The sequence below is a fragment of the Sprattus sprattus genome (assembly GCF_963457725.1).
Source record: "Sprattus sprattus genome assembly, chromosome: 9".
In the NCBI taxonomy this organism is placed as follows: domain Eukaryota; kingdom Metazoa; phylum Chordata; class Actinopteri; order Clupeiformes; family Clupeidae; genus Sprattus; species Sprattus sprattus.
In genome coordinates, this window is record NC_137928.1 from 29,452,100 (window position 1) to 29,596,278 (window position 144,179).

At 41.0% G+C, this 144,179-nt stretch overlaps 4 protein-coding genes and 1 pseudogene across 5 annotated transcripts; 3 read left to right on the plus strand and 2 right to left on the minus strand.

The window, feature by feature from the left end:
* Window positions 1-1,990: 1,990 nt before the first annotated feature.
* Window positions 1,991-5,192, minus strand: hmgb1b (high mobility group box 1b). Its single transcript, XM_080844758.1, has 5 exons — window positions 5,095-5,192; window positions 3,454-3,614; window positions 3,145-3,290; window positions 2,884-3,058; window positions 1,991-2,792 (listed from the first exon to the last, which is right to left on the minus strand). Exons 2-5 carry the CDS (start codon window positions 3,598-3,600, stop codon window positions 2,673-2,675), a joined length of 588 nt encoding a protein of 195 aa, XP_080700884.1. The 5' UTR covers window positions 3,601-3,614; window positions 5,095-5,192; the 3' UTR covers window positions 1,991-2,672.
* A 1,207-nt stretch (window positions 5,193-6,399) lies between these two features.
* Window positions 6,400-8,326, plus strand: tex26 (testis expressed 26; the record flags this gene model as incomplete). The annotated part of the gene is made up of 7 exons (XM_080845080.1): window positions 6,400-6,412; window positions 6,630-6,714; window positions 6,808-6,970; window positions 7,045-7,198; window positions 7,539-7,712; window positions 7,821-7,982; window positions 8,202-8,326. 7 exons carry the CDS (start codon window positions 6,400-6,402, stop codon window positions 8,324-8,326), a joined length of 876 nt encoding a protein of 291 aa, XP_080701206.1.
* Window positions 8,327-10,487: 2,161 nt separating this feature from the next.
* wdr95 (WD40 repeat domain 95) lies at window positions 10,488-37,842 on the plus strand (the record flags this gene model as incomplete). The annotated part of the gene is made up of 26 exons (XM_080845081.1): window positions 10,488-10,555; window positions 11,077-11,302; window positions 21,305-21,535; window positions 21,829-21,914; window positions 22,081-22,173; window positions 22,255-22,300; window positions 22,405-22,451; window positions 22,809-22,926; window positions 23,748-23,959; window positions 24,185-24,290; window positions 26,059-26,210; window positions 29,792-29,894; window positions 29,980-30,086; window positions 30,173-30,252; window positions 30,363-30,417; window positions 34,112-34,448; window positions 35,660-35,719; window positions 35,849-36,008; window positions 36,215-36,313; window positions 36,396-36,454; window positions 36,540-36,678; window positions 36,778-36,817; window positions 36,949-37,037; window positions 37,159-37,325; window positions 37,435-37,550; window positions 37,656-37,842. 26 exons carry the CDS (start codon window positions 10,488-10,490, stop codon window positions 37,840-37,842), a joined length of 3,183 nt encoding a protein of 1,060 aa, XP_080701207.1.
* A 5,911-nt stretch (window positions 37,843-43,753) lies between these two features.
* b3glcta (beta 3-glucosyltransferase a) lies at window positions 43,754-117,951 on the plus strand (the record flags this gene model as incomplete). The annotated part of the gene is made up of 15 exons (XM_080844660.1): window positions 43,754-43,814; window positions 48,226-48,263; window positions 51,282-51,321; window positions 94,769-94,878; window positions 100,321-100,397; window positions 100,612-100,723; window positions 108,169-108,305; window positions 108,916-108,979; window positions 109,956-110,087; window positions 110,964-111,033; window positions 114,251-114,364; window positions 116,778-116,877; window positions 116,978-117,097; window positions 117,468-117,612; window positions 117,784-117,951. 15 exons carry the CDS (start codon window positions 43,754-43,756, stop codon window positions 117,949-117,951), a joined length of 1,488 nt encoding a protein of 495 aa, XP_080700786.1.
* A 6,461-nt stretch (window positions 117,952-124,412) lies between these two features.
* On the minus strand, window positions 124,413-127,143 carry LOC308370431 (annotated as a pseudogene). The gene is made up of 6 exons: window positions 127,011-127,143; window positions 125,484-125,634; window positions 125,195-125,321; window positions 124,909-125,083; window positions 124,647-124,845; window positions 124,413-124,491 (listed from the first exon to the last, which is right to left on the minus strand). The product of its transcript is annotated as an uncharacterized misc_RNA (transcript).
* Window positions 127,144-144,179: the final 17,036 nt, after the last annotated feature.

Sequence of the window (144,179 nt, forward strand, 5' to 3'; positions counted from 1 at the left end):
CGACCGTGTCTTGAGGTGCTGGTGCTGGCGCTGGCCTCGGACCCTCTGGAGTAGTCTTACTTGTTATAATCCAATTTCTAATATCCATTATTTATCCATATCCATAACTTCCGTCACTTTTCAAAATTGAATATCAATCTGTCGACGCTGTCTCGAATCAATGGCGCGTACGTCTACCATTCAATCGACCGTAGGCATCAACTCAAAGTCAAAGACGTGTAGCCTAACAACCATCCCGCAACCCTCAACCTATCACATCACCTGTACACAGACACGCCATATCTGTCTATTTTAAAAATATTTATTTTAGTTAATTCGTTTGGTTTATGTGTTAAATACGTTATACAACTGAATAGCTTGTATTCCACCATATTTTCCGGCATTTTTTCTTTTTCCTTTTTTTTTTTGAGAACTCACACCCAAGGGGGCGGAGCATGTTAGGTGAGGGGGCGGAGCATGTTAGGTGAGGGGGCGTCGCCCCCAAACGCCCCCTCATGACGCCGGCCCTGAGTCTGTCCCTCAGCACTGGAGCTCCACAAGGCTGTGTATTTAGTCCCCTGCTCTACTCCGTATATGACTGCACCAACACCCATCCTTCAAATACTGTGATCAAATTTGCAGATGACACCACTGTGGTAGGACAAATCACCCATGAAAATGAAAGTGCCTACAGAGAGGAAGTTGACAGACTGACAGAATGGTGTCAAGAAAACAACCTGACCCTGAATGTCAGAAAGACAAAAGAAATCATAGTCGACTTCAGACGGCAAAAGGTGAACCCTCAACCCCTCATCATCAACGGTGAGGAAGTAGAAAGGACCTCCTGCTTTAAGTTCCTGGGGGTTATGCTCTCAGAGGACCTGAAATGGGTGATGAACACAACTGCCAGTCAAGAAAACACAGCAGCGGCTCTACTTCTTGCAAATACTGAAGAAAAACAACCTGTCTCCCGAGCTGCTTAAGTCTTTTTACCACAGTTGCATTGAAAGTGTGATCACATACTGTATCATTGCATGGTACGTCAACTGCACAGACAAGGATAGGAAATCCCTCAGTCGGGTCATAAGGTCTGCTGAGAGAATAGTTGTTCTTCCACTGCCTCCCCTGGACGACATCTTTAGGACACGCTGACTCCGCCGAGCATGTGGCATTTTGAAGGATGAGAACCCGCAAACCATCTCTTCACCCTGCCTCTGGCATGTGCTACAGGGCTACTACAGCCCGCACCTCTAGACTGCAGAACAGTTTCATCCCCAGGGCCATTACAGAACTAAATAAACACACAACCCTCCTACCCTCCACCCAGCACAATTGCACTTTTTTTAGTGGTTGCACAGACAAATTTCGTTGTGTATCTAATGCGCAATGACAAATAAAGTCGTTTTTCACTAATGCCGTTTGTCACACATGTAATTTCCACCACATCCAGTCTTTTCCATCATAACATAATTTGAAGTAAAACATAAAAATAACAGCCATATTAATTATATTGTATAATGTTACAAATTCTAAACCATTATGTGTGACCCCCCCCCCCCCCCCCCAGTTTTAAGTGTTTTAACATTGTAAAAGCATTACCTTTAAAGTCCTGAAATATAAATGAATGTATACAGTTGGGCAGAGTGAGTAAAAATTCGAATCATCAGATGTTTCTGCAATTTGTTGGTATGATGGAAATTATTTCCTCTACAAAAACATTCCAGGCCAAAATAGACCATAGCCGAAAAGCTAGGCTACTTATCTGGATCAGCCTGCGTTATCCCAACTGCACGTCATTGTCTCAAGGCATACAGAACAGCTAACAAATCAATGGGTTTGTTTAAATCTGTAAAAAAAATATTCCAACATTCAGTTTAGACTAAGGCCAATTGGTCTTTATGCAATTTCACCTCGAGTGGTATACCCTTGGTGCCACCTTGTGGTCTCAATAGCACATTTGCAGGGTCCCAATGTGTTTTTTTTTTTCTCTTTTCATTTAGAAGGCACAAAATTGACATGACCCACAACTTAATTTATTACACAAATATAGCAAATAACACTAGCAGTTTCTCTTCAAGGGAGAGGAGGGAATAATCACTTATTTTCCCATGGAGTTCATGTTGGTGTAAATGAGTTACTTCTATCCTGTCCCTGCATGAGTTTTTCCATTCAAACATTGTAAATCTCAAACTGAAAATGGAAACAAAATACAAGCAGTCCTAAAACATCATTTTTTTTTTTTTTTTTAAAAAGGAAAATTTATTTCAGACACATTCTTGAATGTCAACAAAAGAGCTGCATTCTTGAGATTAGAGTGGTATTCAAAGTACAGTTATAAGGACCTTATGATGGCGAATCATAATTAAAAGGAAAAAACTAAAATATGATAAATGCACTACCAACCTACATACACCAGATATTGTGCTGTGCACATTTGGAAAAACAGTTAGCTACTTCCATTGTTTCAATCCTCTCCCTAAAACTGCTCCAGGCAAATCTACCACTATGAAATCAAAATAGGACTGAAGACACATAGTGTTAACTTTACAAAAGGAGAATAACACTGTACATCTTAAAAACCTTTCATATACACAGCCTAACATGTCTTGTTCCTGTTGTACTTTGAGAGGTGAGAGTGTGTACAATTGGGTTTAATGGCATCAACAGGAATCCAGGCTATATCAGACGCTGATCTATTCGTCATCATCATCATCATCGTCGTCGTCATCCCCCTCCTCATCATCGTCATCTTCATCTTCATCATCCTTTTTGGACAAGCCTGCTATTCCTTTTGTACGATATGCAGCAATATCCTATTGGAAGCAAACAAACATTTATATTACATCAGCTAGGACACTAAGAAATTTGAACCAACTTCTTCTTAAAAGGGCACCCTGAGTTTACCTTGTCATACTTCTCCTTCAGTTTAGCAGCCTTCTTTTCATAGGGCTGTTTGACCTCAGCAGCGGAGCCGTTCCACTGTTCCCCAAGCTTCTTTGCAATGTCTCCAATAGTTAGACCTGGAAACTCCCCCTTGACCTTAGGGCGGAAGTCCGCGCAGAAGATGAAAAATGCAGATCTGCAAGGCCACAAACAAGAAACAGTTATAAATTGAAATAAAGTGTACAGTAATTCACTGTAAATTAAATTATTTTGAGTTCTTACGGTGGTCTTTTGGGGGCATTGGGGTCCTTAAACCGTCTCTTCTTCTCACCCTTAGGTGGGATGTAATTTTTCATTTCTCTCTCATAGCGGACCTTATCCTGCTTGGCCATGTCCTCAAACTTCCCCTTCTCTTTGGCAGACATGGTCTATGAACAACAATTAAATTAACATGTAAATAACAGCCATCCCATATCAAAATCTATCATTTTTGTATTGAATGACTACACCGTGGATGGATATGGTTTTCTACTGGTTTGACCTAATTATGCAAAAAAAATGCTTAATTAATTGCGTTTCCCCATGTCTCACCTTCCATCGCTCAGAGCATTTCTTGGAGAATTCAGAGAAATTCACAGACGCTTCAGGGTGTTTCTTCTTGTGCTCCTCCCTGCACGTCTGCACAAAGTAGGCATATGAGGACATTTTCCCTCGTGGCTTCCTTGGATCTTTCCCCATCTTGTCAACCTTGTCTTTTGAGGGGGGGGGGATAAAGAAAAGGTGTGTTAATTTTATTATTATTTTTTGTTAATGTTAACAAGTCTTTGAACACTGGCCAAAGACTGGAAATTCAACATCAAGTTGGCTCATTTTACAGACACATATCACTTAACACATCAGCCCTTCATTAATATAAATAAACAAAATGTATTAAGATGTGTAGTTCTATATAATGTAATTAAGAAAATTGCAGGTAGTATGGTAACTCTGCTGCGCCAAGGCACTCCAACATTAAAAGGTTCGTTCGGAGTCGAGATGGAAAACACAAACGTTATAACAATAACATTTCTTCTTCCATTTTGAGAAAGCCATCCTCATGAGAGAAAGTCGCCCTTATTTGTCTCCACCCACATTCTTGGATAAGTATGAGGCTTCAAATACAATCTAATATTCGTTTTCCAACTATTTAAGCAAATAGTGCGCAACTGCTGGATGGACTTCAATATTATGTCTATTAGCAATAGGCTAGCTTGCTATGAGACCTATTCGCAGTGGTGTATCCTTTCACTAGGTTCTGTAGCTGAAACCTCCGAATGGCCGTCTCCGTCGAGCAAAGCTAGCTAAACTAGCTTTAGCATAGCTCTTCTGTCCAATATGGCTTCCTTTCTTTATGTGTGCTGCAGCCTTACAGCAAGCAGTGAAGTCGGGTTGGACAGGAGAACACATCCAGTCGTAATTCAACTACTGAAGGTTAAAGTTGTGAAAAACGCCTGAAAACAACGTAAATTCGGCAATATTCCAAACAAATGTGCGAGACTGACGATGAAAAAAAATATTTACCTAAAAAGTAATCATATATTTGCGCCCGTTTTGCACCCGCCCCCCTCCTCCTCTACCTTCATACAGACTGGCAGTGCTGTGCTTTTTCCACGCAGCAGCCAGCCATATTACTGGTAGCTAGCGAACTGGTTGCTAGCGTACTTAGAGAAGGGAACGGGGGTACCATATAAACAATATACAAATTACATTTTGGAATCATGCGACATGCACATCTAACGGGTCGTTACGCTGAAAAAATGCTCTAACCCTAGAGTGAATTCAAGATAGTTAACGCTAGCCCACTAGCTTCTTAACAGACCAGTCCCTCTAACCAGCTAACGTTAATATTACTAACGTAAATCACAACCCCCGAAACACTAACGAGCATGATAATGTAACACAAAATCACAGTATACGTAGTTCACAAACAAAAGGGGTCAAGCATTTTAAATTACAACACTGATTAATTCTAAATAGATATAGCCATTTGTCCCTCTTATCTCGCGAACACTCGTAATGATAATCCAACAAAGACATGCATTTTCTAACGGGGATGTTGTTTATTTTACTGACATAAATAACACACATAGAGCGACTACAATTCCAGCCTTTGTGCTCTCGTTACATAAATTGCTGTTGTCTATTTGCAGACATCAGTAATTTAAACATTTAATCTCGTTGAAATACACATACCCGTGGCAGGCGTTCTTTCTCCGGCTAGATAATGGGGACCAACAAAACGTTATTACGCGGTCTAGAGGTGCATGTAGCTCGACCTGCCTCAGCGAAATACTGCAAAATGGCGAATCCGATTGGCTACCGCCAACTCATGGCTTCATTTGATTCGATATCAGTCCGCTATAGCCCAAAATATGGACGATAGTTGGTTGGAGTGTTTTGAAGCGACGTCATGCCTATTTGTCAGTGGCGCGCCTATATGATTTTATAAGCGTTTCTTCATTTGCCTTAGTAACGGGCATCGAAATAATGTTCACTCAACTGGACAACAATGATTTGCCGTAACAAATCAACGTCAACAACAAATAGTTTTTTTGCCTAATTGCACCACATTAAGGCTTGGGCTTTTCAAGACAAAAAGTGGCGAGGCTATCAATCATAGGGTGTTCTTCAAAATCAATTGAATAGTTCAGTAAATTAAATTGGCATTGACATTATTGTGTGAGACCTGCAAGCATCTACAACCTACAATAAAACAGCACCCTCGATGTTTCCAGAAACACGAATTATGCGTATGTGGCCATTGATTAGGCTACAGAAAAATACAAAGGAGCATTTCAATCAATTTCTTCTGTAGTGGCTGTAACTAGCTGTCATATAATGCCCTGTCGTTATTACCCTAACCCCAAAGACTGAATAATGTCTCTGCAGTTGTCACCCAATGTCCTTTCAATGCTTTCTTATTCTCCACGGAGGGGCGCTAACACTTTAGAAATAGGCTGCCCATTGTGTGCGACAGACATTAGTCGTCGTGCATTTAGTTGTCGTAGACTATGTTTATTAATTTAAGAACCTTGGAAAACAATGTTTGAAATGCTAATCCCTATCTTTTTAATAGCATATTGTATTTATGCTTCCACAACTGAGCATTTGCGGATATTATGTATAGGCCTGGCTTAAAAGGCACTGAAAATAAACTACCTGTCTACCTATCTACCCCACAATCAATCAACGCAAAGCATGTGTTGTGTCTCCTATAACAACCGTTGGTTGAAGGGCCAAGGGATTGGATGGGTTTGACTTCACATACCACAGGCTAATTTAGCCTTGTTTGTTCTTAGACGTCGCGGACTGTCACTGAATGTGTCATAATAGAATTATGATCCTCGCGTCATAATTATCGCCTATAACCTAGGCCTATGTCTTTTTTTTCTAATTCGACGCGAACGTTGTGGAAGGACATGGTCGAGGATGCAGGGCAGAAGGAAGGAGAACTACATGTAGGCTAGTCCCAGGAGTTTTCCTTGACCTTACGTTACCATGGCCCTTTCTGGTAGGTTGACATGACACAAGCAACAATAGTTTGTAGACACGGACAATTCGTTTTAAGACGACATAACGTTAGGCTATATTGCAGTAGGCCTTCCTAAACAGTGCAGCAACTTTAAATTACTGTGGAATTTTTTGATTCTTGGGTATTAGTTTGCGCTTATTTGTAAAACTTTCCAATCTTGATATTTAACTTTGAAACAACTGCTATAATTTTAAAGATGATACAAAGCTATGGGATCCATATGAGACATCTCATAGACGTGACTTCGTTTACCGACCCAACTCATCAAAGCCAATTTTCGGGTAGGCACCTGTGTTTTTCAAACAAAGAGTGTTAGATTCTTAAACCATAAATATGCCTCTTAGCAGTTTTGTTTTTTTCTCAAACATCCTAAGCACCTCAACTCCAAAGGCTTACCAAAACCCATGTACACTTGATGATCCTGTGAGTGCGACTGTGTACAATGAGGAGTTCAGCTGGAAACCAGCTTCTAAACCTTCCTGCATACGAACTGGGTCAGCCTCTGGCAATAGAAGAAACAACCCCCACCCGAGTGAGGTGCGTACCAGCCATCTGAAGGCACTTTGCATGTCTCTGCAGTGACTGTTGCATGTTCATACTGTTTCCTATAGTCTTTCATAGTATGGCGGCTGCCAAGACGGTTAAGACAGATGTCTGATGATGAAAGGCCTGGGACGAATTTCCCCACGGAGCAACAGATTGCTGAGGTTCTTTCTGCCCAGTATCGCTCTACATATAGCACTGACTACCTGGGCATCCCTCAAGGTAGAAGATGGGAGGGGGGGTATATATTTTGATGAAGTTATGATAGATAACCTTCTTTTAATAAAAAAAAATGAAATCGCAATTGGCCTTCTGCACACAGGACATACTTCACATAATAAAAAAGAAGAAATGGGAAACAAACTGAATTATTTTCAGATTATTCCAGCCAATCATCACATTACTTCATGAGTACGGAGGATAGAGGTGTAATTTTATTGGCTGTGGAGCTAAAGTATCAACAACCTTTTGCCACAATTATAGGGACGTTTATCACCAACCTAATAGACAATTTGTAGCGAACAGTCGATATAATGTAGATAATATAGTGTTTTGATTTCAGGTGTCCAGAAACCCACCAAGCTAAAACCTCTGAGCTTGGAGAAAGCTGGTTCTTACACCACTAACTCAGAGATGCGCTACAACTACCGCAAGCCCCAAAAGAAGGAGAACCTCCAAGGCAATACAACTCGTTATGGATGCAATGTGCTGCATGGAGTTGCCCCAAAAGGAATAGGTAAGGCAGAGATAAACACTCATTCTCAGGGTTATGGAAGTGTTTCAGCCTTAGCTTGTTTGGGTTTGTGTCAGCTGAATTCAGTAGCATAGCTCCCTCCTCTTTCAGTTCCTACCGTGGTTCACAGTCACATTCAGAATCAAGAGAACAGGAAGGAGCTGACTACTTATGACATTCACTTTGGGGGGAAGACCACTGACATTTCAGGAGTACTAAGATCGCTTCAGCCACAGGAATTGAATCAGCTCTATAAACATCTGCCTCAAAAAGGTGAGGTTTGAGTGTCCTGATCTTTTCAAAGCAAGGAATTTTAAAAGTGATTTCCTTATCTGCCATTCACAGATAATAAATCATTTGAAGAATACCATTTCAAAGATGTTATAATGTAAATAAAATAAAATAATGATGACTATATTTTGTGCATGTATTTCAGATATTAATGGAATGTCTTGCTGACACAGTTTCTCATTCTGTTGCTGTTTTACACAGAAAAGGATGCTGTTGATGCATTTCTGCTCATGACATCCACCCCTTCGCCGGTGAAAAAGGGCAGGAGTCCACCACACACTCCCTGTAAGCCAGGCTGGATGTCATCCTGGGCAGGGCCCCTGTGAATGTGGCATCATTCCTCATCTTAAAGGGATAGGGACCTATGTGGGCCATCCAAATTAATGTTTAGGTGTTTGCTTATGAGCACACATACCCTTGCTAGCATTTGTTGTCTTCATCCGTGACAAAATAAAGTGATGAGACCAAATGGCATTCCCAAGTTCTCTCTCTCTCTCTCTCTCTCTCTCTCTCTATCTCTCTCTCTCTCTCTCTCTCGTGTGTGCACGTGTTCAAATTAATTCAATTTGTTAGTTAATAATAAAAGAATGTTATTTACTTGAAGAATTCTATGAGATGTAAAGTCAGCTGGAAATTCTGCATGTCTTATTTTTGTAAGTTCTTATTCTTAGTTTGTGAAAGACACAGAGTCTTGTTTCTGTATAGAATAAAACTTATGTTGAAACATAAATGATTGTAATAGTTTTAAAGCATTTCAGCCTGGCTTTGTTTTGGTTTGCAGAAGACCAGGGAATCTGTCTTTTCCTGGAAAAGGGTGATTTGATATGCATATTGTACATCCTTTCATTCAGAGTAGGAACGAAATTAGTGTAGGGGAGAGCGGGTAAAATTGCCACTACCTCCAAAACTAGGGGCATTTTCTCCAAACTGAAACAGCTTTATTGTGTGAATAAATGTCTGAATTGGAGATACTAATGGAAGGGTAGATCATTGGGTCAGGGGGCATTTACTGTGGGTCATAGGGTTCATGGCAAAGTGGTGAAGCATTTGAAAATCCCTCCTATATAAGCAGAAAAAGAAAGTGTCAAAGGAGAGTTTGGGAAAGAAAAAGAAGGCAAAGAAGCATTCCATTAAACATTACATTGCAATGTTACATTGCATCATCTGCGTGTGGAACTATTTTCAAACAGCCAACCAAAGAAGACTTGGGTTAGTTGGGTTAGTTAGGCCAGAATTAGGAATTTCCATTATACTGGTTTTAGTCGGCCATAATTCGTTTACTTGCCTTATTTTTTTTTGAAATGTTACTATTATGTTTACTTAAGGTGTTTTGATTATGAAATAAAATTAAATGTACATTTACAATTAATTAGATGTTCTTATTTGTTTAATAATCCATTGTGTCCCCTTTATGGGTTCATGCATAATATTTCTGCGCTGAAATGTTACGTAGATGAAACAGGTACCAGGGACTACAAATTATGATGTATCATTTGCAGCCATTGTGAGAAAAACTCAAAAGTGTGACAACATGCCCCGCTCTCTCAAGTATTGCAGCCTCCAGAACAAAATGTAGGATCTGTGTATGTGTTAACATTGACTGTTTGGATGTTTAAGGATAATAAGAAAGAGAAATTGGGGCTCAAGTGTGACATTTAAATTAGGCCTGGCGTACAGTTATGGTGAGACATATTTTACAAGTTACATTTAGAGATTTCCAGAGGTTTTTGCGTGAGCAGTTCTAAAGTTCTGGAATTTTCCATCTTGAACTTAAAAACAAGGTGATCCAAGATGAGGCTGTAGACCTAACATCCAACTACCAATACTACCAATCATTTATGCTCCACATCAAAAGCTTGTAGTGGTAGAAATACGAGCCATTACCACAACCCAGACCAGCCACTATATCCATCCAATATGGCCACCGCTAAGCAGTGCACGCCATAAAGGTCAAGGGGCATCAATATGCGTCCATTTTTAAAAATAAATAATTAATTGAAATTGACGCATTCTTTTACCAACCCTAATTTGAATAAAATGTGTCTGGTGTCTGGATTGCCTGCCCAGATTTTGTTGAGTTATGCAATATGTACAGTGGTTAATGTTTAAACATCAGAGTGTAAGACTGAAATGTAAAGCTGCTTTCCAGAAAGAAGTATTTTCTCTACATTCATTGTAACAATTTTCATGATGTTTTATTAGTCCCCACCCCTTCACTGGAAGAGTAAAAACTTGTTGATTTGTTTGACATTAAAGTTAATGAGTACATAACATCTCTTAACTCTTAACTATCAGTGCATGAAGAGCGATTACTCTTTTGGTAACCATGTTTTCAGTTGCCAGGAAGCCACCTAACTGCAGCAGGTGTAATACTAGAGCGCCAGGTAATGTGACACCTGAACTAATATTGGCCTGCCTACCTGAGAGCCCACTTCTGAAGTGGAACACAACAGTCTTCACTGGGATCCACACAAAAGGCCACAAGACATGCCACTGGTCAAGAAATGCCGGCCCTCCTCAGCTGCAGGCAAAATGGAGACTCAAAAAAGAACCAGGTATTCTACTTCTACTACTAGTCTAACACACAGGTAGCTCATGGATAGATACTATGCCTAGTAACATCCAGGGTGCGTTGGTTAAGTGAAGAAATCCTGTAGAATAAATGCTCCTAATGAATGTACACATTATTAGTTTATCTGCAAAAGACCAAAGAGCCAGCAGCATAGCCTTGGCAGTGTCTGCAGGTCTATTTACTTTATTTGATGTTTTTCTAAGGAGCTCTCTGTAGCCTGCTGTTTGTTGCAAGGGAAAGCTAGACAGCAGGATTCCAATGTTATCCCTGCTCCTTCATGTCCTTGAACAAACTAATTAAATAGAGTAGGGTCAGGCTGGCACTGTAAGAGATCATTCCTTTCATAAAGCTCAAAGGCCCAGCAGTGCATTTTGAAAGTGTAGAAACAGCCTTTTTTCAGATTAATTTTCAATTGTATTGATCCCTCGTCCGTATTTGTGATGAAAGCAGTCTTTCTCATACACTCTGTGGGTAAATAATTGAATGTCATTAATGTCTGTCCAGTACTTTCTCTGATTTCAAGGCTGATGGGCTTGCTGAAGCCTGTATGGCAAAGGGGATAGGAGCCAGAGCAGAGCCGGAGGGCCACCAGAGGCCTCCTGAGTGGCTGGAGAGGGAGCTGCTGAGGCAGGATCAGCGCAGACACTCCCTGCCTCTGGGTGGCAGCACCAAACTGAGCGTATGGCACCGCTCTACAGCTGACTCCAGTCATGGCCTCTGCAAACTGAAGGTATAATATGTCACTGGCCCTGCTGATGCAGTCCTGTTTAATATATAGTAAATCATAATTTTTTTTATATTTATATAGAGCATAGTCTTCGGCCCTTTTTCAAACTAACTCCTACCCAATACCACATACCACTACCACTATAAGCAGCAAAACCAGTAAAACACTAAAGATCAAAAAGAAGTCGACCTATCTAATACACCATGCGTGAGTTGACATATTACAGAGTATGAAAGAGTGAAATGAATAAAACATGAGATGCATACACATGATGAAAGGAGGAAAGAGGAAAATGACTATATTTTCCAGGGTCTCCAAAATGTATATTTTATGTTTTTTTTTTATTATATTCATTATTTTAATAAAAACGACTCTGATGCCAACTTCGCTTTTCCATCGAGGGTATCGCAACTGACAATGTGGGAGTTGTAAACAAATTTCAGACCCTAGTCTAATGCAATCGTATATGGCAACATTTCATTGTCTTCCCTTCAAAGGGATATTAAAACAATGACAGTGTTATTGTTTACTTGAGGGTGGCGGTGGATCTGTATGCTTGCATCGTCCCTTTCTGCTGTATCAAAGTATCAGTGTGGATTAAGAGCTTGTGTTGCTAGGAGACAAGAGGTTGCATTAACCTCTGCAAAGAGATGTAAGCTGAGGTGAGCCTTTGACATGAGGTCTGTCTGACACCCAGGGATTCCAGTAAAGAGGAAGTTATAAAGTTAAAAGTTGTACTGTGGATGTGCTTTTCTTGTAACTCTTCTTCCTTTGCTTTTTTGTTCTTAACACTAAGCGCTCAGAGCTGCTAAACTGGTTGGTAAGTGAAAGCTTGCATGAGCTGAGTCAAATTAAGTCTGTGTTTGCCTCCTCTCGCCCAACCTAGTTGGTTTAACTGTAGTCTGTCACTCAGGAAGTCTATTTGTACTCCCATAAGGTGATATCATATACTGTATATATACAGTGCCTTGCATAAGTATTCACCCCCTTGGATGTTTTACCCTTTTATTGCTTTTATAAATCAGTCATGGTCAATATAAGTTGGCTTTTTGGACAAAAAAAATCACAAAAAGCCCTCTTTAATGTCAAAGTGAAAACAGATTTCTAGACAGTTATGTAAATTAAATACAAATATGTAATGAAAATAAGTGATTGCATAAGTATTCACCCCCTTTAAATAGACTGACCTAATTCAACAGAGGTCCAGCCAATTGGTGCTAGAAGTCTCACAATTAGAGAAATGGGGATCAGTGTGCAGTGAATGTGTCTCAAGTGATTGTAGTATAACGACACCTGTGTCTGGAAGGTCCATTCACTGGTCAGTATTCAGTAATCAGTATTCCTGGCTTTTGTTAAACCATTAAGACCCAAGATCACTCTAAGCAACTCAGAGACAAGGTTGTTGAAAAGTATAAGTCAGGGGAAGGATACAAAAAAAATGTCTAAGGCACTAAACATCCCCTGGAATCTATCTATAAATCCAGGAATCTCTGTGTGTGTGTGTGTCAGTCTGTCTAGGGCAGGGGTTTTCAACCGGTGGTCCGCGGCGGTATTGCAGGGGGTCCGCGATTTCAAAAAAAAAAAAATTGCTTTGATATTTCAACACATTTCCAGATTACTCTTGAAAATGTCTGAAATAAGAAAAATATGTCTAAAACAATATAAAGGTGATTCACGCTGACAGAATGTAGCCTTGCACCTATCCAGTCTATGGTAGCCTGTGCTAAGTTTTGGATACGTTGCCAGACCGAATTTCCAGAGCTTGCTGCAAAAGCAATGAGGTGTATTTTGCAAACTTTCAAACTACCTGTGTGAGAGCATTTCTTTTTAAAGAATAAGTACAGGGCAAGAGAATGATATGAGACTGTCGCTGTCTACCATTTCGCCACAAATAGACAGGCTGTGTTGACTTCACCATGCCCAGATATTACACTGACAGGTCTCCCCTCTCCCCACACATGCACGAACGAATGCACACACGCGAGCGCGCAGGCACAACAGTGGGCCGTGGATTACTTTCTAGTCAGAATGGTGGTCCCTGGGACAAAACCAGTTGAAAACCCCTGGTCTAGGGCGTATCTCCCTGACGGTAGTTATGTTAGTTATGAGATTTCGCATGTAGCTTACGCATGTCATGAACCTGTGCATCCTTGATTTTGAAGATTTTTGAATTCATAGTTCGCGAGATATTTGTATTTTACCGTTTCCCGTAGGCACTAATGGGTTATCGTTTCCCGTAGCACCGAAATGACGTCACAAATTACGTCACAAACAATATTAGCGGTATTAAAACTATCCTGCCTTCACTCAAAGTTCAGAATAGCGTGGATACGATCAGGAGGTCCGCATTCAAATTCTTCTTGGTGAACAGATACAGACCTTTGCTCAGGTAATCTTAAGACAGTGATTGATTTGATCTATTCGTTTATATAAGCTTCTTCATATTAAGTTTCAAAGTAATGTCTAGAGTTGTACAGTCATCTAACAGACAGGGAATAGTAATCCACGCGTAATCCAAACGCAAACGATAAAATTGAAATATCTTGCGAACTATGAATTCAGAGAGAGAGTTGTATAGAGTGAAATTCATGCGTTTTGCATATGCCATGAATAAGTGCTGTAATCACAGTTACATTTCAACCATGCTTATGAAATGAGTTTGCCAAGTTGTAAGTCAAATAAGAGCAGAAATGTACTGTAAAAATACGCTATACTAATAAACAATATGAATATTTTGATTAGCCTCGGAGGCTTTCAGATTGTCCATTGCTTTCCCATCTGTTGCTATGGAGTTCACGAAATACGCGCAAATCTCGCTGTAAATTATGTTGGGCCCACGTCGTCATGTTATCCTCCCAGTCCTGCACTGAATTCGGGTGGGGGATAGTAACGCCATCTCCAGTCAGAGTATTTAAACTGTGTTCCCATTGTAAGGACATAATTAGATTACGATCTGTCTGAGAATGGGCTGTCAAAGCTAGCATCATCGAAGTCATACAGTAGCCTACAGTACAGTACATACATTCAACAAAATGAACCTACATTTGAGTCCAACTGCATGACCATTCTTACGCTACACTTACCCTTACAATAAAGAAGTGATCCTATTTCAACCATAACTTAATTTTAAATAATTTCTTTCTTTATGACATTTAGTTTATAGTTTAGACAGCAACTTTGACCTCTATATTCAACTGCATCCACTACATAATCTCAAACTTTATTTGTTGGTATATCTCCAAAAAGGCTAACATTAAAACATTTCTTAATGAAAAGGAAACATGCATCACAACAATACTTCAGTGTAACCTGTACCTATGTGGAGTGCAAATACAGTCCCGCTCAGCAGTATTGGCCCCCCTAGTGAATATGAGCAAACAGGATATGAAAAAATATGTCTTTGCTGTTTATCCTCTTGGTCTTCCACTCAAAATATTCATAAAAATCTTACTTTTTCATTGAGGTAAAATAATTGAGAGAAAAAGTTTTTACATTAAATAAATGTTATTCTTCAAAACATGTGTGCACGGGAATTGGCACCCCTTAATTAAATGTTTTGTGCAGCCTCCCTTTGCCAAGATAACAGCTCTGAGTCTTCTCCTATAATGCCTGATAAGGTTGGTGAACACATGGCACGGGATCCGACACCATTCTTACATACAGTATCTCTCCAGATCCTTCAGAGTCTGAGGTCAACGCTTGTAGACTCGGCTTCAGCTCATCCCACAGATTTTCTTTGGGGTTTAGGTCGGGGGACTGTGATGGCCATGGCAAAACCTTTATTCTGCGGCCGGTGAACCATTTTTGTGTTGATTTTGAAGTATGCTTCGGATCATTGTCCTGCTGGAAGGTCCAACCATGGCCCATTTTAAGCTTACTAGAGGGGGCTGTTAGGTTTCCATTTAATATCTGCTGGTATTTGATCGAGTCCATGATACCATGTATCCTAACAAGATGTCCAGGGCCTTTGGAAGAAAAACAGCCCCACAACATCAAAGATCGGCCACCATACTTCACAGTAGGTATGGGGTGCTTTTCTGTATGGCTATCTTTCTGTCTACGCCAAACCCACCTTTGTTGTTTTTGCCAAAAAGCTTTATTTTGGTCCCATCTGACCATTTAACTCAGTCCCATTGAAAGTCTGACTTCCATTTTGCAAACTGTAGGCACTCTAGTTTGTTGTTGATTGACAGCAGAGGCTTTTTTCTGGCAACCCTTCAAAACAACCTGTGGTGATGTAGGTGGCGTCTGATGGTAGTTCTGAGACTTTCTAACCCCAAGACTCAACTAATGTCTGCAATTCTCCAGCTGTGATCCTTAGAGATTATTTTGCCAGTTGAACCATCCTCCTCACGGTGCGTGGGGTCAATGTACACACACGTCGTCTTTCAGGCTGATTCTTAACATCACCTGACGCTTTAAACTTCTTTATTATTTCCATGATAGTGGAAATGGGTATTTTCAACTGGTACAAGATTTTCTTGTGTCCATTTCTTGATTTGTGCAGCTCAACAACTTTTTATTGCACATTGTCACTGTGTTCTTGGGTCTTTCCCATTGTGATGAATGACTAATGGAATTTGCCCTGTGTCATCTCATATTTGTACATCAGTGGAACAGGAAGTCATGGTTAACCTCTTAAGAGTTCATAATTAAACAGGTGAACTTAAAAATGTAAAACATGACTGGAAATATACTTCAGTTAGATTTCAATTATAAGATTGTTCTAGGGGTGCCAATAATAGTGGTACACATGTTTTTGTAAAAAATATTTATTTAATCTCAACCGTTGTTTTCTCTTACAATAATTTAACTTCAATGTAAAGGTAAGATTTTTGTGAATATTTTGAGTGAAACACCAATAGGATAAACAGCACAGACATATTTTTTCATACCCTGTTTGCTCATATTCACTAGGGGTGCCAATACTGCTGAGCGGGACTGTATGTCTTGCTATTACACTACCCAACATCTACACCTACGTCTGCTAACACTACAGAATGCATGATTCCTACGGGACTGCACTAGTTCTGTTAAATCCATCATCAAGAAATGGATGGATTGTGGCACATGTGTAAATCTGCCTAGATCAGGCCGTCCTCACAAACTGAGTGACCGTGCAAGAAGGAGACTAGTAAGAGAGGCCACCAATAGACCTATGACTACTCTGAAGGAGTTTCAAGCTTCAGCAGTTGAGATTGGAAAACTGTGCATATGTCACAGGTTCAGATATACTGGGCCTTTTTCTTTAACAGTCAGTACACTGTATTAAATCACGATCTTTTGGCTGTGAAGCACCCCTCCCCAACATACAGACACGGATGCAGCAGTAGAGAAAATACACGTCTTTATTTTTAATATAATGGCTAATAAATATGTACAAAAAGGTGCAACGAGTAAAATAGTCCAATCCGTCTTAATGCGTCCACTGTCCTCCTATGGATGGCTTGCAGGCGTGTCGGCCCCTCACTGTCTCAGCTGGGCTTCACTAGAAAGCACACACACATACAACACACGCACGCACACAGTCAGGTAGGCAGCCACTTGTAGATGGCCTAGCCCTACCGTGAATGTGGTGCCTCAAAAACAAAGGCAATCAACATGCACACAGTCATCAGCTTCTACGCTAGCGGCGCTCTGCCCTCAGTAGCAGTTTTACCTAATCTAGAACTAACAGGGCAAGGAAGGGCCACTTAGCTCTTTGAGGGAGGATAGTTCCACTCTTCTCTCCTCCCTGGCAATTGCGCAGAAGGGGGTGTACGTCCTCTGCTTCCAACTTTCCTCTGCAGCTCACGGCACTCCGCCGAGAATCTGTAACAAATAACAGCAAAGCCAGCACGGGGGAACTCCCAACACTCTGTCCTCTCTTCCCTTTTATTAGGCTCATGCTCGCTATCTCTACCAATCACCAATCCTGCGTGAATCATGTAATCAGTCAATTCAGCTGGATGATTTGCCCAAAGTGCTTGCCCCGCTCCACTTAATTTGTGATTGCCTACTATGTTTACATGTGTGGTGGCTGGCGTGGCACCCATTGCTTCCCCCCACCTATGCTTCACTCACAAACAGTTCCTACCACTACTTGCTATTTACTCCAATGTGCCCCCGTGACACATACAACCACTGTTGCCTGGGTTCTTCAGCAATCAAAGCTTTATGGAAGAGAGCCACTGTTGAAAAAAAGGATCGACTACAGTTCGCCAAAAGGCATGTGGGAGTCTCCATGGTCAAGTGGAAGAAGGTTCTGTGGTTTGATGAGAACAAAGTGGAGCATTTTTTCAACAGTGGCTCTCTTCCATGAAGCTTTGATTGGTGAAGAACCAAGGCAACAGTGGTTGTATTTTTGAGAGAATTTTGTCCCGGGCCCAGCCAAACCTGTCAGCGGCCCTGGACACAGGTGTCGTTATACTACAATCACTTGAGACCAGTGTTGTATAGTATCGAAGTAGAATACATGTGTGAAATACTTCGTTACTGTACTTAAGTAGTTTTTTTGGATATCTGTACTTTACTTTACTACTTATATTTCTGATGACTTTTACTTTTACTTCGCTACATTTGGCAAAGAAAACTGATACTTTTACTCCGATACATTTCCCCTGAAACCTTCGTTACTCGTTACAAAATCGAATCATCTTTAGAAAAAATAATTATCATGGCCTCGTTTCCCGAACGCGCACTTAGCCTAAAAAGCACTTGAAATCGTTCGTAAGAGGAATCCTACGTTGCAGACGGGTTTCCCGACGCGGCACTTAGCTTAAGTGTATCTTTCGTTGAGAAGAATTCTACGTGTGGTCAGGACCAGTTTTGTATAGCCTAATCTTTATTTTCAAATACTCAATATTCTTTATTTCTATTTTGATGGGAATAGGCAGGTGAAACAATGACATTCTCATGATGTGCTATACACAGAAACATCCTTTGGATTTCTTCTATAATAGGGCGAACGACGCCCCTGGTGGATTGCATCGCTAAGTGTGAAGTTACTACTGGTCCTGACCACACGTAGAATTCTTCTCAACGAAAGATACACTTAAGCTAAGTGCCGCGTCGGGAAACCCGTCTGCAACGTAGGATTCCTCTTACGAACGATTTCAAGTGCTTTTTAGGCTAAGTGCGCGTTCGGGAAACGAGGCCCTGTACTTTTACTCAAGTATGGCTTTTGAGTACTTTATACAACACATCACTGCACACTGATCCCCATTTGACTAATTGTGAGACTTCTAGCACCAATTGGCTGGACCTCTGTTGAACTAGGTCAGTCTATTTAAAGGGGGTGAATACTTATGCAATCACTTATTTTCGTTACATATTTTTATTTAATTTACATAACTGTGTAGAAATCTGTTTTCACTTTGACATTAAAGGGAGCTATTTTGTGATTTTTTTTTGTCCAAAAAGCCAATTTATATTGACCATGACCGGTTTATAAAAGCCATAAAACGGTAAAACATCCAAGGGGGTGAATACTTATGCAAGGTACTGTATATACTGTATATATATATACAGCCGCGGTAAAAGTTAAGAGACCACTTCAAAATTATCAGTTTCTCTGGTTTAACTATTTATTGGTATGTGTTAAAGTAAAATGTACATTTTTGTTTTATTCTATAACCTACTGGCAACATTCCTACCAAATTTCAAATAAAAATATTGTCATTTAGATCATTTATTTGCAGAAAAATGACAATTGGTCAAAATAGCAAAAAAGATGCAGTGTCTTCAGATCTCGAATAATGCAAAGAAAACAAGCTCATATTCATTTTTAAACTACACAATACTAATGCTTTAACTTAGGAAGAGTTCAGAAATCAATATTTGGTGGAATAACCTTGATTTAAAATCACAACTTTCATGTGTCTTGGCATGCTCTCCACCAGTCTTTCACATTGCCGTTGGGTGACTTTATGCTACTCCTGGCGCAAGAACATTGTCAGAGCAAAAGGAAGCAAGTTTTTCTTCCGGGACAACGTTCATCAGAGAAGACGAACTTAGAAGAACCTCCAGTCCGCTTTTTTCAATCCTTATGGTCTTTTACAAACCTCAGCCAGGCAAAGTACAACGTTATCCCGGAAGAAAAACTTGCTTCCTTTTGCCCAGCAGGGCAATGCTCCATGCCACACAGCCAGGCCAGTAAAGGTGTGGATGGAGTACCACCAGATCAGGACCCTGTCATGGCCAGCCCAATTTCGAGACCTGAATCCCATAAAAAACCTCTGAAATGTGATCAAGAGGAAGATGGATGGTCACAAGACATGAAAAGCCGAGCTGCTTGAATTCTTGCGCCAGGAGTAGCATAAAGTCACCCAACGGCAATGTGAAAGACTGGTGGAGAGCATGCCAAGACACATGAAAGTTGTGATTTTAAATCAAGGTTATTCCACCAAATATTGATTTCTGAACTCTTCCTAAGTTAAAGCATTAGTATTGTGTAGTTTAAAAATGAATATGAGCTTGTTTTCTTTGCATTATTCGAGATCTGAAGACACTGCATCTTTTTTGCTATTTTGACCAATTGTCATTTTTCTGCAAATAAATGATCTAAATGACAATATTTTTATTTGAAATTTGGTAGGAATGTTGCCAGTAGGTTATAGAATAAAACAAAAATGTACATTTTACTTTAACACATACCAATAAATAGTAAAACCAGAGAAACTGATAATTTTGAAGTGGTCTCTTAATTTTTTCTGCGGCTGTATATATGCCATTGTCTCTTGCATGAGGTTGTCAAGTGATATTCTCAATATGCTATGTTACAGTGTTGCTTAAAACTGTTTTTTTTTTTTTAGATTGAGCAGAGAGTGTCTTTAGAAAATCTTAAAAGACTCCATATGGCTTTTGAGGTAGGTTTTCTTAAATATTTTTGTATAAATTGTGTTGCACTTTGAATTTTGAATGTCATAAAACCCTATACTCCCCCAGGAGTTGGAAAAAACTGGCACACAATCAATGGATCTAGTCAATTTTAAGCGGACTTTGAAGATGTGTTTCAGCCTGGATGATATGGTAAGAAACTATCTTATCTATTTAAGTGGTAATCTTTGGTTCATGTGGTCAATCCTCCTCAACCTTCCTCCTTCACCACCAGCTACCTCCTTCTCTGCTGATGACTGCATCATTTTGACTGAATGATTTGCAGCCATTAGTGGTCAATTCACTGATCCTCCTAAACACAGTTGGACACTGGAGCACTGTTTCTTTCATTCCTTCCGTCATTCAAACAGGCTGTAAAGTTCTACTTATTCCATCTGATGTAAGGAATTATAAAACAGACTCCCTTCCCCTCTCATAGAAGAACCAAAACTCCTTACTGTTGCGCTAAGCAAGTTTCTGATTTTCTGTTTGGTTTTAAGAGTGGTCATTTTGTTGAAACAGCTTGTCATCAACATCGTCAAACATCATCATAAACACATGTGCCGCCAAGGATGTGTGCTCAGTACATTCCTATATGCTCCTAAACTATTGATCAGCCCCTCACTTATCACCAAATACGTCATTTCAATTTTCAAATATGTTTTGGAAGTCACTTTGGATACGATTTTCTGATATATGAATTTTTGGTCTTGACCCTTGGCTTATAATGATCTTCTTTTGGCTCCTCTAATTCTCTGTCAAAGAAGGATGCACAAATTCGGGAGCTCTTCATAAAGATTGACTACTCTTGCCGTGGCAGGATTCAATGGGTATGAATAAAGAACAGTTCTAAAGCATCTGTAATGTCTTGTAAACAATTCATTTTACTGAAATATTGGTGACAACGTGTGGGTCATAACAAAGTACATTACATGATACATGTAATGTTATGATACATGATACATGTAATTTTATGAGCAGACAGTAATCATCACAGAGTCATACATGTAGTTTTACAAGACAAGCCTTGACTTTGAACAGTAAATTAATTGATCAATTCCCTCTATCAGCTAATCCTTTCATAATAGCATAGATTTCTTTATTGCATTATTTCTGCACTAAGAGGTCAAGACTCTGCTCTTTCCCAAGGATGAGGTGTGTACCTACATGCAGTTGGAGTCCATAGAGAAGGAGAAGTGTTCACAGCGCTGCAAGCAGGTGGCATTCACTGTGCCCGCCACCATCAAGCCCTTAGGCCACGGTGAGCCAATCCTGAGGCTCTACAGCACCCCTGACAGGACGGTGGTCAGCCTGCGGGAGGATGGGACCGTGTGCTACTGGAGCTCAGAGCTTCGGCTCAAGAAGAGCAAGAGTGTGTTTGTGAGTAGGAGTCAGCTACTGGATAAGTTATACACACAAACAAAGCATCCATCTGTGTAGTGCGCTGTGTTGTTGTCAATAGCTAGAAACAGGAAGCTCAGGCTTTACAGGGGAATCTAATATTTGATGTAAGATATATGATTGATGACACTCACTAATAGTATATTATCTAGTTTCTTGAAAAGGATGTAAGGATAATTATCATATTATTCTGCACTACATCTAAAGTGTTGTAGTAGAGTAATGTAGAGAATTAGAGAAGTTTTGTAGTTAATTTGGTGTTCTTGTTTCAGCATGAGAGACCTATGAACAGGAAACCAAAGTGGGCCACTGACTTCATCCTGATGCCACAGTATAACAAACTGATCATTGGAACGGGGTAGAGAAAATTAGCTCTTTTTGGCATTACTCTTGCAAATAATGCTGTTACTTGGATTTGCAGTTACAAAGCCCAATTGTTTCTTTTTTATATATCATATTTCCACAACCACTGCTCTGGAATTATGTTTTTGTTTAAATCTATCATCTATGTTTATTTAATCCAGAGAAAGAGAGATTCAGTTCTACGAGATGTCCTCGCTTGAGCCATATTGCCAAATCAATTCTCTGGAGACAGTGCCTCTGCAATTGGACTACTGGTGAGTGCTCAGCCTGTTCAAGCCTGGTAGCCTTATGGTCTTTCCTCCTGATTTCATGGCGTATCTTCCTTCCTTTCACAGCTACACTTCCCTGGATGAGTGTGCAATTCTGTATGGAGATGCACAGGTACTAGAAACATATGCTTGGTGACGGGCACAATGGAATGGGGCAACAGCTGGAAAGAGATTGCAAAACTTCATAAAACGGCATTTGTCACTTTGTTTTTTCAGGGATGCGTAAACATTATACTTATCACATCAGTTGGAGAGATGCTTAGGTAAACAAGGTTCTATCTTAAGTGATTTCTCTGGGTATCTGATACTGAAAATGCGTATTAAAATGTGTCAAATTAGACAAGCATTCTCCATGCAGCATACTTGATATTTTCAATAAGATTAATTTAAAGTTCAAATCAATTATAATTCAAGGCAGTGGCTATTTGTACTGGTATCTTTGATCCGTGATTATGAGTGGTTAGTCTGAACCATAAACCAAATCTTTCTTATATAGTTGTTGATGAGAAGTTACATTTGCCATAAGGCTGCTGCATGAGTAATATTGCATGTGTAATTCATTTGGGGGATTTTTCATGAAATCTGGTGTTTTGTTTTCAACTCTCACTATATGCCCATAGGACGTGGAAGAAGTTACCTAAAACTGAAAATGTGCCCAATATTGGAATTGACAGTGCAGCCCTTTGTCCAAAAGTATCTTACATTCGATGGAAAGTCCACCAAGACTGGGTGACCCAGGTAATCATGTCTGCTTCAGCATCAAAATACATTTTTAGCTGAATATAATTTCATGATTTCAAATTTTAACCGTCTTGTCTTCTAGTAAGGCGTTCATTAATGAGCATCATCTCTGCCATATTTTCAGGTGAAATATTTCAAAAACATGGAAGCTGTTGTTTCTACTTCAAACCATGAAGCATCTGCCTTGGTCATTGGTAAATGCTCTCTTTCAGCTCATTACTGTCTCAGACTGCAGCTGAACATCAAGCATTGTAAAGAAAACACAAAAACTGAACAACACAGAATGATATGTGTGTTTTCCAACCCTGATTAAAAAAAATAACTGTATGCAATCCTGTGTTGTCCCTTAGTGTGGAGACCTCTGGCAAAGAGTAGTAAGGAAAAACAGCATATTTAATCAGCTTACTGATAACTTATTTTGACAGTTACAGCTGCAATGAAGCTAGTTGGAGTGTCATGAAGCTCTGCTGCTGAGCAAACAACACTAACGTTGTGATCTAGCACCAAAAACCATTGGATTAAACAACATGCAGATCCTGCCCTCATCACTAGAGACTCATAACATTCCCCCCAATAATTTTAATGGAAAAATGAGCAGTTGAAAAAAAGAGCAATTAAAAATAGCGGTTCTATCAAATTGCTTTTGCAATCACATGCTGCTCTCCACAAGGAAACAGAAACTTTAGAGTTGTTAGATGAATTCTAACATTTTTGTACTGTGTACTATGATTCATCATAACATCCTAATAATAATAACCTTACCCTGAAGCAATCCCACTCCCAGCGTTTTACTCATGTGTTCCTCAGGCTGTGTGCAGCCCTCCACTATCGTTGAGCACTATCTTAAGGAGGTGAAGGAGCCCGGCTGTGAGGGGAAGGCCAGGAGGGCTCAACCACGGCCTATATCGGACCAAACCATTTTCACCATTCAGAAAGGGGTGACAACCTTTGACCTCTGTAAAAAACACAACCTCCTACTAACAGGTGGGATGGATCGACTCTTGCGCATTTGGAACCCATATGCTCCAGGGTAAGAATCTGCTTTCAATAGTTCTCTTACATAAATCCTATATAACTGTCTCTATGGCCTGTATAACAATATTTACAATCTCTTTATCCAAAGCACATGGTATATGTTCCTAGTGCCTTACAATTTCCTATCATTGGTTTTGAACGCATTGTTGTTGCCATTTGTTCTTTTTCTTAAACCCTCATCTTCCATGTGATAAATTCAGTGTCATTTTTTCACTGTTAGCAAACCTACGGCTGTTCTCAAAGGACACTCAGCACCCATCTGCTATCTCTACATTGACTCAGGAGATGACCTTTTCTTCTCAGTGTCCACGGATAATACTGTTAAGGTTTGGCCAAAACATTTCAAATCCCAGGTAGTAACTGGTAGTGGAGCTTGCCATAATCTTGTCAGAGTAGCACTGGATTCATAGTGAGATTCAGATGCCATCTTGATTGAGGATGGTCATGATGCAACTGAGGGCCTGATTTACTAACATGCGACCGCTGCTTAATCTGCGTTCGCAAATTAACGCACAGTGTTTTTGCGCATTTTCCGTGGTATTTATCAAACCACATCTGCGCTGGGCACTGTGTGCTTACTCCACCCTTTAAAGGACCTGATTTACTAACATTGATTTGCGAACGCAGCTTAAACTGCGCCTTTGCCAGGCGCACATTAATGCACGGTGTTTCCCCGCATTTTCCGTGATATTTATCAAGCCAGATCTGCGCTGGGCAATCATTATTTAGCGCACCGTTAAAAGACGGGAGAAATTGCCTGCCCACCATGAGATAGATATATTGGTTCACGTTCGCTCAATCATTGAACCTGATTCAATGGGTTATATTGTTGATTTGCCCGCCATCACCTACAGCGAGATGTTTAAAAGAACACGATTATAAATAATATGCTATTGGTGGCATTAATGCATAAACTGTCTATTATAACACTATACATGTACATGGCGAGATTAATGCATAAACTGTCTATTATAACAATATACATGTACATGGCGAGATTAATACGTTCTGGGACATGGGTTCACTACAATATATCCCCACTGAAACAAATACATTTACCAAGTAGCCAGGCCTCTCCAAAATCACCGTTGCTCAATCATGAATAGATGGCACTATTCCGGAAGATAAAACTGTCATGGACAGACCACTACCACGTAAGTAATGGTCATGTTGGCATCACATATGACCTGGACATTCATTGAATATGTGTGCTTTCTGTTTCGGTAAACGTGTTCGTGGATTGAAGGTGGGACTGTTTGCATGTGGGTGCAAGCAATGGTTCCAATTACGGTCGGAAAGTTTGCGATTTCAAAAAAAGTCCTGTTTGATGACTCTAATTTCAGCTGTGGCAGTGGGGAAATGTATTGACCAGCGCACCGTAGCAATGCGTCGAGTACCTGGGTGAATATTTGGCTGAGTGAAGGCTGAGATATACCAACTGCTGATGATATAAGAGTTTGAAATGATCCGATGCCAATATTTGTAATGTTGTCCTGAGTTTAACAACTGATGGAATGGAATGTGATCTCCGGTTGGAGTGTTAGATGTCGTCTCTGATCTGGTTCAGTAATTGAAGTATTGCGTGGCTTTTAACCTGTACCGTCTAATGATTTGTGGTTCATTTAACTGAAAATGTGTTATACGAGTTGAAAAAAATATTTCTTTGCGCTGTCTCTGTCTTCTTTCTTCGCCTTGCTGTTATCACTGCTGCCATATCAACTTTTTCAGACTCAGGCTTGCTGGTTAAGACGTGCTTTTATAAGGCGGAGAATTTAGCCCGCAAATCAGGGACATGCGCTCGCCAGGCGGTTTAGTAAATACCACGCAATACATCATTAGGCGCACTTACCTTCTCTCCTCCCATTAAATTGCGCTCCATGCCCACGTTCCACCCAGGTTTCCACCCAGGTTTCCGTGCCCTCCCCTGTTCACACCCACAGGCGTTAATATGCGCTGCGGCCCCTTAGTAAATACCGTTTTATGTTTACGACCGCTATTTTACGGTAGAAATAGGCGCAATCCTGTTAGTAAATCAGGCCCTGAGAGTGTCAGATGAAGGTTGGATAGTTAAGATTCTGCTTCTATTTGTTTCAGATCTGGCATGTGACAGATCAGACATGCTTGTTCACTGCACACCCTAAAGCCAGCCTGATCAGTGGGGACATATCTTCCTTCCTCTACTCCCCACAAGTGAATGCGCTATACATTGCTACAGACTCAGTGGCCATGTTGTCCCTTAGGACAAGGTGAGAGCCCTGTATCCCTCCCAGAAAGACATGCCACATCTATTCCCTGATGATGTTTCATTTGGAGAGAGTTGTTTACAGAGCTGATCTTTCAGATCTTTTCTGCATGAATTTCTTTTACTTAAATGATTGAAATGATACGTACACTGTAAAATGTTACCAGGGTTTTACAATATTTAACTGATATATTTCACAATAAATCATCGTATTATTAATTTACAGGCTTGAACTGTAATAATCACAATGTCATGTTGTAATGTAGACTAATGTGTACTGTGAAATCAATGTAGAAACAGTAAGTTACTGTGAAAAAAACGATACCGGGATTTCACAGCATTTTATAGGGTTATTTCACAGTAAAATACTTCAAATCATCCTTTGAGATAACCCTGTACATTACTGTAAATTTGAACTGCGCTGCATTGTGGGCTCAAGAAGAGACAGTTGAATCCACGGTGACTACAGATACAGGAAGCGAAGGTGGATACAGCACATTATAGAAGAGCTAGAAGATAAAGGTAAGGTTGACAGAGAGCTTGTCACAACTCTATAATAATAACTCTATAATAATAACTTTATACAGTGGAATCCGCTTATAGTGGTCACGGCTATAGTAATCAACCGCTTATAGTGTTCAAAAGGCTTGGGACCGAATCATTTCTATACAAATGCTGTTTAAATCATTCGTTTATAGTAATCAAGAAATCCGCTTATAATGTTCATTTTTGGCCATTTTATGAATGTAAACATTAAAACACAATTAAATTATTAAAAATTATTATTATTATTACGTGTAGTTATTGTATTTTTTACCATGATTCCTTTCTGGACGTCTGCTTCTGCCTAGCTAGCTAACGTAAAGAGGTGACGACCGGGCAGCTAGAACTAGCTTGCGAATCATGGCTGGAAAAAGGAAATCATTTTCGATGTAAGAAAAACGTAATCTCTTCGAGGCATATGATAAGTTGAGCCAACGCGATGCTGCGGCGAAGCTTGGCATTCATCAGGCTACCTTGTGGATTCTAATTAAGCAACGAGAGACAGTCATGAAGGCTAACAACGGAGACCGAAATCGACGGCGCCCGGGCAAAGCACCTGCGGTTGAGGCTGCCCTGGTGAAGTGGATTGATTATGCCCGGTCTCGCAACGCTCCGCTGAGTTACGTACCAGAGTTATGTCTGCGCACAGCGCAGTACAGGTATATGTAATTAAACTTGCATGATACTGAAATAAAATTCAGTAAATGTGGAAGCTATCCGTTTCATTTCATTGTTCTCATTGAAAAACCATACAAATTATATTCTGCATAAAAAATAAGTGAAATAACGGTAAATTTGGTTTTAGTAATCATCCGCTTATAGTGTTCAAATTGGCTCTGGACAAACGTGACCACTATAAGCGGATTACACTGTAATAACGTTCGTTGTCTGGGTTAGTAAATTAACAATCTTTTGGATCAAGGTCAGGTCACTTAATGAACCACTTTTTAAGACGTTTCAAAAGCTGTTTTCTCCGTGAAGCTTTGCCTCACAGAGAAGAAACTTATCTTTGTAAAATTCTAATTGTGTGTTTCCATTTAACGTTAATGGTCTCCACATGTCAATTTTAGTCATAGTGTGTTAGTTATTTGACGGAGAATACTCGAATTAGCGTGAAAGTTAAAGTAAGCTAACGTTAGCCTCCAGCTGCAGCAACCAGCTAAGTCATTTTAAAGGCATTTTTCCCCGCGAGGATTTTCCTCACAGACAAGTAATGTATAGTTGTTTTCGATGTGTATCGTAACGTGACCTATTATCTCGCGGCCACCAAAAAATCCTCAGCGGAAACATTTGTTACCGTATTTTCCAATTTGTTTTGTACAGTCGCGAAATGGCAACAAAGTTGGCGACGACCTATTATCCCGCATTGATTTAAAATGCCGTTGGAAATAAAGCTCAACAAGAAAAAGAATTTACACCGAACCAAATTCTCGTTGCGAAATCAAAATTCTACTATTTGTATCAGGCTGGTTTGCACACGCAGTATAACAACACTATCTTATACACTTCAATACGCTGTATATGTGCCATCTTTGCTACAAAGCTAATTTAAATGCGGGATAAAAGGTCGGGCTACGATAGTTGTTTTGGAAAGCTCAAATGATGTGTTCTCATTTAATGTTCTCCACATGTCCAGGTATAGAGTGTGTTATTCGACTGAGAATACACAAATTAGCGTGAAAGTTAAAGTAAGCTAACGTTAGCCTCCAGATGCAGCAACTAGGCTAGTCATTTCAAAGGAGCTTATTTTAGCCTCCTGATTTGCGTTGCTTATATCAATCTTGCTTGGCTTTCAATACTAATTTATTTGGTGCATGTGTGCATGTGCCTTGGATAAACCATTAAATTAAATCTGTAAAACTGAAAGTTGTCTTTGCTTATTGTTTACAGGTGCTTCTTGTGCATCAACCCAGAGCAAGGCTCGAAGAAAAGGCGTGGTTGTATAAATGCAATTGTGATCACACTCCAGAGAAAGCTTGTGGTTGTAATTGCATTTTAATTTTTGTTTATATCGTATATGTTCCCAGGTTTTGTTTTGTTTATTTTTTATATGGTCTGAAGACATACCAGAGTTACAATACCCTGTAGATTTAGGAAAGACTATGTTCTGGAGTGATGTTTGTAATTTGACGTGTTTTAAACTTGTATTCATTGTTATGTATTTGGATATTGAGTAATGCATTTGACGTGTTTTTAACCTTTATTAATTGTTATGTATTTGGGTATTGAGTATTTAATTTGACGTGTTTTAACCTTTATTCATTGTTATGTATTTGGGTATTGAGTAATGAATTTGACATGTTTTAAACCTTTATTTATCGGTATGTATTTGGGTATTGAGTAATGAATTTGACAGGTTTTAAACCTTCATTAATTGTTATGTATTTGGGTATTGAGTAATGAATTTGACAGGTTTTAAACCTTCATTGTTGTTATGTATTTTGTTATTGAGTAATGAATTTAAAAAGTTAAAATGAGTATTGTCTTTGTTCTTGCTGTGACTTTTAATTTAGCAAATCCAAAGCACGTTTGTGTTGTAAAATCACAGTTAACAAGTCAAATGTGCAGTGTTACTTAAATTGTAAATGTACAGTACATTTCTGGCTAGTTGCATTACTTTTACAGTAAAAACAGACAATTATTGTAATTTATATACAGCAAGACGATGTAATTCCACAGCTACATACTGCTGTATCACAGTAATCCAATGGTATGACAACTGTGAAGTTACAATATATGTTGCATTTTACTGTGAAATGTTTCCAGTTCATTACTGTAAAACATGTGCAGTACATTACTGTGAAATATTTACAATAAATTACTGTAAAATTACTGTGAAAGTAATGCAACTAGAAGCCAGTAATTTACTGTAAAAGTACGGTGAAATATTTTACAGTGTAGTATTATTTCTGAATCGCTCCAAACACTTCTCAAGATCCTGGTTTGATATCCAACTTCTTCACTACCTCCTATCTTTTATCTTCCTCTCTCTCTCACACACCCACCCTGTCACATCTCCCTCTGACTCACACACACTCTCAGGCCCAAGGCCCAACCCCGTGTGGTGGTGTCCCACAGGGAGCCGGTGCTGTGCTGCGGCTACAGTGAGGAGTTCAGGCAGGTGGTCAGCTGCACTGAAGGATCTGTAAGTCGCCTGCTCCCTGCCTCATGTACATGAAGCATCATACTGAACTCCAACGTTTCACCTCATGAAATCTCCTCTATTCCAGGTCATTAAGGTGTGGGATTTAGATACAGGGAACTTAGTGTTTGAATTTGGAGGAGCTCACGGCCCCTCTGCCATCACTTGTATGACCTTTGACCCTCAAGGAAGACGGTGTGTGTCAGCAGTTTTTATTTTGTTCACATTCTATGAAAATGAACTGTCCCCTTTTAAGTTACTCTCATTGTTAAATCCAACAGATTGGTGACAGGAGGCAGAGACGGTTGTCTTAAAATCTGGAACTTCAATAATGGTCATTGCCTCCAGATCCTCAAAAGAGGTAAATATGTGTTTGTGTCCAGGACATGTAGATATATTTCTCAATTAATGTTTTATTTTCTGTTTTTCCTTTAGTATATTATATTGTTGGTTAATTTGACTTTACTACAGATGGTGCCTGTGAAGAAATATGTGACTGCGCTTACCTTAAAGTGCACAGGAACATGTAAGTTCATTAGACTGCCAGTGTACACATCATACAATTCCTTTAAAATGCATTATGTCAATTCACATTTTCTCTTGACAGGTTTGTGATGTGTGTTGGCTGGAGCCGAAGGCTTGACATTTACTCTGTGAGTACCATAGGGGAAGAGAGTGTCTCTCACTCAGCTGGCCTGGGTCACATGTTCCATGGCAGTTATTTCCCCACGCTATTATTCCAACAATTCATCAGGAGATGTGATTGTGAGCTGTTGACTTGGGGAGAGAGAGTACAGTAATGATGATGGATGTTCATTTTTTCCAATCCTTGTTACCATGGTTACCAAATGTCTAATTTTCCTTTGATAATTTCTAGATCTTCAGGTGATGACATAATCGTATGCACTGAAGGGCACACACTCAGGACTAAAACTGAGATGCATTACTGCTCAGGATCAGTTACTCATCGACTGTCTGTCTGCCCTTACACCTCCTAATGGACATTTAAAATTGTAAACCTGGCTCTCCCTTACATTTTATTATATACATACATATGATCCCTAGTCTAAGAGGTCGAACAGCTGGCGGAAACTAAAGACGCATGTGCACTGTTGCACAAAAAAGAAAAGCTTTAGACAAATAATAAAGGTGTGGTGGAACACACTAAGTGGGCAGAGCCTAGTCAAAGTTAATTAGAGAAAGGTTTGGTTAAAGTCAAGCAATTGCATTGCCGAGCAAACCCTTTAAACTCTTCAGGTGTAAATCTGGGCTTATTAGTACTTTCACTCCATTCCCCAGTAGGCTATGTTCAGTGAGGTGATGGAAAGAAGGGTCTTAAGCATTTACTGCAACAGCGTATTAGGTTTGTAGCAGGTAACTATGGTATTAGATGGCAGTTGGTTCATGGCGTTTTACTTTATTCCTGTAACAAACTGTATTTGGTGCAGTTGGTGCAGCCAGAACCGTGGCAAATCAAACATGTGTGTCAAAGCCGGATTATCTGAACATGGGATCATTAGAAAAGGACATATAAATGTATTAATTTGCATTACGAAAGGATACTGGTGACTGCAAAGTGACCGCAAAGAACCTAATGCATAAATCGTAAGAGCAGCAGTGACTATTATTTGAATGAGGAGTGCATAGGATATGGGAGGTTGAATGTGAGCTATTCTTATGGTGATGAAGACATTGTTGGGTATGTAACCATGGATGACATTTGTTTGCTACTGAATGGGCATTGGAATCAAGTCATACAAATAACGCTACCTCTTCCCAGACGCTCAAGTCTTATTGTAATTTCTCGGGCCATAAAAGCAAAACTGTGTATCGGCCGCACCTGTGTAAAGTAACAGAGCAGTAATGTTGCGTCATGTAAAACTAAATGCTTGCAGTTGTGGTGTGAGTGCCTTAACTACTGCAACAACTGCCCTAGCAGCCCTAACTGCCCTCACATTGACAACCATTGTGAAACCATGCAACACCACCTCTCTCTTTTTTCTCTAATTTAATTACCATGTCTTTCATTTCTTTGTATCTCAACTGTATATATTTCTGTTATTCTTCAGTCTATCTATCTATCTATCTATCTGTCTATCTATCTATATATCTATCTTTCTATCTATAGTTCACTCTTTATGTTCTTATCACCTTCCCAGTCTCACACTCCATACTGTCTCACTATGTCTTTATCTCTCTCCTGTTCTTTCTCTATCTTTCAATCTTTACACAGTCTTTACACACATTTCTTAGATTTGCTATCATTCTTTGTATAGTTCAATTGCTTAGTATAGAATCTTCTCTATTTTCCTTTGTAAGTGGTACATTTGAATGTGTTCTTATTGAAAATGTGTGTTGGTGACAGTTAAAGACAAAATGATGAATAGGAAAGTTAAAAGACTTCTTAATGCATGTGTGCATAGGAGAGAGAGCGATGTTACTTTACTTAGCGTATACTAAAAGCACTTTACCTAACTATATTGACTAAATTTAATTAATATATTGTAGATAGACTGGTTGACTGACTAAATGATTGCCTCAGACTACAACAACAAGTATGCTACATAAGGTTAAAAAGCACTTTGATAAGTACATACATTTAAAATTATATTAATGAAGATTAAAATGGAATTCAAATATGCCCACGCATTAATGTAGGAAATAAAATGTAATATAAGGTGGCAATTCCAATCTATTCAAAAGACTGAGACAGTAGAGTGTCTTTAATGAAGACAAACGTCTCGGTTACTTACGTAACCTCGGTTCCTTTAGTGGAACTGTCATGAGCGAAAAGTTCCGGCCTAGCCAGAAGTTCCGGGTGACGCAACAGAGACGTTCCTATCAGCTGTTTTGTTTTTCACGTGAATGATATAGAATCTTCATGTCACACCGAACATTACTAGGGTTAGCGAGACGTTCCAGATGACGCTACAGACGTTCCGATCAACTGTTTATCAAATCGTCTTTGGGTCGTTGCTATGACGGTTGCTATGACCTCGCGGTTGACATACGCAGGCACACACAAGCGGACAGCTACAGAGACCGCGACAGCGACTGCATTCAACTTCAATTACATTTCTTTATTATATTATAATCTTCATTATCCTAATTGCCTATTTCGGCATACAATACGTATTGCCCAGACTTTTACTAAGTCATAGAACTAAACACACAAGTGACGTGTTGTTAACCGAACTTTTACGAAGCTATACGACCAACACACAGCCAGTGTGCTATTTAAACTTTTACACCGTGTCAAATAAGCTTTCAATAGTGACAAGCTAGCCTACATAAACGTATTGCCGTCTTGGCTTGCCTGTTTATTTCACATCGGGTTAAACGTCTGTTGCTCATGTCACGAAGTGATTGCGCTAACTGTCCGTAACACTGTGCGCTACATACAAAACCATGTAGCACATCAATGCAATAGCCTAGACTAGCCCTGAACACCTCCTCGTATGCATCATGTTATTGAAATGAGTTCCTGAAGATGAAAATTGTGTTTTGTTTGTTATACAAGAAGCAGAACACTGAAGCATGTTGACGTTTCTTTATTTCACAAATTGTTGCGAAAAAAAGAGCATTCTTACTCACAATTTCTGTTCATCTTGGGTTGAGTTTCACATTGATTTACAGGTTGGTTGCTTGCTTTTAAAGGCAATGTTCATATAGCACAGTAGCTGAGCCCATGAATGCACCTTAACAGTAAAGTCCCAAACCAAGTGCAGTAATTATAATAGTGTGCAGATGTTCATTTAAACACATGATAAGCAATAAGCATGATAAGCAATATCTGAACGAATTTTAACTTAAGTTCAATAGACAATGTTGCAGAACTATGCCAGTGTACAGGATTTATTTTTCATTTCAATGTCAGGCATTTAGTATCTGGTGATTAAAGGAAGATAGGTGCCAGTCTTCAGGTGGAGGGTCTTCATGCTGTGGTCAGTCAAAATGAATTGAGACTTAATGTGTTTAATTCTGTAGACCTGTGAAAATATACAAGACAAACTGCAAAGCATATACTTGCTTTAAAAACCTGCTAACTTACACTATTCAAAGCAAGACCTAATTAGTTGAAAGGTACATGTTATGGGTGGGGTGTTAGTGAGAGAAGACAAGACAACGTTAATGAAAAAGCAAAGTAGCGAAGTGACGGGCGGCTGCTCGGCTACATCCATATCCTCAGTCTCCGACGAGAGCTCTTCGGATTCGGGCAGGCTCCCGGTGTCCAGACCGAAGTCTAGTTCGAGGGCCGGCATCTCCAAGAAGCTAGAGGTTAGCTCCACCGCCTCGCGTTCCGTGGTGACCAACGGGGCGGGGGGAGGGATGGGAGAGGGGGAAGGGCTAGCGGGTGAGGCTAAAGCCGGAGGGCGGATGCCAGACACCACGCTGCTGGAAGCGGAGGGAGCACGCAGCCCGACTGGGGGAGCCCCCCCAGCCGGCGCTGGCGTACGCGTCCCTGAGCCCCTGCGTTCCCAGAACGCCAGGCGCTTCCTGACTCTGGCCAACTCCATCTTGGCACAGAGTTCAAACGAGGGGCCGTCCTCGCCGAGGGCAGCAGCCGCATGGTCTTTGCCTAAGCAGACCAGGCACAGGCAGTGATGGTCCCCTTTCTCTCTGGCGTGCCCGCAGTCTGGGTACGCCTGTCTGGTAGACATATCTGTTAATACAAAGAATAAGTGCGAGTGAAAGTAATTGTAACAAAGCACGTTAACAGGTGTTTAGCAAGCTAGTCTGCGACTGGCTAGTAACAGTTACAATACAGTGACTCGACTACAGAATAAAACAAGCCAATAAACTCGAGGCACTCAGAGCTAGTGAAGGGATAAACCCGACTCACCGGCTACAAGAGTATTAAGCACACAAGATAAATTAGCAAGTAGCAATTTTTTCTTGAGCGTAACGAGAAGTGTGATGTAAGGTACGAATACCTAACATCGAAAGTTGAAAAGAGAATGAGATGCGTCAAAGCGCTCATATTTATGCGCTCCTGAGGAGGCGGGCTCAGGAGATGATTGACGCAGCTCAGCCTTCCAGGCGTGAATGAATGGTGTATTCGAAGTTGGATGCGTGACTACGTCACTTCCAATCTGGTAATGTCGTAGGTTCTACGACAAGGAGCATAGGGAGAGAGAAATAAATTAAGAAAAATAGATAGATGAATACAAAGAGAGAGAGAGTGAAAGACAAGAAATGAAAGAGATGGAATAGAGAGAGAAAGTGATAATGTGAAAGAGAGAAAGAGAAAAACAAAAAATCAAAAGGGATGGAATAGAGTAAGTGGGTGAAAAGGAGAAAAAGACAAATGATATAAACAGATTTAGTCATTAGATATTAAGATGGACAGAAATAAATAAAGAAACTGAAAGACAGATATGAATTATGACTTTTGTTATGAAACTTTAGAAACATTGATTAAAATATGAACCAAATAATTACACTTTTTACTTTTCCATTACACACAAAGATGTACTTTAACAGGAGCGCAATTTATTTGTGTCCAACAAACTGTCACTATGGCAGACACAGCACTGAGCAACACCATTTCCTAACCTGGTTTGTGATTGGTGCATACAAATGTGCATCTCAGGTTAGGGGTAGCTCAGTTTCTGTCCATTAAGAAACATTACGCAATCTCTTTGCTTTAAAATGATTTCACAGCAAATCTGAGAATGCTGCTGGTTTAAGTGGGCCCTGTAAAAGGTCTGGAGCGCTAAGCCAAACACTTGTTGTTGTTGTTGTTGTTGATGATGACACACCTCTAGGATACACCAGAGGACACACACCACATCCAGAAGCCTCAACCATCCTGGCAGGATGATCTGGTGAGATTAACTCAAGCACTCACTCAGTCACAGACATAAACCCACGTGTGTGTGCAAACATACACATATCTATTTACATTTACATTAGTTGTCCATGTAAGTAGACTGACTTCAGTGTCCCCTCAACAGAGCCGAGGTCATAAAGATGACATCCTCTGCATTGCCCAGTGTCCACCATCTCTGCTGGCCACTGGTAGCTGTGATGGGGAGATCATTGTCTGGAGTCTTGCCTCAGGACACATCCAGAGCCGTTTCCCCTCTCCTCTAACTAGTGCTGACACAGACACAGGTGACAGTTCAAAGTGTTTATATTTTTGAGACTGTCACAAGAAAAAAGTAAATATGATGAATATGTGCTAAACTGTTCCAGATAAGTGTTAGCGATGTAGGGAATAACACCAACTGCTATGAAAACTGCTATACATAAAACCTTACATTTAGACATAGATAAAGGATCATGGGATAAATTGATTAGCCCAGTGCCGTCCCTCTCAGGTGTGGATAGAAGTGTGAGATGCCTGGCCTTCTTGAGGACTCGGACCCTGCTCGTCGACTATCCCTCTGCAGCCTGCCTTATTTCCTCTGGACCCCAAGGTGCTTCCTTTACTCATGGACACATTCCACAGTTTTTCACTGGTCATGAGAAAACACCATACCTACATTTATTTCTTGACAGGTTATGTGTTTTTCTGGAATGTCCTCGACGAAGGGAGAGTTTTTGCCAAGTTTGAGGCAGTACGTGAAAATTTCACAAACACATTACATATTCCCCTTGCAATTATGGAGCAGAGTTGATGTTAATCAATGATTTGCATGTTAGTCTAAATTCAAACTGCAGATTACAAAAGTGGCAGTGACCAAAGATGACAGTAAGCTGTATGCTGGAGATGAAGTGGGCTATGTTTATGTCTATGACATAAAGACATATGCTATTCGGCCAGAAGGCAGGAAACCAAACAGTAAGTGAAGTTTGCTGCTTATGAATTTGACAGCAGACATAAACTAAGTACTTGTGGAAAGATTGGATGCATTAACCTGAGTGTTTTTCCATGTTTTAGTGGAAAACTACTGGCGAGCACACACCAGTAGCATAACAGGGTACTGTGTTTGTTGGAGCCTTCTACAAAGAACAGTGCACCGTTTATTATATATCACCTTCTAAGCATACAATATGTTTGTGTTATTCCTTTCATTTATATCTCAATTTTGACTTGATTATTTCTTCATAGCTTGCAGATTGTGGATAATGGTTTAATATTACTCACTTCCTCTACCGACTGCACTGTGCGTCTATGGACAGTCTATGGAGAGTTCATAGGTTGGTGTATAATAATCTATGAGGCTTTCTCTCACCTGAGAAACTACTGTTAGCTTAAAAAAAAGTATCTCTTTTGAATCAGCTGAGTAGACAGTGATTAACCTCAGCCCTTTGCTCTCAGGAACATTTGGGCAGCCAGAGGTCTGGAGTGTACATATTCCATCGTCATGGAAACACCCTGCCGTGCCGTATGACATTCTGATAGACCCCTTAAGCATGCCCAGTCACTGTACTCTGGATACAGAGACCAGCTCTACAGATATCACCCTCATGCAGGATCAAAATGAGGTAACAGTCAAAGAATTAAACATTGAGGTTGGCAATATCATGGCCTCAGGGTGATGATACCTCTTATGGATTATTCTTTTGTCTGCTGTATCCTGCTGTTGTTTTGCAGACATATTCACAGTTTGAATCTCAAAGTAAGCTGAGATTCCTCCCACCGTTCATCAGTGACGTAGACATTGAGAAGGAGATGAAGAGCCCCCTTTGTCCAATCCAACTTGGGAAACGGTGGGTCCACTCAGAACAGTCCTGTTTTTCTGTAAAACAATGTGGGCTTCTCTCTTCAGTCAGAGAAGTTCTCTAGACAACACTCTGTGTTTGCTGTGTTTGCAGGCTTCGTCATGAAATCTTCAAAAACGCTAACCAGTGTCCCAACCACGGAGGACCCAAGGCATATCATACTCTCAAGTACTTTGATATTGCAGAGGCCTCAACTACCTGCTGCCGCCCTGATCTTTCACTCGCTGGAACCGATCCATTTATATCCCACCCTGTGTTGGAGGAGCCACTGCAGTTCTGATTAGTTATTTTGTCAAAGCACAGTGATCACCTGATTTGGACTGCTTTTAAAAGATTCTCAAGCATCATTGCTCTGCCTCAGTCTGTCTGCTTGTTTGTTTTAATTAAATAGCCATGTGCTATTTGTGTTCCTGTCCTAGTTCCCACCTCTTTTCCTGCCTTACTAGTTTGTCATGACCCACTCACCTGTCTTTCCATATCATTATACCATTAATGATTCCCTGAATGATAGAATTGAAATAGGCAGGTGCCAGTGCAGGGGCTGTCTTATAAGTGAGAGTAGGAGATGTAAATGTAATTCTAGCAGATCCAGGGAGTCAGTGAGGGGTCCTCTGCATTGCAATAGTATGGTCTAAGCCAGGGCCTGAAGAGTTGTGTAGCACATTGTGTGAGATGCAGTGGCGGTTCTACAGGTTAATACGCCCCGGGCGAGACCCCCTCCGAGCGCCCCAACCCCCGATTTTAATTTTATCAATGGGAATAAATATGCCCTTACTGCCTACATGCTAAATAGCGGTCATTAAACGCTATATTAACTTCTTTCAGGGAGGAACAATTAGCTGCTTGGTTACTGCCTAGAATTCTATGCATGCCACACTTCAACTTATTCCTGGTAAACTATACTTTGTCACGAAAGCAAATGGCAAATGTTCCGTCTTTTAAACTGCCTAAAGAAGATATGAACATTCCGTTGGCTAATTACACGGTCCAACGTCAATGATGAACCTAAAACGGAACGTGTAACAGTTTTGTTGCAAAGCACAGTCTTATCGCGAAATTAGATCTCGTGTTTGTTGAGTTTAAACCGATTTATTGTTGTATAATCATAGCAGAATGGCAGGCTAACAAATGTAAGAGTTATAGACTACCACCAATTAACATTAGCCTTTCATCACTTCATGGATAACGTAATCAAACAGAGAGAGCATAGTGGCATACCTTTATGTTTTGCTCGTTTCTCTTCTTTTCTTTTTTTTCGAAATTTGGCACCTGACGGATTTTTGCCTTTTCCTATCCATCTCTGTGATTATTTTGCACTCGACAATTAACACATTCTCCATCCCCCAACACCGTCACTCGTACAGAAGTTAAGACTAAACCAATTCACCTAGACCTTGGTGACACATAATCGTTCAGTATTACCTATTTGCCTATTATTAAGCCATTTCACACAATTCAGAAAAACAAAAAACGTGCAGGAATTATAGGCCTGTAATTATAATATTATGAATGTTTTTGCAAGAAAGTCGAGGTGTGACTGACTGGCGCCCACTAATTGTATTAGAGTATTGCTCTATAGCCTACAGTGGATCCCCCCGTCCCCCTACTTGTCTGTTCCAGTTGGGAGTCCCAGACATGGTCCCAGAGGTTAACTTTTCCCCCGCGCTCCCTCCCCTTCCCCGTTTTCACACATACGGCACCTTCTTAGCAAGCAGGGGCGCAAGCAGGAGCGCCTGCAGCCGCAGGGGGCGCCAATTCGCCAATTCCCCACACAGTGATATGATAGATAATAGAAAACCACTTCGCGGCCCAGATTATAATTTTTTTATTTACTTGGTCGTGCCGCCCTCCACGTGACTTGAAAAAGTGCCGCCCCGGGCCACTGCCCGGGTGGCCCGTGCCTAAAACCGCCACTGGTGAGATGAATATAAGTCTTTGCCCTGTTTGTGGTGCATTCTGGATGATTTCACTGTTGCCTGACTTTTGGATTCTGATAACTGGTTTAGCTTTAACAGTTTGTAGCCTTTTATACATGTTGATGGACTGCAATTTGATACTTGGATGTCAATAAAACCCTGCTTAAGGCCAACCTGGCTAGTTTCAATAGTGCACTGTTGTCAGTATAGGGCTGAAACTAAATGTTGGTAGTAATTTTCATACTTCCTGGTGGAAGGCAGAAAACTCAGAAAAAGATCAAATCTACACAATTAACTCCCAGCCCTCCAAAGTGTGGCCGGAGGGCCCAATGGTATCTTATTAGAGTAGGGGTTTTCAACCGGTGATCCGCGGCGGTATTGCAGGGGGTCCGCGATTTAGAAAATAAATAAAATTGCTTTGATATTTCAACACATTTCCAGATTACTCTTGAAAATGTCTGAAATAAGAAAAATATGTGTAAAATAATATAAAGGTGATTCACGCTGACAGAATGTAGCCTTGCACCTATCCAGTCTATGGTAGCCTGTGCTAAGTTCTGGATAAGTTGCCAGACCGAATTTCCAGAACTTGCTGCAAAAGCAATGAGGTGAATTTTGCAAACTTTCAAACTACCTGTCTGAGAGCATTTATTTTTTAAGAATAAGTACAGGGCAAGAGAATGATATGAGACAGTCGCTGTCTACCATTTCGCCACAAATAGACAGGCTGTGTTGACTTCACCATGCCCAGATATTACACTGACAGGTCTCCCCTCTCCCCACACATGCACGAACGAACGCACACACGCGAGCGCGCAGGCACAACAGTGGGCCGCGGATTACTTTCTAGTCAGAATGGTGGTCCCTGGGACAAAACCAGTTGAAAACCCCTGTATTAGAGGATAACCTTCTCACACCAAAAGACTTCCGTTGTTTGTATTTACAGCAACTCCCTTGCATTGAGTGCTATTACACACAGCATGGCCTGACTACAGTTTAACTAATAACTAATTAATGGTTGCATGCTACAACCTTCCCCATTGTTTGGTCTTTAATTGATCCTTGTGTTGTGAGCAGCAGTCTGATCGTGGTTTCATTGCAGTCTGAAGGACCGTTCTGTATTACTTGAACAGCGTTTTCACTTAATTCCATTTTATATATAAACCAGAGGGCAAAATGTTACTTGCGCTAAGGGTATGGTCTGAAGACACAGAAAAATATGATTGGATTGGTTTGTGGACATTTGTAAGAATGGAGGTTGTAGTATTTAACCAGCCATTTTAAGTGTTTTTGTCTGTTCTGTCACTGTTGTTTTTACTCTTCTCTTGACTCTCTCTCTTTCTCTGTCTCTTAATTTCCCCTCTATCTCTTCCCATCTCATCTCTTTATCTTATTCACCCAAACAGGTTGGGTTTAAGTTCTTTACATTTGATGCTATGGTTTATCAGGTTAGTTTATTAAAGTGTGCTTAGTAGTTTAATTGGCATCGAACAAGTTTTTTGTTATTTACACTTTACACTTACTTATCACTTTTTCTTCCCCCTTACCTTAGCAATTTTTTTTTTACCCTACATTCACTTTTACTGATACTTTTAACATTTAAGCTTACCCTTTATTGTAGTAATTATCGTGTGCCATGCCATTATTGTTCCGCTATCTTATATACTGCTTGGTAATATTGGAGGTAATGTATTAATTTCATCTGATTAACCGTATTGTTTCGCAATATGTATCACTCTTACCATCAGGCACGCGCACAGACATTTTGGGGGGCAGGTGCTCAAACCAAAAAAAAGGGCACCCATCGCAAAAATGATTTATGAAATTTAAATGAGGACCAGCTGAAGACCGAGGTAAAGGTGTTCCACTCCAGCTTTCCCTCGAAGAACCTGCAAGAAATCCTTGCTATTGTGGAGGGAATACTCCAGCCACCCATGTCCAGAAAACCAATGCTTTTGGAACGACCGCCCTTCATCATTTTTTTTGGGGGGGGGATCTAGTTGAGAGGGCCCTACACATCTAGCTCTCATTGCACCTGATGTTAAATGCGTCAACATGGGACAGATCTGTAAGATATGGCATGGTGGCTATTTTGGAAATCGCATCCTCACTTTCAGCTCTTTCCTCCACATGCCCTTGCTGTGATGTAGACAGGGCTGCCGTCACTTCACCCTCTTATTCACTCATCTCCTCAGGCAACACTGTTTCTGTTGCTGCCCCTGAACATAACTTAGTCCTACACTTTGTCTATCCTTCCTCATCTGTGATGGTCTCCTCTGGACCAGGTAGGGTAACTGATTCTCCCTCATTTGATTGGCTCGTTGATGGCCTGATATAAGTTTAAGGGAGTTGCTTGCTGCAGTTCCCTGTCCTTCTGCTTCTTAAGTCTGTCTTTTTTTGGCATTATGCTGCAAATTTAGTAAATTAGATGAATCAATTTTGTGGATAATAATTGTACTGTTCTCTGAAGGTTAAAGCATAAGAAGCATTACACTAATTATGCTGTTCTCAACCTGTGTTTCCTTTTGGCAGGATTAGACAGCTACATTTCCCTTATTTTACTATTTTTCACCCTCTGCAATTACTCATACAAGTTTGATCATTGTTAAACAGGCAAAACGAGGAGATACATCAATATCACGCTAAACAATGTGGGACAGGGATAGCATGACACCGAGAGCTAGCATAGTTTACCTGCTATTTTCTAGCTGTGAATTCTCGTGACATTTAGGTATAAACATAAATTCAACATACTTTCGAAATTGTCTAAACGGAATTTATACAACACAAAATATGCACTTTCAGACAAATAATGCCATTAAACATGACAAACGTCAGTAAACAGCTGGACAATGCTTTGAAATCAAGTTAGGTTTTTTTTTTTTTTTTTAGGAAACGTCAGACCAGTTATGTTTTCAAACGTAATGTTTTCAGCGGCACTAATGTTGTTGTTAATTTATAACAAACAACGTCGGGGGATTGCACAAATACCGTCATTACCTGTTTGTCTGCTGCAGGTCAGTGAAGAAGTAGGCTGCACCGGTTTAGGGGATGTGGGGGATGAGGAGGGAGAGGCGCAGTGGGGGCTTGTGAGCACCGTGGACGTAGGCATAGTATACGTATTCTATGCCGCGGAGCATGTCGAAATTCTCACAAGAACTCAAAGAAATGCCCCCCTCAGATATCAAACACATTTGGGGAAATTGATGACTGAGGGACTAATTTGTATTCTAAAAATATTGATGAATGAAAAATGTTTTGGGCTCCAGCCAAAAAGGGCACTTTTTCTCAACCAGGGCACAAGAGCTGGTGCTTGAGCACCACTTGGGGTCTATCTGTGCACGTGTCTGCTTACCATGCATTCTTCTGTCCCATAACGTCAGACACGCTTAAGCAAGCTTTTTAGAGGTGAGTTTCAGGACATCAACTCCATGTCAGGTGCCAAGGGCTCAAGGCATAGGTCATACCAATTCTTTTAAGGTTTTATGGACGACTTTAACACTCATTACCATGGTAATGGTAGGCTTTTGGATTCTGTGTAACATATTACTTGGTAGATAGTTTCCGCATTTAAATTCTGCTCCAAGCAGATTACACCATAGACATGGTATAGATGTCTATACTATGACATAGTAGCCTATAGATGTCTATGGGTTATACCGGTTTCTCTCGTCGTACGCAGGCTGCTGGAAAACGTCAAGAAAGACTTTCATGAAGCTTCTAGCTTATAGGCGTCGTTGGGGACTTGCAATCACCAATAACTTTCGAGTCTATTTGTCTGCATAGGCTATTTAACTACGACTTAACTTAAACTATGGTGTGCAAGTAACGTTACTTCCATTGCCCAATAGTTTTGAGGATGTAGCCTATAGGCCTAACAAGTAAAATTGGCAACTAAATGTTTTGGGCTACTAAATGCTTACATTATTTGGAGCATAGATTCATTGATAGAAAGGGTATTGTCAGAAAAAGAGTTATCCATTATTCCTTTAAAATGTAACGGTTATGGTAACAAATTAACTTAGAAATCTTAAAAACACGAAGACACCACGCAGTTTTTTGATTGAGGATAATACGACTGGCAGAAGAAGAAGAACCGCAAGAGTGCGCAAATGAGCCGCCTCTTGACTACTTGCTTTGTTGGCAGCTTTCTCGCCCACTATGCAGTAAATAGTAAAGTGAAAACATTCAGCACATACCGCCGTCTGTCAGATGCTGCTGGGATTGTAACGCTTGTGTGTTTTCTAATCTTCTGCTGCATATGTTCATAAGAAGATGTCCAGGGTTCATTATGTCGCACATACGAGGGCTTTCCTTTTCATTTTTTCTTCACTGAGTAAGTAGGCTACTGACATGATTCTTTCTTGAAGTTCTGTGGTTTGGGCGCACCTTTTGTGGAGCAGATGAGTGCTCCGACTCATGTAGGCTAAGGCTAATGCAGTGTTGGCAAGGAAGGGACGAAGTGGACATTCGAAAAGGCCAATTTACAGTAGCCTACTAGCAAGGTAACGTTAACATAGCTTAAAATGAGCTAACAGCCTAATATTGCGTATTAATCAAACGATTTGACAGTCTGTGCGAAATTAGATAGCCTATAAGAACATGCAAACTTGATAACGCAAAAGGTTGAAGCAGTTGCAGTCATGAGCGTGCGTTTGTTGGACAAGTTTCAGAAAATCTGCTGTGGTTCCTGTAGGAAGCTGAGCAGAAGCTACGATTTAAGGCTATATTGAACGGACGCGAGATAGGTGAAGTTCTCATTGATCCGTAGTGCCAGAGCCAGACCCGTATATTGCCTGGGGAGAACAGCATATGCTGTCATCTCAGACTCTGAGGATCTGATCATATCTGAATTGTTACATTATACGATGATCATTGTTCATGGTTTCTTCTTAACAGGCAGTCTGGCTGAGCGTGAGTTGAGCACCAGCACGCTTTCCTATTCATTTTAAGGTTCTTCCGATTACATAGAGAGCATTGGCCTGGCACTAGATAATATATCAGCTTTTACACCCATATATTTCCCCTAAACTTCTAGTCACGCCAGTCTGCTGGCTGTGCCTGCTTTTTTTTTAGGGTTATGCTCCATTTACTACATTTTTGAACAGCCTTATCGATGCCAATCTTATTCCACTGTCTATATCGGCATCCTCTGTGAGTAATCTAGCCTACTTAGATGGTTCGTCTTAATACACTTTTTAAACTTGTCTTCCAGATGTGTGGTACATTTTTGAACAGCCTTATCGATGCCAATCTTATTCCACTGTCTATATAGGTATCCTCTGTGAGTAATCTAGCCTACTTAGATGGTTCGTCTTAATACACTTTTTAAACTTGTCTTCCAGACGTGTGGTGGGTTCAGTTATTGTTATGTTGGTTTGGTCGATTTAAATTTAGAAAACGAGACCTTGAGAAGATGCTGACATGCACGTAACAGGGCTAAAACAACTCAGTAAAATTGCACTTAAACAGTAACATGGGAAAATGTAACTTAGGCTATGTTTGCTCTAAAAAAGAGTAGGCGCTTATAAAACCTGTTTTGTTTATAAATAGATAAATTAAGAAGCTTTTAAAGAGACTTCCATTGGTTAGGTGCCGTCACAAAAAGTAATAGTCCTTCTTTTGGTGGTTTTCAACCTTTGAAAGGGCAGGAGGTAGTTAAAAACTGCTCAGTGGGAAAAAATAAATGCGGTCTTTTCCACTATATTCTGGCTATTCTGCACCATTTCAACTTTGAACAATCGATTTCGGGGAGAAGTAAGTAGAACGCCCTTGCAGTGCTGAATATATTGATTAATTGATGGTGACACTGACCTCATTTTTGCACTGACACCTGAATTGGGTCTGGGAAAATGCTGCAGTTTGTTGCTTTTCTCTTTCTTCTCTCTTATTTGTCTCTGAGGGCAGCTAGGAAGCCACGCTGGCTCCTATGAAGATTTGACTGAGTCAAGACATTTCCACTGGTGTACTGTAAACCTCATTATCAGAACAATAGAACTTGTCTTGTGAGTGACAAATCATGCCCATCTTGTTGCAGGCCGAACTGTTGTACGACCTCTTTTCAGATTAGACTTTCTAAAAGCTTTATTTCTATTTTCCACTTTGAAGAGACCAAATTTCATTCATGTTACTCTATGTGCTCTAGTTCTGCTACACATAATATATAACCCAATATATATATAACCCAATGCTGGCTTTTAATTAAATGGATTTCTGATAGATTATTTGATCTGCATTTTGAAAGGGGATAACAATAGTTGGATAACAACAAAACTTCGAAATCTTCTAGAACAATATAACCAGACTGGTGATTATCGGCAAGTGAACCAGCGGTGATGAAGGATGAATTGTTGGGGTAGACCTAGCAGCGGTCTCTCTGTGTTCTAACTGTGAGGTGGGGAACTGTGTATGGTGGTCAGGTAACACTCTAATCAATATTAAGAAAAGATCATTCTGTTATAGTCTGCTGTGCTCTAAATGGCTAATCATGTGAAGATTCTTATAAGAGGTAGGAAGCGGCGGGTTTTGACATTGACGGCAACCTGCACTGGAGGTGCTAGCTATTACACTTTAACACTTTATCACACTTTAACACTTCATCACAAGTATTGGGGATGACATTTCGGTTGGACATGGGCCTAAGAGGAGCTAGTGTGTGTGTGTGTGTGTTTGTGAGCGTATGGGTGTGTGTGTTTGTGTGTGTGTTTGTGTGTGTGTGTGTGTGTGTCTGTGTTTGTGTGTGTGTTTCTATGTGTGTGTGTGTGTTGATGTGTGCGTGCTCATTGTGCAAGTTGTGCGCATACAGATATACACAGTTACGCACACCAATATAAAGTCATAATTGCTGCTATGACAACAAAATCATTCTGAAATGCAGTGCTTCTCCCAAATCATTTCATTTTCCTAGCTTTTCTGCTATATTAACAAATTACGAATGAGATACTAGTGCATTAACTCTACACTAGCCATTTAAGGCACCTTATGGGATTTTATCCGTCCACGTAAACAACTTGACATTTTTCATGTCATGAAATTATAAACACAGGTGTTGGGGACATAATCATAATCATAATTGGTACCCATGTCTTTGAGTGGATTTATCCAAAACACGATAGTACATTTGACCATTAAAACATCACAAATATATTATAATTGTTATAAACACCCTCAGAAAATAGAAATCCATTAACACAGGTGACCATGAGCCAGTGAGCTGTCTACCCCACCTCCTAAATTGAAGTGCTTGTTCAAACAACAGACATAATAACAAGACATGGGTTTCGTTTTCAAGTAAGACCATATCCAGTTGTCACTCTTGCCCCTCTACACTTTGCCCCAAAACCATTGATGTCACAAGAACTGACACTACCAGGCCTAATTAAAAAATCGAATCGAACCTGTGTCGCAGCGGGCATTGTAGCCCGTAAATGGGGGGCTTATTGGCTCGCTCCACAGTTCCCCACCAAAGATATATGTTTTAATATAAAAATATTCAGGAGACCTGCTAAGCCTCTGAAACAGCAGAGGACAAAACTCAGCAGTCTGCAGGAATATAACCTGCTTAGCCTCTATATGGGCAGAGGACAACAATCACTTTTGTCATTCAAAGTATTCATATGTACAGTAGATATGTTTATGAATTATCACATATAATCTAATTTAATCTATTGAACATCTACAAACGGCTTAATTGTTGAATCTTAACTAAATAACTGTTGAATTGTTACAAATACTCTGTATCTTTGGGCAGACTACCGAAATTAACTGTTGACTGCGGTTCACCCTACCGGGTAATACTATGCACAATCATGGGCGAGGGCAACAGAAAGAGAACTGCTGCTATTTACACCGTTTAAGATTAATGGTATTAAAGTGGAAACAGTTGCCCTGTTGTGTGTTGTCTCACATTGTGTAAGAAATTAAACTATGGCTTAATAGGTGACAAGAAATTTTGTTCAGGCAGTGTAAAGCAGATTAGTCTCAGGCAAAATGTTTGTTTTTGTTCAAGCTTTGGTAAGTAAGTAGACAGTTTTTGATTGCACCAATTTAGAATATTTTAGTTTCAAGTTGAACTGTGCTGCAAAGTTGTGATGGCTAGGCTTTGGCTATTATCTATTCATTAGACGGCCCATCCTACATATCCAAATGCACACCCTGCCACAGCCGATTTACAATTTAACGTGTTCACCAGGTGACACCAGCAGCGGACCGTCAGGGCTTGCCTGCTAAGTCAAACCATTTTCAAAATGAGTAAATAAAGGTTATAGGTTTTACAGAATTGTTTCCTGTTGGAAACACCTAAACTTTTTTTTGACAGTTTTTGATAGTGGACTGACTGAAGTACATTGATCTACAACACGTTGCATATCTCTTTTAGTTTTTAGTACACTCAGAGGTACACCAAGGCATTACCACTGTATTACTGTATTATTTTCTTCTGCTTGAAGGCTCGTGTGTATCCCTTACTAGATTTCACCATATGTTTTTGAACATACTTCATTTAGGTTTTGATTTCATCATATTATATTGTATATTGCCATTTCTCCTCAGCATATAGATATTGTTTTTTTGCAGCCCTACCATACTTTAAACACCAAACTTCTTCAGAAAGCAGCCTGAGATCTTTCAGATCTTCTACTTACTCACTCACCTATTAAGCAATATTTATGCTTAGCCATTTTGTTAACCCCCATGGCAGAAATTGTGGTGCTGACTGATATTCTTTTCTGATTTGGATTCTTTTTCAGTGCCTCTTAGTGCTGTACCAGAGGACCTGGGCTCAAAGGTAGGCTTCAACTGTTTGCTTGCTGTACTATACCAGCTAATGTTAGTGGATATGATTTAAAGTAACACTATATTGGGTTGGTATCATTGCAATTACCATTATTTGTAAAAGGTTGACAGGAGCCCTGTTTGTAAAGATGTTGAGCTTGTCAGTCTGAATCTAAGATCCCCCGCCCCCGCCATATACTTTACTCTCGTAGGTTTCTGTTTAAGATCCTTTCATAAGGTTCCCAGAGTCTAAGATCTATTCATAAGGTTCCCAGTCTAAAGCAGAGGCTGCAGCAGGTGACTGGTCGAAGGGTCATGTGAGGTCCTGAACACAGCCACACACTGTAGCTTGGGCAGCTTGATGTTGCTGGTGCTGCATTCCAACAGGGGACTGTAACTCTTCATTTGGATTTTCAATGTCTCCTCCCTGGCCCCCTCACTTTGCTTGGTATGCTGTTGATCTATTAACTGTTTTCAGTGGAAGCTGTGGCATATCCACATGCATAGCTTTTTTAAAGAAAAATGTGAATTTGCCATTGAAAGAGCTGCACAAGAATTCAGATGAAGGATTAGTGAGCAAAGTCCATATTATTTTCTGTGAATTAGTCTACAGTGGGTACAGATCTGAACAATAGCATGGAATCATGAAATCTGGCTTGTAATCTGATACATGACACTGATGTGGACATGCGCTTGAGCTTGTTTGTAGTCTAGTTTTAGAGATGGAAGGGGTGTTTGCTCCTTAGATTGAGACGAAAAACGGATCATTTGCAATCACTTTCAGATCTGTTTTATGTGTAAGTCAAAATGAGAGGTCTTGATCGATAATACTAAGGAAATCTTGGACGCTTGTGTTGGATGTTAGTGAGATGACATTGAGTGTGGGTGGATGGCTGGATATTATCAATCTCAAATGTTAAGGGCCTACAATCACAACCTCAGTTTAATCTGTGTTAAAGAGCAGGAGGTTGTTAGTCAACCATGATTGGACATCTTTTAGGCAAGCTTTTAACTTATGTAGTTGAATAATTCATCAGGTTTCATTGATAGGTATAGTTGGAGACCATCAGCATAGCAGTGGAAGTTAATGCCATGCTTCCTTATTACAGTACCTAAGGGTAGCATGTACAAAGAGAAGAGCAGAGATCCAAGCACTGATATTTGGGGAACTCCATAACTTAATTTGTTATGACTGGATGATTTACCATGGACGTGTACAAACAGAAGATGGTCTGAAACGTAAGCCAGGTAAGGGCACAGACTTTGATACCAACATGGAGTTCAAGCATATAAATCTGGTTTGCTCAAACATATTTATCCTTTATGTATATCCTATCCCAGTGGACTTGGCTGGTGGTATACCACCTCTGATCCGCTGTCAGACCACTAATGGCCAGTGTACATAAAAGTGAAGTTAAGTTCTGTGTTCTCTTTATTTTTTATTGTAGACAGGAAACAGTGATGTAAGAGAGCACATTTGGTGATGTGAACAAGAACTGTAAATTAGTCAATGATATAATTTTTTTATATATTTTTGCAAAATATTTTCTTGTAAGGAAGAAAACTCTTTGAATGGCAAGTCTTTTTTGGGATTGTCCTCCCCATGTTTGCCCTCCACATGCTTGCCCTCTTCATGGTTGAGAATATCACACATCATCTCCTTGTGGCTTCACAAAACCAGACTACATTAAATGGTAAGGCCAAAAGCACACAAGGTGGAAAAACAGCAGTGATTGAGTTGGGGGATCTCAGCACTCAGACTTGAGTTTGTGCTGTGATAGGGACTGGCTTTACATTTTCAGTTGTGGTCATCAACATGGCCTCTAAGGACAACCTGTGTATTTTATCAGCAGCCCTGTCCATCTCTGTTTACTTCAGTTCTGGTGCCTGTAGTTCCAGAGAGACAGACTGTAGAGGCTTTCATAGTCTGGATGATGGAACAGATCAGATGTGCTTCCTACTCCCCTTCTCTTATCTGGCATTACTCCAAATGAAGAGTGTGGAGGGCCAGGGCCCTGACTCAGTTACCAGAGCCAATTAAGGAACTGCCTCCATTCCACCCCCGGCACTGAATTAAATACATTTCCCCCTCATTGACAACTTGACAACAAAAAACGGCATGCAGCTCTGCATGAAAAGGCTTCTGCTATTATTCTTGGTGTCACTCAGCTAGCCCTATGCTTCTTATTATTATTCATGCCTCACACGCCTTGGATCAGATATGATAATCAGGTGAATGGGGGAAGCACCAAAAGAGCCAAGTAAAAGAGAAAAGACGATATGTGAAGAGCTAGAAAGCGAACGAGAGAAAGACGTGGTAGGACTGACGGTTTTTCTCTTGCGCTCATTTTAAATAGACGTGGTTCTCATGTTGGTACTGTCCATGCACGTACCAAAGCTGTCGATTCAGGAGAATCCCCTGAGAGCTGTAAATATGTGCCAATGCGTATAAATTAAAGGCTTGTTAAAATTGGACCCTCCAAGGGCTGGGTACGCTCAGGAATGGGGTAATTGTTAGTCTAGAGACTCTAGGTAGTCATAAATCAAAACCAGTGCAGAAGTTTGTCTCTCTTTTACTGCACAGTGCAGCACAATTGTACTCTCCCTCTCCCAGAGATGTACAATGAGTTCAGTGCATCTGCAGGTGGAAAGAGGACTTTGCTCTTCACTTCTGGTTTGTGTCTCTGTGGTCTCCTACTATCACAGTGCCTCCACGGTGCCTTCACAGCCCTTAACTAGGCTGAGAGCTGCAGGCAGAACGGGTTTGAGGTTATGAGAACTCTGTAATTAGGAGAGGTTTATGCCATACTGAATCAAGCATTCGGCTGTGAGTTCAAACGTTACATAGGGGTTTCATTCTGCCTTCCAGAAATGCATTAGAATGAAGTATGAAATCATGCTGCAGCTCTTTTAGGTTATATTTTATTTCACTCACTCTCTGGGGTCACTCTGAATGAAAAGTAGGGTACTAACGAGACACACAGTTGCCAACTTATATGATCCTGAATGTTCCTTTTTACTTCTGTTTCAGGTCCAGGATGCTGACAGCTCCATCAATACCAATCAACTCAGTAAGTCCCCACACGATGCATCTGTGTCATACTAGAGTTGATGCCTGTGTGCACTGATGTGTTGTACCAGTAGATGATGACTGACGATCTTAGAGGGGGTTGCTAATTCATTTGGGCAATCGTAAGAGTGTGTCTGTGTCTGTCTGAAGGTTTGTGCACATATGAATATTAGTTTAATGTCTTACTGTGCTGCTGAAAATAAAACCACGACTGTAACTAAAATAACCATATCCAGTTCTGTAGACACTCTTAGCTGTGATGACTCTTTTTTAATGAAAAAACAATAATGTAAGTGTAATGGATTACACAGAGAGACATCTCCATGTTTGTCAGTGTCTGGTTGGCACTGTGATTTTCAAATGAGTATGATTGAGTATGATGATGATTTTGAAATTTGACTCTGCTTGTTCTCTGCTCCAGACAATGGAGAGAACAGTCAGAGGGATTTGTTAAATGGCTCTCACTCTCTGATTGAAAGTGATTTCTTTGCTAGGAGTATCCTAATTAAATCAGCATGCAACATATTTACTAAGAGCTGTAATTCTCAGCCTGGATGTCCCCTGTTGAACCTAAAACTCACAGGCTGTTGATGACCTAAAAAGACCTTCACTCACATTCTCTCTTTGAAAACAATATCTTAAACTTGTGTACATGTCATTAAAGCAGCATTACACCACCAACAGACCAGTTGGCAATGATGAATGCAAGCTAACATGCTAACGATTGGCGATATAGTGGTCAAGTATTACATTTTCGCACATCTGTCCTTCACATAACCATATACCAGGGCTCTTCAATTAGTTCGGAGCTGGGGCCAGTTTTTGAAACTGAGGCAAAGTCAGGGGCCGGAGGATATGAGCAGTATTCTATTGGTTTCCGTGTCGCTGCAGCTATCATATTGACTAATCAGCACAAGCGTATCACGACGGTCAATGTAAACACTGTGGCAGCTTGGATCTTCCACTGGTAAGCAGGAGGCCAAGTTATGACACATTTTTACTTATTTCTCGAGTTGCAAAATGTTTCAAACTGAAATTAACTATAATCACTGACAGACTGTAACTGTAACAGTCCAATATTTGACCTCTTTTTACAATAACAGGGTTAAGCAGTTAATCTGCTGTGGCCAAAAGTACACTGCATTTTGCATATCTGTCTATAACTTAATAGCCTCAGATACCGTAATATTCAGTCCAGCTGAACCTGTTGTATTTAATCTAACTAGCAAAAAAAAATCTTTAAAAAAAAAAGTTTGTTACTATGGCTAATTGTACACTCTCGCGTGCAGTAGACATTTTTGTCTGGTAAGCGCAGTTTGAAAGGTACGAGTCAGAGTGATGAAGGCCAAAGGTAACGGTCACAGTGACGCACTCTAGAGCGCGGTAAATTTAGAGGGGCAAATTTGATTGGTAATTTGTTTTCCCTCAAAAATGTATGTCTGGCCAAAACAGGCAGTACCCGTTTACGTGGCTTAAACCGGTGCATACCGCCACCATACCAGCACCTACTGCACGCGAGAGTGTACAATTAGCCATAGTCACAAAACATTTTTTTTAAGATATTTTTTTTTTTTTTTTAAGATTTTTTTTTGTCAAAGTCACAAACTGAATGAGGCTACAGGGGGCCAGTCCAAAGCAGCTCGGGGGCCAGATTCGGCCTGCGGGCCGCCTATTGAAGCGCCCTGCCATATACCATCACATCACATGTCCTTCACATGACCATATACCATCACATCTGTCCTTCACATGACCATAAACCATCACATCACATCTGTCCTTCACATGACCATATACCATCACATCACATCTGTACTTCACATGACCATATACCATTACATCTGTCCTTCACATAATCATGTACCATCAAAATGATTTTGAAGATGACACCAAAAAGAGTGCCTCAAAAAGTGGCAAATAGTTGCATAGTGTTGCTTTAAAAACCAGTTCTCCCTCTCAATATTTTATTTAGCCCTTTGAGTTTTGTAGACAAGATTTTCTGACTTAACATGCGGGGTGCTTCTTCTGTAGGAGCAGGGAAACTGCAAAACTGTGAGCACACACACACACACCTGCACGCACGCACACACACTCACACACATTCAAAAAGGGAAAATCAAACTTCTTTTTTAACTGGGTCATGTCATGGTAGAATCAGCAGACACAGGTTTAAAGAGCCCTAATCTGCCTCAGCACACACAATGGGAGCAAGAAGGAATCTGGTCACTGCAGGAAGACAGCCAGAGTCAGAGAACTACAGCAAGATTTCATCATGCTCATTAATCTGGTTTGAATGATTTTTTTGATATTTTCAGCCTAACATATTGAGCTTTCACCCACTTAGCAGTTGGGTATGTGCAGTGCATTGGAAACAGTTCTTTCTAAACTACAGTGTGGGCTGAAGACTTGTGAACTAGAATACCAAGCCTGGAGACCCAGCAACGCTCACTCTTTCTGCCCTTGATGGAGCTGGCCTGCCCTTCATTAAGGAAGTATCTTCTGCAAAGCTATCAGTCAGTGCGGACACATGTGTCCAGTTTCCGAGCGTAGTCCGATTTAAATCGAAGATCCAATTCATGTGACTCCCCAAATCTAGATTTCCTGTGTCCGACTTGAGTCCGACTGGACTCCGATGTACACCCCCGGATAAGTGATCGGATTACGCTGGAAATCGGACAACGCGCGCATTTGTCTCTCGAATCTAGATTTCAACTGGACAACAACAACTTTTGCACGTGCTTGAGATCATGCCCATAGACATATACATGCATCATATATGTCTATGATATGATAATCGCTGCTAGATGCTCAGTTCTTGTGCTCCCTCTCATTCACGTTGAAATACTGAAACCGAAACTGAAACTTTGAAACTGAAACGCAACTGTTTTGGACAGAACGCGCTAATTCAGTGAACAAATATTTTCATATTACTTTTCCAGCACTTGTTAGTCATGTAATCCATTCATATCGATGTGAATCAATCAATACTAATACAACTTTAACTGTGGTGTGTTTTTGTTTCATTTCACAACTTATTTACTGTATAATCAAAGGTAGCAGATGCCCGCTTGTAAACATTCCACATTTGATTTGAACTGACGCGGCCAAAATCTGGATTTATTGATGGTTACAATGATGGTGTTATCGGATAGTGCAGTGTCTATTTCTCGGTAATTTTTGAAAAATCTAAGCGCGAAAACACTGAAAACATGTACATTTACATACAAAACACGGCCGTCAGCGGAGTTGGTCCGCCATCTTTGTTTAAATTTTTCAGTTGCCGGAGGGTCGTGGCGCAAAGGTTTGTGGGTAGTAGACAGCATCAAGGCTACACCGATGGTTCCTTGAAAAATGACGTTATATGACGTATTCTAAGGTGTCTTATGACCCCAAAGAAAAAAATTAAGCAGAATGGGACAGTACTTCCTTCTCTTCTTCTAAGACACCAGGGTGCTAAGACAGCATTTTAAGAGTATTGAGATCCACCCAAGATGTCTTGTAATCTTGTTTCTAAAGGAGACTGTTAGTTAGAAATCTAATGTAAGACAAATGCACATGTTCTTCATTTCACGTCTCACATTAAAGCATACCAAAAGGAGCAGGCTAATATTTGTAAAAACAAATACAAAGGTGAAACATACAACAATATTTGCCTGTGATGACTGTGTGTTACAGTCATTTATAGAGAGGGAATTTATAGAAGCCTCAGTACTGTCTGATTCCAAGACTGATTAAGAGCACTTAGATAAATAACACCTCAGCTTACTATCGTAATCCTGCCACCACATCAGATTCAGCCTCTGGTTAAAAACCAAATCAGGAGACACAATGGCTCCCTAAGGCTGTGCTGTCACATTTGTTCTTAATGAAAACTACTACAACAGGAGACGGCCCCCCTGAAGTGGGGTAGGCTCAAAGCACTTTTTTGTCAGTTGCTAGACAACCGTATTGTCAAAAATTATGACATTTTCATGGCAAGTTGGCCTGAGGTGCAATACCCTAGCTCATTACGACTAATTTGTGGAGTAGCGCCACTTAGTGAATAATGTTCAACGCAAAAATCTTAAGTAAAGCTTAAGTTTTATAATTTGTAAGACTTACACTTGGCTGCATTTGCATTTCTCTTCCTAAAAGTTCCATTCTGCTTGCTTAACAAAATGGTCACCAGCAGCCAATTCATGCGAATCCCCAACTTTACAACCAGGACATTGCTTGTACTTCAGTAAATAGCTCTAAAGCAGGGGTATCCAATTAAAATTCTAAGGGGTCCAGTTTCAAAACAATTCCTCAATCTTGGGTCCGGAGGTCTATCACTCATTTTTTATGACCGTTGATTTCACTGATAAAGGACTGCATGTGTTTTATGCACCAACAGTCAAGGGGCCCTATCTTGCCGATCAGAAACGCAAGTAGGACGGCGCCAAACGCAAGTAGCTGTGTGGGCGGCTCTATGGCGCAGTTGCTATTTTAACGGTGGAAAAAACACACTTGCGTCCAGCGCAAGTGTCAAAAGGGTTGGTCCAAAGGAGGTTACTCAGCCATAGGTGTGGTTTGGGCGTAATATGCAATAAACCAATCCGAGCGTCATCTCACATTCCCTTTAAGAGCGAGGAGCGCATAGTCCATAGCGGCTTGTTATTTTGATGGCTGAATTACCTGGTGGAAGACCGGAAAAGTTCACAGCCGAGGAGACCGACGTGAGATTTACACCAATTTTTTGGCAAGCCATATATAATTACAAGGAAAATAAAGTATTTACCACATGAGGAAATCATTGTGATATCCATATCCAAGATATTTTAAAAATAGGCATACATCTAGCGTACACATTGACCCAAATGATTCAGGTTAATTGAAGCTGCGTGACATTTGATTTATTGTATGGTTTTGTTGCATTTATTTCATGCCAGTATTATTATAAATCTTGTAAACTCATCTCTGTGTATGTGGACTTTATTTATGTACCTTGGGTTTGGTCAGCTGGTGCACTGGGTTGGGTGCTCTCCGATCTCACGAGGCACGCCCTAAAACGCCCTCCTTGAAGTGGGACCACACCTTTGAGCACCTCGGACAGCCTTCCGAGGGTCTCGGATGGCCTCTGGAGCACCGCTCGAATTTTCTCAACTATCCGATCCGAGCTGTCCGACACCCCTGGCTAAAATGACGTTTCCTGTTTCGTTCCCTATATGACAGCACCGCCGTTTTTAAAAAATCGCTGAGAGATCGCTGGGAACCTGGGGCTGGAGGTCCAGGAGTGCATTAGGAGTTGGAGGAAGATCAGGGACAAGTTTGTAAAAATGAAAAAAACTATGAAGGGCACTAGCGGCGATGCAGGAGGAAAACCGACATCTCCCTTCTTCCTTGCTCTATCGTGGCTCTCGCCGCATATAAAGCATAGGGAGACGTCGTCTAATGGCAATAATAAAAACATTTCTTGGTTTTCGAACAGCCTCTTTGTGTTTGAGCTAGCAGAGCATGCCGTGTAAATGATTCAATTGTAAAAGAACCTGAATTGTAGACGTAAAAAAGCAGAACTGTTTGTGTGGTATAATAATAGAAAATATTCGGCAATAACCGCCAGCTTGGTCATTGTCGTTAGTCATTCATTTCACAACAACAGCCTATGATCATTAACGGAAATTACACGGGATAAAAACAAACGATTTCTTATTTTATAGTTCTACTGTTGTTGTTGTTGTTGATGATGATGTAATGGCCTTGTAACATCATAATAAGCCGATGGTATTCTTCACATCCCCTCGTAGAACCATGCAGGTAAAGGTGAGTCGTACGATCATCTGATTAGAAAGGGCGTGTCTCTCGTGAAGTCGTACGAGGTGAGTTGGATAACCATGCAAAAGCCTTTATACTATGTCGAGTCATGGTGGTTGATCATTCAACAACAAATGAAATGGAAGTGATCCTATTTACCGCTCCAATTTCACATCGCCGTCCTTACCGGACTGGGTTGAGTAGGGGAAGATAGACGGAACAAAGTCGGGACTGTAGTAGTTGTCAGATGCCTTTCCTGTACAAATAACATGCGAAAGATGCTTACAATTGTTCATAATAAACATTGTTATATATGTGTAGGACTCAATGATTCTGTTGTTTATTATAAAACCAGCGACGCTGTTCAGCTTGTTATCGATAGCTATCTAGCTGAGACTTAGGCTACCTGTCACTAAGTCACAGTTAAAACCAACGTCAATAAACTGAACCAAGGTACATAAACTTGTAAGCTAGTTCTACTCCAACTTAAAGATAATTCCATATTTTGCTTACAATTGTTCATAATGAACATCATGATATGTGTAGGACTCAATGATTCTGTTTATTATCTATAAAACCAGCGACGCTGGTTTGTTAGCTATCCAGCTAACTATGCTAGCTATCTAGCTGAGACTGGTACCTGTCACTAAGTGTAACTCCATATATTGCTTACAATTGTTCATGATAAACATTGTTATATGTAGGACTTAATAGTAGGGTCACAAACCTCAGTTCCGTGACCAGCCTCTGGCTAAGTTGTTTTGACGACTGATTTGACTTCTATAAACCTTTTATAAAAAAAATAGCCCCCATGTCCCTCGCAAAAATGTCGGCATTTTTTGCTAGAGGGCCAAATCAAAAATGGCAGCAGGGCCTGTCTGGTAAAAGTACCTTTTTTACCAGAGCACCTAGAATAATATGGAGGACTGAAAGTGCCACAATTCAATAAATAAATACACCATCAATAATTATTTAAATGTGTCATTAATTAATTCAAATTGGAATTAAATACATAAATGTTTCAATAAATGTGTCATTAATTAATTAAAATGGGAATTAAATACATAAATGTTTTATTAAATGTGTCATTAATTAATTAAATAGCAATTCATTTTGTGTAAAAAAACATATTTAATTATTTCACTATTTAATTAATTATGTCATGGTCCTGTGTTGCAGCGCATCAATAATTTATTTTATCTGTCAAGCTCACCCATCAAAGCCAGTGGGCGGATTCCTAATACCTGATTGGTTACCCTGCACATCAAGTCAAGGCTTACCGATTCAAGATATTTGGATTGACGCAGGCCTCATTCCTAAACACTGTTAAACTAAACTTTTTCTTAAACGCTAAAAATCCAGAGCGTGCGAGGTGAAGAAAACGGAAAATCGATCCAGTAGTGGACCATGGATTAAATACCTCGAAAGCAATTTAGCCATCAACAGAAATGCAAAACAAAATGGCAAAGACAGTAAGGAAAGCTAAATTGTATGAGGAAAAACGAGGAGAGTTGAGTAGCAGGGTTCAAAAGGACAACAGACCTAATAACAAAAACATTACAAATAATAAAGAGAGCTTTCATCCATCAAAATGTGTTGGTTTGTCTGCTTTGTATACATTTTCTCTTTCAATCTGGCTTGTTTGTGTGATATTACACTTGATATTAACAGTTGACTAAGCAAGTTCTTGTAGCAGCTAGCTAACTAGCACTAGCTGCTAGCTGTCGTGAGGTACTACTACAGTATGCTAGTCAACTCCCATCATGAGCTGCATTGCCTGCTCGTAGAAAACCCGTAGTTGCATCATTAACTGAGACCGTGATGTAGTGCTGGTTTTGTATTGTGTGTACTGTAGAAGACTTGCCACTTGAAAACGAAAAAAAAAGCTCTTGACTAAGCAAGTTCGTGAAGTAGCTAGCTAACTAGCACTACCTGCTGTAGGTTACTGCTAGTTGTTAAGGCAACTGGTTAGTATCAGTGCTAGTCAACTCCCGTCATGAACTGCATTGCCACTCCTGTGATCTACATGAGGGAATATAGAAACCCGTGGCCAAGTAAACAGAACTTTTATAAGTCGTGGAAAATTCTAAGAGTTCTCAAGAAACTTCTCAAGGCAAATAGGTGTGAATATGCTGAACGGTTTATTTCAGAGGAATTAACTACTGCTGAGCTGGTCCATGGAGCATCTCAAAAACTCTAGTCATATGCTAAAGCGATCAAGTAAACAGAACTTTAACTTTAGGTCGTATGGTACTACATGGTATTAAAAAGTTAAACATAATTTAAGTTTTATCGAAATGAATTTGCCTTCTCGCTGGAAGAAGACCACTCGTGAATAACTCACAATTGTAACCAAAGTAATATGTCACAAGATTCCATAACGTTAAGTTTTGGTGCTGGAACCGGTGGAAAAATGTCTCTCTCCAGGCACTTCAGACTAAAGCAATGGATCAGACTAAATCAGCGTTAGCCCCGCCCACTGACTTTGATGGGTGAGTTTGACAGATAAAATAAATTATTGATGTGCTGCAACACAGGACCATGACATAATTAATTAAATAGTGAAATAATTAAATATGTTTTTTTACACAAAATGAATTGCTATTTAATTAATTAATGACACATTTAATAAAACATTTATGTATTTAATTCCCATTTTAATTAATTAATGACACATTTAAATAATTATTGATGGTGTATTTATTTATTGAATTGTGGCACTTTCAGTCCTCCATAGAATAATGTATGAATACACTTTTTGTGGTAAATTGACCATAGGGATTGTGATTCTGACATAATCTTGACCCCGAAATCCAAGATGGCCGCCATGTGGTAGAGCGAAAACGTAATTTTTGATACAAAAATTTACTTTTTAACCTGAGCACCTAGAATAATGCATGAAGACACTTCTTGAGATACATTGACCATAAAGATTGTGATTCTGACATAATTTTGACATTAAGACATCATGTTAACCCCAAAATCCAAGATGGCCACCATCCAGGAGACCAAAAATGTAAAGTTTTATACACAAATCAGCCCCAGGGTCTCCAGGAGATGGGTGATGTATGGCATTTATACATTACTTATTATGGAAGGACAAAAACAAAGAATATCAGAAATAAGTTTTATTCAATCACTGTAGCTTAAGAAAGGAACGAAAAACACTTGAAACATGCCAATAAAAAATCATTGTACCCCAATCATTTTACCTTTTGGTCATAAAAAAAGACATAACATTGTAAATCAGAGGATGCTTTCATGTTGTGATATGCTACACATTTTTTAACAATGTAACTAGTCCAAACTATTAGTCCAAATCAGAGCATTCTGCCTCACTAGATTCTATATCACTACTATCCGATGTATCCCATCGCCTACTCTGCACATCATAATTTTTCTTTTCATCCCAATCATTAGGGATGGGAACCGAGAACCGGGTCTTGTTTAGAACCGGTTCCCAATGAGCAGAATCTTTGGAATCGTTAGCCAAATTCATAACCGGGTCTGTTAACGGGTCTCTGTGCCGTTTGCGCATGCGCGAACTCTTATAATAAAGTCAGAACGCAGCAGAAATGGCAACTCGACAGAAGCGATCTAAAGTGTGGCTTTATTTCACCCGAACGGATGCGAACACGGTCACTTGTAACCTCTGTAAAAAATGTATTTCCTCAAAGGGAGGAAGTACATCTACCATGAATAAGCACTTGAGCACACATGGTATAACATTACAAGAATGTCATGTTTTCGATGCCAGCAGCAGCTCAACTAATGTCGGCGCTTCATCCCTTACTTGCCAAGGTAAACTCCTCAAAATGTTTTATCATAAGTCATAACAGTGTTACTCGTGTATTATCAGCAAACATTTGCGTTTTCGTGTTAACCATAACTAAACTTAGCATTGCATTGCTTAACAGAATGGGCGATGTTGGACATTGTCATATATTATATATAACTTACATAACTAGGCTAGCATAACTGTATAATCTTCTATTTTCAACCGTTGGCTAGAGGCAGGGGCAGTGCTTGCCTCCCCTCTGTTGGTCCTAGGGTAGGGTTAGGCTGTACAAAAGACTCCGTTAATAAGCAAGCAACGCGTGCAGCTCCCTCAGTTTGACAGTTCGATATGGATACGTTTCTCGTAGCCAATTCAGTGGCAGCAATAGCTAAGTGTTAAATATACTGAGTGCCTAGTTTGTACATGATACAAGTAATTATGTTTCAGTACGTTATTGTGTTTGTAGTGGACTCTACATTGCTATTAGAAGCGTTTAGCATAATAGTTCGCTATTAGCAATACAACCAAGCAACCTACAAGAAAATATACAGTCCTTTACCTCAATAACAACGGCTGTATGTCAGATCAGAAAATTCAGCGATTTTGTTAGTGCCATTTTTTTCATTGTGCAAACCAGCGTTCGCTCTATAAATAATCTCCATTTCCATCCAATTAAGCTGATGATGACGTTCTAAATCAGACGGGCTCAGAGGCTGCTAGTCTGTCATCGTTACAGGCTGCAGTTAGTACGTCTTCTGTAAGGAAGGCGCATTGTTATTTGTATGAACGTTTATATTAAACAGAACACATTTTATTTAAGTTATGTAAGTTTTATTTAAATGTGTATGTAAACATTCTAGAAATTTATATAAAAGAACATTAATGTAAAAAACCCGTTTGTGCTCTTTTTTCGCCCCTTACCAAATTATAAGATTCGTTAAGAGAATCGATAAGGAATCGGTTCGATAAGCAGGAATCGATAAGGAACCGGAATCGTTAAAATCTTATCGGTTCTCATCCCTACCAATCATACTCGCTCTCATCTTCCTCACTGTCTTCAACTGGCCTTGATGCAGGTAGATGAGTTGGAAGAGCAGGTTGTGTGTAGAGGACAGGGCGACAATGACCATCCACCAACTCCCATCCATGTCCGATTGGCAAGGGGTGGTGCTTCAGGGAGGGATGGCGTACTAGATATGCCAAGTAGTTGGCACGGAGGCAGTGTTGGAGGCAGTGTATGTTCATCTGGGGTTAGACGGATGAATGATTTATTTTTCATGCTCTTCCACCTCACTGCACGGGCCTCAGCCATGGTGCTACTCTTGTGGTCACCATAGATGACATGTTGCGTGAACTTGAATAGATAGATAGATAGATAGATAGATAGATAGATAGATAGATAGATAGATAAATACTTTATTAATCCCGTGGGGAAATTCTGGGATCTTGCAGCTCTCACATATTTATAATAATTACAAACAATATATACAGACATTACAAACAATACAATTCAGCTATGTACATGGTGTAAAGTGCATAATAGTTAAAGTTTCATGGCAGCTGGGACGAATGACCTCCTATGTCGCTCAGTCCTTGATCTTATCGTGTTAAGCCGCCCGCTACGGAGGCTGCTTGACTGTCCTGCCAGGACATGGTGGAGGGGGTGATTAACATTGCCCATGATGGCCAAGAGCTTGCCCCGCATCCGTCTCTCTACCACAGTCCCCAGTGAGTCCAGGTTCTGCCCCACCACTGAGCTCGCCTTTCTGATTAGTTTGTCCAGCCGCCCAGTGTCCCTCTTAGAGGTGTTGCCTCCCCAGCACACTGCAGCAAAAAAGAGCATGCTCGCCATAACAGACTGATAAAACATGCACAGCATCTCTTTACATATGTCAAAGGACCTGAGTTTCCTCAGGAAGAACAATCTGCTCTGTCCCTTTTTGTATGTAGCACCTGCGTTAGCTGACCAGTTCAGCTTGTCGTCAAGATGCACCCCCAGGAACTTGTAGGTCTGCACCACCGCGATGTCCTTGCCCTGAATGTTAATAGGCTGCAAATGTGGCTTTGACCTACGAAAGTCAATGACCAACTCCTTGGTCTTGCTGGTGTTTAGAAGTAGGCCATTCCTGTCACTCCAGTCGCCGAAGGCTCTCGCCAGTTCCCTGTACTCCCCCTCCTGCTCCTCCCTCACACACGCCACTATAGCCGTGTCGTCAGAGTATTTTAGATCCTGTAACACCTCCTCCTCAAGGTCAAGGCTATTTCCACACTGTGAGAACTGTTGTCGTGCCACTGGGCTCTTCACCACCTGGTCATACACTGACTTCTTACCCTTGCCATAGAATCCAGAGTTAGCATCACATCCTGTCATACAGTGCAGCTGCACAATGCAGTCTGCCATCTCGTCAGGTACCAGATCACTGCAGACTACTGTCTCCTGCTTTCTCTTGATGTAGAGCATACCAGGCAGTTGTTTTGAGATGAACGCTGCTGCGACATAGGCATCAGTATCAGCAGAATCAATGACAAATGGTCCACTATAGCCTTACTCTCCCAGCACTGCGTAAGTGGAGAAGAGGATAGTGTCTGCCTCAGACTTGTAAAAGCAGTAGTTCTGCATTGGTTGCTGGGTTGACAAGTTAGTACAGTGGGAGCCAACAGAGTAATCTATATCTGCATTAACAGTGTGTGCAATGTCAGTCAGGTAGCTGAATATCAATTTTTGTAGACGCCCCTTGTTACTAGCACTACAAAGCAACGTGGTAAATGCTCTGGCAGATGGAAATGGATCATCCAATTTCATGTAGGTGTTGGGGATATGTGCCTTACCCTGTGCCCGCAGGTCTCTCTCATCATCTTTAGTGGAGTTTGCTGCATCGTATGGGTCATTGACACAGAAGATATGATCAGCACGACCATGGCGGGCAAGGATGATAGATATTAGCTTGTGGACATAGTCCGACCATGTGTATGGTGTGCTATCTGGCTTCTGTCGGTCTTCTGTTGATGGTGTAGCCATTCTCCAGACCATTCCCATGTCGATGAGAGCAGTGTATGGTTCCTGTAGATTTACAGATTGCAGATAGAGCTTCTGGAGTAGTTGGCTCTTCTGTGTCTTTCTGTATGTGCTGTTGTAGTTAAATAAGGCCAAACACTCCTTGACAACACGATGTTCAAACAACTCAGGGAGGTCCACAAGTTGACTGACCTCAACCAGGTTGATAACTGCATTTAAAGCGCTTCGCTCCATCTCAGCAGCTCTAACTTTGAGGTCCTCTCCAGGTTTCTCCTTGCCAAATGTCAGTCGTTTGCTCAGAGGGACAGGTGCATAGAGAGATTTATTCTCACTGAACACCCGCTCTTGAAAGAAGCATGTCAACTTCTCTTATCCTGCAGCATGGGTTGTGTTGAAGTCTGCAACAAGCACATCAGAAGCAGGCGTGGCTGACTGGAGGGTGCAGAGTGTAGGTGAGGCTGGGTTGAATGGGAAGGATTCAAACTCATTCATACATGCAACCAGGTTCTGTACGCACTGCTCGTCTTGTTGCGTTCGTTTAGGGCTGCATTCTGTGTGCTTCCTCTTGGCTCTTGTTCGGTTGGCCAGAGTATTGAGAGCTGCCCGGATCTGTGCCACATTGTTCACATTTCTAGAGTGCACCAAAAGCTGCTTCTCATTCTGAAGGATTGAGAGCCAGCCAGACTTCATTTTGCTTCCCTTGTTCATGGTACACTCAATCCACATGTCCCAGGCTATGTTGGAGTAAGGGTTGCCTGTGATAGACTGAGTGAAGTCAGTACGAAGGAAGGCGACCTGATCATCAGGGAGAGCTGTCAGCATCGCCCAGAAGTCGGGCAACCACCTCCCATACCTATTGTTGTCATACGCTACCATCCATGGTAGCATGGCACGCAGAGAGCTGACATACTCATCCCAGTTGCAGATATGGACTGCATGCACATTTTGCATGAGTGCATCAGTCATGGACAAAAAGTCTCTCCAGTAGTCTGCCATGTCACTGGTCTCCACCTGGTTGAATACGTTGGTGATGTGTCTTTCAAGGTCAGCATCATCCTGCAGTGTCGCATGAGCGGCTGCTCTGGATTCATGGGATCCACTTACATCTCTCAGAATCTCCAGGTTCTCCCTTGTCTCATCAGTCAGGACAGGAATGAGTCTCTCCTTCACCAGCTGACTCACGAGCGCTTCATACATGAGCCTCAAGCATCGCAGCCCCCTCTTGTAATGCTTGCCTTTCAGCGCTTGATCAACAGAGCCCTCTGCAATAACTCCAGCTGCCACGAGCACTTCTTCAAGCTCACTTCCCTTGTAGCGCTTGTAGATAGCACTCATCATCACACAGTGTGTATGGAAGGGACCAGGAAAGGGCACAATATCTCTGTACGTGTTTGGGTTTTCAGCCTTGAGCTGGATGATGATGACATACACTGGATGGTCTCCCACTAAGAAGGCAAAGGGCATGTGCTTAGTGGAAATGATAACAGACAGCTTATTCATTACATCTTTTACAACTGACTTGTTAGGTGGTTGATTGTAAGATGTGTGAAAATAAGCCTTGCTTTTCCCCTGCTCCTTATTCAAGCCAGCATGAAATCCATTGTAGGAAGGGATGGTCTGGTTGGTTGGGTCAGGTCGGTCACCTTTCATGTCTGCACGAACAAGGATATGAATTATGCTCCGCTTGAACTGAGGCTTAGTACTAGATGAGAAAGTGGTTGGCTTAGGACGGATGGGAGGCTCACCACGTTTGGTGGTTTTATAAGGTGTAACTGTTTGCATCTCAGATGCTTTCTCTGTCAGTGCCTGTGACAGAGTCTTGGCATTGTCAATCTGTCTATACTCATCCTCGCTGGAAGTCTGGGACTCCACAAGATGTTCTTTGCGCTGCAGAAACATCCAGTTACAGCGATGTGAAGTACCCCCCCCCCCCTGTCAAGGTGTCATTTCGAAAGTCATCATTGTCAATTATACTGATGCTTGGTTTTCCCTCAGCGATCTGTTCAGGATAGACCGAACACCGCTCAAGGTCATGCATGGTCCAAACATCACGCAGGAGAAGCACATTTTTGTAACTGATCCCCATGCCCAGCTTGTAGTAGGAGTCGACAAGCTCCTTGCTGCGAGTAATCCCATGAAGGGTGACAGTGGCATTGATTGCAGTTGTGGTAGGTCGCTTTACAATGTACTGTGTGATAAGAGAGGCAAGCGAGAGTGTGTTTGGGGACAGATCTACTACCCCCTTCTTCCCCTGCAAAGCAGATAGCAGTTGAACAATTAGTGGTGAGAGCTCTTCCTCCTCCTCTAGTTGCTCGACTCTCGGAGGCCATGCGAAGAGTTTTATGGACTTGACATCATCTCTGAGCCGCTCAGCTACATTGTACACCAGTTGCTCACTGCTGACACCAATGGAAGAGAGCTCCTTCGACATATGTACCTCCCCCACATGTATCACACCACATGTGTCACTCTGGTTCCTCTGATGGCGTGAGTTGAAGCCGATCTTGCCCCCAAACTCCCGAGTCAGGATGTCTTTGATGTAAGATGACTTTACCCCGGATCTTGGGAAGCCGTATCCAGATATGATGGATGTGTAATCATGGAGGAGGCTCTGTATTGACCTTAGTTCATGTTCCACAAAGATAACGGTTTTGACGTGGTCAAAGAAAATTGTCTGAGCCTCACGGAGAGTGACATTGTGCATCAATGGAAGCGTGTCATCTTCACTCATTTTCTGGTATCTACGCACATGTTTCAACCAGCATTTGAGGTGATATCTGATCTCAAGTGCGTAGGGTTGGTCAGCTGCAGAATCTATTAGACAGTTAATTCTGTCACGCATTACTTGATCTTCCAGGGCCACTGTGTGGCTCTTGAATGCTGTCCATGCTTGATCACATGAAATTAGGTATAGCTTTGATTCTGGGTGGTTCTTCGACTCTGGAGCACAGCACCAGACACATTTAGTTTTGTCATGGATCGGCCCTAGGCTTGATCGCAGCCGTTTGGATGCTGAAGCCACAGGTGAGGAACAAACATTAGACATAGACGAAGACTGACATTGGCTTTCTTCATATCTTCTTTTCTCTGTCTTTTGTTGGCTTGTTCTAGTTTTTTGGCGTTCGAAAAGGTCAATATACAGGTGTTATGGACACATTGTCCAATGGGACCTTTATCCCAATCGACAGTTCTGTAAACATCTCCAAATTTGTCTAGACCCTTCCATAACAGGGCCTTTTTTTTATTTTTTTTTTAGATTTTTCCACCTCTCCATTGAGGTTATTGAATCGGTGTCTTTATCGCAAAGCCTGCCACACTGAAAGACACATGGAATGCCTGACATGTTTGCAATTGTCAATTCACCTTGCTGTCTCGCATACACAGGAAAGACTGGAAATAAATGTTTGTTGATAATGTGTGAGTTATGAAATGATTGTAGGGTGTTAGATGTAAAAGAACCTTCGAGAACTCAACCAAACCCTGTCTGTGACCACCTGCAATGAAATTACATCAAAGGAGAACCTCATGTAATCTGTGTATAAATCTTGGATTTTGGGGTCAAAATGATGTCAGAATTATAATCATTATGGTCAATTTACCACTAAAAGTGTCTTCATGCATTATTCTAGGTGCTCTGGTTAAAAAGTCAATTTGTATATTAGAAATTACGGCTATGTATGAAAACTCGTTTTCTCTCTTAGATTTTTCGAAAGTTACAGAGAAATAGACACTGTACTATCCGATAACAACGTTTTACTTACCAGCAATAATGGTTGATGTGATTTGCGAGGTGTCAGTCAGCTAACTTTCTAACATTAGCACGTTAGCCTACGTCAGATGGCCTACCAACGTCAGACGTTATCTAAAAGATTACGATTTTAAGGTATCTTATAAACCCTAAAGAGACAGAATAATGGTTTCGAACAGTCCTTCCTTCTCTACTTTAAGAGAAGGAAGGACTGTTTGAAAACAGTTATTCTGTCTCTTCCGGGTTTATTAGATACCTTAAAATCGTTCGTGTGACGATCATTTTTAAAGGTAGCATCGATGAAGCCTTGAAGCTGCCTATTACCCATAAATCTGTGCACCAGCTCCCTCCGGCAAATGCACATTTTTCAGCATTTTCTCGCATAGATTTCTCGAAAGTTGCCCAAAAATAGACACTGTACTATCCGATAACACCATTATTGTAACCAGCAATAATTGTTGATGTGATTTGGGAGGCGTCAGTCAGCCAACTTTTTAACATTAGCACGTTAGCCTACGTCAGATAGCCTAACGTTTCAGCTAACCAATGTCACACATTATCGTAATGTGCTATCTTAAAAAGGCTGTTCAAAATTTTTTTTTTTAATATACCTTCACACGTTAGATATCAAGAGTCAGACACCTGTTTTAATGAGATATCAAGGATTAAGACAGCTATTAAGACGGCTACAGTTTTAAGAACACAGCCCATGTTTTCGCTCTACCACATGGCGACCATCTTGGATTTCGGGGTCAAGATGATGTCTAAATGTCAAAATGATGTCAGAATCACAATCCTTATGGTCAATTTACCACAAAAAGTGTATTCATACATTTTTCTAGGTGCTCTGGTAAAAAAGTTAGTTTTACCATACAGGCCCTGCTGCCATTTTTGATTTGGCCCTCTAGCAAAAAATGCTGACATTTTTGCGAGGGACATGGGGGCTACATTTTTTATAAAAGGTTTATAGAAGTCAAATCAGTCGTCAAAACAACTTAGCCAGAGGATGGTCACAGAACTGAGGTTTGTGACCCTAATATAAAGATTCTGTTTATTATAAAACCGGAGGCTTACCTGATATGAAGTGATAGCTACAGATTCTTGCATTTTGAATCATCTGCTCGTTCCAATCGCTTCTTTTGATGGGAGTGACGTAGACTGATAATCCCCCTATATCAGGGGTCCCCAACCTTTTTTGCACCACGGAACGGTTAAGTGTAGGCATTTTTTTCACGGACCGGCAGATAATTACAGCAAAAATAAAATAACGCGACCGGCATAAAACGAATGTTAAGTGTGGTAATTGGCATTACAAATGAATACGGACAACGGAATGTCTTTAGCCTGCCGGCATAGTTACTGAACTGTCAAACTGACAAAACACAGATACAATTATACAGCGTACAACAGTATCACAAAATATTTTTGTGTGGATATGAGTGCAAAACGGTTTAATTGCATTTAAGGTGTCTCACTAAATCTAACATTTATCTTAAGAATGTAACAGTGCTAAATGGAATGGCATTTATCTGAAATAAATTGGCTCTGGTGCTTGGCAACACTAACAAATATCTCGGGTGTACTCCCTTCCCCAAAAGGCATCAGATAGCATCTCAATACTTGTCTGGGAATTCCCCGCCCCTTCACTGCATTTCATTTGCTCAGTTAGTCTGGCGAAGTACTAAATGGAGGTCCACTTCACTCACGTATTCTGTATGAATTGTTCCAGAGCAGGTTTCTGTTCTATTTTCAAAGAAAACTTGCCTTTGAAATCATCCAAGACAGCCGCGAGAGCAGTATATAGTTTGCTGTGCTTTTGTCTTTGGTTTCGCTTTTGTTATGTAGACGTGGTTATTTTAAATCCGCCAATGGCGCGCCAGGTAGCCAAAAGCCAGTTTGTGATTGGTCCCAGAGATCCTGAGAATGCTGTAGTGAAATGCTGTGCAATCTTTGCCAGACCCACTTCAGAGGCAAAATCAAATTGGTCGGAAGAAGAGGGGCGGGACTTCCAAGACTATCTCAATACTACTCAGAAATCTGAAAAAATCTGACCAAACAAAAGTTCAAAATCAAACATGGCCAAAAAAAAGAGCAGTGTCCAGCACTGCCTTAGTGTTCAATAAAAAGTCTGCTTTCCCTCTTAATCTTCGAGCAATATTCCATTAAGTACAACTCACCATATAACGCTGAATCAGTGGGAGCTCTGGGCTTGTTTCTGTGCAAGGAGATGGTCCCATCTAGGGATGATGGGAGACAATGACACCCGCAGTGTGTTCCGTATGTCCAGCCTGCTCCGTAATTTGGTCTTGGTTGCTGTCACTGCAGACAAGCCCGCTTCACAAAGATATGATGTTGGAAATGGTAGCAGGGTTTTCAGTGCTCTTGTGGCGATGATTTTCATCCAGAACATCGGCAAAGTTGTTGTCTCAAACGTACGTTTAAGGTCACCGTCATTTGCGATCTACAGCAGCTGATCCTCTTGTTGCACAGACCTGCTCAATTCGCGCGGTTTGTTCATAAATCCATTCCTTCGCATTTCGTGGGTCTTTTGTGGTTGGGAAGTAGCGCTCAAACTCTTGTAAAAGCAAAGACAGGTGATCGCGCACCAGCTGGGAGAATGCGGGCCTAGGTGCGCTTTCCTCCAAAGTCCCTGCTAATGTATGAAACATGTCATATATACAGTGGCGAAACCACCGGGGTGGCAAGGGGTGGCAGCTGCCACCCCCAAAAAAATGCTTGCCACCCCACTTGCAATCGAAGTTGTCAGAAGTGTCTCCTGTAATAAACTCTAAATGTATTGAATGGTATTATATTTTTGCTACTTAAGCGGTTGATCTCTTTGGTAACTTGCTCTAAAATCTTTAAGTTCCCCCTCCCCTGTAAAATGGTTGAGTCCATGAGTCCGCTTTGCTTAAGGTGTGTTTGCCCATCTCCCGCTCCATAGTGAGGAAATATTCGGTTTGAAAGCATTTGAGAAGCCAAAAACAAACTGGAGACAAGCCTACTGTAGGCTTGCAGTGCTAAAAGAATCAATGTACAGTACTGCTGAATCGTGAATAAAGAAAATGTAATGGGGTGTCATATGTGATAGACAGTTCCGTTGTAATTTCAATCGTTTATGTAATTGCTAACTTGCAAAAGTCGGTAGCATACAGAAGCTAGCTCGCTATACAGCTTGAAGTTACCACTGTTAGCTTAGCTAACCAACGTCTTTAGTACAATAAGGTGGACTGATTACGTATGTAACCTAACTGTTAAGCTATTCCGAAATCACATTTTAGATACCACTAACCGTTTTCTCAAAAAGCCTTTTTCTGGCTGTTTTTAAGGTACTCCGTCATGTAGCCTACAGTAAACTCAGTAATAGTAAAAAGTGCGTTCTTTTGTCCACTCTATCTTTCGATAGCTAGTAGTTAATCTAGCTTTGATTTGGTATAAATTATTTTGTATGTGATAACCTAATAGAACAACAAGCCATTAGAAATTCAACTGGCCATTAAGTAAAGTATTTGTCATTATGAAGGGAAATATGTCATACCGGTATGTCAATATGACATTTAGTGCTGTGGGTTCTGAATGCAGTTTTCTTTTATTTTCTTTTGTAAGAGAAATCAAATTTGGACTTTGAAATAAACCTAAATGTTAGTGTTAACACATATCTAATGGGCTCCATTAGACCATAGCCTATTTAACTTACATCCAAATGCCAGTAAGCACTAAATCAGTTGTAAATCAAACTGATAGTACTGTTCCGATATCAGATCCTCTTTAAAACTAAACCAATAGTAATATTGCAGTTTCAGGGCCCAAAAATGAAGAGAAAAGGTCAGGACATCAGGACTTTTTTCAAGAAAAGGCTTTTTGTAACAATATTTAGACTCTTGGCAACACATTGCTGTTGTCTGTTTTCACTATCTGGATTTGTATAAATAAATACATATAGGCACCAGGCATGTGTGTGTGTGTGTGTGTGTGTGTGTGTGTGTGTGTGTGTGATATGCCATCCTTGAATTTCAACTTGCCACCCCATGTAAAATCTTCTAGAATCGCCATATACCTCCGTCCACTCGCCGACCCCACAATTCCAGTTTGGCTTTAAATCCAGCTACTTTATCTGCCAACTTAAACACAGTTGTCATTTTCCCCTGAAGTGACAGATTGAGTTCGTTGAGCAGATTGAAAATGTCGCACAAGTAAGCGAGTTTGGCTATCCATCCCTTGTCACTGAAATGAGCCGCCAGTGGCGAGTTTTTTCCCGAGAGAAATCTCTGCAGCGGCTCTCGTAATTCAAACACCCTGGCCAGTGATCTTCCTCTGGATAGCCATCTTATTTCTCTGTGTAAGAGAAGGCGTTTGTGCTCTGCATCCATCTCCTCACAAAGCTGCTCAAACAGACGGGAGTTGAGCACTTGTGCTTTGATGAGGTTGATAACTTTAACGACATCATTCAATACACTGTGAAGTTCAGCTGGCATTTTTCGGCTCGCCAGCATTTCCCTGTGAATGACACAGTGCGTGGACCCACATTCAGGTGCAACCTCCTTAATCCGAGTAGTTAAACCAGACAGCCGTCCGGTCATAGCAACAGCTCCATCAGTGCACACACCGACACAAAAGGACCAATTCAGTTTTCCTGACATATACTCATTCAGAGACTTCAAAAGTTCTGCGGCTGTAGTGTTGGTTGGCAAAAAGAGGGCACATAACACATCCTCATGCACATCCTCCTGATACAAATAGCGCACATAAACAAGTAGTATTGCCTTGTTGTCAACATCTGTAGACTCGTCAACCTGGATTGCGAACCACGGTGACTTTTGAATCCTCTCCAACAATTGAGTCTCAATGTCCTCTGCTTTGTCCTCAATGCGCCTGGTGACGGTGCTAGCCGAAAGAGGTACCTGTGCTACCTTTTTGACTGCATCCTCTCCTAAAAGTTCACGGCAAATATCCTTGGTGGCAGGCAGTATCAGTTCTTCTCCGATAGTAAATGGTTTCTTAGCCTTCGCAATTCGGTTAGCCACTAAGTATGATGCTCTCACAGCACTCGCATTTGTTGATGTGGTGGCCTTCAGTAATTGCTTCTGTCCTTCTTGCTCAACTTTTTTTCTTTCGAAAAACTCCAAAGGCTTATCTTTCATTCCAGTATGCTTGGTCTCCAGGTGTCGAAGCAGTTTGGATGGCTTCATTGCCTCGTTGGATAGCTTGTCGTCACATAGTATGCAGAGCGGACTTGGTGCGTGCGAGTCACCTGTTGCTATAAAACCGAATTTTAAATACGACTCCTGGTACTGTCTATTAAAACACGCTTTCTTTTTCTGCGAGGTCGAAGGCTCTTCTTCTGTCTCCTCTGTTGGCCTTTTCCCCTTCCCAAAGAAGCTCTGCAATGATGTTTGTTTAATTTTGCTCAGTCGGTTTCTTACTCATCTCACTCAGTTTGCCGGCTTATTTTTGAATTACGAGCGCAGTCTCTGTCACCATCTCAGGTTCTAAAAAATCTATAAAATTCACACACCCAGCGACTGTCAAAAATGAAAGCTAGATTGGCTTGGGGTGGAGGATGACGGCGACGAAGAGAAAAAGACCCGGTTTTGTTTTCAAAGCATGTCGGACTTGTGGACAACGAGTTGCTCAAATCTTTGTCAATCCAGCACAGGCAAATTCTTCTGCTGACTCCATCAAGGGAAGCGAAAACATTCAGAAATACATGGCATTTCGTCACCAAGCGCCAAGCAACACGCATCGCCTACGGTGAACGATAACTAGTAATAATACTTTTAGAAATGATTTAGTTCGGTTAAGCTAGTTTAATGTTAGTTAGCTAACGTTAGCTATCTCAGATAGTGCGTTGCCTACAAAGGCTTGCTTGCAAGCTAGCTAACTAGTCTGATCTGTATTTCCTCTAGGCCTACTATGGTGTACACATGATAAAAGGGAACACAAAATCCATAAATATTATGTGTTATTATAAAAAAAGAAAGAAAATAACGATTGTTAATAGTAGTTTAAAAAAATGTAGTAATAACAACTAATAACCACAAAGAAATAAGAATACAATTGAATATGATTGTCTAATTTTGATTTTGATGATGTCTAATCTAATTTTGTCTGTTTGTTTTTTGTTCCAAAAAATCTAAGAAAACACTTTCAATTTGTAGACTAATGCCTAATAGTCTTATTATTGCCATTTGATGACAATTGTTCATATACTGTAAGCCTAAATAAGTGTGTTTATTATTTTGAACAAAGGTTAAATGTTGTTTCACAAGTTTCTAAAAGTGCTCCCAATTCTTTGTTAAATGCCCCTGGATTTCAGTAAGTGGGGGCAATCCCCCCCCCCCCCCCCCCCCCAAAAAAAAATATGTAAATTTCCCACCCTGCTTATATATGACCTCAGCGACTTCCACAGACAGGACACATTACCCGTTAGCCTTTGAGATTGTGGATACAAACCAATATGGAGGACTGAAAGTGCCAAAATTCAATAAATAAATACATCATCAATAATTATTTAAATGTGTCATTAATTAATTTAATTTGGAATTAAATACATAAATGTTGTATTAAATGTGTCATTAATTTATTTAATACAATTCATCTTATGTTTAAAAAACGTATTTAATTATTTCACTATTTAATTAATTAGTGTGCTTGCCCGAAGGGAAGCACAGTATTGTTATCGTCAAGTTTTCTTTATTTATTTATTCTCCCCGTTTTTCTTGCAGCTAACTACTCCTCGCCCGTTTGAGCTAGAGACGCCATTCAAACACCGAAATGTCCGGCTCGATCCGGTGCAAGCCGCTATGACTTTTCGTGGCGGTACCCCTTGCCACTCCTTTTTTATTCCTCTTTTTCATCCCCTTTTTTCTCCATAGACTTGCATGGCAGAGCTCCCTGCCATTATGACATCATAATAGGGTCATTAAACTGGCTTGCAGCTGTGCTTCTCACTGACACCTCCGCCAAATCCAAGGAACCGCATTTTCTCTGTCCCTCTCAATTCAACTTTGAAAAAGAATAAGAGGAACCGTATTTCTCTGTCCCTCTCAATTCAACTTTGAGAAAGAATAAGAGTAACTACAGTTTCTAACCTAGCTACCGTATTTCCACTTCGTTAAGGTGAGTTGAATGGCAGCATTTTCAGTGTAGCCTACTGACTGAAATTTTAATGGAAACTGATAGTTAGCCGTAGCAGCTAACATATAAATTAACGTTACGTTAACGTTGGAGACGCCATTTTCCTTCATTCAAGTTGTGAAGTAAACCTTTGAAGTAATTCATGAATTTAGTTGTGTGGATATAGTGAGCTAAGGCTTGTATTCCCACTACGGTAACGTTAGCTGTGTTAAGCAGAGCTATCCTAGCTGTGTTAAGCAGCTGTAACATCTGAGTACGGGGCTAAAGGCTAACTAACACTACGTACCGGGAGTATCCACTGGCAGTTTCAGCTAGCCGTAACGGGGGATCATTTTCCTTAATTCAAGTTGTTAAGTAAACCTGTGAAGTAATTCATGAATTTAGTTGTGTGGATATAGTGAGCTAAGGCTTGTATTCCTACTACGGTAACGTGAGCTATCCTAGCTGTGCGGGGCTATGCAAAAGTTGCTTATACTGAAAGAATGGTTAACTTGTTGTGGCCGATAGCGTGAGTTAACATTAACCCGTGTCCTGGGAGTAATGATTCATGAGAGACCTTGAATCATTAGGTTAACTGAAAAACGTTTGAGGATGTACCTAGACACAGCGTAGCTGTTGTAGTGTGCTCAGTTTTCGAAAACTAGACTGAAACTAAGAAGGATAACTATGACTGAATGTGACTAAAACTAATATGCACTGAATCTAAAATAGCTGCCAAAATGAACACTGAGATGTATTCATTTTGGCAGCTATTTTAGATTCAGTCTTAAGACAAAAACGCATATTAGTTTTAGTCACATTTAGTCATAGTTATCCTTCTTAGTTTCAGAAGAGGTTTTTCATGGTTGCTAGCTCTAATCAGATGTACTATAGGCTTATAAGAGAAGACTAACTTTTTATGCCAACGAACACCAATAACTAGAACTAATTTGACAGACTATAAACCAATGTGATACACGTGCTCTCTAGCTATACAGTAAAAGTGTTGCTTACGTTTGATACTAGACCTACAGTCTAACTCTAACTGCATTAAGTCTAACATATAGGCCTATCTTACAATAAACTTTAAGTAAAGCTGGCTATGTAACCGCATTCATTCCAATATTGTTGCAGAGATGTTTCCTTTTACCAAGATAGCAATTTCAACAATTCACTTAGCTCAGTAAGTCAGTATAACGAAACTCTGAGATACCCTCATATGTCTAAACGTCAGTGGAGCCTAAATATAATGGTTGAGCTTGGTTGCTTGCTAAAATATATTGGAAGAAGGCCCCACTACACTGATTGAGTAGATGTAAATACATGTTAATTCATAGGCACTTGTTCTCTCTGTCACAGAGCAAGCACACTCTCGCAGTTCGTTCACGAAACGCATTCTAGTTATGTCATGGTCTAGTCTGGGAAGTCCCGCCCCACTTCTTTCGGCCAAATTGATTTTGCCTCTGCAGTGGGTCTGGCCAACTTTGGATACCCGTTCATTTCAAGATTTCCAGAATCCTTGGAGCCAATCACAAACTGGATTTTGGCTACCTGGCGCGCCATTGGCGGATTTAAACTTACCACGGCTACTTTACAAAATCTACTGCACGGAGAGTTTTTAAACATTGGACATGGTGGCCGCCGAAGCACCGCAAAACTTCGATAAGGCAAGTTTTCTTTGAAAACAGAACAGAAACTTGCCCTGGAACAATTCATACAGAAAAAATATGTGTTTGCTTTATTACCGATCGTTGTATCGTTGTATAGTATCGTTGGTCTGATTGGTTAAAGGCGTGTCCAATTACGTGAGTGAAGTGGATCGCTGATGAGTAGTTGGCCAGACTAACTGAGCAAATGCAATGCAGTGAAGGGGCAGGGAATTCCCAGACAAGTCATGGTCCTGTGTTGCAGCGCATCAATAATTTATTTTATCTGTCAAAGTCACCCATCAAAGTCAGTGGGCGGATTCCTAATACCTGATTGGTTACCCTGCACATCAAGTGAAGGCTTATCGATTCCAGAAATTTGGATTGACGCAGGCCTCATTCCTAAACACTGGGTGTCAAACAAAACTTTTTCTTAGACGCTAAAAATCCAGAGCGTGCGAGGTTTCGATTTCTACTGCAAGTTCAACCTCAACTTAACACGTACGACCTCCTGTAAAGGTAAGTGCTATCTTCTGCTATTTTATGTTTTGCAGTTAACTTAGAATTGTTGTTACATAGGCAAAGTGTAGGGCAAAGTGTAACCCTATTGAATTTTGGCACTTTCAGTCCTCCATAAACCAATACCCTCTGTTGTCTGGCTCAACGTGTGAACGCCTGGGTCTGATGCACTTCACTATACCCGAGGAGCTGCACAAAGTCGATTGCGTGTCTGCAGGGTCTCTAACTAAGCAGCAGCTTATCAGCAGATATAATGAAGTTTTCACTGCACCCATTGAGTCACTCCCAGGTGAGGTACACTGTCTTTGAGTTGGATGAGACCATCACACCTGTCCAGTGCCCGCCACGCAATGTCCCAATAGCCCTCAAAGCAGCTGTGAAGGCGGAATTGGACAGACATGAAAGAGAGGGCCACCTAACCACGGTAATAGAGCCTACTGATTGGATTAGTAATATGGTGATTGTTAAGAAGCCTGATAAGATTCAAATCTGTATTGATCCAAGGCCACTAAACAAAGCGCTCAAAAGATCTCACTACATCATGCCTACATATTTTCACTAGTGGATGCATGTGAGGCTTTCCTTCAATGCAAGCTTGACAGGGAGAGCAGCCTACTCACCACGTTCTGGACTCCGTGGGGCCGCAAGCGCTGGCTTAAACTTCCTTTTGGCATCTCTGTCTCGCCTGAGCACAGGGACGCTGGAAGTGGGGGGGGGGCTGGGGGGGCTGCAGCCCCCCTGGTGACGAGAGGCTGAATGTGAAATGCAAAAACCCCCGTAGTTCACCACTGTGTGCGTGCTTGCGTGCGTGCGTGCGTTTGCTTGTGCATGTGTCACGGTGTGTGTCTGTGTGTGTGTTAGAGGATTGAAACCCGACCCGAGCCCGTCGGAACACGGACAAATATTAAGTAAGGGATAATGTATTGTCCGGAGGTCATTCTCCAAAAATAATTCCCGACGGGGCGAACAACACCCCGACGCGCAGCGGAGGGTTTCCATCCTCTAACACACACACAGACACACACCGTGACACATGCACAAGCAAACGCACGCACGCACACAGTGGTGAACTACGGGGGTTTTTGCATCCCGCTTATTATACGGTTACTTGCCAAAAATGATAGAAGACATTCCTCTAACATACCTCTTTTTAATGATTTAGTTGCCGTTTCATGAGTCCCGCTTAGAAATAAATAGTTCTTCAAGCAAATAGAACTTTGAAGTTTCAGGTGTTGCATAGCAACCCATTACTTGCTGACTTCAAATTAACATGAGTCTGTTACGTTAAAATGACCGGACTTCTAGCGGAATGATATGAAAGAGGTGAATTAGAAGCACAAAACCCGTTGCCAAGACAGCGGTCATTATCTTTTCGCAGCGGTCTGTTAGCAGGAATTAATGTATGGATATGACGTAGGGATGGCCCATTCAAATCAACGGTACTTTTTGGAACATTCTGAAGAGCCGTATAATAAGACATTATAATCTTGCTCGGACCCACACCATCACGATAATGCATTGAACATTCCATATTCAAAATATCTTAATAAATAGTGAAGTCAACTGTCTGCTTCACATGATGCAGAAGTTCGTTTTTGAGAATAAAATAAATCACATTTAGGTCCTAAATTTTAGGATAACAGCCTTCTTCCCGTGCTGGGAATTTGTTTATGTCCGTGGCAACACTATTACAGGTGGCAAAATGGCATCACGGGGGGAGTTAAATAGAAACTGTCATCTGGAGAGTTTAAAATGATACTAAACGAAGGGAAATCTACTGTATGGAGATTTTTCTGCTTAGTTGACGATGCAGATTCTAATTAGGATGTTGGATACGTCCAATGTAAGAAGTGTGAAGTTTTAATGAAATATGATTGATGCAACTCTCGTTCTCCACAACAACATGGATTTAACCTCATGGTTGGATGTAGATAGTTTCATAACGAACGTCGGCGTGCAAAAAGATCTTCAATGGTAAGACTTGTCTGTTGTGCCTCCGTTGGTGTATCATAAAACGTGAGTTTTATTAAAGCATAGTGTGTGTAATGTGTAGCTATTTCATTCCGTTTGTTAACCTTTCCTGCTGTCTGTCTCTGACCGTAGTTGGGGATTGCAGGGGAGTAAAATGCTCCACGGCCGAAGTAGATTAGGCTACATGACATGACCTTTACAGACAGCAGGAAAAGTTAACAAACGGAATGAAATAGCTACACATTACACACGCTATGCTTTAATAAAACTCACATTACTCACATACTGGTTAACACTGTTACAGCATATAAATGTTTGTTGCTGAATCCAAACTATGCGTCAACGTTCTCCCTCCCTGTACGTGCTCCTCTTTAAGGAGCCGCACCATTTTACTTAACGTTCTTGCAATGTGAATCATTTAATTTAAATATGCTTATCGGCCTTATTGTGCACCATTGTGCGTTTTACAGTGCTTGTTTGTGTGAGAGAGCATTTAACTGTTGATGCCCCAGTTAAATAAAACCAGGCTATTCATAAACAAGTCCAAGCGGACAACAAGATGCGTCAACTCAACTCTGCCACCTTGTGGACACAGGAGGGAATTACAATTGAAAGAATGCGTTTCAGACAGGCGTTTCAGACCGACCGACCGACCGACAGACCGACAGACCGACGGACGGACATACCCTCTTATAGAGATGCCGGACGCATCTAAAAACGTACGTAAATCTGGCATTAGTACTATGAACAGTTGAGAAATTGATTCCGTCGAGCTCGGTTCGGATTAAAAAAAAATAAAATATTTTAATGGCTGTTGGACTCGGTCCGGGCTCGGTTACTATTCTGTCGGACCGGGCCAGGCTCGGACAGAAAAATTCGACCTGATCTATGCTCTAGTGCAGGGGTTTTCAAAGTGGGTGCCGCGGCACCCTGGGGTGCCGTGACGCATGCTCAGGGGTGCCGCGGAATGGCCCAAGGCTTGATCATTTAATGACATAAAAAAAAAATCATAATATCAATTTCAAAATGAATTGTATTGTTAGTATATCAATTAAAATTGTATTTGCAGCACAAACAACAATAGGCTACAGTTTACAGTTGATTCAGGGCCGGGCGTAACGTTCGTTGACTTCGTTCGTTATTCCGTATTGACAGCAGGTGGAGGAGTGCAGGTAGGCGCAATGGATACGTTTTTAAAGAGAGTGCATCCACCTCCACAGAAACAGACATCGGATTCGAATTCAGCAAAGAGAAACGATAACGACTCGTACCTCCAGTATGGGTTCACTTGGTGTGACGAGGTAACTTGCCCCACACCAGTATGCTTGCCTGGTCTGCAAGGAGACGTTGGCTAATGCAGCCATGGTGCCCAGGTTGCCAAGGCAGCTGGAGACCAAGCACCCGGCACACCAGAACAGACATTGAATATTGCAAAAAACTTGAAACACAGAATACCACACAGAGCGAACGTATGCTTTCTACCGTGCGTTTGTCTGAGAAGGCACAAAAGGCTTGTTTTTTTAGTTGCCTAGTTGCTTGCTAAATCTAAAAATCCACACACTGAGCAGAATCGTTCATATTACCAGCCTGCAAAATAAAGGTGAAGGTAATGCTAGGGAAATAGAAAAAATCCCCCTCTCTGATAACACGATCAAACGTCGCATTGATTATATGTCGAAGGACATCGAATCTGTACTGAATGAACTACGGCTAAGGGGGGAATATGCGCTTCAAATAGACGAGTCCACTGATGGTGATAACCTCCGTGTTGCACTGTTCACAATCCCTCCTCGCATTAACAAACTCTGCAGTCAGAAACCTTCACATGTGTCCCATTAAGTTGATAAGTTGTCTGTGGAGACGAGTATAACTATATTTTTGTGAACTTTATATTGAAGGTTTGTTCCTGATATGTTTTGTTACTGACGGCTAATTTCTCGATTATTTCCAATACGTATTTTGGCTGTGATATAGTTGTTCATATTCTGTTAACTATTTATTCAAAAGTTCTATTAAATTAGTTGAATTAAAGAGAGTGGTTCATTTGAATATAACAAAAATTAGATAAACCTCACCTTCTCAATGTAATGCCTATAATAAAAGCAGTTATAGCCTATTCAACATATCACAAGGTTAAATCAAATGGCATAACATACAAATTTGATACAAGGGAGGTTGAGAGAAAAAAGTTTTTTTTTAAAAGTATTAAAAAAATAGGGGTGCCGTGGATGGAGAGAGATATGTTTAGGGGTGCCGTGAGCCAGAAAAGTTTGGGAACCACTGCTCTAGTGTGTGTGCAGAGAGAGAGAGAGACAGAGAGATGGACTTTAAATAACAGTTTGAAGGAAGGAGTTTTTTTTTCTTAACGTTTGTAAAAACTATCAAATCAGTTAGCCTCATCTAGACTATGTTACTTGAGCATATAAATAACCAAGTGTAACACCCTATCGAGAACGTTAATTATTTATGTATGTTTGACCTTTCGCATTATGACGTCATCGGAACGTTTCTCAGCCCCCCCAACAGTGAATTACTTCCGGGGTCCCTGCCTGAGCATAGTGTTTGCCTGTCAACGATTTCATTATTACCTCTATGGCAGAGGTGATGTGACTGCAGAAACAGACCACAAACCACTCATTGCCATCTTTAACAAGCCTCTCCTCAGTGCACCTAAGCGACTCCAAAGCATGCTGCTCACTCTTCAGGGCTACTGCCTGAATGTGGTATACAAACCTGGCCCAGAGATGTATCTAAGTGACACACTGAGCAGAGCCACAACACCCCCACACAGCGCAGGCCAGCTTTACATACGGCAGTCAGTATGCTCTATAAGGGCTCAGATACACATACGCGTCTTTTTTCAGGCAGAAACGCTTCAGTAACGCCTTGGCAAAGTGCGGCGGCCAAAACAGAAGCGGTGCGCTTCCCTGCCTTGCGCTGGAAAGTTGAGAATAGTTCAACTTTTAAGCGCACCTAAAAAACGCTTCAAAGACGCAACGCGTGGCGGAGAAGGGGCGCACGCTTTAAACGCGCCGTACCATAGGAATCAATGCATTTGCTCGCGTCCCGTTTTTACAAAAACGCGTATGTGTATCTGAGCCCTAACACAGCAGGAACAACTGGAAGCTGAACGGATAGACCAAGCTGAATACCTCAATGTTACAAGCCAGCGCTTGGCCCAAATCAAACAATACACAGAGAAGGATGAGCACCTTCAACTTCTGACGTCAGCTGTTCTGGAGGGCTGGCCAGACCAGAGAGGAGAAACGTCTGTTGCTATCAGAGAATACTGGACTTTCAGGGATGAAATTAGCGTGCAAAATGGGGTACTTTTCAAAAGTGAGAGGGTCATCATTCCCAAGAAGCTGCGTTCAGAAATGCTGCGCCGTATTCACTGGAGCCATATAGGTGCAGAGGCCTGCTACAGACAGGCTCGGCAGACACTCTTCTGGCCCAACATGCAAGGAGAAATCAAGGACTTTGAGGGCCAATGTGCTTCATGCAATGAGTTTGCTCACAACCAGCAAAAAGAGACAATGATGTCACACCCACTTCCCAAGCGGCCTTGGCAGATCGTAAGCATGGACTTGTTTAACTATGCAGGGAAGTATTTCTTGCTTATCGTGGACCATTTCTCAGACTTTTGGGAAATAGAACACCTTCCTGACCTATCTGCAGAAACAACAATCAAAAGGTGCAAGGCCCAATTCGCCAGATATGGTCAACCTGATCGTGTTATCACAGACTGTGGCCCACAGTTCCAATGTGGCCTTTTCCGTCAGTTTGCCCAACACTGGGGATTCGAGCACATCACCTCATCCCCACGCCACCCAAAGGCGAATGGCAAGGCCGAATCGGCCGTGAAGATCGCAAAAAACATCTGTAAGCGTGCATCGACAGCCGGAGATGATGCATGGAGAGCCATCCTGCTCTGGAGAAACCCACCGACAGTGGGCATGGATAGCAGCCCAGCACAGCGGCTCATGGCGCGCAGACTTAAGACACCGCTACCAGTGACTGATGAACTACTTGAGCCATGTGTTATTCCAGATGTGAAAGAGAAAACTCAGTACAAAAGACAAGTTGCTAAACACTACTACGATAGATCTGCCAAAGACCTCCCAGAGCTACGGATTGGGCAGATTGTCAGAATGAAGCCTCTTCCTGGTGATCGAACGGGACGATGGCGCATGTGTCTCCAGCAGGTGGCACAGCGCTCATATCTTGTAGAGATAGATGGCACCAGATACAGCCGCAATCGAATAGACCTGCGGCCAGCAAAGCCCATTCAACCTCAGGTCTATGTGCAGCCTGAAGGCATGGCCCCCCACAGCACGCCCAGCAGGGACAGCACACCCGTTCAAGAGAACACACCAGTGCCCAATAGCACACCGCGGAGCCCTACAACTCTGCAACCCACTCAGGCAGCTGACCAGGCACTACACTACACTACAAAAAAAAAAAAACAGACAAGATGTTGTTGTGTTATGCTTATGCAAATGTTATAGGGATAGTTAAAGCCCTGGTGAGTATTGAACATAAAGCTTAAGTTTATTTCAGTGCCTTGGTTTGTATAAAGGTTTATCGCTGGGCTCAACTAGTAAGGTCTTTAACCCTTCAGGGACAGAGGCCTGTTTGACTTTTTAAGGAAGTCTAACATGCCTTGATGTTTTTGTATATTTCCCCTAGCTACTGTATAAGTATTGATGCACAAGTGGCTTATATGATTATGTTATAGAGGACATCAGCAATAACAACATTAAAGTAAAAGGAATGTAGTTCAATCAAATTTTATTTAAATCAAATAAATCACCCTTACAAATACCTTTATTCAGAGGTGCTCAGAATTTGTACAAAAAAACATTCTAAAGATTTCGAGCTAAGACCTTTGAACTCTGAAACTTGTAAACATAGGTGTTGGCTATACATATGTGAGTTTAGGATTCAGAAACTGTGTGTGGTTTTACTACTACATATTTATAATAGCAGAGTAACCTGTTTCTCTCCCAAATGTGTCTCCCTACAAATGCATATTGATGAGTTACCTGGCAGACCTCAGACAAAGACAATGGCCATTGCGTAATGGCCCTGGAATGTCTTTGTGGCTCACTTCCCCCAAAGGTTTTCACGCCACACCATGGCCCAATGGCGATCACTGAATCACCATTACTTATCATATGAATGGCTGTCATTTGCTAATGGGTGGGTCCTTAGGAGCAGAAAACTCACTGACAGACTGAAAAGTGCATCAGCTCAGCTATATTCTTCTTACAAAGTACTTATTTATATTTTATTTTCGAACTTTATATATTTTAAAAGAAAAGGGTCCAAGGTTCATGTGGGTTGTCTTTATATGTCTGTAGGACATGAACTTGCGGAGTTCTGACAATGTGAAAAAAATATCCCACCGGTGGGTCCCTGTCCCAGAATGGTTAAAAACCTGTTAAAAGGGGAGATGTTATTGGGTTAACTGCGCCACCTAGTGGTGGCTTGTGTATTCAATGCTTTTGGACCGGAACCTCATTCATGTAATGCAGTGACACGACTTTATACAGCAGTTTAGTAAACTCCATGCTGTAGTTCATATTGCGACTCCGAGTGCTTTATTACTTGCAAACAACGACGTCAGTTGGGTCCGTATGAAGAGAGGTATGTTTCAAAAGTATTCGTTAATGCAAGTACCATGATCCACAAATGTTTCACGATTTACAAATGTGTTTTGCGATCCACAAAAACTAAATTCTTACTCGTGATTTGTAAGTTGGCATTTACATAAATGTCTTATGATTTGTACACATAGATGTCCATTCGTAAATATATTGTTTGTAATTTCTTAAAATACTTAACATTTCGCGTGTGCATTTCTCATGGTCTGTCATTTGTAAATCTACAATTTGCGTGTGAAGTGTTGAATCTGCATTTGTGGATCGCCCAATACACGCGTGCAATCCTTCTTCCTATGACGTACTTTTGAGACATTCTTTTCGGTTTTGAGACATGGCTTTCTGATCCACAAATACAAGCCCCCCCCCCCCCTCCTTTTTGACAGTGCCAACCTATCCGGTAGGTGGCAGTGTTGTCCTCTGCCTTAATGGTTGTACGCCATCGCGTTCATGGATTTTGCCGCTTTTAGGGCGCTATCAGATGCTTACTGTAAAGCTATGGCTGGACAAGGAAGGAATTGCGCAATCTGAGATGAGGCACAGCACATCGCTGCCTCATCGCCTCACTGTCTCCTGTCAGTTTGAACAGGACATCCGCAAATTAAGCGACTTTGATTATTGCAATCCTTGCAATGGTTGGAATCATGCAGAAAATAGATTTATAGCACAGATCAGGTCCTAGAGGTCCTTCCTTTTGTCTCCCCCTCCAGCCCCTTCATTGTTGTGAGGCCTACCCATACCTTTCTTTACTGTTTTCTTGAAATGTAATAAACTACAAACACTTGTATTCACTGTCATTGATTAAATATGACGTTGACTGATAACCTAATGGAATATAGCTAGGACAGCCTTACAGAGTTGCAACGAGCGCTTTGTGTTGCGTTGCTTCGTGTCAAGGTCTGACAGATCTCAAAATTCATAGTTAATCCTGCTCTAATTTGACCACTACAGCCCTGATGACATCTGTATGTATAAAAGATGTCCAAAAACCCTGTTGCGGGGGAGGGGGCGGGGTCCCGCGACAAAGTGTCCTCTTTTTCACAAACTCTAATCTGGTGACCCTATTACGTATATTCCATTATGTTATCAGTCAACGGGTAGGCCTCACAATAATGAAGCGGCTGGAGGGGGAGACAAAAGAAAGGACCTCTAGGACCTGATCTGTGCTATAAATTGGGTTGGGGGCTTGTATTTGTGGATCAGAAAGCCATGTCTCAAAACCGAAAAGAATGTCTCAAAAGTACGTCATAGGAAGAAGGATTGCACGCGTGTATTGGGCGATCCACAAATGCAGATTCAACACTTCAAACGCAAATTGTAAATGACAGACCATGAGAAATGCACACGCGAAATGTTAAGTATTTTAAGAAATTACAAACGATATATTTACAAATGGACATCTATGTGTACAAATCATAGCACATTTATGTAAATGCCAACTTACAAATCACGAGTAAGAATTTTGTTTTTGTGGATCGCAAACCACATTTGTAAATCGTGAAACATTTGTGGATCATGGTACTTGCATTTACGAATATTTTTGAGACATATCTCTCTCCATAGGTCCGGACCCGGACCGCGATCCGCCTATTGCCGACCCCCGCTCTAAAGAGTTTACACTAGCACACACAACTAAAACAAACTCATGATGTTGTTTTTTAAATAGTGCATATTACTATTTGACTATTGTTAGCTTATGCTAAAAATGTTAGCCTATAAAATATGCAAATAGCCAAGTGTTAAAGATAGAAATACTTAAACTTACTCATCAGGTTCCCCCTCAGATTGTAGTAGTTCATCAAATTGCAGCTCCATTTTACACTATGTTTCATTGTCCTTGGAATTGAAAAGTTTGGTAAGAAATAATACTCCAGTTCCCTCCAAATATCCGTTTACACGCATGCATGTATTATATCTCCTTCGATGGAATTCCATTACTTCTACCATCTACTTTCAAATGGCAGGGTCTGCATTTAAATTAATTAATTCAAAATTAATTCATCTTCAGCCATTTCGTCAGTTCTGCTCCATCTTTACCAATTCCCAGTAACAAATTTAACATTTTATCCTTTTTTGTTACGTCCCCTTAGCAGTTTTCACTACAGTGGCGTAGCGTGGGGTGTGCGGACCGCACAGGGCGGCCAATTGAATTTGATGACTTTCTTTAGAGTTTTTAGTTTGTAATTTTTTTGATAATTGTTGTTTTCCCAAATGGCTGAATTTAGAATATAGTGTTGTTTGTTTTGTAGTGGCGCGGTCTCCCTAGCGTCCACATTGCAATGTATTAGTTCGATAGTTTAAAAAAAAATCTCCCGCGACCTGCGCGTGTGGTGGAACGTCTTTGTGTTTAGTGCCAAATTTTACTTTAGGACTGCATTCTGCAACATTGTCAAGCAGGGTATCCTACGCTTATGAAGAACATTATACAGCCGCGGAAAAAATTAAGAGACCACTTCAAAATTATCAGTTTCTCTGGTTTTACTATTTATTGGTATGTGTTAAAGTAAAATGTACATTTTAGTTTTATTCTATAACCTACTGGCAACATTCCTACCAAATTTCAAATAAAAATATTGTCATTTAGATCATTTATTTGCAGAAAAATGACAATTGGTCAAAATAGCAAAAATGATGCAGTGTCTTCAGATCTCGAATAATGCAAAGAAAACAAGCTCATATTCATTTTTAAACTACACAATACTAATGCTTACACTTAGGAAGAGTTCAGAAATCAATATTTGGTGGAATAACCTTGATTTAAAATCACAACTTTCATGTGTCTTGGCATGCTCTCCACCAGTCTTTCACATTGCCGTTGGGTGACTTTATGCTACTCCTGGCGCAAGAATTCAAGCAGCTCGGCTTCTTTTCATGGCTTGTGACCATCCATCTTCCTCTTTATCACATTTCAGAGGTTATTTATGGGATTCAGGTCTCGAAATTGGGCTGGCCATGACAGGGTCCTGATCTGGTGGTACTCAATCCACACCTTTACTGGCCTGGCTGTGTGGCATGGAGCATTGCCCTGCTGGAAAAAACACTTCTCAGAGTTGGGGAACATTGTCAGAGCAAAAGGAAGCAAGTTTTTCTTCCAGGACAACGTTGTACTTTGCCTGGCTGAGGTTTGTAAAAGACCATAAGGATTGAAAAAGCGGACTGGAGGTTCTTCTTAGTTCGTCTTCTCTGATGAGTCCGATTTCACAGTAGGTGCAAGACTCTCTGGCTTGTAGGCCTCTCCAGGTCTCCGTCTAACCATCAGACGACCATGTGTTGGGCAAAGCTGAAAATTGGACTCATCAGAGAAGACGAACTAGAAGTCCGCTTTTTTCAATCCTTATGGTCTTTTACAAACCTCAGCCAGGCAAAGTACAACGTTGTCCCGGAAGAAAAACTTGCTTCCTTTAGCTCTGACAATGTTCCCCAACTCTGAGAAATGTTTTTTCCAGCAGGGCAATGCTCCATGCCACACAGCCAGGCCAGTAAAGGTGTGGATGGAGTACCACCAGATCAGGACCCTGTCATGGCCAGCCCAATTTCGAGACCTGAATCCCATAAAAAACCTCTGAAATGTGATCAAGAGGAAAATGGATGGTCTCAAGCCATGAAAAGAAGCCGAGCTGCTTGAATTCTTGCGCCAGGAGTAGCATAAAGTCACCCAACGGCAATGTGAAAGACTGGTGGAGAGCATGCCAAGACACATGAAAGTTGTGATTTTAAATCAAGGTTATTCCACCAAATATTGATTTCTGAACTCTTCCTAAGTGTAAGCATTAGTATTGTGTAGTTTAAAAATGAATATGAGCTTGTTTTCTTTGCATTATTCGAGATCTGAAGACACTGCATCTTTTTTGCTATTTTGACCAATTGTCATTTTTCTGCAAATAAATGATCTAAATGACAATATTTTTATTTGAAATTTGGTAGGAATGTTGCCAGTAGGTTATAGAATAAAACAAAAATGTACATTTTACTTTAACACATACCAATAAATAGTAAAACCAGAGAAACTGATAATTTTGAAGTGGTCTCTTAATTTTTTCCGCGGCTGTATACATAGATGTTCCTTCTGGTTGTTTTCGTATTTCATATCAGCATTCTTTACGCACAAATAGGTAAGGTTATACGTTGAACTCTTTGTGTAAATATGTGTGTCATGAAAATTAACTTGTTCATACAAAGTTGCACAGGCACCTTGAGGGTTGTAGCCTACCTTTCCCATTATAATTTGATCAGTTAAATCGTTACATCAGCTAAATAACTAGCTATCATTTTATGTAAATTGAACTCTTCCATTTAAATCGTTTAATGTTAGATCCTTAGTTATCCTAAGCTAGCATAACTAGGTGACCACAGCAACTAGCTCAAAGTGGATACGTTTGTCCTCACCGCCTTCTTTACCATGCATTTCCATCCAACTCTATATATCTGTAAAGAAGATTGGAGGTTTATGGGGATGTAGTTTTTATGACGCTAGGACAAAAATCGCGGAGCTTCAAAGGCATATTGACAACAATAACAAAACTTCGGACCAGTAGGAAATCCTCCTTGAAGGGGGGCGGCAAATTTTGCTACCGCACAGGGCGGCCAAAACCCCCGCTACGCCACTGCTTCACTATTCTCTCTTCGAGGAAACCACCAAGCTATTTTATGAAACTCATTTTTTCAAATGCTGGTGTGAAGTTAAACACACTGCAACCCTATCCTGATCTGGGTCTGAGGCACTTCAAGCTTTATGAATATGAAGGGAGTGTTGAAGGGCTCGATTGAAATCATTACATTTCTGCCACCCTCCGAGAGCTAAAGTACATATTAAAGGTGCATTATGCAACAGTTATGCTTCAGGATTAGGGTTAGGAGAAGCAGTTTAACCTTAAAATAACAGCTTAAAAAAAATTGGGGCGCTACAATGACATTTAATATGGAGAATCGCGTCGGTGCCATTGGCATAGCAGGGTCGATAGGCATATAACTCGTTCTGTAGTTTCGCCTGCCGCGGCCCGCCGACCTGACTTGTTTACCTTCTGCCGATCTAGTAAGTAGCTTATTTGCCGTCTTGCTTAGTCTTGTGTTGCACTTGCTTGATGTTTGACTGTGTAAGGACAGTCGTTGAGTAACTAGTTTGTCATAATGTCAAAGTCAGCACATTTCAAGAGATTTCGTTAGTTTTAGCTGCTAGCATACCTTTAGCGAATAGCTATTGATCCTTATTGCACCTTTAATATAGTCCCGGAGAGGGCAGCTCTGGGCTTTCTGTGAGCATTTTTTGCAGGCCCTCGGAGGGGTGAAGGAGGGGTAATCATGTGAGTCAGTGAAAAACAGCAGGAGTTGGGGCTGGGGAGGGCTGCCTATCATGGATGGAAATGAGATGAAATGAGCTATTGGTGTCCTGTCTTGTTTGTGTTGGTGGTGTGCAGAAGAGGATGGTGTGTCACCACTGACACTTCCACTGAGTTGTTCTGCATACAGCCCCAGGAGCTCCATCTGAATGTTACTCACAGTATTAATGTGTCATTTATTCACCTGGGGAGAGTCTGTATCAGTCTGTCCAGAAGACAGAGGGAGCTCTATGTTAACCCCTTCCTCAGCCAGTCCCCCCAGGATTACGCAGGCCTTTTTTGTGATAATTGCGGCCGAAAATTACTGATTTCGCAGGGGCTTTTCCAAAAAGTTGCGGTGAAAATTGCTGTGTTTTTAGGTGTTTGTTGCGATGGAATTGCGGGAACAAGTGAAAGTTGCAATAAAAAGTTGCTTATTTCCCTTTTTGTAATTAAAATTGAGTTATTTGTTGAAATATAAATAATTAATAAACAAACATTCTCTAAAGAACCAAACCGTTGAGAAATGGTCCTGTAAATAACCTTACCAACATGCCAAACAAAAGATTACCAGTACTACAAAAATGTAGCATAATAGGCTGTTCTGCCCTCTGCTTATTTAGGTCAGAAAATGTATATTGTTTGTATTGTTGTTATGGAAACGAACACAGGACTTTTACTTTGACATCATTCAAATGTTCGTCTCATGGGAATGGCAACAGCTGTTAGACTGTTATCTAGAAGCATAGCTAATTATGCTACGTTATGCTAAACACGTAGGGGGAACAGTACATAGGATTTACTTATCCACAACGAAGTGCACCTGTTGGAATCACAAAAGGACCACAAGTAAGACTGAATAAATAGTTATGAATATCTCAGCCTACACATAAAACTGCGTTTAATTTCCATGCCTGGTGTAGCCATTCTCATTGTTTGCAACGGTTTAGAACTCTGCTAGTGTCTGCACCCTGTCTACAGGGCAGGAGGAAGTTGTGGGAGACGACAATGATTTGTCAAATTTGCGCGGAAATTGCGGTGATGTGTTAAAATTGCGACATCGCGCTGAATTCGCGGGTAATCGTTGAATTCGCTTGAATTGGCGCGATCGCGACATCCCAAAATCCTGGAGGGTCTGCTCAGCTAACATGTAGTGAAGACCGTCACTAGTTGCACTGACAGAGTAGGCCACAGGGAAGACATACACTAGACTAAAGCGTATGGCTGTTTACAGGAAACAACTCATCAAAGCAACCGATCAAAGGTCAGACAAAAACATCAAGGCACCAACTGGTTATCGATTATAAAGAATGTCCCACACATTAGGATGGACTATGATTTTCATTAGTGAGATTTGACCCATGCAGCACTACAGCAGACTGTCGAATAATTATCAAACATGTAAGGGATAACGGCCGACGAGCTGTGCAGTTCTACAAAGTTAATGGACGCTGCGGGGCAAAGAACTCCACGACGCGCAGCGGAGTGGTGTTGGCCCGCGAAGTCCATTAACTTTGTAGAACTGCACAGCTCGGAGACCGTTATCCCGCTTATCTCCCGTTTACAACATCCAAAAATGTTTGTATTATTATTATAATTATTATTTAGAATTTCCTTTATCTTTAGGAAATTTAATATGCATAATAACCTGATGAATTCTTGATTTGAAGCCTAGTGCTCCCGTTAGAGAAAGTAGTGACTGGAACCGGCTGTTTTTCAGAAAAAAAAAACGTTACGTTGGTTGTCAATGGTAACCATTCAAGAGCATTGATATGGAACGGCGATTTAACTTTTCTACTGGGACTACGTCCAAGGTGTGCGGTTCCACAAACTTAATGTACACCCCATTAGCCAATCAGAAAACAGTATTTCGTTCCAGAGGGAGATAAGTGACTATTATGTCAAGGTAAATCAGAAAGGCTGTCAGAATCAACATAATCCAGGCTACCTGTGGATGAGTCGCTTGAGCCGTTTGTTCGGTTCATTTGTTCATATGAAAACTGTTTTCCGAACTTAGATTGATCGAAATGGGATTCTGGGCTGCGGTTCATCTGAACTCCAGTGGGGTTTGTATGTGGTGTGAATGCTATCCGATCTAAAACCAGGAAGTAAACACATTTTATGACTGCTGATCGATCCAAATACTCCCACACAAATAAATCACGGTTAAATGAGAGCTTAAACGCTAACAGTCTAAAAATAGGATAGAGGATAGCTAACGTTACATGAAAATTAATACTTGAGGGTATGCATACACTCTGCAAGCTAAGCTGCAAAGTCATCTCGCATTGCAGCCTGTCTTGGCAAAAACCTCCTTATCTGAACATCTCGCATCATTTATGGCAGAGTGAACATGACCAAATTAACAAAAACAACAGATTGTGGCTTTGCATTTTTCCTCCCCTATCGCTGCCTAATGACATTGGCAAATAAAAGCTGAGTGTTGCTTAAGTGTTGATGACATGAACAGACCATAGTTCACAACCAAATATTTTAATATAAAAAATATCAGCTGAGACAGAGAGAGGGGGAATAATCACACTTGAGTTGGGACCAACAAAAAAAATACACATAATGAACATTTTGATCTATAGGCTATTCAATCTCCAATAACACAGTGGCCTGCAAGAGGGAGAATAGCAGCAGCGGCATTTGCACTCACAGAGATATTGCCAACCACACAATAAGAAGGGGACGTGTTTTCAGAGAACGGGCAGTCTTCTTTGTGCATGACAAAAGTCTGACAAACAGGTACCTTTTTTCGAGAGCTACAGTGTTAGAGGTTTGAGCCCAGATGGGCCCCAATTTACAGAGATGCACCAACTGCAACTTGGCCTTACCTGTTGAAGGGCAGTTGTTGTCCATCTTGGGTTCCTGACTACAGGAACATTCTAAACCAAAATTGGGGACCGGTCAGGCATATCCCAGCCATCGGTTGGTAGGATTATGCCAGCTGTTCATCAGTGAGGTTTTTTTCCTCAGTACGTAAAATGTCCTTACAATGTCAAGGACCAACCAACCCTAACATGTGAAAGAGGATTTTGTGCACACCAAAGGATTTCCCAACATTATAGGTGTAAAAGGATTCTCTCAACATTGCCATATGGGCACCCCATGAAAATGAGTATATGTAAATATGATAAAAACACAGAATACAGAAAAAACTCAACAAAAAAATAGAACATTGGCATTTACTTGTATTGGCATTAACTTTGATCGCTGAAATTATGTTTGGATATGTTTTAGTTTGTTTTGATTTTCATCAAATGTGTTTCCTGTTTGCCGAGTGGATGCATGTACGGCCCCGGAAAACAGAACACAACAGAAAACAAAATGCCCAATGCCAGCAAAACTAAACATATCTAAGTACCGCAACATGCAACAGGCAAACCGACACACAGGTGACATGTCCCTGGTTGGTGAAATGTTTCACCTGTGTGTTTGTTTGTGCTGATTCCTGACTGCAAACAGAACACAACAGAAAACAAAATGCTCAATGCCAGCAAAACTAAACATATCTAAGTACTGCAACATGCAACAGGCAAACCGACACTCAGGTGACATGTCCCTGGTTGGTGAAATGTTTCATCTGTGTGTTTGTTTGTGCTGATTCCTGACTGACAGACCTGCAGATTGATTCGTCATTTCCTGTTTGTTAGATGGATCAAGAGGAGCCTCCTGGGCCTGATGACTACCCTCCTCAGCCCGCCCCGAAACGCCCCTGCAGACCGGCTCCAGAGCAACACCAGCATCGCCCACGCCGCCCTGCTCCCCATCCTGGGCCCTCAACACAGTCATCATCCCCTCGACGACTTCTCCCGCTGGATGTGACAACCACCACTCTGGTCATCGGCAGCTCCATGGTCCGAGATGTCCACATCCCCCCTTCAACAAGCGGCCCCTGCAAGGTCCACTTCCTCCCCGGAGCCAGGGTCCGTGACATTCAGCGTAGACTCCCCAGCACCCACGCTGGTTACACCAAGCATGTCCCGATCGCTGATGGAAATGGAAATATGGCTCCTCACCCCACCATTCCTCATCTACGCATATGGAACTCTACCCACCCACTTTCTTCCTTTTCTTTCCCTACTAATCAAGACCATCTCCCCATGGCACGCTGCTGTAGTCTCTCCACCTGGTCTACCTGGAGAAACCCTCGGCTAATTGCACCCACCGCCACTGCATTGCCGTACACTTACTCTACCCCATACCCTATGCTAGCATTTATATACAATATACATTATTGCCACCACTGAAATGTTTCTCTGTCCCTACGTCCCCTACCCCTGTAACAGTTACCCTATTAGTACAGTAAACCGGTCTTGCCTGTATCATGTATTTTACCACCGGATGTCTGTTTGTATTGTATTGTTATGGCGCTATACAAATAAAATTGAATTGAATTGAATTGAATCTTTTTCAATGACAATCTTTTCTTTGTTTCTTCACGTCAGCCTTTCACAGTGCAGATTTTTTTTATACTTTTTGACTTATCGTCTCTGTTTTGGTGTGGAAGGGGAGCACATAACAGCTCTATTTATGCCAGCTAGCAAAAGAGGGTAAACTAAGCTATAATCAGCTAATGCTATTTACACAAAGTTGTCGGTTGCTGATTCAGCAGTTAGTTACATGGCTCATAGAGTACATGCATCTGAAACACTAGCCCTGGTGCTTGTCGCCCATGACACAGTTTCTGGCGAACAGTCTTCTCCTCACGTGCATCAGTGGCAGCAGCTGTTATTGTTCTGAAACAGCATGAAGAATGGACTCTGCACTAGATCCACCTCTGAGTATTCACGTGATCCTTGTTTCTGAGTTGGAATATTGTATGCTGCCTTCGACCTTGACCTCAGTATTTCACTCCAGACCCTGTCTCCTTTCTCTTTCTCTCTCTCTCTGTGCTCCAGAGCTGGGGGAGGTGGTGTTTGTCATCCAAAGCCAGAGGAACTCGTTCCACAAACAACAAGCTGAGAGGCGGAGAGAGGATCTGCTGCTGCAGACAGAGAACCTTTCAGAGGTACAGCAACACTGAGCCCCTAGGTCTAGCAGAGAGAACACACTCACTGGCTCTCACACACACCAAGAGCCAATCAGAAATAGATTAGGCTACCTCATGTCCCCGGCCTCTTTCATTTATCTGTCTGCCAACAGGGAACGCCACCACCTTTCTATTTAGAAATAGGTACACTCCTAATGACTATGCTAACAAGGGGCACATCAGCAGTGACATTATACATCAAACTTGTGCATTTCATTAAATACTCTCTTGACAATCTGCATTTAGAAAGTATTCAGACTTCACTGAACATTTTGTGAATTTAAAACGTATATTTATTTATTTCATTATAAAAGTACATCAGGCAACAATCAAATTTGCTCAGTGTAAGTTTCTCATAACAAGCTTTACATATGAACTTGCACTGAAACATGAGCAAAAAGAAGCAGTAAAACACTCAGGGCCCTATTTTAACGATCAGAAACGCAAGTAGGACAGCGCCAAACGCAAGTAGCTGTGTGGGCGGCTTTATGGCGTATTTGCTATTATAACGGCGGAAAAAACACACTTGCGCCCGGCGCAAATGTCAAATGGGTTGGTCCAAAGGAGGTTAATCAGCCATAGGTGTGGTTTGGGCGTAATATGCAATAAACCAATCAGAGCGTCATCTCACATTCCCTTTAAGAGCGAGGAGCGCATTTTCCATAGCGGCTTGTTATTATAATGGCGGAATTACCTGGAGGAAGACCGTGAGGCCACCAGAACGTGTGTTACCAGAAACAATCACGGCAATATTTTCCCATGCTTGTTTGGAGAAATGTTTCTACTTTTCATTTCTCGTTTGTATTTTTTCAGTTACTAGCATTCGTTTTTTGGTGGCAACATATTTGAAATAAAAGTCACAAAAACATACTTTCCGATGTTTTGGGTTCACCCTCACTGAATCACTAGGTTATGTATGCATGGTAATAATATTGCACCCATCGGCACATGCAGTTCAACCTCACGTCTTCTAAAGTCCTCTAATCTATCCTCATTTATGTCATTGACACATCCATGATTCATGGCAATGTTGTGTAAAACACTGGGGGGGCACTTATGTGAATAAGGGTGCAGTCTATAGCGCCAAGGACGCCAGGGAACCCATACTTCTCCCAGAACGCCTGCTTAGCCCCTCTCCTGGCTGTCGGGTGTTACGGGAAATTTTATGAATTCCCCAGCATGTCGGACTAGACCTGACGTAACTGCATGTATAGCCGAACTTATTGCAGATTGTGATAGGGACAGCGTGCGTCTGTCCCCAGCTCATCTGCCAGGAGATGGCAGACATCAGAACCGCCATTACAATTAACCTGAATCATTTGGGTCAATGTGTACGCTAGATGTATGCCTATTTTTAAAATATCTTTGATATGGATATCACAATGATTTCCTCATGTGGTAAATACTTTATTTTCCTTGTAATTATATATGGCTTGCCAAAAAATTGGTGTAAATCTCTCGTGTAGACGAGAGAAGTAAAGTGTAGCCTACTGTGCGGCCAAGCACGCGTCCTTAAAATAGCGTCTGAATACGCGCCACAGACTCTACACAATGCGCCTCTGACATTAGACTAGGTTTTTTCTGGTCAACGGCGCACTGTTGTTTTGAAACTGCAAAATACCACTTGCGCCTGAGAAACGCCTTCTCTGTTCCGTCCCGCCCATTTCGGCGCAAGTTCATTTCGACGTTCGCCTCTGGAGGGAAAATCCCGCTGTGCGCCGGGTGCAAGAAAGGAATGATACATGCGTCAGTGACAATGTCAATTGTGCTGGGTGCAAGATAGGGCCCTCAATATGTCAGCTGGAGTGAGGGGTACGGTCAGGTATATAAAGTACATCATAGCAATACTCATCGATTACTGAGTGTAAAGTTTATCACCACCTCATAAAATATGAAATTTGTAGATGACTGTAAGGCTCATTAAAAATGACCACTCTCAGTTGCCACCACCACATTAGTCAGACACTAAGGGCCTGATTTACTAATATGCGAGCGCTTCTTAATCTGCGTTCGCAAATTAACGCACGGTGTTTTAGCGCATTTTAGTTGGTATTTATCAAACCAGATCGCGCTGGGCAATCTGTGTTTACTCCGCCCTATATAGCGCCTGATTTACTAACATTGCGACCGCTGCTTAAACTGCGTTCGCACATTAACGCACGGTGTTTTTCCGTATTTTCCGTGGTATTTATTTAGGAAGAGAAAATGAAGCTACAGCAAGTGGAGATTGATATATTGGTTCACGTTCGCTCAATCACTGAACCTGATTCAATGTGTGCGCTGCTATAATGTTTTTCTGCCCGCCATCACCTACAGCAAGATGTTTAAAAGAACACGATTATAAAGAATATGCTATTGGTGGCATTAATGCATAAACTGTCTATTATAACAATATAGATGTGTACATGGCGAGATTAATAATTTCTACAAGGGACATGGGTTCACTACAATATATATGGACGTGGGTGCAATCAATGGTTCATATTATGTTCGGAAAGTTTGCGATTTCAAAAAAAGTCCTGTTTGATGTCTAAAATTTCGGCTGTGGCAGTGGGGAAATGTATTGACCAGTGCGCCATAGCAATGCTTCGAGTACCTGTGTGAATATTTGTGAAGGCTGAGATATATCAACTGCTGATACTATAACTGTTTGAAATGATCCGGTGCCAATATTTGCAATGTTTACCAACTGATTGAATGGAATGTGATCTCCGGTTGGAGGGTTAGATGTCATCTCTGATCTGGTTCAGTAATTTAAGTATTGCGTGGCTGGTTAACTTGTACCGTCTAATGATTTGTGGTTCATTTAACTGAAAATGTGTTATGCGAGTTGAAAAAATTATTTCTGTGCGCTGTCTCTGTCTTCTTTCTTCGCCTTTCTCTTATCACTGCTGCCATATCAACGTTTTCAGACTCAATGAAATTGCGCTTGGTTAAGACGTGCTTTTATGAGGCGGAGAATTAGCCTGCAAATTGGAGACGTGCGCTCCACAGGCAGTTTAGTAAATACCACGCATGACATCATTAGGCGCACTTACCTTGTCTCCACCCATGTAAATTGCGCCTCACGCCTACGTTACCACCCACCTCCAAGTTACCTCCCCTGTTCACACCCACAGGCGTTAATATGCGCTGCGGCCCATTAGTAAATACCGTTTTATGTTTACGACCGCTATTTTACGCCAGAAATGGGCGCAATCCTGTTAGTAAATCAGGCCCTAACATTCACACACACACATATATACACACACACACACACACACACACACACACACACAAACACACAAGCACACAAACACACACACCACACACACCACACACAAACACACAAACATACAAACATACAAACACACAAGCACACAAACACACACACACACACACACACACAAACATATACACACACACTGACATTTGTCCTGCATGGGAAATTACATACATACAGTTGCAATTGGAAAAATTCGACCTATATCTACACATAGTCACCAGTAGCCTTGTGTTGTGCAAATGAATACCCGTATATGAACACTCTCTTCCGCTAATCCAGTGCTCAGCTACACTGGCTTTCACTCACCTGTTTGGTTCTGCTGGGGTTCTGGATGCATCGACTGCACCAATAGCCTATGTTTTTTTTAGATTTTTTATTTCAGCACCTAGCTCTGAAGTTTAGGATAAATTTATAACATTAAATTGAATATCACATGTTACGCATATTTGTACATTTTACATTATAGCCCTAAATACGTTCTCCAGAACGGACGTGAGATGGGCTGTACTGACATCAATAACGTTAGCTTGTCATGGAATCTAATTAAGAAAAACACTTTTGGGATCTAAGGGCCTGATTTACTAACAGGATTGCGCCCATTTTCTGGCGTAAAATAGCGGTCGTAACGAAAAACGGTATTTACTAAGCTGGCGCAGCGCATATTAACGCTTTGAGGGTGTGTACCTGCAAACAGGTGGGATGGTTCGGAAACGTGGGTGGTAACGTAGGCGTGTAGCGCTATTTAATGGGAGGAGTGCGCCTAATGATGAACTGCGTGGTATTTACTAAACTGCCCGGCGAGCGCACATCTCTGATTTGCAGGCTAATTCTCCGCCTCATAAAAGCACGTCTTAACCAAACGCATTTCCACTGAGTCTGAAAACGTTGATATGGCAGCAGCAAGGCAAAGACATAGACAGAGACAGCGAACAGAAATATTTGTTTCAACTCGTATAATTCATATATTCACATATATGAAATTAAACTTTCCGAACGTAATTGGAGAAATTGATCGCACCCACTTGCAAACAGTCCCACCTTCAATCCGCGAACACGTTTACCGAAACAGAAAGCACACATATTCAATGAATGTCCAGGTCATATGTGATGCCAACATGACCATTACTTACGTGGAAGTGGTCTGTCCATGACAGCTTTATCTTTCGGAATAGTGCCATTTATCCATGATTGAGCAACGGTGATTTTGGAGAGGCCTGTCTACTTGGTAAATGTATTTGTTTCAGTGGGGATATATTGTAGTGAACCCATGTCCCTTGTAGAACGTATTAATCTCGCCATGTACACATATATATTGTTATAATAGACAGTTTATGCATTAATGCCACCAATAGCATATTATTTATAATCGTGTTTTTTTAAACATCTCGCTGTAGATGATGGCGGGCAAAACAACAATATAACCCATTGAATCAGGTTCAGTGATTGAGCGAACGTGAACCAATATATCTATCTCGCTATCTATTCGCTATCTATTCGCTGAACCTTAATTTTTTCTTCCTCGAATCTCCATGGTGGCAGTAACTTGCTGGCAAGTTCTCCAGTCTTTTAACGGTGCGCTAAATAATGATTGCCCAGCGCGTATCTGGCTTGATAAATATCACGGAAAATGCGGGGAATCACCGTGCGTTAATGTGCGCCTGGCAAAGATGCGTTCGCAAATCAATCTTAGTAAATCAGGCTCTTTAAAGGGCGGAGTAAGCACAGTTTGCCCAGCGCAGATCTGGCTTGATAAATACCAAGTAAAATGCGCAAAAACACCGTGCGTTAATTTGCGAACGCAGATTAAGAAGCGCTCGCATATTAGTAAATCAGGCCCTAAGTGAGCAAAACACTTTTTTTACAGGCTCAAAATGCTCCGGGCAAAAACTGTCCAGAAACTGTGGCAACTGCCATTTTATTTCTTTAACCAGACCTTTCACTAATTAACTTAAGCCTGGCTCTGCCCATGTAACGCCTTTGACCACAACTTTATCGCTCACTCTGCAAGCATGTCCATTTTTACGCAAGTGTGCATGCACTGTCATTTTCGCTATCCGTTATCTAATATGAATAAACAGCTTAATTTAATTTGGTAGCGCCAGATCTGGAAATGCCTGGGTTCAAATCTCAGCTGTTACAGGGTGTTTGTCTTTCAGAGCCCTCCTGCTATACTGTTGCTTCACAGCCTTTCTGACAATGAGGGAGACTGGAGCATTCTGCCTCTGCTACCTTAGTGAGTGAGCTCAACCCATAAAAATTAACACTGAGCACACAGATAAACCTTACTATTTAAAGAGAGATATTTGTATACACAGTGGGTTTTAATAGAAACCATACACATTCATAGTACTTTTACTGACTAAACCTGTGGTCGCCATGTTTTTGTAGTGCTACTGTGCTTCTGTCATAATGTGGTGTCTAATCTGAATGTGATTTTGCTCCTACAGCTTGTCCAGTACTTTTGGAAAAAACTCTTCTTGGATCGTATTCCTTGAAGAGGACACCAATGTGAGGCTGGCTACATTTCTGGAAGTCCTGACCAGATTTGACAGGAGGAAAGTGAGTTGCCTTGTCACTGCACTTGATAAGGGCTAGCTGACTAGCTAGCTAGCACAAGATTTCACTTTCATCAACAGCTAACATCAGCTAAGCTATTTAGCTAGCTAGCCATCAAACAAAAATCAAAAGCAACATGCCAAACTGAAAAATCTGCATTTCCTAATAACAAATGGAAAATGAGCAATAATAAGAAAAATACAAAGGTAATGGTATAATTATTATCTCTTAGAGAAGCTGTGCATATGGACTGGGGGAAATACATTGATGGAAGTGTTTTTTTTCCCTGTACAAAATGCATGCAGGGCCCCCTCATAGACTCTTACTGAAGCTGTGAGTCTAGGTGTTCCCCAAATCGATGTGTTCAGCCGATGAAATATTTTCTGCTTTAAAGCCAAGTGGACCACGGTGTGCTGTAGGATCCCATTAAAGATTGGTTTGTCATGGTCTAACAAAAGCTAGATGATGATGTCCCCTTGGAAGGAGATTCCTTTAAATAAACAAACTCACAGATCACAGATACGGGAGTCCTTTATTCCTAAGTTATACAAAACAACAGTGAATAATATTGTAACATTTATAAATTCCACAATTCCACTGAAAATTTCAGGAAAGGTAAAAACCTAAACAATCAGTCCCAAAGTCAATTGACCGATCGCGAAACTCCTCCCTAGAACGGCCCTTGTCCAATCATACCTTAGCAACCGCTGCTAAGAGAAGAAGGTCCGACAACTTTGAGGTCTGAGCAGCATGGTTAAACAGTGTGCCTACGGGACTTGTAGGTATGACATGAGGTACACTGAGAGATTAGAGGGATACGTCGTTTTTTCCCGCTTCCCCAAAGCCCAAAACAGGCGCAAAGGTGCCAGCTGTGGATTAAACAGTGTGGTCACCCCACACCCAACTCAATATATCGCAAAATGCACATATGTCTGCTCCAAAGTAAATTAAGCTGCTTGCGTCCAGCTAGCTATCGCTAGGTATGATGGCTAACTATCTAGTTGAGAAAAATTCCCCAAACAGTTATGGTTCATGATGAATACTTGTATTATTACCACTAAAATAACATAACTAGTCTCTCCAACTAAAGTGTTCATGTTAAAACATTTAAATGTTAATGTATGTGACCGTCTAAATGTCAAATGTTACTGTCTGTATGATTGCACGCAGAGCTGTCGAAGCTATTGATAGCAAACGCCAGCATTGAACACAACTTTTAACGAACACTTTGTAGTTTGTATTTATGCTTGATACAACATTGAACAGAACTTTTAACGAACACTTTGTATGTATGCTGCTGGCGTTCGCAATCGCAAATAATTTTATAACTCAGCGTGCAAATTTACAAAATGTATTTAAGGTATTGTAAGGTATTACTCCAAAAATCATCACTCATACTGACAGTTATAGCGCTCGTACCCGTACTTGACATGGCTTTTAGGTGGACAGTTCCGTGAATTGTGTCGGACGTAGCAACAATAACTAGGGGGCAGAGCCCTGGCGATCGGTCAATTAAGCATTCAGATTACAAAGTGCCTTCTAGTTGGAGCACCATCAGCACAAACAATCTTAAAGTTATTCCCTTCAGTTCTGCTGCACTCTGATCTAGTATAATGGCCATACCCTGTCTTCCTGGCTCTTAGCAAATAAGTGTATGAGTAACACAAGCCCCATGGGCTACCAGACATCACTGCTTACCTCAAGGGGGGTAGGCTGAATGAGGATGCGTAATGAGTGACCTGTGAGAATACATTTCAACCAAATCAAATTAGATAGCTAAACGAGTGCTGTAACTTATTCCTTAATTCCTTTATTTGCACTCTCATTTCGATTGACTACAGCAGCCTAGTGTAAGATTCTTTTCTATATTTAGGCTACTACACTTAATCACAAAAGGTGGTCTCGGTGGTTGTAGAATGTAGTCTCAATCAAGGAGCTTGAAGTGGTTTGGATCAGAGCCAAAGATATTTATTGTAGCAGACAAGAAATATCACTAAGTACTTTTCTGAGTCTAAGGGCCCTATCTTGCACCCAGCGCAATTGACATTGTCACCGACGCATGTATCATTCCTATCTTGCACCCGGCGCACAGCGCGATTTTCCCTCCAGAGGCGCGCTTCGAAATTAACTTGCGTCGACATGGGCGGGGGCGGAACAGAGAAGGCGTTTCTCTGGCTCAAGTGGTATTTTGCAGTTTCAAAACAACGCTGTGCGCCGTGCGCCATTGACCAAAAAAAGCTGGTCTAATGTCAGAGGCGCAATGTCTTAAGTCTGTAACGCGTATTCAGAACGCTATTTTAAGGGCGCATGTGCTTGCCCGCACAGTATAGGACCTGTAGGCTACACTTTACTTCTGTCGTCTACACGAGAGATTTATACCAATTATTTGGCAAGCCATATATAATTACAAGGAAAATAAAGTATTTACCACATGAGGAAATCATTGTGATATCCATATCCAAGATATTTTTAAAATAGGCATACACCTAGCGTACACATTGCCCCAAATGATTCAGGTTAATTGTAATGGCAGTGTTGTACCCGATTCAGCAGATGCACCCCCTCGATATTTAGTGTTGTGAAACGCCGTGTCAAATACATTCAACTTGCTCAAAGGAAAATTAAGTTAATTCATTTTGTAGTCATGGCTGGGGTAGGCTATATATTTCCACAGAACAAAAAGGTGTTCTTTTGTGTTCGCTATTATCCGAGGTTTTTGGAAGAAAAACATCGGTTGTTTGTACTCGTTAGAACAGTTCTAAAGACTGTAATAACTTGTGTTCTTCTCTTCCATCTCTTTCACAAATAATGAAATCGTAGTATAGTATTTTTCCCTGCATTTGTTTGTCTTGATGAATGACTAAGGGTATTTGATCTGTGTCACCTCATATTTATACCTCTGTGAAGCAGGAAGCCATGTTTGACCACTTAAGAGTTCCTAATCAAACAGGTGAACTCAAAAATGTAAAAAATTACTGCTAATATACTTCAGTCCCACCCCAAGATGTCAGTTTTTGTCTTTATAAAAAAATGCCTTTTACTTCTGTTCATTTTATTGAGTTAATTCACTAAAACATTGCATGGACTACATGCAGTGGTGTCTTCATTGCATATAACCACGAATTAAATATATTAAATTAAAAAAATAAATAACAAAATTACGTTTTTTTCCAATGGCGTTCATCCTCAGCTGTGTAAAATAATAAAAGGGAATACATATCACTTAACTAGGAGTAGGCACACTATTATTAGATATTTAAATACTTAAAAGTGTCACCTAATCATTTACATTTAAATAAAATGATTTCTAATGCATCAGACGGAGTTGACAAATGTCAAGACACAGATTGGATAAATGTAGTTTTTTTTTAATAAAAAGTGATTTTATAAAAAACTTGTTCCTTTACATGGTTTGTTAGGTCAGACCTGTGTTTATAAGAAAATCAATTCCAAATGAATGTGCTGCCCATTTATTTGTTTTAGGTTTCAAAAGTAGGTTTGACCCTTATCTCAAGAATCAGTGATAAAAGTGCAGAGACAGTTTGTTGCAGAGTCTTGATGGGGGGGGGGGGGTATTTCAGCCTCTTGTCAGACTGTCGGATATGGCTGGGGGGAGTGAGGGGGAGAGAATTTAGCTTCCTGACAGCTTGGTGTATGAAGCTATTACTGAGTCTGGTGGTGCGGCAACGGAGGGTCCTATACCTTCTTCCAGAGGGTAGGAGGCTGAACAGTCTGTGTGCGGGGTGGCTGGTGTCACTCGCAATCGAGGTAGCTTTCCGGGTGATTCGGTGGTGTATATGTCTTGCAAGGAAGGGAGAGGGGCACCAATGATCTTACCAGCTGTGTTCACCAGATGGACCCTACATGTGAAGCTGAACTGGACTGGAGTGAGGAGCCTGACCTCCCAGTGTGTGTGCACATAACACCTAAACTAAATGAGTTTAAAGTACAAGAATAGCATAAAAAGATATCACTTGCTTTGACTGGTGCATGTCTTAGAATAGATTTTAAGATCGTATTGATTACTTTTAAGCCTCTTAGTATCATATGCATCAGTACGTACTTTGAGATCCTTAGGTAGAGGTATTCTGTCTGTTCCATGGTACTGGCTGAAAGCTAAAGGGGGCAGATCATTTGCAGTTAGGGCCCGAGGTTCTGTAATGATCTGCCGGGGAAAATTAGGTTGGCCGACTCAGTGACTCCTTTAAGATTCTTCTGAAAATTATAGGATAGAAATTTCCTGATTTTTCATGCATTTTAATTTCCTTTAAATTGTCTTCCTTAAAAACTTTTTTTTTGCTGCCACTGTGAAGCACACTGTAACATGGGTTTTTAGAAAGTGCTCTATGAATAAAGATTATTATTATTATTTGTACTATTATTATTATTCACCCTTTTATTCCCACATGTTTTCACAACATCTACACACCATTCTAGGATTGGTTCTAATGCTGTGTACTTGGCTTATGGCTCAGTAATTTACGCTTTTAATCGCTTATTTTCCCATTGAAAATGAAATGGGGTATCTAATAGTGCATTAGGTTGTTGTTGTCTTAACTAAATCTCTTAACTCTTGGTGAATGGGAACAGGCATTAGACCAACAGTGTCAAGGTTACTATGTGTATTACTTGTGTCAATGATAAAGGATTTAAAGAAATTAAACAGAACCTTTGGTAAAATGATACAGTGAGAAAGACAGATGTCTTTTCTGGTAATGCCACTGTATGAACAGTGATTTACTCAGAAAACACTTCCATGTAAAGTATACAGGTATGCTAGTTCATCATAAGGTATTCTGTCACCTTTCCCGACCAAGTAACACAGTAAGGGTCCTGGTCAACCATGTGGCATGGGGGTTGTTGTGACACCATTGGTCAATTGGTCTCATATACATGCAGAGTGGAAGGGCAGAAATGAACGAAAGATGAGCCAGGCACTAGAGGGTTTGAATGAGAGTGTAGTTGCGGTGCTCCGGCGGGGGCTGCCCAAGTGCCATTCAGTTGTACGGCCATGCTGATCCCATGCTGATCCCATGCTAGTCTAGCATAGGTGTATGGAGTAAGGAAGCTGTCAGAATGTTCGTGTGTATAAAATAGATATACGTGCATATTTTTTGAAGTTGAGCAGAAAATACATATTTGTAAACTCTTACAAACACAAAATGCAACTTCAAGATAACGATTTCTTCATTACGAATACGAATTCACGAATTACAAACACGAAATACAACTTCACGATTACGGTTTCACAAATTACAAACACGAAATGCAACTCCACAAGTTACGGTTCACAAACGTGACTAAACTGTCAAAAATACGTCACCACAGACATTATTATTGAGCAGAGGATACATCGATCCCACAGACTGCGCATGCGTTCAAGTTCCCGACCAAAGCCAAGAGAAACTGATAGTGGCTTAACAACGCGATCGTGACCGGGGTGATAAAAGAATGAAATTTGGCACACATTTAGCTTTTACCCTACCAAATGATATTAGAAGGGGTGCCCAAGTGAAACTGCTCGTTTTTTCGTTTTAAGGAAATTTTAGTTTTGACCGATCCATCCCGAACGGGTATGCAGACAGGCTAATCCCCAACATGTAGGCCTAGGCCTATTATACAGCGCAGATAAAAATGATTCAGACTACAGCGTTTATATGTTCAACAATATGAAACTTAAGGGGATTTTACATAACACCAAATTCATTTCGGATTATTCCAACGGCAGAATAATCAAAATTAATTTGGTGTCATTTTAAATCACCTTAGACTAAGTTTCATTCATTGCATTAAGACAGAGACAAACGCTTTTAATAACGTGCTTTCAAACACGATGATGCCGGTAACAAGCCAGCCTTCCCGGTTCTACCTATATAGGCCTAACAAAACGTAAATTCTTTCAGCAAATGAAGATGCATGAGTAATTATTCTCACGCATCTCAATGCATATTAGGCTCATTCATTGAAAATTGCAGATGAGGCACAGCTCGTCGCTGCCTCTCACTGTTTAAACAGGAAAATTAAAATGCTCGAAATGATTGTAATCGTGCAGAACATACATTAATAGCACAGACCAGTAGAAAAATGTTAATTGTGACTGGCCTTGCTAAGTTTGACTTGGCTATCCAGCAAGTTAACAACTCAAAACTAAGAATGTTGATGTAAGCAAGGAATGTAGATAGACTGTCTTCCTTTCTTAATCTCTTATGCTTTAATTTCAAGCTGTAAAAGAGCATTGCCCTCGTGGGAGTAAGATATGATTAAAATGCAGGTGGAAATCTTAGAAACAGTAACTAGCGTTCTCCGTAATAATCAATCACACCAATTCTCTCAACACGGAGCGGGAAGCGTTGCTATGGATTCTAAATTATTTATAGATACCAACTAAGGTCACAAGAGGGCGCTCTAACACAAGAAATTAAACACTTTACAAATATTGAACCTGTGGTCTACTCAGACCATGACATTAATATTTATTTTAATTTTATCGTTATTTGTTTTTTACTTTCATGATGATAGATGGGGTGCTCTCGCATAGAACCGTGAGCGGGGAGCCAAGCTGCTGCTTCACTGAATTAGCATTTCTAGGCAAAAAAAAAAAATCGTACCACTGTAACGCATATCCTGATATCGGTCAAAACTTAAAATCTCCTTAAAACGAAACAAGTTTCACTTGGGCACCCCTTCTAATATCATTTGATAGGGTTAAAGCTAACTGTGTGCCAAATTTCATGTTTTTATCACCCCGGTCACGATCGTGTTGTTAAGCCACTACTATGGTTTCTCTTGGCGTTGGTCGGGAACTTGAACGCATGCACAGTCTGTGGGATCGATGTATCCTCTGCTCAATAATAATGTCTGTGGTGACGTATGAAAGTGCTGACGTATTTTTGACAGTTTAATCACGTTTGTGAACCGTAACTTGTGGAGTTGCATTTCGTGTTTGTAATTTGTGAAACCGTAATCGTGAAGTTGTATTTCGTGTTTGTAATTTGTGAATTCGTATTCGTAATGAAGAAATCGTAATCGTGAAGTTGCATTTTGTGTTTGTAAGAGTTTACAAATATGTATTTTCTGCTCAACTTCAAAAAATATGCACGTATATCTATTTTATACATACGAACACTCTGACAGCTTCCTTACTCCATATAGGTGTGCTTGCATTTTGGGTAGCATTCTTTGAGAAAATACATTTGAGTGGACACTCGTGAATCTCCTTAGGGTCGCAGAAGTTGAGGGGGAAATTCTCTTGTGTAAGATAATAAGAGGAAGAGTGTTGTACTCTATGACATAATAAGAGGGAGAGTGTTGTACTCTATGACATAATAAGAGGAAGAATGTTGTACTCTATGAAATGCTTTGACATAATAAAAGGGAGTGTTGTACTCTATGACATAATAAGAGAAAGATTGTTGTACTCTGTGACATGCTATGACTCTGGTCCTCAGGAGTGGTTCCTTGGCAAGCCTCTGCATGATGAGGAGTCCACCATCATCCATCACTACGCATTCGCTGAGAACCCGTCTATCTTCAAGTACCCCGACTTTGCAGCAGCCTGGGCCCTCAGCCTTCCCCTGGTGAACCGGTGAGAGCCCTCTTTAACCTGCACCCTACACACTACAGTGAACCGGTGAGACCCCTCTTTAACATGCACCCTACACACTACAGCTAACCGTTGAAACCCCTCTTTAACCTGCACTCACACACTACAGTGAACCGGTGAGACCCCTCTTTAACCTGCACTCACACACTAGAGTGAACCGGTGAGACCCCTCTTTAGCCTGCACTCACACACTACAGTAAACCGGTGAGACCCCTCTTTATCCTGCACTCACACACTACAGTGTGAGGTCGGCTACATCGTCAGCGATGCAGAGAACAATGAGATCAATTTTGTCTGGAATCTGAAATCCAATCTTCGCAGCACAAACCAATGAGATAATTGTGTTTCCTTTTGATCAATACACTGACAAATACAATTACTGTTTAAAAAGTAAAAAGTACCTGAAAGAAGTGAAATTTGCTGTGTGTGCTAGTTTAATCCCTGAGGCTATTCATTTTTGTAGTATGTTTTTGGTGCCAAGATTTGATTGGATGGATTTGATTCAAAATGTACATTTGCAAGTGTAGTTTTAAAGTGTATATGGCAAATAGTGTTGCGATTTTTGTAAAATACATTTTTTTTCATTTTTCAGGCTCGCAATCAAGGTGAAGGACGAACCTCTGAAGTCGGACTTCACCATTGACCTGAAACACGAGGTAAGTCAACTCCCTCCCTGAACAAAGTTCAGCCTATACGCATGCTAGGATGTGAAGAGGTAATTGTAAAGGAATGGTTGGGGGAAAACTGTGTCCGCTTCAGACTAGATTTGTCCCTCAGAGTTCACTAATCATTGACAGAGGCTGTTAATAGCAGCCTCACCTAGCCTCACATCATCCCAGAGATGCTGCTTCCATTTCTCACCAAACCTTTCAAAGCAGAGGGTTTGAGGTCTGAGGACTGTTAGGCACCTTTAAGGTAGTTTGACATACATTGCCATTTTTTTAAATTGTATTCAGCACAAACAATAATCTGAGAACATTGTCTCAGGGCACTTTACAGAGCACAGAGCCTACTATACATTTTGGTTAAACACCAGAAACGAACTTTTCACAACCAGTAACTAGCATAAACACACTGTATTTGTTACATACTCGTACATGAACACTGCATTTACATACTCGAGTCAGTAGTATTGGATTGTCCTTTACACAGCCAGAAAGACCGTATGACCTTAGCCAATTTACAATCATAAAAAATGAGTTGTCGAGGTGACATAAAGTTAACCATTTAGAAATGTCCTGTTGGGCGAGCACACCCCGCAGAGGAGGGGGGAGGGGTGTGCTCTGATGTACTGCACTTTATCTGTGTTTGTAAAGTTTATTTGCCAGTGCGTTTTTACAACTACTGCCCACTACTCCATTGATCTGTTCATCAGAAAAGAGCATTCCAGGTCCTTTCCATCTGCATGAGCTGCATCCTATTTGACCATCCTTTATGTACAGCCAGGGTTCCTGTCCTTACAATCAGGTGTTGTCCTGTCTTCTCTTGTGAATTGTGTTATGGTAGATATTTTGGTGGTGGATGATCTCAAGCTCCTTTGGCCTTCAGAAAGATGGTGATATTCTTATCCTCTCTGGCGTGTGATTGATTATCTTTAGTGTTGACTGTTACCTGACTCTCTGTCTGCTCCAGGTGGCCTTGTACATCTGGGAGGATGGGAAGGGCCCCCAGCTGACGGAGGTGCCGGAACTCTGCACCCTGCTGGATGAGTCGCCCCTGGCCAAACACTGCGCCACCACCCTCAGCTACCGTCTGCCCATGTGTGTGAGTTCAACCCCTACCATATCAATTATGAGGCTACAATAATCTCTTAATTCAAATATACATGTTGTGCAATTGGCAACTATGATTCATGTTTAAAGTACTCTTTTCATAAATATATTTTATATTAACTTACCTACCCAAGCGTCATAGGTTCAGTTAACTAACCTTCCCAAGCGTCATAGGTTCAGTTAACTAACCTAACCAAGCATCTTAGGTTCAGTTAACTAACCTACCCAAACATCATAGGTTCATATTCATAGGTGTAGGTATAAATGAAAGCAGTTAATCTTCAGCACGAGACGTATAGAAGTGAAAGGCCATTAATCAGTTCAGTTTATCAATCTCTACGAAGAAAAGATAGTCAGTATTGTTTAAGATCAAAGCCTCGGGTAGTTATCCATATCAGCTAACACTAGCAAGTCCCTTCCAAAGATAATTCCAACTGCATCTGGCGTCAAGCGTTGCTAAATAGCAAATACTGCCATTCTGCTCTTATGCTTTTAAAGAATTAATGGAATGTTGATGTACAATTTTGGGTTTTAATATATGAAATGCTGAGTGATTAGCGGTGGTGAAGAGTCCAAGAGGAGTTGGTATAGGATATCCACAGTTATGGATCAATTGTCCAATCAGAAAACTTTAAATTGTTCAACCTAGGATTAGGAAACTAACGGTTGTATACTTTATTATAAATTATTAAGAAACACATCTAGTGTCATACGTACACTACCAAACCCATGCCATCACCCTCACCCACCACCTGCTCATGTGTGGGATTGCAATCACACCACCACCAATCTCTGTAATGCACTCACTGCAGACGGCTATTGTCAGTGTGAAGGTGTGCCCTCAAACCCGGTTTCTCCTTAATCTTAGGGGGAGCCTGTGAAGAAGGAGGACATATTTGTTGCTGTGAAAACATGCAGAAAATTCCATGCAGAGCGGGGTGAGTCATCACACTGCCGTTAGGTGCCCACTGAGAGTCCTCTTCCTTCAGGAGGCTCTAACATGTATCTGTAAAGCAGCTCCTGAGGAGAGCTTGTGTTGCTCATGTGAATAGGTGAGCAGAGCCATGGTGTGGAGGGCATTCAGTTATGATGATTCAGTACAGCCCTCATTACTTCTATGGCATTGAGCTGAAACAGTTGCGATAACGCAAATGATAATACTTTATTTGAACCTTTCAATAACGCTTCAATGTTTCATAAAGCATTAATCATACTCTAAGTTACATAACTATGGAATGCAAAGTATATTTTTCGAATAAAAATGGTGGAAGAGGTTTTTTATTTGATGATGTGGTGGTTCTTTCTATTGTAAAACCTGTGAAGAGTTTGGGCAGGTGGTATAATTCCAAATTGAGTGATAGAGGACAGGTTTCAGAGTATAAGGAATTCACTGTTAAGGACATCTGTACTATTGAAAAGACCTTCTTGCCTGATAAACTGAAATTGTGGTGCTTGCCGTTTTCAATTCAATTCAATTAAATTTTATTTAAATAGCGACATAACAAAACAACTGCCTCTAGGCGCTTTACAGAGCCCAGAGCCTGAACCCCCTTAGTGCAAGCACAATGGCAACAGGGGCAAGGAAAAAACTCCCTGTTAGGCAGGAAGAAACCTTAAGCAGAACAACGGCACATAAGGGGGGACCCATCTGCTTGAGGTCGGCCGGGTGGAGATAGGAAGGGGGGAAGGGGGAGGGTTGTGTGGTAGAAGGGGAAGGGAAACAACAGGTGTTGTACACAGCCAGTATTTGGTCGATGTACGTTGTATTTACAGACATCCGGTGGTAAATACATGATACAGGCAAGACCAGTTTAGTGGGTATACACTTTGCTCATAGGGTTACTGTTTTGCCACGCTTAAGGTAGCCTTTGACTGTGTACAGTATGTAGTTCTTACTTCAGATGTGGATACATTTGAGAAAGTCATGATTAAGGCTGTCAGGAAATGGCTTGGGGTGACACATTGTTTAAGTAATGTACAGTGGGGAAAATAAGTATTTGAACCCCTTGAGATTTCACAAGTTTGGCCACTTGCAAAGAAATGTGTGATCTATAATTGTAATGGTAGGTGGATATTAACAGTGAGAAACAGAATATCAACAAAAATATCCAGAAAAATGCATTTTATAACATTAATGACTTTATTTGCATTTGATGCAAAAAATAAGTATTTGAACCCCCAAAACTGACTGACAAAAATGACTTAGTACTTGGTGGAATAACCCTTATTGGCAAGCACAGACGTCAGACGTTTCTTGTAGTTGGTCACCAGGTTTACAAACATCTCAGGAGGGATTTTGGTCCACTCCTCTTTCCAGATCCTCTCCAAATCTGTAAGGTTGTGTTTTCAATGGGAGGGAATGAGGGAATGAAGTTCAAGCCCAATATTCCACGTTACATGGCCCCATCCATAGTCCCCTTGATGCGGTGGAGTCGTCCTGTACCCTTGGCAGAGAAACAGCCCCAAAGCATAATGTTACCACCTCCATGCTTGATGGTGGGTATGATGTACTCTTGGGGTCATATTCAGCATTCCCCCCCTGTCAAACACGGCAAGTTGAGTTGATGCCAAAGAGCTTGATTTTGGTATCATCTGACCACATTCTGTCTCTTAATCCTCCCTAGAATCATTCAAGTGTGCAATGGTAAACTTCAGATGGCCCTGTACATGCGCTTCCTTGAGCAGGGGGACCTTGCGAGTGCTGCAGTACTTCAAAAAATTACGGCGTGGTGTGTTGCCAATGGTTTTCTTGGTGAGTCTGGTCCCACCTGCCTTGAGATCATTCACAAGCTCCCCCTGTGTAGTTCTGGGGTTATTCTGCACCTTTTGAATGATCACTGATTCCGCACGAGGGGATATCTTGCATGGAGCCCCAGACCTAGAGCGGGTGACAGTTGTTTGGTGTTGCTTCCATTTATGAATAATCGCACCAATAGTTATCTGCTTCTCACCAAGCTGCTTGCCGGTGGTTTTGTAGCCCATTCCAGCCTTGTGCAGGTCTACAATCTTATCTCTGACGTCCTTGGACAGCTCTTTGGTCTTGCCCATGGTGGTGAGGTTGAAGGTGTGAAGTATGATTCTTTGGACAGGTTTCTTTTATACAGGTCACCAGTTGAGATCAGGTATACCTTGTTAGACCTAATGAGGACTAATCTGTGTGCTTTTTGGGCACATAACTGGCCATTGGGAGCCAGAATTCTTGCTGTTTGCTTGGGGGTTCAAATACTTATTTTTTGCATCAAATGCAAATAAAGTCATAAATGTTATAAAATGCATTTTTCTGGATATTTTTGTTGATATTCTGTTTCTCACTGTTAAAATACACCTACCATTAAAATTCTAGATCACACATTTCTTTGCAAGTGGCCAAACTTGCGAAGTCGGCAGGGGTTCAAATACTTATTTTCCCCACTGTAGTTTGTATGGAAAAGAAAGTTTGGAGCTTGGTGGAGTTAAAATGTGCTAAGATCAGCCTGGAGATGACTCTGACACAGTCAAAGGATCCAGTAGTCAAGAACATTACTCCAACGGTAAAAACAGGGAGGAAGTGGAATCAAGGTGCATCAGAATCAGGTGCATTACAACACAGAAACTCCATTGGGCAGATACAGGGTGGAAGAGCAGGGTTTGGGATATAATTGGGCAGATACAGAGTGTATGAGCAGGGTTTGGGATATCATTGGGCAGATACAGAGTGTAAGAGCAGGGTTTGGGATATCATAAGGCAGGTACAGGGTGGAAGAGCAATGTTAGGGATATCATTGGGCAGGTACAGGGTGGAAGAGCAAGGTTTGGGTTAGGTGACAGTTGGAAAGCATGTGGTAAGGCTACATTGCTGTAGAGGAGGCAGATGATAACTAGCTTTGTTTGGGAGCAAGAAGAGGAAAGCAAACATGCAGTAGCGGCTTTTCAAGCATAGTCCTGGTTCTGTAATGCGAAACAGAGTTGCTCGGACAGAGCCATACACTACTCTAGCCAGTCAACACTGAAGAGAGGAGTGTAATTAGATTGTCTGTTGAGCACAACTTATTAATGTCATTGCCATTAAAACAATACATCAAGTATACAATAAGTTGTAAACACCTAAAAAGTTGATTTGAGGCCTTTGACTGCAAATGAAACGCCTCAGTAACTCTGCCCTGGGTTCTGCTGTAGTGCCTGTGGTGAAGAAGACCTGGGAGAAGCAGGCGTCCTTGCTAGAGTATTACAGTGACCATGAAGACCCCTCCATACCAACCATCAACCTGGGAGTTCCCAACACAAACAGAGGTAGGCACACTCTATCCTGCATCTATCAAACAGATCACAAAAAAAATGACATGGCTGCCAGATTGCTGATCATCCATGGAACAGTCAGGTACGTGCTCACTACGCATGACACACATTTCAGCATGGTCCAAATGTGGGTTGACTGCACATGTGTATGTCATGTATGTATATGTACAACTGAGTGTATATAATACACTAAACCAGTAGGAGGGGGTATTCACAGTAGACCATGAGATACAGAATACAAAAGTAAAAGGTTTTAAAGCACTGGTCGAGAAGGAACATGATACTGGAGACCCAGTCATTCGAACAGAAGAACTGCAACTTGCCGATGTTAGTGAGCTTCAATGTACAACCCCTCTTCATGTTCGAGTTTGCAAAGAAGGAGGCGAAAACTTAAAACAATAAAGTGAGCGGAAGACAGAAAGGTGATAGCAACACTGTAATGTACAGATGCTCGACTCGGAGACAGGAATGATCAGAAAAAACTTTCACTGAACAGTTTTGGTACAAGGAGTGGCAGTCCAGTAACAAATACACAAATCCAATAAACGTCGGGCAGCGGCAGAAGTCGAGGAAGATCCGGTCCAGGTTCGGTACACAGGTAAGGTAGTCCAATAACAAATACACAAATCCAAGAAACGTCAGGCACCGTCAGAAGTCGAGGGTAATCCAGTCCAGGTTCGGTACACGGGTAGGCAATAGTTCAATAGGCAGAGGTATAGACAAGGAAGAAGCAAAAGTGGAGTCGATTATACAGCCCGGGGTCTGAATCACTAGAACTGTATCAATCATGAAAACGCTGGAACTCTTGAGACACGGGGGGAACAAAGATGAACTGGCAACGAGACACAGGAACACACACAGACTAAATACACTAGGTGATGAGGAACATGATCAGAATTTGGCACACAGAATCTTTATTTACAGAAAATTGTGAACATAGAATAAAGCACCGCATTTGAAAGCACACAGCACCTTAAGCTAATTTCACAAGTTAAAAAATATGTTCTCTATTCTCAAGTGGGCTCAATTCAACAGAGAGCCTTAAAGAGGTAGTATGCAAAATACATGTCCTTATAAGCAACTAATAGGCCTTTTATCATTATCAAATAAAATTTTGATGGTAAACAGTCATGTGAATGTTTGGGCAGACTACCCCATGAAGATGTTAAAAAATGTTTTCACAGCACTATATCGCGAATAAACACGAGTTAGCATGCTATCAAGCCTTTTATAAGTGCTACTAGTTTTATTATGTAGCTTTGCTGGTGTTGGTGTTTGTAAAGTTTTGCATGCCTTTTGAGTAGGTATCTAGTTTTTTACTGAAACTCCTAACTGCTATTTGGAGGATGTGTTAGAACGGAGATTTGCATCATTAATGTGCAGTCGACAAATTAGCAACTGTGTAATGCTATTATGCAGGGGTGGAAATCTTGACCTCACACCCCCAATATATCACTGTAAACACAACTATGTAATAATAATAATACACAATAAGAGCACTTGTTATAGACAATAATACATTTAAAAGTTTCAAAACATGCCCCATCCCCCCCGTTTGTATTCAGTGGTGTGATCCAGTGGTGCCTTGCCACAGACTAATATGGGGTAGAGAGAGAGACACTGAGACATATCATTAATGTCATTAGCAGTGTTTTAGACCAGCGGACTACATAGTAGTTTAACAAAATTTTGTAAGTGCTTACTGGTATTTCAACTACACTCATTTTTTGGGCCATTAAAGGAAAGGAATTAGTTATTTTTATTTGACCGTTCCTTCTCTACTCTAATCGAACCCCTTTTGACCAGCCTACCCCCTTTTTCTTTAGTCTTCACCGCTGTGAAGGCATGCTCAGACAGTGTATTCATCAGGCAGCCACCACCACACTTGACCTCTGTCAGACAGCCACCACCACACTTGTGTGTAGTGCATGCATGTGCCTGTCTGAGGACACACTCAGCTCCCTGGGGACAGCAGGTATAGGTCCACTGGACGGTCCCCCAAAACTATTGATCTGTTACTCTTTTAAACGTCACATTCTGAGGAGTTCCTGGGGTCTCCCAAAGACAGGCTCACGTGTGGCGGAGAAGCTCACAGTCAGCCTGTTCCCCAGTGCCCATCCACCACGTCTAGTACTCATTCCACTTCACACATTAATTTGAACTGGACTCCTCCTGTCATGGGGCCCTCAGGCGTGTGCCCATATGCAAGGTACTATATAGTAATGAAGATGATATAATAAGTGTGCCCATATGCAAGGTACTGTATAGTAAGGAAGATGATATAATAAGTGTGCCCATATGCAAGGTACTGTATAGTAATGATCCATTTGAAGTCCCACAGTGAAAATTCTGCAGTTCTGCAATGTGGAACTTCATATACAATGTTTTGGTTATTAATTTATCATAGGGCATTGTGGAAAAACCTTTGCCATCCTCAAGAGATTTGCAAGTGGTGCTGTGCCAAAGACCAACTGGCTCTTAATTGTAGATGATGACACTCTTATCAGGTATAATTTATTTATTGCATAGACTATCATAATATTTTTGAATTAATGTCATGAGTAACTTGTTAATGTCTGTGTATGTGTGTGTTACTGACCCTCGCAGCCTCCCAAGACTGCAGGCGCTGCTGTCATGTTATGACCCTAGTGAGCCGTTGTGTTTGGGGGAACGTTACGGCTACGGACTCGGTCAGGGCGGCTACAGTTACATCACCGGGGGAGGGGGGTGAGTGGAGGCCTCACAGTCACATGCTGCCGATCTCCTTTTAAGAGGTGTCATTTAATCTGTTTCTTAGATCAAGAAACCTGATCATAGCCAAGCTGTTTGCACAAAGATTGGAGTTCATTTTGCCTTTTGTAACCCTATGAAGGAAGAATGTTTTCTGAGCTTTGTTGAAAATTCAATTCTAATACCTCCATTTCAGAACCATTAGTAGGAAGTTGTAATTATAAATAATGAATGGTTTGCAGCCTCATCACCATCAGTACAAAAAAGCGATACAGACAGATTCTTAGCTTTGATCTTTGTGTAGTAGAAGGTCCGCCTTAAATATGGAGGCAGGTTGTGTTTTGAGCCGAGTCTGGTTGCTTTTAAGGATGGTCTTCAGCAGAGAGACGGTTGTGCGGCTGTTGGCCAGTGGCTGTAAGTGCTACAGTAACGATGCCCCTGACGACATGGTGCTGGGCATGTGTCTCAACGCACTCAAGCTTCCTGTCACACACAGTCCCCTCTTTCACCAGGTACCCTACTTTCATGCAAATATACACTGCAGGGAAAAGCATCAGACAAATGTGGGCTTTAATTCTGACTTTCTAGTGCTTTAAGCATTAAAACTATTATAAGTATGGTCAAATGTTATTATGTATATCCACACTCTTGACTCAGTCATCTTCAGAGATAATTCTCTACAGGCACGACCGGAGGATTACTCAAGAGAATTTCTAGCTCATCAGGTTCCAGTATCTTTCCATAAACACTGGAACAATGACCCAATATCAGTCTTCTACAAGTGGCTCAAAGATGATGGGATGGACCCCACTTCAGAAACACCACAAAAGGATATTAAGGAAGAGTTATAGTATTTGTGCGTGTGCATGTGTATGTGTGTGTGTGTGTGCGCGCTCATTTGTGCACTTGTTAACAGAACCTGTTCATGTTTGTGCAATGTTAGACGTGAATGTAAGACATGGTCATAGAAATATTCTGATCTGATCACTGATGTAAATGTTTTCTACAATATGGATCATGCACATAATACTTCCAGAGATGGCAACCCACATTTCATAACAATGAACTTCTGTGACCTTTCATTATGATTGAAGCTTTTGAGTTGCATATAAAAGTCATCACTGCCAGTGTGAAAAGGTCTCCTTGAGACCTTGTTTATATTTATATTCAATATATATTTTTTACATGTCCACTGCCCAACAATGCTGTGTTATGTACTATTTTTTAATAAAAAGGCTATTCTTAAAACAGCCCTAAGGAGTTTTTGGCTTGGAGCTCCCCCTAGCAGCGAAACCTGTTGAAATAAGCTTTCCTTGTTTATGACAAACTAGCGAGTCAACAACTTTGCTAACACAGTCAAACATCAAGCAAGTGCAAGACAAGACAAAGCAGGACAGCAAATAAACTACTTACTAATCCAGCAGAAAGATGGCTAGCTCTGAATCAAATTCATTACCCGGTCCTATTTGCGCATGCGCAGACAGAAAGGACCTGGCGGCTCCAGAAATCCTTAAGTGCACTTCCCACCTTCTGTGTAATATACTGTATAAAGACTTAATACAGTTGCAGTAATGCTGATTTCATACTTCATTGTACATGTAAGAGACACTGGGAATCCAGGGCCAGATAAAACACAATCAGTCAAAGGGCCCCCTCAAAATGATCACACAATATTTTCCGGGCCAAGAAATTTACCAATTTTCAACCACAACCAAATTCTACAAAATGACTACAGTCTCCACAGATGACATAACATACTGGTGGTAAAGTTGTACCACAGATAAATGGAGACTCAGTCAGTCAATGGTAGAAAAATCAAGAACAAGGTTTTATTTTTTTGCAATGGTAAATGGTATCCTGGTACCTTAGAACAGATTTCTTAAGACAGGAGAGGCACTCAGGCGCAAGAGTGACATTATTAACAGACACACGGTCCCAGAAATATGCCATTCATATCTCTAAGAATACAGAGGCAGGATATACTCATAGCAGTAACACAGGTATAAGAACAAAAAGTTTCACATGAGGAGGCACTTATATTCACATACATTTGTTCTACAAACTTCAATTCTACTGTAATTCTAAGAAACAAGGTATTAATCTACATATTAGGAATCATAAGACATTAGGTCTGAATTGCAGCTGCAACTCTCTCAGTCCCCCTGAGTTAAACAGCATGGAGGGAGGCTACATTGCTGGAGAGGAGCCAGATGCTAACTACTAGCTTTGTTCGTGAGCAAGAAGGGGAAAGAGAAGCTACAGGGCTAGAAGACTGTGGGTGCATGTATATGTACTGCTTTGATACTTAGATTGTTTTTCTATTTCTTATGTAAAGTAGTATTTATTGTTACACTAGGTCTCTATTGCTCGTAGCTTGACTGTTCTCTCCCTTGTACGTTGCTTTCGACAAAAGCGTCTGCTACATGACTAAATGTAAATGTAATGCCGCAGAATCTTATCAAGTTAAGCAATGTCAATAGATAAACTGGCATGGTGCTGAGACGAGGAAGATCAGCTGGTGAGGGGGAGCCACTCATGATGTCCTCCCAACTCCACAGAACCTCAGTCAATGGGTGGGTGAAAACAAAAGATGCAGATGATTAATGAAAGGATGAAGATGGAATCTGCAAGTTGTGTACGGGTGTTGACTCATATGGGTGTTAAAACATATTCTGTCGGGGTATAAAACAAGCCGGACACGGTTGCTACATGTGGAGACATAATCAGGTTTTAAAATCATTTGCTTGTTTATTTGAGAATGAATGAGTTTGCCAGTTAATGGCAGGGACAGTAGAATTTATTTTGTGCGAGATGGGCAGAAAAGTGGATGCTAGGCACGTACAAACAGTACTGTCCAATGAGGCAAAGTGTGGGATTGGAGATTGCTGGCTGATGTCGGAAGACAAAGAAAATATTTAAGATCCTCAGTATATTGTGTATTTGAGAAATGAAATGAAAAATGGCATGTGACATGACAAAAATCAGTACAGTTAGTCAAAAAGAGAAAGGTTACTTTTCTAAATCTACAGTTAGTTATCTTTAAAATAATGGGTTATTTGTCCAATTATGTGCAGCCAATCCAGAGAAGTTGGTGAAAATGTTTAAGGTTCAACTGACGGCCTCATTTATAAAACGTTGCGTTGAAACCATCCTACATTTTGTCTCAGACATTTCCTGAAATGAGCGTAAGTGAGATCCACAGAAAACAGACGTACACACCAAAAACACGTGTACGCCAATCCTTCAGTTATAAATCACAAGTGGTCGTGAAATTGTGCGCAACTGAATCTCCGCCCTCAAAACGCCCCTATTTAATCTAATCAGCATATTATCAATGCACAAACAGAGCGCATCCTCAATGCACAAACTCTCTGTGACAGTGGCAAGCAAGAAAGAAACATGTAAACAGAAGAATTAAAGTGAGGCTGACATCGACGTTCTGCTGATGGAACAGCAGATGCGGGCCAAAACATCGTTAGAAAGCCTGTCTGGTGGCGTAATGGCAAAAGCAAAGCATTTGACATATAGTAGACACGTCTCCGAAGCACCAGCACCTGCGGGACGAGTAGCACCAGAGGCCGCATCTGCGGCAGCAGCACCAAGGCTTTGGTGCGCTCCACTACCGACCTGTACTGTATTGAAGTAGGCTTACTAGGCTTTCTGAGTGTGCGAAATCTGGATGAGAATACATTGGGAACCCTGTTTTGCGCAGGAAATCCTCTTTCACATTTTGCTGGGCACTGTATGGAAATCTAATAAATTGCGGGCATATGGGATAGTATACTGCGAAGAACATCGGGCAAAATTCTGCTTAATGATGACGGGGATTGCTCGATTGGTCTCCAATTTCTCATCGGAACTTTCCTGTAGCCAGGAATCCAAGAACGGACAATACCTGAACGTGTATGGCCTGGTTGCCTCTGGTGCACCTTTCTAGACGAGAGGCCATTTGGGCACAACGCTCTCGGCAAGCGGTACCTGCTTATCAGACACACATCATCCTGTGTCAAAAAGTCTGCGCGATCACAAAAAACCCTCTCTCTCCTTATTGCGCAGTTGGCAATATCCTCTAACAACGCCAATGCAGCCATATCTCCTACTGAAAACTAAGGGCCTGATTTACTAACATGCGACCGCTGCTTTATCTGCGATCGCACATTAACGCATGGTGTTTTTGCGCATTTTCCGTGGTATTTATCAAACCACATCTGCGCTGGGTGCTTACTCCGCCCTTTAAAGGGCCTGATTTACTAACATTGATTTGCGAACGCAGCTTAATCTGCGCCTTTGCCTGGCGCAAATTAACGCACTGTGTTTCCTCTGTCAGGGCTCTTCTCTGGGATTGAACCCGAGTAGCTGGGTTTGGGGAACCAGCGTCTTAGCCAGGTGAGCTATTGAGAGGACCCAGTTGCAGGATGTCGTTTTGAGCTTAGTTTCTTTTTATTTTCAAAAACACAAAAGATTCCTCGAAAGGAGAAACTACAAAAACGCAGAAAATCAAGAACAAGGCAAAAGGCCATAAACTAACCATTTAGAACTAATGTGCTTGAGAGCACTACAAAACAATGTGCTTGAGAGCACGACAAAACTATGCTGCTTGAGAGCACTTCTACCAACCATGGGGAACAAAGACAATATAACGACCAGAGACAGAGCAGGGAAACTAGCCAGGTATTTAACTCCTGGTTAATTGGGAGTCCGGAGGCAAACATACAGTGTGACAAGAGGTGAGGGCAGACAATTGGCTACAGGAGAGGGCACACAACGGGAAACAGGTGAGGGCACATAACGAGACACAGGTGAGAACACAAAATCACAACAGAGGCACATGTGTACGAAAACAGGCGTTCTTTTGTCCTTTGGCCACCAGATGCCGCCAATGTGCCAACTTATGGCAATCGCCGCCCAAAGTCCAGACATCCCCGCATTTTCCGTGATATTTATCAAGCCAGATCAGCGCTTGGCAATCATTATTTAGCGCACCGTTAAAAGACTGGAGAAATTGCCTGCAAGTTACTGCCACCATGGAGATTCGAGGAAGAAAAAACTAAGGTTCAGCGAAGAGGATATAGATATATTGGTTCACGTTCGCTCAATCACTGAACCTGATTCAATGGGTTATATTGTTGTTTTGCCCGCCATCACCTACAGCGAGATGTTTAAAAGAACACGATTATAAATAATATGCTATTGGTGGCATTAATGCATAAACTGTTTTTTATAACAATATAGATGTGTACATGGCGGGATTAATATGTTCCACAAGGGACATGGGTTCACTACAATATATCCCCACTGAAACGAATACATTTACCAAATAGCCAGGCCTCTCCAAAATCACCGTTGCTCAATCATGGATAGATGGCACTATTCCGGAAGATAAAACTGTCATGGACAGACCACTACCACGTAAGTAATGGTCATGTTGGCATCACATACTGTATGACCTGGACATTCATTGAATATGTGTGCTTTCTGTTTCATTAAACGTGCTCGTGGATTGAAGATGGGACTGTTTGCATGTGGGTGCAATCAATGGTTCCAATTACGTTCGGAAAGTTTGCGATTTCCAAAAAATCTTGTTTGATGTCTCTAATTTCAGCTATGGCAGTGGGGAAATGTATTGACCAGTGCGCGGTAGCAATGCGTCGAGTACCTGGGTGAATATTTGGCTGAGTGAAGGCTGAGATATATACCAACTGCTGATGCTATAACTGTTTGAAATGATCCGATGCCAATATTTGTAATGTTGTCCTGAGTTTAACAACTGATGGAATGGAATGTGATCTCCGGTTGGAGAGTTCGATGTCTCTGATCTGGTTCAGTAATTGAAGTATTGCGTGGCTGGTTAACATGTACCGTCTAATGATTTGTTGTTCGCTTAACTGAAAATGTGTTATACGAGTTGAAAAAATGATTTCTTTGCGCTGTCTCTGTCTTCTTTTTTCGCCTTGCTCTTATCACTGCTGCCATATCAACGTTTTCAGACTCAATGAAAATGCGCTTCCTGAAGACGTGCTTTTATGAGGCGGAGAATTAGCGCGCAAATCGGAGACGTGCGCTTGCCAGGCAGTTTATTAAATACCACGCAATACATCATTAGGCGCACTCCTCCCATTAAAGTGTGCTTCACGCCTACGTTACCACCCACATCTCCGTGCCATCCCACCTGTTGGCAGGTACACACCCTCAAAGCGTTAATATGCGCTGCGCCCCCTTAGTAAATACCGTTTTATGTTTACGACCGCTATTTTACGCCAGAAATGGGCGCAATCCTGTTAGTAAATCAGGCCCTAACGCTACGGCTACACCAGACACGGAAATTCTGCCGTGCGGAAATAGAACGTTCACCAAGCGGAAATTTTAAATTAACCGGCTACACTGGACGCGTTAAAAATGGCTCCTTTATCTTTTTTGATCTCTGTGTTTATATATTTTATAAACCACAGTTCATCGGCACCAGTTCATCTGGATCAGAGTAACATGGGTAAGTATTAGGTCTACAGCAACCCGTATATCAAACTAGATTCGTATAACGTTACATTTGAGCTAGACATAGTTACCAAGCAACCATCAACGGACATAAACCATAAACCATTGATACAAACTTACGTTGGTAAGTGACCAACTAACTAATTTGATACAAACAAACTAGTTGCAAATGAAATAGCTAGGGTAACCAGCTTCCACGTCAAAGATCAATATAATATTAGTCTGACTAAGTAGGTTTGATATATAGCAAGTTATGTAAAACTTCGGTATTGCAGACAGGCTAGTTGCAGACATATTAGCATAGATGAAAAGCTGTGAATAATCTAACCTCTACAGAGTTGTTGTTTTTTATGTTTGTGTGATACTAACTAACTGATTAATCCGTTAATGACAGACAGGCTAGTTGCAGATAGTCTAGCATAGATGACAGATGTGCAATCTAACCTCAAGAGAGTTGTTTTACAGTGCCTACAGTGAATAGGAGGAAGGCACTTGCCTTACTTGTTATCCTCCAAAGGATTAAAAAGAGGAAACGGACCTGGGTGACTGCAATCAACCAGCGCAGGCGACAGCAAGGGGTATTTTACAACCTGGCGGAGGAGTTGCGTTTTAACGCTGCAACCCATCGATCGTACTTCCGTATGACACCAACGCAGATGGACCACATTCTGTCAGTGATTGGTGCAGATCTCCAGCGACAGGACACCAATTACAGACTGGCAGTCGAACCCAAGCAAAGACTTGTGGTTACACTGAGGTAGGCCAACACACAAGCTTTTGCCATGATTATTATGGTTTTGGGGAGAGAGCAGGGTGGTCCTCAATGGGCCTCTATTTGGAGGCTCAAGGCCCAGGGGGGCATTGCACCACCTTTACTTACTCCATCAATTTCAGACAAACTGCATGGGCATGGGTGTTGACAAGTTACAGAGAAACACAAAGGAAATATTGATTTAAATAGACAATTTATTGCACTATTAATACTATAAGTCTGTGTAGTGAGGAATGGGTGAGGGCACAGTACTCTCACCACATTCCCCCCAAGTCTCCTCACTTGGTCTGTACCTCTGTGCCTGTACATGTGAGGGTGGTGCATATAAGAGTTGGGGTTGGCGGCTCTGGTTGGATCGCTGGTGGCTCTGGTGGGATGGCTGGTGGCTCTGGTGGGATGGCTGGCGGCTCTGGTGGGATGGCTGGGATGTCTGATCCCATGGCAATTAGACCAGGGCCCTGCATCTGTGCCTGCTGGTGCCCTTGGTCGAGATCATGGACACCCTGTAGCCCTTCTCAAAGAACAATCTTTGCCCTCAGCTTACCCCAGCCACTTAATTTGTTCATTAAGGGCACCAGACTGAGGGCAAAATGCAACATCTCATCCTCCTCCTGTGGCACACGATGGTGCATATGGTGTGGAGGCTCCTGGACCATAGCCAGCAGCCTATCCTCCAAAGGTGCTGAGGCCCTCTTTCGTGCAGCAGGTCTGCTGAAGGGCTGTTTGATTATGGAAAAGAAAGATAATCACAATTATTTGAATCAACATTGAAATTACAATTATTTAACACAAATATGTATTAGGTTAGGAAAACAATTGCAAAGCCCTACCCTGTTGGTTGAAGAACCAGGTTGAGAATGCTGATCTGGTTGATGGTCATTCTCCTCCCGCACATCCTCTCCATGGCTCAGGTCCAATGCCTCCCAATCTTTAACTTGGTCTAGGTTGCTTCTAGAGCTGAAACATAAATGACATGCACAATGATTTATAGTCTAGGTAAATGTATGCTGATTCTTAAAATGAGAAAATCATTTCAGTTCTTTTAGAACTTGTGCTATATGTAAAATAGTGTGCTGGGTATCAGTGAGCCATCACTGCCTTTCAGTGTTTGCACTGTACCTCCTGGCTTGAAGGTGGGGAATAAGGAAAGACAGGGCTTGGGTGTATTTCCACTCCTTTTGGGGTCCTGCTGCCGATCCACTCCGTGGTTGTAAAGTTTTTTGGGAAAATTGGTCCCTTAGGTCCTTCCAGCGACCTTGGCACTTCACAACTGTAGACATAAATTGCCAGATAATTGAATAACAGATTTTTTTCTTTAAAGTAACAATAACTCATGTATGTTGTACACCAGTTAACAAATTATATATTTTCCTACAGATTCCTTGCCACCGGAGAGTCTTTCAGGAGTCTGGCTCTTGCCTACAGGCTGGGCAGAAAAACAATGGCAGACTCCGTTCACATGACCTGTAGGGCAGTTGTCGATCACATGATGGAGACCCAAATGCCGAAACCAACGGAGGAATCATGGACAGCTATCGCAGAGCGCTTTTGGAGAAGATGGCAGTTTCCAAATTGAATTGGGGCCATCGACGGGAAGCACATTCAAATTCAAGCACCCAAAAAAATCATGCAGACAGTTTTTTAATTATAAAAAAACATTTTCAATAATCTTGTTGGCCCTGGTGGATGCGGATTCAAAATTTATAATCATACAAGTTGGCGATTTTGGCCGTGCAAGTGATGGTGGGGTGTTCGCTCATTCAGCACTGGGGAGGGGAATGAGTGAAAAGACTTTGAATGTGCCAGAAGACACCCCCCTGCCTGGTTATGGTCAGCAAGGTGACGTGCCATACATGACGGTAGGGGATGCTGCGTTTCCCTTGAAGCGGTACCTGATGCGACCCTACCCTGGCAGCAACCTGTCAGGCATAATAGTCACTTTAACTACAGGCTGTCAAGAGCTCGCATGACAGTGGAGTGTGCCTTTGGCATTCTTGCGGCCAGATGGAGGGTTTTTTTGTCAAGAATATCCATGCTGCCGTGTCATATAGACATGGTAGTCATGGCAGCATGTGTGCTACATAATTATCTGATCAAGCCTAAGAACAGAGATATGGTAGAGGGTCAAAGGGATGGAGAACATGGTCTGCAAAGTGTCAGACACATGGGGGGTAGCAGAGGACCCAGGGAAGCCCTTCAGACTCGGGAGTTCCTCTGTAATTTCTTTGACTCCCCAGAATGAGCTTTAAATAATTTTGTAAATACTGTAGTTTAATAGGTTTTGATAACATGATGATCATTGTATATATATATCTTTTTGTAAATATATATTGATATTTTGTAAATAGATATTGATTATCAATCTCTCTCTCTCTCTGTCTGTTTCCCCCCCCCCATTTTTGGTTCCAAATGTATGTTGATTAAAACGTTCTTGTTGACACCATGATTCATTTTAATCTGTTTCCACTTAAAAATACATTCTCAGGATAAGCACTATAGACTAAGTAACACAATTTTAAAGTAATGCTATACACATAATGATTTTGAGGAACGTCCACTATTATGAATTATTATTATTATTATTATTACTGTGGTCCAGTTCAATAGCTGCTTACAGTATAGAAGTATAGTATAGAAGTTACTCACCAGTTATGCCAACTGCCTCCGAAACAGCTCTCCATCCGGCATCTCTTTGACGTTTATCCTTTTATTTCGGATCACTGTGGTCGTAAATCTGGACTCGTTTTTCAACTTCATGAATTAATAAATAATCATCCATTCTTGAACTGGCCTACTTGCTATCTATATACTATCTATCTATACTTGCTATCTACACTGTCTACGTATACTATCTATCTTATACACTGTCGTCTTCAAACAGAAAAGTAATGTTTTAACCGTTAAAATATTAAATCTTCATAGTAACAGCTCTCGAGGGTTTGGGAAATAATCAGATTTATTGATTTCCTCATTATTCACTTAAGCAATATAGCACGAGTGGGAGTGGGGTAGGTAAGGGATAATCCCACGGGTGGTGTTCGGCCGTAGCCACCGAGGCCGCCAGGCCGAGTGGCGTAGGCAACAACACCCGTGGGATTATCCCTTACCTACCCCACTCCCACGAGTGCTATATTGCTTTTATAAAACAATTCTACAGTCAACAAATTAACATTTCAACACAAAGTTATTGATTCAAAATGGTTTATTTCGCCATTGTTTCTCCGCAACAAAAAATAGTTCCATTGTCAACGTCTTGGTTTGGAATTTTAAAAACTTTGAATTAACGGTTATCTTCAATGCGAATGTTTCATCGCGGAGTGATTTATTTTTAGCTGTGAAAAGTCCCGTAACTGTAGGTATGTTGACGAATAACCTATAGCATGGAACGTCTCTCGTCCAATCAGAAACAGCTAAATTACACGCTAGAACTCAATTGTTTTATAAAGCAAAATATATAATGGTTTTCATTACATTTCATTGATTTATTACCATACTCTATGTTAAAAGGCCCACGCAAACCTCGCGGAAAATAATAAAAATAGAAACCAGTCTATTTCTTAATTTTCCGCGCGGAAATGGCGCCGCGGTACATTCAGTTTCAACGTCTGGTGTAGCCACTCTCATTGCTTTCAACGGTTTCGAATTCTGATGCGTTCACACCGCGTCCGCAAAGCAAAATTTCCGCGTCTGGTGTAGCCACGGCCTAAGAGTTTTCTGTTGTTTTACCATGATTTTTCATTTTTTTTCATCACCAATTTTCCAGAGATGAAATGTCAGGTTTATGTTTATCATTTGCATGTACTTGTTGGGAGGGAATTGTTTGAGTAGCCAAAAAACTACATGAAACATGGAATTAGTCCATTTCAAAGTAAGTGAACCCCCAGCTGAATTGGTAAAGTCAAGCAGGTAACAGATTCGGTGAAACTTATTTGGGTGCTTAATTAGTCAATTAAGCAAACCCATCAACTGAGACATCCTTAGGGAAAGGTTTGGGCAACACAGATTAAAAGAGAGAGGAAACCAACCAAACTACTGTAGTGCCAAGGTGTACCCACACAGATCAACAATGCCGAGAGGAAACGAGATATCCGAGAACATCAGGAAGAAGGTACTGACAGCCCATCAGTCTTGGGAAAGCTATAAGACCATCTCCAAAAGATTCCAGCTCCATCCATCCATTCAAGACAAATAATTTAGAAATGGAGGGCATTCAAAATGACCGCATCTCTGCCTTGAGGTGCACGCCGATCAAGACCATCACCAAGAAGCACCAGAAGAAGAAGAAATCAGGTAAAAGTCAACCCACACATCACCTCTAAAGAGTTTCGGACCTCTCTGGCAGCATCTGGGGTAAATGTACACGGGTCCACAATTAGACGGAAATTGAATACACATGACATTCATGATCGGGTTGCTAGAAGGAAGCCTCTGCTCTCAAGAAAGAACAAAACTGCCCGTTTCAACTTTGCCCAAGAGCACTTGGATAAACCAAAGGCCTTCTGGAAGTCCCTTCTTTAAACAGATGAGTCCGAGATAGAATTATTTGGTCACGATCAAAACCAACAATTTCCGTCTGATTGTAGACCCATGTACATTTACCCCAGATGCTGCCAGAGAGGTCCGAAACTCATTAGAGGTGATCTAATTTGTGTGACCTGCTTTGAAATGCTTTGTGTTCAGTTCAAAATAAATGTTGCAAACTTGATGCTGTTTGAGGATTGATTAATGGTGTATTGTCACTTTAAGATATTAAATGATATACAATTTACTTCAAATTGCTTAAGCAAACGTAGCACGTATAGCAGCGTCTGGACAGGACCTAAATCAGAAAAAACACGGCAGGAACAATTTAAACTGTTTCCATACCTAGTTCAGTCAAGGGAACAGATCCCTACTAGCCACTTCTTTTCTTCTTCTCCTCCTACAACGTGTGCTTTCGTTTGGAATAGTATGACAGGTAGTAAGGTTTCATGTTGTCAGGACTTTCTCAGGGGCATGGCGATGCAACATTTTCATCTTTGACAGGGAACATTTGAATGCGTCAATGAAAGCCATCAGTGGCCAAGTCGGATATATCTATCTGCGAAAAAATGATTTCACATAAATGATAACACATCCTCTTTCTTGGAAGAGTGGCACATTATGCCTACATATTGCTGTATTACAGGCACGTGCACAGATAGACCCCAAGTGGTGTTTTTTTTCATTCATCAATATTTTTAGAATACAAATTAGTGTCTCTGTCATCAATTTCCCTAAATGTGTTTTGATATCTGAGGGGGCATTTATTTGAGTTCTTGTGAGAATTTCGTCCCGACATGCACCGCGGCATAGACATAGAATATGTGCTCACAAGCCCCCGCTGCGCCCCTCCCTCCTCATCCCCCACATCAGTGCGGAGTGCCAGGCCAAAACAGTGCAGCTTATACTTCTTCACTGACCTGCAGCATCAGACAAACAGGTAGGCTAATGACGTTGTTTGTGCAATCCCCTTATAAATTAACAACAACATTAGTGCCGCTGAAAACATTACATCTGAAAACATAACTGGTCCGACGTTTCCTAAAAAAATTAACAAACAACTAACTTGATTTCAAAGCATTGTCCAGCTGTTGACTGACTTTTGTCATGTGTAATGACATTATTTGTCTGAAAGTGCATATTTTGTGTTGTATAAATGCCGTTTAGACAATTTCGAAAGTATGTTGAATTTATGTTTATAAATGTCACGAGAATTCACAGCTAGAAAATAGCAAGTAAACTAGCTCTCGGTGTCATGCTATCCTTCTCCCACATTGTTTAACGTGATATTTATGTATCTCTTCGTTTTGCCTGTTTTACAACGATCAAACTTCTATGAGTAGCAGAGGGTGAAAAAGAGTAAAATAAAGGAAATGTAAGCTAGCTGTCTAATCCTGCCAAGAGGAAACACATGTTGAGAACAGCATAATTAGTTTAATGCTGCTTATGCTTTAACCTTCAGAAAACAGTCAAATTTATTATCCACAACACAACATTAATATATCTCAATTACAAAATTTGTAGCATAATGCCAAGAAAAGAGAGACTATAAAAGCAGAAGGACACGGAACTGCAGCAAGCAGCTCAGGGTAACAGCTCCCTTTTATCTTGGACCAGGCCATCAACTAGTAAAACAAAGGAGGGAGAAAATATCCTACTGTTTTTTTTATATATGTATTTTTAAATAATTATTATTTCTAATTTTATAAATAATTTTGCCGATGGGTGCCCTTTTTTTTTGGTTTGAGCACCTGCCCCCCAAAATGTCTGTGCACGTGCCTGCTGTATTACCAAGGTAGCAGGAGCAAACCTGTGTTATAGGTTAATGCAATTAATCTATCTTGGATATCCTCGAAGTTGACATATATCCTGGCATGCTTTTAAAACATAATACAATATATTTTTTTAAAGGTAAAAGCCCTTGAAAGACTGAAAAGGTAGTCTAATTTGTCCGACTTGATTGGAATGTTCAGTAAGCAGTAAAATAATTAAACATTTAAAGAAACATTTACATAGTAAGAATAAATGCTGCACACCAGGGCCTCGTTTCCCGATAACGATGTATCTTAACGTTCTACGTGGATTTTCGCGACATCGTTGACGGCCGAACTCTTTCTACTTACGAGGGTTTCCCAACCATCAACTTAAAGTCAGGTGCACGAGCGCAACGTGCACGAGTTCTTAAGTAGCTCTTAGGAGCTGTTTACGTCAGGTTAACCTGTTTACGTTAATTGCTGTGAAATTAGCTAGCCTATGCGTGCATCGAACGTGCAATGTGCACTAAATTCGGGGCGGGGATAGTAACGCCATCTCCAGCAGAGAAGCCTATTTAAACTGTGTTCCCATTGTAAGGACATTTATTACGATCTGTCTGAGAGTGGGCTGTCAAAGCTAGCATCATCGAAGTCATACAGTACAGTAGGCTACATACATTCAATAAAATTAACCTACATTTGAGTCCAACTCCATGACCATTCTTGCCCTACACTTACCCTTACAATAAAGAAGTGATCCTATTTCAACCATAACTTCATTTTAAATAATGTCTTTCTTTATGACATTTAGTTTATAGTTTAGACAGCAACGTTGACATCTACAGTATATTCAACTGCATCCACTACATAATCTCAAACTTTATTTGTTGGTAACTCTCCAAAAAGGCTACCATTAACACATTTCTTAATGAAAAGGAAACATGCATCACAATAATACTTCAGTGTAACCTGTACCTATGTGGAGTGCAAATATGTCTTGCCATTACACTACCCAACAGCCCTACGTCTGCTAACACTACATAATGCATAATTCCTACGGGCACTGCACTAGTTTTGTATAGCCTAATCTTTATTTCTATTTTGATGGGAATAGGCAGGTGAAACAATGACATTCTCATGATGTGCTATACACAGAAACATCGTTTGGATTTCTTCTACAATATATACAACCATCTAGCTAGAAAGCTACCATATAAGCCAATGGAGTGGTGGCATAAGCGCTAAATGTGCCATCAAACTACTGTTTGAAAGCTTCAGTCAAGACCTAAATACTCTGCATTGGTCGCGTAGCACATTTCCGATCAAACCAAGTCATTATAAACATATAAAAAGTTGTGTAGATAGCTTTATTCATGTAAAATATTCCTCGCTTCAAGTAGCCATGTTTTTTTTTTTTAATTCCCGTTTCTTCAGAACGACGGTCGAACGACGCCCCTGGTGGATTAAATCGCTAAGTGTGAAGTTACTACTGGTCCTGACCACACGTAGAATTCCTCTCAATGAAAGATACACTTAAGCTAAGTGTGGCGTTGGGAAACCCGTCTGCAACGTAGGAATCCTCTTACGAGCGATTTCAAGTGCTTTTTAGGCTAAGTGCGCGTTCGGGAAACGAGGCCCAGAGCATTTTCCACAAAATACATGTTTCTTGTTAGCCCCAAAATGCAGCAAGTAAGCTACCAGTGTCGCGATTTGATTTGGTTGCGCACGCAGCCCCGCTTCACAGGCGCACCAGGCTGTTTTGCCCGGCGCGCTTTGCCAAGGCGTTATTGAAGCGTATGCGGTGTGTAGTAATGCGTCTCGGTGTGTTTAGCCCCTTAGATGGCACAGGCACACTTTGACTTACACCCTTCATACAGAAGCCCTTTGTTAGAGGATCTGAGGGACCTTTGGGCAGAGTGGGGCTGAACAAGCTCAGTGATATAGGCCGGGGCCAGCCCATTGAGCCTTATAAACAAATAAAACTATTTTAAATTGGATCCTAAAAATAACTGGGAGCCAGTGCAAGGAGGCCAGAATGGGTGTGATGTGCTCGTGCCTCCTGGTGCCAGTTAAAAGACGCGCAGCTGCATTTTGGACCAGCTGCAGACGTCTGAGTGAGGATTGGGGGAGGCCAAGGTAGAGGGAATTGCAATAATCCAGCCGTGATGAAATAAAGGCATGGATAACTATCTTGAGGTGGTTGTGGGATAGGAAGGATTTGAGGCGGGAGATCACTCTGAGCTGGTAAAAACTATTTTTGACTACAGTGCTGATCTGTTTGTCAAGACAGAGTTCAGAGTCGAGGATGACACCAAGGTTTCTGGCATGGGGTTTGACAAGAGGCGTGAGGTGACCTAAGTTTGACAGTGCAGTGTGTCTTGCCTTGGAGGGACCAAAAATTATGTCTTGTCACCATTTAGCTGGAGGAAGTTGTTAGCCATCCAGTTTCTGATGTCTTCAAGACAGACCAGGATGGAGTCCCTAGATTTTAAGGGCAAGTACAGCTGCGAATCATCGGCATAGAGGTGAAAAGAGATCTTATGCTTTCTAATAATGTCACCCAGTGGGAGCATATACAGGCTGAAGAGCATGGGACCCAGGATGGACCCCTGGGGGACCCCATATGAGACAGGGGCGGATGATGACGAGAACTGACCAATAGAGACAGAGAAAGTCCTATGTTTAAGGTAAGAGCTGAACCAGTGTAGTGCAGTGTCCCTAATGCCCACCTGCTGGTCCAGGCGGGTGAGGAGGATGTTGTGATCTACAGTATCAAAAGCAGCACTGAGGTCAAGTAGTATTAAGATGGCATTATCACCAGAGTCCAGACTGAGGAGGAGATCATTGGTTACTTTGAGCAGGGCTGTTTCGGTGCTGTGAAAGGATCTAAAACCTGATGGAAGAGGTTCAAGTATTTTGTGGGTGGTCAGAAGGGAGTCAACTGAGACAGAACAGCTTTTTCTAGGACTTTGGAGATAAAAGGAAGCTTAGAGATGGGACGGTAATTTTTTAGGCATTTAGCATCAAGGTTGTGTTTCTTTAACAGGGGTTGGACAACCGCATGTTTAAAACTTGAGGGGACACTGCCAGATGTAAGGCATGAGTTTAGAATTAATTTAATTGAAGGGCTAACTGCATCAAAAACATCCTTAATGATAGACGATGGAATGGCATCATGGGGGAATGCAGTGGGTTTCATGTGCAATACTAATTCCCGCAGTTCAGAGAGAGAAATGGGCTGAAATTGGTTAAAAATAACTGGTGTACCAAAGTAATCAGGTGGAGTGGGTGATGGGGAGGGGGTAAACAGTGATCTGATGTTCTCTATTTTGTTAATGAAAAACTTAAGGAATTCCTCACAGGTAGCAGTAGATACATCAGCAGCTGGGAAGTTAACAGGGTTGATAACAGAGTTAATAGTGCTCAATAAAATGTTTGGTCTGTTTGAGTGTTTACTGATCAAATCAGAGAGGTGCTTTGCCCTGGCTTTTTTTGCTGTGGTCATGAACACAGCTCAAGCACAGCTGGCTGATAACAACAGCAGTGATGTCAACAATGTGAGTAACATCATTGGTGGGTGATACAGTGATTAGTGACGACCCCTATGGCGTGACAAATTAACAGATAGAGAGATAATTGGGTAGCACTTTATAATAACCATCCCGTATAAATGGTTAATTGATGCTTTATGTAGCAACTATAATTAAATATTTGATAACTTATAAATCATATATTAATCATTAGTAGACAACAATCAATGGTTACTAAATGTATTATTTATGAATACTTTATCATCAGCTTATGAAAAACTAAACAATTTATTTATACCTAACATACCCCAAAACATCTGTTAAGTAATAACTTGATTACATTTTCTTTTATATTAATAAACTACATTTTTATTGCAAATATTGTATTATTATTAATGATTTACTGAGTTACTGTTAATGATTATTAAGTTGTTTGTAGGTTTTGTGCAGTCATATCTTGGCACTTTTAGGTCGTTTCCAAATGATTTACTAACAATTAAAAGACTAAGACGCAACTTTAGAATGCTCATCTGAAAAAGAAAATTTGTAGCTGTTTTTCTAGCTAACTGTTAATCAATAAAACATCATTTGTAGTGCAGTAGGTAATCAACCTATATGTCATCTGCATAGGTGTAATCTAAATAGCTATATAAAGGCCTACAATCAACTTAATAATCATTAACAGTAACTCAGTAAATCATTAATAATAATACAATATTTGCAATACAAATGTATGATAATGATGATAAAGTATTCATAAATAATACATTTAGTAACCATTGATTGTTGTCTACTAATGTTTAATATATGATTTATAAGTTATCAAATATTTAATTATAGTTGCAAAATAAAGCATCAATTAACCATTTATACGGGATGGTTATTATAAAGTGCTACCGATAATTGAAATGGTTAAAACAGGACCTGTACAAATTTGGAAGTTTCAGTTGAAAACAGTCAGAAACAGAACTATAAAGCATTAATCAAATGTAACAAGTAACATTGTTTTGATTAAGTAATACAAAAGTTACACTACTAAAACACTGCACTCAAAACCTCATAATTCAAATAATTTACAACTGTTTAATTGTTAGTCAGAAGGCATATAAGTCATATACTCACAATAAATGTCAGTTCCACATAACATTAAAACGATTTCTTTTTTTTGGGGGGGGGGGGGGGGGGGGGGGGGGCTCAACATTGTTCTTTGCCCAGGGCCTCCAATTTGTTAAAACCGCCCCTGCCCAGACAGGGCTGAAATAACTTCAGGTATAGAAGGCCTGTCTACGATTTGAATTCGTTGCTAGGGGTGGAGCTGCTTCTTCAACTGACAGCGCGCTGCCGCAAGGAATGCCACTGATGGGGAGCGCGCAGTGAGAAGAGTGCATCAGCATAGCCAGAGGCAAGAGAAAAAAGGAAGAAAACATCAAACCGGTTGAAATCTACTCGACGAAGACATGGAGCAAACAAACAACTGGTGATTTAGCGGTAAAATGTTTATTTCATTTTATTACTCCGCGTGGTTCTTTAGTTTGGTGACAGCTATTCCATTATAGGTTTTAGTTTACACTAAAATATTTATTGCATAGGCTACTGAACTGCAACGTCAGACGAGTTATTGTGAAATGCGTCTTTTATGGTCTACTTCTACACCTTAGTGTATGGAGTATGCCATTTCAGCATTATTTGATTGAGTTAGTAGCCAACTGCATGAGATTCAAGAAGATGCGCACTAGTTGAGTCTCGTTGGATTAAAAATAGCACGCTTGACGCATCCCGTTCTTGCCAGTGACTCAAAGTGGCTAACAGTCTTCTGTTTTACCGAAGCTAAAACGTTCTATGGCTTCGACTCCATGGCTTTGTTTTGTGATGTAAGAAAACATTGCGAGATCGACCGTAGATGCTCCAACATCCTCTTACGTACCTCTTTTTGAAATAATACGTAATGTATTTAAGTGACCACCACAAGTTGAACCAAGTATAAAGTCCATGCAGTAGGCAGGAACTGGAAATGCACAGTTATGGCTTCTATATATGTAAAATTCATTTTAATTTCAACATTTCATTTTAAAGGGAAAAATAACATTACTGAAGTAGATTTTGAGGTTGACCTGTTGAAGAATGAAAACGGAATCCAGAAGCATGTCTGGATGAGCTCCAAATAGATGAATATATTACAGAATTGTCATATATATTTCAGAGACACAAATTAAATGCACTCATGACATGCACCCTGACATGTTTCTTAAGAAAGCCAAGCCTGTAAACTTTGGTAAGGTTGGATGATGCACCGCAAGAGTAAGCAGTGGGGTGTGCTGAGAGATGTTTTGGGCTGTATGCTTGTACTTCACACTGATGTGCCATTCAGCCTTATTTAACCTGATGTGTGAGCGCCATGCTGCCCACGTCTCACAGCCCCCCTATGATAACTGAGTCACATCATGAGATGCAAGGCTGTTGTGTTTGGGGTGACATTCAAAGGTGTGGCAGGTCTAATGGGCCTGCTGAAGTGTGCCCATGTGTCAACTGATCTAGGAGACACCCAGCCAGGGGCCTGTGGCTGCCCAGCTGCCCTTCTCCTTGTTCTCTCTAGAATGGAAAGACAATGAGGGCCTGTTATATGTATAGGTGCACACGGTCAAAGAACATAATAACCCCCTGTAACTGGATATGTTGGCTGATTGTGTCACAGGAATGGAGGTTCTCTCCTGTTCCCTCCCACCCCCTCTGGTGTGCTTGTAGCTGGCTCTCCTCTGCACAGGCAAAAGGAAGGGACAGGTGCTATGTAAGCGACTTCACTTTTATATATACAGGGTTCCCATGGCCATAGAAATCCTTGAAAAGTCATGGAATTTTTAAATACCATTTTCCAGGACTGGAAAAGTCATGAAATTCAGGAAAGTCATTGAAAGTTTTGGAAAATGAATGACATTTGAATTTGACGTCTAAAGAAATGTATCATATTATTATCGTGCTCTTCCATAGATAGTGTTTCACAGTGCGAATTTCTGCAGCATGATTCAGTTTTCACTTATATTGACATAGCTAAACTGGGTTATTACAAAATTAATGGAACATGTTGTTGTTCAAGTTTTATGCAATAGTTTAAGTTTTGAAATGTTGTCAACAAAATAGATGGGAACCCTGCATATTCATATATTTATATATATATGTATATACTGCCTTGTGAAAGCATCCAGCCCTCTGAAAGTCATCATCACTTTATAGATTACAAGAATTAAGGAGAATATTTGGTCACAATTTCCTATGCTATGATTCAAATATCTGGGGCACAGCCAAAGGCATTTACCTAACTGCTGAAAATGTCATCAAACCAAATAATCAAAAATAGGGTAACATTTTTTGTGGATCAAACCCAACCTAAACAAACAAGAGTCAAGTTTGAGTAAAGTTTTATCTAGAGAAGTGCCTGGACTCTTTAACATTCTTTTCCAGGTCAGATTTGACCTGGACCACCACAGATGTAACAATAATAACAATTGGATTGGTTATGTTTATATAGCTGTTTGAAGCTTTGCTCCAATAAAAAAGGATAATATTTATGTAATATTTTAACTTGAATATTTAACTGGGAACATAGGACCTTGGGAACATTGATAAGCTTCCGTTCATATGACCAAATTAAGGATATTTAAAGGCTATTGTGGGCTAGCATAATACTATCATGTGGGCTAGCATAATTGGTAATTGTTCAGATTTAACAATCATACATTCTGTCGTAGTTGTTGATTAAATATCCATACAGATTTTCTTAATTTGAGCCAGCAACTCGTAGTGGTAAGATAAAATGCTTTGTGACTACAGGCCCAGAGCATTTTGGAGTTTAAGTCTTTACTTTTTCAGGGCCACAAGTTAAAGCTTGTGTCATACAGTCAGTAGAATTAACTTTAAATGAGGTTTTACTAATAATAGATGGGCATCAATTATTCATAAGGCCTTGATTGGCCTGCGTGAACCAGAATGCTCCTCACCATGGCAACGACTTGTAGGACTCTGCCTGGAGGTGTTGCTTTCCCTACTGAGAATGCTGTGCTCAGCTCCAAACTTTACATACCCCGGCCAAAGACTCTCTCACTGCTGAAAAGCTCAAGAGTTGGTGGCTAGATGGAAGATCAAGAATGTTTACTTCTTAGATGCTGCTATGTTATTGCCTGCTTTGGGTCTGTAGATTAATATTAAAATATATTAGTACTACATCTAAGTATACTTTTATCCTCTCCAGTAAAAGTAAAAAGTAGATAGAACTCTATGACATATTAACCTAAATCCATTAACCTTTACCTGGTGTTCTGTACCTCTGGGCAAGTCCAACCCTTATTATTCTTGCTATTATAGTAACCTCTTAGGCTGTGTCTGTGCGTTAGTCAAGTTGTTGGCTTAAGCCACATTCCAAATTATTTAAATTGCTTTTTGTATCAGTTCACTTTGACAGAATGTTATATGGTATACCCTCGTATTTGTCAGTTGGACTTTGCGTTGTGTTTGTGGGATAGCAATTGCCAAGCCAGGCGCAGTAAAGGTAGCTTGGCCATTACCAGCCTGTGACTCCATTTATTTCCGTCAGTCAGTCTGGCAAAACCCCATGCATTTTCGTTTCCGAGATGGGCGGGTGCTTAGCTTGAGGTTTAAAATCATTGGAGTTCCCTTAACCAATCAGCAACGTTTGGTAAGCATTTGGTCTCCCCCAGTCTCTCCATTACTAACGGGGCCATCTGGTAGATTAAACTCTTCCCAAAGCCAGTTGGGAGAAGAGCTACGACGTCCTTTCCAATCATAAAACTTACAAGACAATCCTCATGTTCTCCTTTTAATTTTCTGATGTTCTCGAGAGTTGAGACAATGCTGGTAAACTACAAACTCCGCTGGACTACATGCACCTCGGCAAGGCGAGTTTTGCGTCACAGCTCTGAACTGTTCGCTGATTGGTGCGGTTGTAGGGTGAAACCTGGAAATGATGTTAGGCGGAGCTGGGCCAGACTACGTATGAGCTTGAAATCAAATCAGGCGGAAATACGTAGGCTGGTGTCACCAGGCTACAGTAAAGGTGCCACACATTGACCTGGCATCTAGTAGTGTATCGAAAGACGCACCATGAATCGTGAAATATATCAGATTATGGATCTCCCAGAAAATAAGGCCATCTGGTCCATTTGAATGGGGTATCATGATTGATAATACAGTATGTGTGTAATGGTTTAATCAGGTAGTTTAGAGAGATGACAGACAGACATTCCATCTTTTAACTATGCTTCTAGCCCACAGAAACGTAAAGGTGTTTTCTACTGATTTAATGACATGTAGAACAGAAAACATCCTTTTTACTTAAGAAAACATACTTAATTGCTGATATGATATGTTAATTAAAGTATGTGTCTTCTCTGCCTCCCTCTCCCTCTCACTGCATCTCTCTGTCTGTCTCTCTTACTCATGCAATTATATTTTACTTAAGATGTTGTGTAATATGTGTTTGGTGTGACGTATTAAGCCAAATAGAGTGACTCAGTGGAAGACTGACAGACTGTTTGTGTGTCTTTGTGTGGCAGACAGACTGTTATGTATGTGTTGATTGCATTGACAACCTTTCTAAAACACGAGCATGTACTGGATGATGGCAAAATCTCTGTTCAGAATGTCCACTCATTCGTTTGCTCACTATGCTCTGTATAGAAACATCTATTGAGTTTACTAGCCTGTCAAGGGTCCCAGAGAGAACTAGCTCAAAAACCATGGCAGAATTCGAGCATTACATTCCAAAACAATCCATGCTGATAACGCTACGCTAACATGGAAACGCTAAAATGCTTAGTCTGGTATAAAGAATAAAATGTCATAGCAAAGAAACAAATGTATACTTATATACTTTTTTCACTCCTTGAAGAGCCACAAAAGGTAGTTGGCCCTGAGAGACGGAGATCTGCAGGAGAGAGTCGTCATTAAGGAGAAAAAGTGAAGATGAAGCCACAATGGGCCTCATTCTTGAACGCAGTTAAGAACAATTTAATACCTTCTGAACTCCACTTCCGGTGTTTTAGGAACTAATTTGGCATTCATGAAAGTTTTCTCATCTGGGATTTGTTCTGAACTTCAGAATAATTTCAGAAGGCAAAATAGTCGTAAATCTGCCAGAGTTTTCTTAAATGCAATCCCTCAAAAAACAACAAGATGCCACACGGGGCCACTCCGTGTTAGTGTTAAGGGCTGAATTTGTGAGAAATCGTTGGTGATTAAGTTCACATCAACTCTACAGGCATCCTCGGATTTAAATCATTATAAAAATAATAAATACGAGAATATTTGTATCATTAACTATCATTACTAAGCTATCCATTCCAAATAAGCCTCCCTACTGGAAGTCAGTCACAAACAACACACCAGCTTCTCCCATTACACCATACTGGGCAGGGGCAAGGCAGTGGATCACAACTCCACAAAAGGGAGGTGTGAGGGACCAAGGCGGCCAGCCCACATGTTGGGATGTGGGCTAACTAGAGTAGTAGACATGTAAACACAAACTAAAACTAGAATGCGTTTCGTGAACGAACTGCGAGAGTGTGCTTGCTCTGTTTTTCTCTCATGTTTGCTTGTTTATTGTGAAAGGGTTTAGTGTGTTCGTTGGCATAAAAAGTTAGTCTTCTCTTATAAGCCTAGTTAGTACATCTGATTAGAGCTAGCAACCATGAATTGCAGATTAAGGGGTCCCCTATCAGTGTTCATTTTGGCAGCTATTTTAGATTCAGTCTTAAGACAAAAATGCATATTAGTTTTAGTCACATTTAGTCATAGTTATCCTTCTTAGTTTCAGTCTAGTTTTCGAAAACTGAGCACACTACAATAGCTACGCTGTGTCCAGGTACATCCTCAAACGTTTTTCAGGTAACCTAATGGTTCAAGGTCTCTCATGAATCATTACTCCCAGGACACGGGTTAATGTTAACTCACGCTATCGGTCCTCTCCAACCACATTAGCAACAAAATAAACTGGTGAGCTAACAAGGTAACCATTCTTTCAGTATAAGCTACTTTTGCATATCTACAACGTATAGGTCTAGGTAGCTTACGTTTAGCCCCGTACTCAGATATTACAGCTGCTTAACACAGCTAGGATAGCTAACGTTACCGTAGTAGGAATACAAGCCTTAACCCACTATATCCACACAACTAAATTCATGAATTACTTCAAAGGTTTACTTCACAACTTGAATTAAGGAAAAGTATCCCCTGTTACGGCTAGCTGAAACTGCCAGTGGATACTCCCATGGATGGGAGACGTTAGCTGCTACGGCTAACACCATCAGTTTCCATTAAAATTTCAGTCAGTACACTGAAAATGCTGCCATTCAACTCACCTTAACGAAGTGGAAATACGGTAGCTAGGTTAGAAACTGTAGTTACTCTTATTCTTTTTCAAAGTTGAATTGAGAGGGACTGAGAGACGAGGTTCCTTGGCGCAGGTGTCAGTGAAGCACAGCTGCAAGCCAGTTTAATGACCCTATTATGATGTCATCATGGCAGAGCGCTCTGCCATGCAAGTCTATGGGGGAAAAAGGTGATGAAAAAGGAGTGGCAAGTAGTACCGCCACGAAAAGTCATAGCAACCTGCACCGGATCGGGCCGGACGTTTTGGTGTTTGAATGGCGTCTCTAGCTCAATCGGGCGAGGAGTAGTTAGCTGCAAGAAAAACGGGGAGAATAAATAAAGAAAACTTGACGATAACAATACTGTGCTTCCCTTCGGGCAAGCACACTAATAAATCAAAACTCAAAAAGCACTCAAAGTACAACATTTCTCAAAACTAGCAACACAGTGTATGCAGAATGTTCTTAACCTCACAGCAGGCAAGCTCTCCTTTTCTAATGCCTCCCTGTGAAGTAATTAATATAGCTTTTCGTGCCAAATTGGTCCAATCAGGCCTAGTTCATAGGTTTTGACCTCATGGATCAGCTCACAGACTCCTGTGGTGATGACCGTCTGAAGGTGTCTTAAGGGTATCTGCCTATCTGCCTACAAACTGTTTACCAGGTATGTAGACTGTTGTTGGATTATAGCAGAACATTTGCAGGAGCAATTCAGCGGAACTCAAGGTCTTTTGACTGGGAGTCAAGGTCTTTGGCATTGATCAGCAGAACCAGTGGTTTGTGATCAGTTTGAGGTGTTTAACTCTCTAGCCGTTGTTGTGTGAGGTGGTTCCATAAAGCATTGTAGCGTCAAAGGCATAAAGCATGTAGTTCTGGCGAGAGCTGTTGCGCTATTTCTACCAAATGTTGCTTTAATTCTCCTTGTATGTGTATGTAGTGTGAAAATAAAAATATTCTCCAGGCGCTTTACAGAGCCCAGAGCCGGAACCCTGCTCATAGCTTAGGGAACAATTTTTGCATTTAGCATTTTGATATGAAGTGATTATGAACTCATGTTAATATGAAACTCCTATTGTAATTGTATAAGTTAAATTGAGGTTATCATTTCATGCAAATGGGAAATGAAGGTAATATAGAAGTGTCATTAGGTAGCATAGCAACTAGACCACTATAGCAACCAAGAAATACCATTTGTTTAATTTATTAAAATCAGCTCACCACTAAAAAGCAGTCTTAGGTTCAAAGTGATTACAACCGCTTGAGGATTTTGTTAAATGGTTTCACATAATGGGACATCAATGGAGTAAGGGCTTACTCTGTCATCAGTTCAGTGAATGAACGGGGAGAAATCCTCCCACCCTCTGCCCTTCTCGAACACATTCATTCAATGGATGTATTTCCCACTGCAAGCATGCCAGAAGATTGTCATTCATGGTATTAGGTTGCCAGGGGATTCATTAATGATACAACTTAAACATTTAACGTTATTTTCTTGAAAATGCCCATCCCTACATAGAAGCATTCGCACCACAATTGCATGGCATTTAGTGTTACTTGACATGATGACGTAATGTTGAATGACCCATGGTAAATACATGGGTGCAGTTAATACACAGCTTTACTGGATACAATTACATCAAATATTGTAATGTGGTTTATATATGGTGTGGTTAATAGTTAAGGTTAGAGTTAAAAAAGACCATTTGATCATGGTGAAAAGAACCATATTGCACTGCATAATCAATAGAGTGCTTTATTCATCTCTATTATATCAATACAATTATTTATTCATGGTGACAGCCGCAACATGTGCCACATTGTTTACCCAGGATGCGTTGTCTGTAGCGCACAACTGCTGAACACAACGTAACTGCCTAACCATAGCACCTGAGCAGCAGGATACAACAACAGCAACAAATGTGTCTTCATGAGCATTTCACTAGGGTTTTCAATCAGGCACCTTCCTTCCTCAGTGCTTTGTTGAATTAGTCCCACGACACCTCCAGAAGGCTGTTGGTGCCTGGCATCCCAGACCCATGCCCCTCCCTACTCATGAAGGGTCAGGACACCACTACCAGAGACAACCACAGATACACCTTAAGATACACCTCGACAAGTTTTCACAGGTTAATTACTGACCCCAACTAATCCGTGGCCCAACCACTGTCTCGCTTTTTCAGCAGCCTCAGACTACTCCTTTAAAGCGCCTTTGAGTGACTGTCCTCGAAAACCATAATCCAACAGAAGTGTTGTGGTTGATTTGGCTAAAAAGCCTCTAACGCCGACACAGTAAAATTGAAAGAGTTGAATTAACTCTTAAAGTGTTGATTTTAACTCTGCCACAGATAACATATGGTCCCACTCCACAGAGTGTCATTTCAACTCTGCTCCCAGAGTAACATTTTCAGAGTTAAATTAACTCCCTAGAGAGTAAAATGTTTTACCCTGTTTAACACTATAGGATGTTAATGGAAATTAACTCTATGGGCAAAACAACTCTTTGCAGTGTAAATTTCATATTACTCTTAATAGTGTTAATTTATTATAGTACTTTATTTTCCACTTACTTTTGTTGTGGTTACCATATAACAAACTGCACTAAACATTAAAAACAAATTGACTAGGCATATTTAA

Bases quoted from the DNA above. Each gene is read 5' to 3' on its own strand.
- hmgb1b (XM_080844758.1), bottom strand. From the start codon at position 3,600: ATGGGGAAAGATCCAAGGAAGCCACGAGGGAAAATGTCCTCATATGCC. The intron at 3,291-3,453 runs GTGAGACATGGG...TGTTGTTCATAG, and splicing joins AATGCTCTGAGCGATGGAAG to ACCATGTCTGCCAAAGAGAA. The intron at 2,793-2,883 runs GTAAACTCAGGG...TGCTTCCAATAG, and splicing joins TGAAGGAGAAGTATGACAAG to GATATTGCTGCATATCGTAC.